The following is a 140152-nucleotide window of genomic DNA, read 5'->3' as shown; positions in this document are numbered from 1 at the left end:
AGACAGTGATGGTGAACCTTTTTGAGACCGAGTGCCCAAATTGCAACCCAAACCCCACTTATTTATCGCAAAGTGCCAACATGGCAATTTAACCTGAATGCTGAGGTTTCAGTTTAGAAAAAAACTGGTTGGCTCCCTCTTCCTCCGCCCCACCCGCTCAAGCAGGGGCCAGCCTGCTCTAGCCTCTAGCAAGTCCTGCGCACACCGCTCTGTGCCTCCTCTGTGCCACCCCCCCCTCGGGCAGCAGCCACCCGGAGCTCAGGCACCAGCCTCAGTGCGCGCACATTGTGCTCAGTGGCCCAGGCCAGCCTAGATATATGTGTGTGTGTGTGGGGGGGGGGGGGGTGATTTTCCACCCCCACATGACAAACTCTGTGTGTGCATGCCCACAGAGAGGGCTCCAAGTGCCACCTCTGGCACCCGCGCCATAGGTTCGCAATCACTGGATTAGGAGATGGTATTCTGAGGACAGGAGGTTTAATTGATTTCCAGGTGGGGATCCAAGTCCTGCTACGAAGCTACGTGTGCTGCTTTCCCACTCTCCCATTCTTTGTTTCTTGCAAAGCCTTTTCCTCTCTCCAACCCCCCCCCAACAAAGAAAGAACCTTGAATTCTTACAAAACCTTACTTGGAACTGACAATATGTAATGAAACAGATGACTAGGAATGTATATTTTTTACCCAATTTTGTCTGGGAACAGAATTTAAATTAGTTCATGACAGATTCTGCATGTCACATACCCATTGCCCAGAGAGAGTGTACCACCAAGCTATCAGCAAAAGATGGACTTTGAATGTATCCCAGAAACAATACCTTTCTCTTCAGTTGGCCACTGACAGTGCCTTATACAAAAAAGTCAAGGGTTCTGGGCATCACTCATAGATTCCTCTCAGCAGTGAGGTATTTCAGTGCAGCAGCACCATACTTTCGTGACAGGTCCTGATGGAACTCTTCCCTCAGAGTTTCCAGACATTCCCGGTAGCTGGAGCTCAGTCGGAATTTGGAGATCTCAAAGCTGGGGGCATGAGGCATGTGGATGATGAAGGCATTAGGAAGCACCAGAAACTCGTACTCCTGCAAAAAGGCATGAGGATGCTGATAGGGGAATGTTCCTTGGAAGCCAACCCTGGCTATTGGGGAACAGAAAGATCAGCCTTGGAGGACCCAGCTGACACTTACCTGGACATCAAGTTCCATCACATGGGACACTTTGTTCCAGCCGAAGCCAACAAATCTCTGGTCATACAAAGGGCAGTCACGCCTTACTACAACGTAAGGCTCAAAGTGTGGCTGCCACTCTACATGATATGGCACTGTGGCTGTTCGCCACTTGGCATAGTCTGTTGGGGCATGGCCCTGTGGCCACACATGGTACCTGTGCAGAAAGACATACAGGGTTAAAAAGATTCTTTACCTAGGAGAGTTTTGTTCCAAGAATCTGCTATGCTGAGAATTAAAGTACATACAGAAGTTCCTTGTGACCTTGGTCCATCCGAAGCTCCCTTCGCTATTCTGTGAATTTGATGGCAACAGCAAGACTCACAGAGTGAATATGCTTAAGGTAGCTCATTTTGAATTAAGAGGAATAATTATTGCCATCTGGTCCTGTCCTTGCATCAGTAATGACTGCAACAGAGCAATTCATACAACAATGCAAACATAAAGAACCAAAATTGTAAGGAGTTGAGACACATGAAGTATTTGTTCTGCAATGACCTCACTGCATGGGCTTTGGAAGCCACCATCTCACTTAAAAGTTTCCAATTGGTTTTCCAATGTTGATTTTTGATACCAAACAGGTATCACAACAGGTGATTCCTGTGCATAACAGGAAAAAATAGACACTAATCTGGTACCAGAATGACAGGATTCAGAAACCAGTGGCTGAACATTCCAGTGTAGCAATACATTCGGCTCCTGACCTGGAAGTTACCTTTCCTCAACAAAGGGAGACTCCAGCTTGACACTGCTAGATTAGAATCCATCAGGAAGCTGACAGTATCCAGTTAGGATTCAACAACAATGATGGGTTTCTCTCACACTACAGGTGTCAAATCTGCTCAGGATGTGTGGTAAGCATGTACCATCCCCTGTTAATGTTATTTATTAATTATTGTATTCATTTTATTTTATTGGGTATACTGCCCCTCATTTGGGTTTGGGACAGTTTCCAACCATATACAATTATACAAGTAAAATCAAGTATAATCAATACAATAAATACCATAAAATCAACAATTAAAACTGTATAAAGTTTTAGGCAAATCCTAAATGTTGTTATGAATAGTCACAATATTTCTCTTGCATCACACAGAAATGCAGGATTGGATCTATTATTGCAATTCATAGGCTTCTTACCTCACAATTTAATTCTATATCTGCCCACTAAGAACACATTTCATGATTCTGATGAAGTGGGCCCTAGTCTGCAAGTGCTTATGTCACAAAAAGTATTTTAAATATATATTCTATGCACATAGAGAGAGAGAGAGAGGCAGGACCCAGATTTCACATACCATGGCCAAACAACAGGCTGGAAATCTCTAATGAAGGCTGTACAGAATGAGAAGGCTTGTTTTGTGCTCTGGACCAGAGGAGGAGCTGGCAGTCACGGACTTGTTCGGATCCAGGACCTACCTGAAGGTATAGAGGGAGCCCATGTCCAGCATGGAGAGCAGCTCCGCTTTGGATTTGGGGAAGGTGAGGCGATAGTGTAGAGTTTCAAATGCAGGCACAATTAGGGCTGCCTTCCTCTGGGGCAGCTCCAGTTGCAAGATGGAGGTCCTAGAGCACAAAGGAAAGAAGTTGATGGCAAATGCAGCTGGGCGCAGGGGGAGGGGGGTGTTTATAAGAATTATGCCTTCCCTTCTGTGATCAGTCTCTGGAACCAGCAGAGAGGAGTAGCAGCAGAAGAGACTTGGCCAGGAAGAGCAGAGTGACCTGCTGGTGTTCATTTTGGAGGGCTTTTCTCAAAGCCACAGCTTTTAAAACAGTGTATTTTAACAGGGGTTATCTCTTTTTCTCCTTGTAAGGCTGCTGAATCTGGAAGGTGGGGCTTAACAGGGGTTAACAGAGTTCATCTCTTGTTCCTCTTTTTCTGAGAGGTGGGGCTTTTGTCCTGAGAGGTGGGGCTTTAGTTCAGTCTCTGGAACCAGCCGAACCAACAATTTAAATTTAATTTTTTTGTTTTTTAAATTAATAAGGACATATTTGACTGCAAAGATTGTCATGCCCTTATATAAAGCAGTGGTGCGACCGCACTTGGAGTACTGTGTCCAGTTCTGGTCGCCGCATCTCAAAAAGGATATTGAGGAGATAGAAAAAGTGCAGAGAAGGGCAACAAGGATGATTGAGGGACTGGAGCACCTTCCCTATGAGGAGAGGCTGCAGCGTTTGGGACTCTTTAGTTTGGAGAGGAGGCTGAGGGGGGGATATGATTGAAGTCCTACAAAATTATGCATGTATGGTAGAAAAGAATGTTGACCCAGAGAGAAATTTTTCTCTCTTTCTCCACAATACTAGAACCAGGGGGCATTCATTGAAGAAAATGCTGGGGGGGGGAAGGAAGTAGGACTAATAAAAGGAAACACTTCTTCACTTAGCGTGTGATTCCAGGTGTTTGGAATATGCTGCCACAGGGAGGTGGTGATGGCCACTAACCTGGATAGCTTTAAAAGGGGCTTGGACAGATTTATGGAGGAGAAGTCGATTTACTGGCTACCAATCTTGATCCTCTTTGATCTGAGATTACCCAAATGCCTTAGCACAGACCCAGGTGATCGGGGAGCAACAGCCTTGAAGGCCATTGCGTTCACATCCTACATGTGAGCTCCCAAAGGCACCTGGTGGGCCACTGCGAGTAGCAGAGAGCTGGACTAGATGGACTTTGGTCTGATCCAGCTGGCTTGTTCTTATGTTCTTAGAGGGTGGGATACCAGCATATTTCTTAGATAAGGGCTGATGTTGAAATGATACAAACACCCTCCCTTCAGCCTAACAGTATGATGGGGTAGGGGGCTTCAGCAGCTTCACACCAGTTGAAAAAAGACACATTAATGGCCAGGTGGAGGGGAAGAATGAGATTTAATCGAACTCTGAGCAAATTAAGATCCCCACCTAGAAGAAAGGGAATTTGGCTAATTTTAAGTTTTTAAGGATTAGGAATGGAATTGTATTTTACCAGCTTTGGAGAATGATTTTGAGGACAACTTTTTGAATTCATTTGCACTGGGAAGAGGCTCTCTAAAGTTTAATGAGAGTATTACCTGAGGTAATCATAGAGGCCATACATAGGCAGGAAGTCAATGTCTGTCAGGAAGACATAAGGAGTCTGGGCATTCTTCAATGCTATGTTGCGCAAGAAGTTGACTGGGTAAAACTGCCCTTCCTTGTACACAATGTGATAGGCAACATTTCTGCGGCTACTCAGCACCTCTGAGGCCTGGGCATAGCGCAGGAATTGCTGGGCCTCCGCATCAGACATGTACAATGCCAGGCTGATAGGGCCAATCCAGTGTTTGCAAATGGCCTCCAACATCTGTAACCTGCAGACCAAAGAAACAATTAGAAGCAGGATTTTAATAGGAACTAATAGAATTCTTCCTGTTGGAAAATCCCCTTTGGTTTTAGTCTTCAGTGACCATAGGTTTCTAAATATTTCTCTACAGTTCATTTGAGTGCTAGGATGTCAGTGTGCTATAGCGCTTGAGAGAGAGCTGCATTCAAGAGGCTTAATGCATTTAAGAGGCTCATTCAAGAGGCTCACTGGATGGTCTTTGGCAAGTCATTACCATTCTAACCTACTTCAAATGTTTGTTTTGATGATACAATAAGGAACCAAACCATGGACATAGCCCAGGGGTAGGGAACCTGCGGCTCTCCAGATGTTCAGGAACTACAATTCCCATCAGCCTCTGTCAGCATGGCCAATTGGCCATGCTGGAAGGGGCTGATGGGAACCATGAATTCCTGAACATCTGGCTGGGATTCAAACATTCTATAGTGGAAAAGGTGGGATTAAAAAAGGGATAGGTTGATAAACAGATACATATCTATAATTTTTTTTAAATTAAAAAGTTTGCATCCCCAAGAAAGCACATTCTGGTGGATTGTATTTTGTGTAGTGAAACTGTAAAGCAGGGGTCCCCAAACTTTTTGAACATGGGGCCAGTTCACTGTCCCTCAGACTGTTGGAGGGCCGGACTAAAAAAAAACGATGAACAAATTCCTATGCACAAATGATTGTAAAACGTTTGATTTCACCTTTCAGCCTTTCTGTCATGGTCTATTTTTAGAACAGTGACCAAAGTATGTCAAGTACAGGGTGGGCTCCAAATATTGTTGGGGAGGCTGTGGAATACCTTCCCCTGTAAAAAAAAAGCAGAACTTTCCCAATGAAGCATTCCATCTAACCCAGGATTAGGTATCTTCCTGGGTTCTTCCTCCCTAGCAGCCAGCGAGCGATTTACCAGCCTGGCTGATGCCAATGGGAGTGAGGCGGAACAGAAAGCGTGAGAGCAACACATGGAGTAGACGAGAGGGAAGGGAGGAGCAGGAGTTGCCACGTGTAAGGTTTCCAACTCTGGGTCAGAAAATTCATGGAGATTTGGGGGTGCCATCATGTAACTGCAATCAACAGCCGTTGGGGCCAATTCCTCCTCTCCCTCGAGCCCCCACTGCACATGAATGGAGCCATCGCCACCATGCCTGGCGGGCCGGATGAATGCCTTCAGGGGGCCACATTTGGCCCCCGGGCCGTAGTTTGGGGACCCCTGCTGTAAAGCCATAGCAGTCTGCAGGCTTAGTAGCCGCATCTGATTCAAGGGACTTCCTGGGCTAATGAACCATGTAAAGAACCATAGGCTGGCAAAGCAGTGGGATCTATGGCAGAAAATGCCACACCTTCCCCACCTCCTTTCCCAGTTGGTACCTGTCCATAGACAGCTGAGCTACAAGGGTTACATCAGCTGCATCAGTCAAGGCTGGGAACTCATACTGGAGAAAGAAGAGGTGCACGCGGTGCTGGATAAGGCTCTGCCTCCGAAAGTCATAGCAAGGATCATCTTCATCCAGCTCTTCCAGGGCCTGCTGGAGCTGAAATTTGCATAAGCAAGAAAGGGGGAAGAGAACTTTCTTTAGCTTAGCTGAATCACTAGGGAAGGACAATGGAACAGTGACAGAATATTGTGGCTATGCAAGATAAAAGGTGCAAGGACAGAAAATCACCTCAAAACTGAGAAGGAATAAAGATATCCTGTTTCTTTAAAAAATGCCAAGAGTTCCAGGATACTATGAAATCCAGCAGCATCATATTGCTTGTTTAAATATAAGAGGGTTTTGTGAAGGTAACCCATCTCAGATCAGCTTTAGGAACTCTCCATTGTAAACATGCCAAGTAAGGCAACCAACAGACTCCATTACCTGGCCGCTGGACAAACTAGGCAGATTGGCACAGCCAAAGAGTTCTCTGCGCAGCAAGTTGCCATCATATTCCAGAAAGGTTAGGTAAAGGTTCCGAAAGAACTCCACATGCTTATTTTTCACCCTCAACTTCTTGGGAGAGTTCCAGTGAATCACCTGAGAATGTAAAACTGAGGCTTCAGCCCTGCTGCAGAAGTCAATTCTTCTCCACATCCTAAGCAAACTACAAGCCCCTCCAGCAGACAGTTTGTGCAGGCTGGATATGCAAGCCCACCCTTTCCGGAGGGCTCTGCAAGAGCAAGTCCTGCTCAGAGATGCAGACAAAATTCAGGAAGGTTGCAGAGGAAATACCCACCTTGAGATCAGACACCTCTGTGTAGCACTGTTCTGAGCGGGTATGGTCAGAGAGCTGCACATTCCAAAAGCAAGGGAGCTGATACACAAGTGTCGGGCTCTGCTTAATCACTGCATTAAAGATGTCCTACAAGAGAGATTGTAGTTTGCACCATGGATGGCTAGCCATTCTGGAAAGGGTGAAAAAGCTCCAGGCAGAAGCAACTGGAGCCAATCAAATACAGTAAACAAGGACCTTTGTTATGTAGGGACATTGAGCAATGGCAAAAAAGAAAATAAAGGAGAGGGAGGTCCAAATTGGAAGGACAGCAAAGCTGATCAAAGAACCCTTGCCTGATCTGCCAGAGAGGTAGACAGCATGCTCATGAGTTCCCGTTCTGCTGTGAGGCGCCACATCTGTTCCCAGCCAATTCGGCGCAGGCGGTCCAGCAGCAAGAGGATCACTCCTAGGGAAGAAACATGAGAGAAAGATAAACACCCTTGTGAGGGGGGAGATTTGAAGCATTTGCTGCATCCCTGAACTCAGCACCAGAAAATGTACACTGCAATTTGTGTTTTTTGATGAGAAAATAGTTTTCCTAGATCCCCAAGTCTATGCCATCTTCCTACTAAACTGCAAGGCCTTTCAGCTGGGAATCACCATGAGTGGATACATAAAATCTTTTTGTATTGAATCTTTATTACAAAGTCCAATAAACAAAAACACATAAACATAAACATGTTTAAAAACAATACCAACATCAGAAAAAAAACCTCTGACTCAAGCTCCAGAATGACATAAATAGTATAAAACAATTTGAAACAGAATTTGGAACATTCACCACAAGAAGAACAAATAAACACCACAATACAATTCCACTGATTTCCATCCGTGAACTCAAATGTGTACGTCTAGGCATTATATATTTACCCACAAACCATTTTTTACTAATTATGTATTTCTGACTATAACAATTTAAACATTATGTTAACTTATAACTTCTTATCAACATAGTATTATTCAGCATACTATCTTATTATTAATATGTTCTTTCATTCCTATTCCTCTAACCCTACTATTGACCATTTTACTTTAAGTTGTTTCGATATGTAATTCATGAAAGGAGTCCAAGTTACATTAAACTTTTCCAAAGAGTCTTCTCTTAACAAATAGGGCAACTTATCTAGTTCAACTATATTCCATACTTTTTCTATCCACTCTTCTAACAGTGGGCACTGTCTGTAGTTTCCAGTTTTTTGCCAAGACAATCCTGTGGTAACCAAACAGAGAAACAAACCATTGTTATGTTCACCCTTTTGTTATTACTTAACCCTAACAAGTATGATTCAGAGGTCATTTCAAATTTTACTTTCGTAATTTTTTGCACTATTGCATGAATTGATTTCAAACATTCTCTTGCATTCTTGCATTGCTACCATAAATGGGAAAATGTATCCTCTTTAATTTCACATTTCCAACACATTGGAGAGCCTTTTTTTATTTTAGATAATGCTATTGGGATAAGAAACCACATATGAAAGATTTTATAAAAGTTCTCTTTAAGATCCATACCTAATGTGAATTTTTCCATAGTTTGGTCCATTCGTCTAATTTAATATTTCTTTTGATATTTCGGACCCATTGATCATGACTTCTTTTACCTCTTCCTGTTCACTTTTCAACAGTAACAGTTGCCAATAAATTTTCCCTATTCATTTTCTGTCATCTTTGCACAAAATTTCTTCAAATGTTATTTTGTCTTGGCTAAAATCCCATTTTTTGTTATCTCCTTTAAAACACTGTCAATTGGAGGTAAGTAAACCAGTGACATACTTTCCCTTCGATTACAATCTGGTTTCAGGTTTCAGTCTGACTTCTCTACCCGTCCTCTCTAGAAATATCTCTACATGGTAACCAAACTCTCTCCTTAGTGTTTTCCTTTATTTCCATTCTTGACAACCACATAGGAGTGCTATTATGGAATCTATCCTTAAATTCCATCCATTCATAATAAAATGATTTCTGAAATTTTTAAAACTTTTGCATTTTTCAGGCCATAAACAATCATGCCAGTAGATGGGGCTACCCTTTTGAGGGTCCATAACTTTGGGCCCCCTGAATCAAACTTCACCAAACCTGGGTGGTATCATCAGGAGGGTCTCCTAAAGATACTCTGAAATGTTGGTACTGCTAACATAAACATTCCTCCCCTGATAGGCACCCTCAATTTTTCCCCAGATTCTCCCTTTAAATCACACTCCCCTTCTGAGTGGATTTAAAGGGAGAATCAGAGCTTACAGAGCTAGTTTACCGTTTTTCTTTGAAATAAATATTCAAAAACATTTAACCTACTGATGTCTCAATTAATGTAATTTTATTGGTATCTATTTTTATTTTTGAAATTTACCAGTAGCTGCTGCATTTCCCACCCTCGACTTATAAGCGAGTCAATACGTTTTCCCATTTTTTGTGGTAAAATTAGGTGCCTCGACTTATATGCGGGTCAACTTATACATGAGTATATACACGATTAATGGTAGTATCTTACACATTCTTCTCAATTTTTAAAATTTCATATATCATTTTTTTACCACTAATTTTGGTTTTCAAAATTTAACTCAGTGGTTTAACTCAACAGCTAACCACTTTTCTGGTTTGTTTGCTCATTCAAAAATGTCTTTGTTTCAAGTATTTAAGTTTTGTGGCTGTTTTGGTTGTCTATTGTAGGGTTAACTGTTTCCTCAAACCTGTTATTGCTTGTTTTATTTTCTTGTTATTTGGTATCTCTTGTAATTCTTTTTCCTTTTTCTTTATTTCCTCTGTGATAAACTTTATTTTTTCCCAGAAAAAAGATATAAAATCTTCAGTATCCAGTCAAAGCTGGGAAAATCCTTCTTATGCATACAGAGAGTGATGAAAGTTTGTGTTTATAAGAGAGCTTGCTATATCCAGTTAAATATACAACTGGATATAACAAGCACATTCTATCCCTTCCCTTGAAACATTCAATTATGAGGGGTAAGATGCGGGAATAGCTCTCTTCTGTATGGCTGTCCTAATCCTGCTCCTTCTTCCCCTCTCAGTTTTATCATGAGTCTCCATCAGATAATCAAGATTAAAAATGTATAGGCCCCACCCCATTTCTTACAACTTGCTGAAGCAGCATGTACCCCTTCACACAAGGGGAAAACCAATCTAATGGAAAAGAGGGGAGTGGGGGAGGTCACAGTATGCTTCTAAGTATCTGAAGGAGAGACCCTGAGAAGCAAAATCTACAACCTGGGCTTAGGGTTGGACCTCAACACTATCAATCCAACGGAAACAGAAGACAAGCTTCTACACTGCAGGGCTGGGAGGCCTCCCCAGATCTATCTGTGCCTACAAGGAGAGAAACTCGAATCACATGAAGAACATAATTCTTCAGGTGAGCTGTCTGAATAAGCAGGTCTATGGACAGCCACCAGATGATGGCAAGAAATCCTCCATCCTGTCAATGAGAACAGCAGCTGCCAGAATGCCTAAATTTGTGAGGCCACTGTCTGTGAAAAGCTGACTGGCCTGCAGAACTAGGACTGGGGAGCCCAAGCTTTCACTGCACCTTCATCTTTGTTTACTCACTTTCTGAAAATGCGTATTATCAAGGCCATACAAGGGCACTCCTCCAAAAGTGAAATTTGAAGGACTACAGCCTACAGCAAAGGGCTACACCAAAAACAGAGAGAAAGAGCAGCTGAAGCAAATTTGATGATGGCACCAGCAAGCGTCAGCCCCTCATACCTAAATGTACAATGTCCAGTGGACTGGAAGGTCTTTGTTTCACCCAAGAAATGCCTAGTATTGAGAGCTCCTGGCCTTCTAAAAAGTCAAGTTTGTGGAATAAATCAACACAGTGCAAATGCTGAGTTCTTCTTCTCCATATGAACATAAGTATTTGTGTTTGACTACGATGGTGGAGACTAGGATTCAAATATGCAACTCAGGCATACAGCTCAATTGCTGAACCTGAACTAGTCCATCTCTTTACATTTGCCTCTCCCTCTTCCTTCAAAGAGGTCAGTGTGTGAAACTCCTCAGGCTGAAACAAAGTATCCACACTGCAAACTATTTAAACTAATCACCCCCTTTCCCCAGGACATCTTGCCAACTGTAGTTCTCAGGGAGAGAAAAGACTAGGTAGCTCAAAAGGAGACTTCTCACCAATACAATTCCCATGTTTCTCTGGAGAAAGTGAACTAAATGTGCAATGTATGGATAGCCAAAGTGGTTTGCCGAAGACACCTGGGGAGCTTCAGAGATTACCGTGAACCAGGATTTCCAACACTCCAGCACTGCAGCAGACTGTGCAAGACAGGGGGAAGGGCGCATGCACCAAACTACATGCACCCAAAACTTATTTTACATGCATACGATCCTTGTAGGATATGTAGGAGCTCACCCGTGTTAAAGCCACGTCCCAATGCTGGCCATGGTTTATGATTCTTCCAGAGATTTCCAAGGTACCAATCACTTTGGTTTTCCACCAGCCCAATCATCTGTTTGTCTGGATTATGAAAAGACAAATTCCCAAAGCAATTAGCAGACAAGTCCTGAGCCCTTTGGAATTCAAATGGACAATTCGAGCCCTGGGAGCCAATATATCCATAAGCCTGCAATAAAATCTGCCTCTTATCATGTATAATTTGCAAAGGAGAACAGTAAAGAGAAAGACTATTTCAAAAGGAGCTCAAGTAGTATCAAAGGCCAAAAGGCCACCTGTAACTTCAGATGGAGAGATCTGAGTGCCTCTTCAAGAGGAAAGGGTCCACTGATAATCAAAAGGACTCCCCCTTTCCCTCCCATTCATCACTCACCTGAGAACTTCCCCAACACAGCCCACAATTCAGCAATGTCAGTTGCAAAGGTGATATCTGTGTCCAAGACAATGACCTTGGAGAGGTTGGAGGGTAGTGCCTTGGTGAGAGTCAGCTTCATCAGCCCATAAATCCCTGAGTAGTGTTTGTTAGGGATCCAGGACACTTCTGACTGCAACACACAGAGAGAAACAGACATTCAGGAATATGAGCATAGGCAGACAATATCATGACCACATTCTAGTCTGTGGTCCCTACATTGCACTTCTTCAAGCCATGGAAACCACGGACAATACTCAAAATGGGAACATGACACAGTCTTGATTATGATGCATGAGTTTTTGGATTCAGATCCAACTCTGCTGTGACCATGTAATGTTTTCCCAACGAAGCCTCCAGTGGCTCTAAGATGGGAGAGACAATTAAAGCTTCTGCAAAAAGTAAACTCACACCAACCCATTCACAGAAGGACCAAATGCAACGATTTTCTGCCATTTCCTACCAGAAGGGGTCTCAATCCCAAAAGAAAGGACTTGCACTTATTGAGTAGGTGCCCTAATCACCACATGAATAACTAATAAAAACAGAGAAGAAGAAAAAATAGTTTCCATCTCCAAGGTCCTCCTCCTTCCAAGAAATTCCCATTCAAGCTTTCTTTAGGGAGCTGATAGCTTCACAGAAACCCACAGCCTAAAAAGGGAAAAATCAAAGCAAGGGCATAATGAGAATTCGAGCTGTGATCAATATATCCTGCCTTCAAATCATCAGCATTGTAGAAGCTAACATGAACAGAGGGCACCATCCAGGACTGGAACAGGGTCCGAAGGATCTGCTGCGCCACAAGGTCAGTAATGAGATGGAAGTGGAGAGGGTTCTTCCTGCCAAATGAGAAAGAAATCCATTATCACTAGCAAGATAGTTTACTATTCCAAGACTCACCCCATCTCCTTATATTGTAATCAAGACCATAGTGGCTACCAATCCCTTCCTTGCCTATTTGGCACAACCATGTCATCTCAGGATCCTCTCTCTACAGGAACAAGGAACCATGGCAACCAAGGTAAAGTGGATGGGCAATAAACGATCTAACCAAGCTGCCTCTCTCTTTGATCTGAGCCTCTTATGTAGCTCTCCCTCCTCATTTAGAACTGCAGTTGAGAAGTCAAGGTTCAAAGAACCACCATAATTTGAAAAATTATACTCTAAAGCCCTGGAAAAGCCCAAGGTCTCACTACCTGCTCAAATTAACATTAGCCTACCTTCTGCCTTCAGTTACCTGTGGAAGAGGATGGATTTCACCAAGGTGACTACATCTCGACTTGCATTGTATCCAGCACACACAATTGCAACATGGATGAGCTGTGCAGAAACACAAGACATCATCAGGGTTGACGCCCACCCCCAACCACACTTCACAACAACAGGCCCTCTCATCTTTCCTTCCCTTCCCCGTAGAGCCGGGCATGCACAAGTTGCTTTCCTTACCATTCTACATGCAGAATCACCTGGCCAGCCCTAGTCTTCACACCTTGGCATTGGTCTGCCCACCTTGCTGCTGACTCAAATGAGAAGTTAAAGCCTTTGCCCTGACAGCATAATAGACAAAAAGCCAACCAGAACAAACTTGTTGGGCCTCCTTAAGGGAATTATCAGTCCAGCTGACATCTGCTTAGGTGGCAGATGGGAACACTGCAGCTTCTCTCCATCACAGAATCTATTGCAAAATAAGTCTCACAGTTTCTTAGGTAGGCAGCAGCAAGAAAAGAATATAGCCACATTCAGTATTTCTGGAAATGGAATCTGTCAAGGGACCTTGAGCTACTATAGCCTCCAAATCCCTCCCACAGTGGAAAGAGGAGCTTTGCCTACAAGTGCCTCAGCAGTGAGAAGAGCCTCATCATTACCTCACACTTTTGGACCACCCTCTGCTTGGGACAGCCAGTGCGGTTGCTCCTTTTGTCACCAAGAACATCCTGGTCTTTTACAAAAGATGACACCTGCTGGTCGCTGTCAGTTCCTTCTTGAGCCTGAGACTGGATGAGTTGCAGCCGCAAGAGCTGGTTTTCCTCTTCAACTTTCCTCACCTGAGACACCAAAGCCTCATGGTCAAGATACCGCTTTGGCTGTTCCCCAAAGCAAGGGGAGGACAGGAGGGAAGACCCATCTGCAAAGAAAAGCCCCGCCCCAATAGAGGGAGTTAGAATAGGAGAATGCAGAATGACAAGACAAATTAAAGACAGTCAACTTCAATGAAATTAGGGGAATTGGAGGGAATACCAACTTTAGTACCTCTTAATCACCTTTGTAGTTTCCAGTAAAGGACTCAAAAATCAACTCCTTACAAACTATTTGTCCAATCTTTAGAATGGTTTTCCATTTATTTATTTGAATTTCACTGTATTAGTTGTACCCTTTGCTGCTTTATTGGGTTAGTCACCTCATTTTTATTTTGTGCCCTCCTCTTTATACAGTTCATTGTCTCAACCTACATCATATTCTGATCTCAGCCTCTTGTTTTATGTGCCTTGTTAAACAGGTCCACAAGTAAAGTTTCAATCCTCTATGACCTTTTCCTCTAAAAGTTTCGCTGTTTTTTCTCTTGCTTATACTTGGCTTTCCACCTGCTCCCAATGCCATTATACCTAGGCCCCTTCCAGAGACGAAGCTGCAAGGGGGCCAGGGACTGTGCACTGCACCGGATGCATGCGGGGGGGGGGGGGGGGGGCAAAAATTCAGGTTTGTGGTTTTTGTATTTTTTAGGTTTTGGCCTGCAGGAGGCACAGTTTTTAGGCTAGCAGCACCAAAATTTCAGGGTATCTTTAGGAGACCCTCCTGATGATACCACCCAGGTTTGGTGAGATTTGATTCAGGAGGTCCAAAGTTATGGACTCCCAAAGGAGGTGCCCCCATCCCCCATTGTTTCCAATGGGAGCTAATAGGAGATGAGGGCTACACATTTAAGGATCCATAACTTTGGACCCCCTGAACCAAACTTTACCAAACCTGGGTGGTATCACAAGGCCGAATCTTGAAAGCAGTCTAGTACTAACAACAAGGAATCAACGTTGTATGGTGGACTTGAAGCGAACAGCATTCAAGATACCGCTCAGCCATAAAGTCACCACATCTCAGTCAAACTAACCTACTTCACAGAGGTTTTGTGAGGACAAAATGGGGTGACCATACCTATGCCACCCTGAACTCATAGGAGGAAGAATGAAATATAAGCACAATAAGACAAACATTTTGAACTCAGTAAACAAGACACTCAAGGAGCAGAAAATGAGCATTTTCAGTCAATGAACTAAAGCTATTTAAAGTATTGAACTAAAGCTATTTAAATTCTTTGAAAACCAGCTGCCTTTTCTTCAGAAATTAATAAAAGAAAAACTCTGAGGATGGAGAGTCTACAACACTGTCAAATAATGAGTCAGCTCTAAAAATATATAATTTTACCAACTATCTGTTTTTATAGTCAACTGTTGATTTTTGGATGGGGAATAGTTCATTTAAAGTCTGAAGAAAAAAGAAACTGCACAATGTTCCTCAAGGGGTGGATCTGAATTTGAACACTAAAGGGAATTTATCACAGACAGCATTAGGAGATTTAAGGGAATGATTCCCTAGAGACCCAAAATTTTCAGTGCAACCAGCATACAGTATATCATAGTGCACAAGTTGTGCTGTACAAATTATTAGTTTTTTTAAAAAGAAAATTGGCAAAGAGAAATGTTGTCAGCTGCTGCTTCTCTAAGATATTGGAGAGGGATACAAACTACCACCTTATGGGAATTCAATGGAGTCAAAAATAGACATCCATGGCCAACTTGGATCTAAAAGGCACTTTGACAGAGTAGATTCTCCATAGCCTAAGCCAGGTATCAGGAAAAGTTCTGTTATATTTTACCTGCCAGGAAATGAATGCAGGGATTCACCTCCCAGCAAGTCAGCAGCATAGCCACAACTGAGTTCTAGTGTCGCCACTACCAGTTGCGCATACAGCAAGCTAATCTGTATTGCAGACTTCCCTCACTCTCTCTTGGATCATTCACACCAATAATCCCTGTCCTTACTCACATTCCAGATTGCCCAAAAGGAAACACAGCCATGAGATGAGGAATACCAGCATCAGAGGAATAAGCAACACTTTCAGCCTTCCCCTCCAGTGACACAGCATGATGGTGGCAAAGGTCATGGAGGCAGGCCTAGTCTCACTGGAACAAGCATTCTACACCCTGCAGGAAAAAATAAACAGCATTCAGAAGGCATTACCAGCAGACTTGATACCATACTAGGTCCTGTGAGGGGGGCGGCATTTGGGCCAGGGCTCACATTTAAAAAGGGTCTTAAATTTAGACTTTTGATGCCATCTCCAAATGTACATGCAGTCACAGAGATACATGGACAAGATTGAAAGAAGTAGTTCTTCATAAAACTGTAAACTTTGTATCTCATTACTGGGCCACACCACTTGTACTGCCACAGTGAATGAATATCCTGGCATTTTAGCCAGGCAACTGCCATGCAGATGGTGTTACATACACATGCTAAAATGGGTGGATTTCACTTAACACATGCAAATTACACTTGCAAATTGCACTTAACACTTTTAACCAATGCAAATGGTTCTTTCTCCCACCCTGGACATTCCACAGGTATAAATACTCCACTTGCTTTCTACCATCAGATCCTCTGAAGATGCCAGCCACAGATTCAGGCGAAACATCAGGAGAAAATGCTACTGAACATGGCCATGCAACCCGGAAAACCCACAACACCCTAGTGAACCATAACACTTTTTCTATATAGAAGTTCCATTCCAGTTCTTCTTTCTAATGCAAACAAGAGATTTCAGGTTTGGGTTAATTACCATTCCCTAGAAGTGTCAGAAGTTAAATCTAAAATGGCTGCAAGCAGAAACAAAGTGAATCCCCTTATATTACCATAATCCACGGTTAGTGACCGTGGGGAGGTATAATAAATATATGATGAAAAGGCAGAATTTTTAACATTACTTCTCATTCTGTCATAGAATACAACCCATGACAGATCTGGCGCACATTCTGATGACTAGTTTTTGAGATCAGATGCACTCTGTGTAGTAAAGCATTGGAATATGCTGCCACAGGAGGTGGTGATGGCCACGAACCTGGATAGCTTTAAAAGGGGCTTGGAGAAGTCCACTATGGCTACCAATCTTGCTCCTCCTTGATCTGAGATTGCAAATGCCTTAGCAGACCAAGTGCTCGGGAGCAGCAGCAGCAGCAGCAGAAGGCCATTGCTTTCACATCCTGCAAGTGAGCCCCCCAAGGCATCTGATGGGCCACTGCGAGTAGCAGAGTGTTGGACTAGATGGACTCCGGTCTGATCCAGCAGACTTGTTCTTATGTTCTTAAACAGCCATGGTAGGATCTTTAGCCTGTCCTAGTCATCTATTTGACCACATAACTGACTGGGCAAGCACTAAACTGTGCAGCACATATTATTAACTTTACATGCTTGGAAGTATTCCAGGAAAGATGTTCTTTGCTTTATGTAAAAAAGCAAAAGTACCTGTTCTGGACTTTGTTGTTCTTAATTTAATTCTAAACAGGATGGTCAATGCAATGGGGTCCCCAGAATAAAAGTGGAAACAAATAGAAGGGATCTCAAAGTTGTTGTTGTTGTTTTTAAAAGGAGTAAACAAAATCTGTCTTCTCCTAAACGACATCCACTTCAGATGCCACGGCTCAGTGAGCCAAACATCTTTTTACCTCACAGCTTGAATCAACACTGAAAAGGTGGAGGAGATACTGTTTCTATGACTAAATCTCCATAAGGAAAAACCCTTAAGCTGGTGCCCTTCAACTGTGCACCAACATACAACTGAGCCCAGCAGTCTCCATCAAGCCACATACTGGTTGTGCTATATATGCGTTCTGATACATAACTGAGCTGCGTCTCCTGAATCCCAGCCCAGCACAATTTCCAGTCTCTGCTGCTGGCCTTTGACTGGTGTCAGGATCACCGTCAGCACTGGTTCAAGCCATGCTCTACTGCTCTCCATGTGAGAGAACTCCTGCTATTCCTCCCGCTGCTTCCTGACACACTGGAATTGCTGCTACAGACAATATAGCAGTCTCTGAGGCTAATTATTTAACTGCAAATGTTCCAGAAACAGCAGCTTCATTCAGTTGGCATGATGCAACGAAGACAGATGCTCCGCTGTTATATTATGCAAGGTAGTCTGCAGTATCAGCTATACAGAAATACACTTGATATGTTGAAAATTTACTGCCATATTTAAGTTTTCTAATGACAAACACAACATACATTAAAAGTTCAACAAGTGAGGGAATGTTACACAATTTAGGGGATGCAATACAAAAAATAAAAAGTGAAGAAATAATGACTGGCAGAGCATTTTAAGGAAATATTGGATATTCTCACCTACTTTAAAGGGTATACAACACAGACTTTGTTGTAGACCCTGGTCTTATAAAAACAGTGTATATTCCAACCAAATTAAAAAAAACATTTTTAGGGAAGTGTTCTTTTTTTCTTTTTGTATGACTAATTAGTGACACATTACTTTAGTAAAAGCTTGTGGTCCCTTCTGTTCAATTCATTGGGGCAGACCTTCCACTTTTTAAAGGAAACCTCTTTGCTTCTTGATAGCTTTTTTGACTTGCATTATTAACCATGCAGGTATTCTTTTAGACTTAGCTGTGCCTTTTCTAACTTGGGGAATGCACTATATCTGGGCTTCAATTTGTGCAGTTTTAAAAATTCTCTAGGAGTCTGACTTTCTTGTGTTTCCCTTTCAGCTTCCTTTTAACTATTCCCCTCACTTTTAGAAAGTTCCCGCTTTTTGAAATCAAATGTTACAGTTTTGGTCTTTCGGAGTAACTTTCCGTTGACACAAATGCAAAATTTAAGAGCATTGTGGTCACTCATCCCAACTATTACAACAACCTCTCCATGTCTCACCAGGCCTTCAAACAAGTCCAAGATCAATACCCCTCTAATTTGCTCTGTGATCAACTGTCCCAGTGCACACACATTTATGATGACTAGAAATCTATTTTCTACAGCAGGACTCAAGCACATGTCCACCCAGTCAGTGTGAGGGTGGCTGAAGTCTCCCAATATCATAATGTTACTTGCTTTAGTTACCTCCCTTATTTCCTTCTCCATTTCAAGATCAGCCTCAAGGGTTTGATCAGGTGGGTGATAGAACACCTCCACTTTTTAGTAATCCTTAGGGCTCAGTATTTCCACCCATATCACTGCTGTTATTGTTAAGAGTTCATATTTGATTTCTTTAAGAACCCTTGTGTGGATGCCATCCAAATCTGGTGAACTTTTAGCTTTTCTCAATTGGCACTAAAACTTCATCACTTATAAGCTTAATTTCAATCAGTATTTCAAACATCCTTCCCCAAAACAGCAGTTCAGGCACAGGCAGTTGTCTCAAGTCTTCTGAAGCAAAGCCCAACACAAAGAATTTGTTCAGTATTTCTGTATTCTCTGTCATCTAAGTGCTCATCCACACTCCCCAGATGGTTTCCTGATTGTGCTGTACTCAAATACATCATTATTGTTTGTCCTAAAGCATTTCACCAAATGTTTCTCAAAATTTTATTTGCCTTGCCTTCTTGTCACTGTATATTTATTTTGGCAGCACGCTGGCTCCTTCCAGTTCTTCTCCTTTGGACAAGGATGCCATTGTTCAAAGGAAGCTTTCTTGATTTTGCTCAAGAAACATACTGCCATTCTTTAATTTTGACAGTATCTTTCCTAACCTGTGGTGCATTCTAGCCAAGCTCAATTATTTGTGATTCAAATAACTTTCAAACACTCTGAAGAGATTTGACCTTTTTTACTCTTCCTTTCAACTTCCTTTACTCTTCCTTTCAACTTTTGCCTAATCTCTGATTTTCAAGAAGTTTTGTCTTGTGAAAAGAAAAATGGATGTGATGGACTTTCAGAGAAATTTCCCATGCTGAACTTAATAGTATTGTGATCACTATTCCTACTTGGTTCAACAAAGCTCATCTCTTGTACCAAACACTAGACACCAGTCAGAACCAAGTCCAGGATACCAAGGCACTGTCATTTGCAGTTTTTAGAAAATGTTCTTCTTTTTCAAGAGCTGAACAGTATAATTAAGTTACTCTTTGTTGCATGTTCTGCTCTCTGTCTTCACAATGTAGGGGTTGGTGGTTTTCTACAATTATAACTAACCTCCAGGCTACGGAATTCACTCTGGAGAAAACAGAAAGAAACATTATTTCTAAAACATTTGAACTTAACCCTCCCTATTCCACCAGGTTTCTAAAATGTCCACTATATCTATGCTCTCATTTATCGCACCTTGCTCTACCAACTTGCCTCGGAGGCATCATACCTGAACATCCCCAACCTTTACCTCTCCAATTATCCCTGCAGGCAGGCACATTACCCCTTTGAGTCTCCTTTAAGAGACTCAATGAGTTTATGCCATTTGCTGCCATACATTCATTGTTCAAGTTCTAACCTGTCCATATTTAATGACTTGGAACACTTACCCCATCATCCCTTAGGGATGAGTCATCCCAAACCAGATGCTCCCCAGCTCCTGCCAGCTTTCCCCTTGTCAGTTTAAAAACTGCTCTATGACCTTTTTGAATTTTGGTCTAAGCAAGATTCCCCAGAACCAAACAACTTTCATACTTTTTTGCAGAGCCAATATCTCACACATTCACTGCCTATAGTTTTTATCTGTGTATCAAACTGGTCCTTAACCTTCTGCCTGCCGGGCATGGTGGCGCGCCTGTAATCCCGGCTGCTGGGGAGGCTGAGGCCGGCAGATCACGTGAGCTCAGGAATTCTAGGCTACAACGAGATATGCCGATCGGGTGTCCGAACTAAGTTCGGCATCAATATGGCAAGCCAGGGGGAGCCTCAGCCCGCCAGGTTGCCCAAGAAGGGGTGAACCGGCCCAGGTCGGAGACGGAGCAGGTCAAAACTCCCGTGCCGATCAGTAGTGGGATCGCGCCTGTGAATAGCCGCTGCAGCGTAGCCTGGGCAAGACAGCGAGACACGGACTCTCAACCTCCTGCCTAGCAATTCAAGTGTGACTGGGTCTAGCCTGGAACCACTGGCCTCCGAGCAACTAGGCCAGACTTTTTCCAGTTAGGGGAAGGAAGAGGGGGAAGTCAAAGAGGGGGAAGGAAGAAAAGCTGATAAAGGTATGTTGTTTGGTGAGTAGAAAATGAGAGAACGGAAAAAGGCAGAGGCTATGGGGGCTGCCAGGGAAGAAAAAGAAGAAATGGTAGAGGTGGGGATACAGAAGAAAATAAGAGTCACCCTCAAAAGTTTTTGCAGGTCTTGCTTCCCTGCTTTGGCCGTTTCCGCACAGCCCCCGAGGCGCCCCCATGCCGGCAAGAATTCTGCCGGCGTGGGGGCGGAGGCCGGCGGAGGACAGGCGGCTCCGCATGGAGCCGCCTCTGCCCCCTTCCCTGTCCCACTCACCTTGTCCCCGTCGTCGGCCTGCTGGCCTCTGAAGCCCCGCCCACGCTGCCCTCCGACCTCCAGGGGTCGGAGGACAGTGAGGGAGGGGCTGCAGAGGCCAGCAGGCCGACGACGGGGACAAGGTGAGTGGGATGGGGAAGGGAAACAGCGTGTTCCCGGCGGTGCGGTTCACACCACGCCGCCGGGAACACGCTGTTGGGGCAAAAACAACCCTTTAAAGGGTTGTTTTTTAGGGCGGCCTGATGCCGCCCTGGGGGAGGGGGAGCGCAGTCAGGTCAGCAGCAGCGCCGCCTGTGCGAATGGCTCCCTGGGGACGGCGTTTTTCCCGTCCCCAGGGCGCCATAAAAAGGCCGTGCGGAAACGGCCTTTGTTTCAACTAAAAACTCCTCCCACACATCACAAAGGAGTGTCCTCAGTGCAAAAATATTTTGGTTCATCATCTGAGCAGTGAGGGATAACTTCCTCAGCTAAATGATATCTTGCCCTGAGACCTTTGTTCTTTGTCAGTTCCACCAATTAACCAACTGATGAAAAATACAGATGTCATAATTAGCCCAAAGGAATGTTATTTATTGAACTTCATTTATAGCCCAATTTTCTTGCCAACAGGAATCCCAAAGCGGCTTACAACATCCTCCCTTTCTTCATTTTATCCTCACAGCCAAGTATATGTAACTGGCTCAAGATCCCCCAACCAGCTTCCGTGGCAGAGTGCAGATCTTGACGCGGTCTCTCGTATCATGGCTCAACACACCAACCACTACACAATGCTGACTCTCTAATCCTGTGTAACTGTGATACAGAACGAAATTCAGTTGCCTAGACCTGTAGGAAGATTCTGCCCATACTCATAAAGGGTTGCATCTGGCCTCTTTCTCCACTGACTGGCAAGAATTAGAGGCGGCAAGAATTTCTAAGCTCTTTCCAGCTTAGCATCCCACTGTTCACAAACCTAATCCATAAGCCTTGCAGTCTCCAATGAGACTGCTGCATTCCTCAGAGACCTGCGAAGCAATTACCAACCAGACAGAGACTCCATTTAGGCTGAAGGGTCACTGTTCAAACCAAGTGGAAAACACATTCACTGCTCTTCCTCACTTCCCTGCTCACCAGAGTGCAAATGCCTCATGTTAACACTGTTCCCAGAGAAACTCCAGCCGAGGGGGGTGGGGGGGTGGAGTTCCATGTCCTGTTTTACTTGCCCAAGGGCAAAATGCAGGTAAAAAAGTCGAATAAGACCTGCCACCTGCCTGATTGACGCAAGGCAAGTGGGCAGAGCTTGGACTCTGCAACACCAACTGTCATAATTACCATTTTCAGTGGGAGAGATAATTCACTGCACCAGAACAAAACCAGTACTAAGTTTTTATGGCAAGCAACATGCACCTCATCATGACATGGGTGGGGGAGGAGTTTGGGGGTGGGGGAGATCTCCAAAACAGTAATGATTTCAGCCCTGCATTGTGCATGCCCTTTGGGAGAGGGGGTGGGATACAGATTGCAAGGTCACATTGTGACCTTTCCCTCACTCACTAATTTGCCCAGTATGTGGAAGGTTCCATATAAGAACTTCTGCACGATTAATGTTTTATAAGTAATGTATTTGTTTACCAAGAAGGGAGAAATAATCAGTCCAAGCATGGGCATTTGAAATATTAGAGTGGTATCCATTGCTGACAGTTGAATCCTAAGCAAAATTATACCTTTCTAAGCCTACACACTTAGATTGTAACTCTACTGAGGACTGTGCTGTTCCCGTCTTAAACCACATCTAAAGTGGAGCTGTTGGGTTATCATTTTAATGTATATGAAAAAAATTAGGCAGCGTTTACTGTAAGCATTGTATTGCATTGCTTTGTTGCCCAGTTTTCCAATTCTGCAAACCACTTGTACTGCCTCACTTGTTGTATTACACTGTTTTTACTACACTGCTATTTTAAAAAATATTGCCATTCATTTCTAGTCTCAGAAGGATGGACTATAAATTAAGCAAATAAAACAGAACGCATTTTTTAAATGTAACCTCACACAAAGGGAGGAAAAACATTAGGCAGAACCTCCAAACCCAGATCCTCAGGACTGTTTGTAGCCACAAACCCCATCAAGACAAAAGCAATCCCAAAGGCTTCCAGTGTTGTATGCCTTCTGTCAATTGCTCTCCCCCCCCCCCAGCCAAAACAACTGCCACAAATCCCTAGCAAAGAGCTTCCATTGAATCACTTCCTTTCCACCCTTCAGTGCATTGGAACCCTTTGTAGAAGAGCTGTCACATTAACAAGGACTATACCCATTGGCCCGCCAGTGCTTGCATCAAATTAACATTAGATGTACTTCAGTGCCCTTTGCTGAGGACAGCGCTCAGGTTAAAGTTCCTCTTACTTTTTAATACCATTTGTCTTGGAACAGGAAAGCAGAGAACCGTCTTCCCTGCACTGTGAAACTGTTCACATGACTAGGCATGAAAGACACGCACTATCGTTTTAAAAAATGCTCAGATTAAGAGGGTTAACTCACAAAAGCTTTTCCAATAGTTCTGTATCACTTGCAAACAATGCCATAACATTCATGTCTCAATTCTGCCTAAGGGCTAGATACAGTTATGTGATCAACCTCCCTTTACCATCTGATTAAGCAGGTGTAGATGAGTAACTTCTCTTCCATTCAGACCCCATGAGCCTACTGATGTACAGGCTCTTCCATTAGCCTCCAAGCTAGATGGGGGAGGGAAGAGAAAATGATGGTTTGGAGGCAAGGAAACCACCTTCTGTATCATTTGTAATGATTGCTCAGTAAGCAACCTACAGAGCTGCTGTTCAAAGAAATAATGAAGCACATCACACAGCAGGTGATTGATTCCCTGAGACAACTGCAACCTCCCCTCCCTTCAGTAGACCCTCTCTCCAGTTGCAGAAACTATTAATGCTCACATTTTAAAAACATGAAAAACACATGAAAGAGAGAACAGAAGCACTGTCTTGCTGGATCAGACCAAAGGCCCAGTTACTTCGATATCCTGTTTCTCACAGTGGCCAAACAGGCCACCAGGAATTTCACAGACAGAAGGAGAAGGCAACAGATCTTTCCTCCACATACGGTGCTTGGCTGAAGTTCAGGTTGGTGCTGCTGAGCATGAAGTTTCCACTCCACCATCATAGCCAAGAACTGCCAATCCTTTATGAATTTGTCAAGTCCTTTTCTACAAGAACATAGCAAACTGTTGGCAGTTTGGGTGGCAGTGAGTTCCATAAACTGTGTGAAGAAATATTTTTGTCTGTCCCAAATCCATGGCCTGTCAATTTCATTGAGTCACAATGCACCTTTGGCATTAGGGTTGCCTCCCCCAAGCCAGGGTAGCAACTCCTGCAGAAGAGGCAGCAAGTGACTGTGCAAATCCCAGCCCTTAAGTTCCTTCCCACTTGCCCGTATCCTCACACTTGAGGGTTCAAGTGTCCATGTAAAGTGCCATCAAATTGTAGCCACTTTATGGTGACCAATAGGATTTTCAAGGCAAGTAACTAAGCATTGCCTCCCTCTGCAGAGTCTTCTTGGTAGTCTCCAAGTACTGACCCTGCTTAACTTCTGAGATATGAGGAGACTGGGCTGTACTATGCTACTCTCTGCCCTGGGGGCTCACAAGCAGCTGAAACTCTCTCCACTTAAGATCACTGGGCTGCCTTGGCTGCAAAGCCCCCAAGAACAACAGGCATAAGGTGAAAACCAGGCCCACTTTCCATCCTGACCAGTCAGTCCAATTTCACAGGCACCTGCTGGTGTTGGGGACACGATTTGGACCAAAGACTTTCCAGAGCTTTTATACTTGGGTTTTTAACAGGAGGGCTAGGAAAAGATCCCCCAGATCCAACACGAGGTCCTTGGTAGCCAGAAGATCAGACTGTTCATGGTCCCTCCGTGCAGCACAACACCACCCACAATGAAGGAGGCAATGCCGTTGGCTCCTGGCGCCGCTTGCCCAGGGGTTGGATCCCCGCCCCCAGGCAGAGACGGCATCGAAGGGCAAGGTGGCCGAGCGCCCTTCACAGCCGAGTAAACAGCTCTTGGAAAGGGGACACGTTTTAATATCTAACCAGCGCTGCCGGGAACAAACACAGTCGCTGGGCTGGGCTGGCTGGAAACTCAAGACAAAGACGGAGTAGAGAAAAGTCTTCACCGCCCTGCATGGCCGCCGCTTTCCGAGTTTGGAGACGCACACACCTGGGCAAGCCTCGGCCATACAAATCGGTCCTTTGCGCCCACCTGGTAACAAGGAGAAGGGAAGCTTCCCAAAGTCTGGGAAAGTCGCCGACCCGTTTCCCTGCGGGACACCCGAACCCCCACCAATTCCCAACGCCTCCCACCTGCGCACCCGAGCCCCGACGGCCTCACCTGGCTTTAGCCTCTCGCCGGCCAACCCCTGGCGTGCTCGACGGCTCCCTCTGCGCTCACCGCCGCCTGCCTTCCCTGCCTTTTTTGCAACCCCTGAAGCCGGGCCCTCCCGTCACTCCCTTCCCCACCCCGGAAGGAGGAGGACAAACAAAGCACACAGCCACAACAAAGGGAAAGTGCCGTTCGCTTTCGGCCGCTCCAGAAGCGCCGAGCCTCCGGAGCAGAGGGTCAGGAGGCGGCCCGCCCCGCCCCCGTCCGTCCCGTCAGTTCAGGCGCCCCTCGGAGCGGCAAGGACTGGGCTGAGGAAAGCGCCGCCTCGCCTCGCCGCACACGGCCAGCGGGAAGGCACAGCTGACCACCTGCGACGGGCTGCCTCGAGAGAGCGGTCGGGACGCAGGGCGAAGGCACCGCGGGGAGAGGGAGGGACAGAGACACGCAGCAGTCAGAGCCCGGGACGCGCGAGACGCCTTTCGGGTGGGGGCTGATCGGCGTCAAGCCACGGGCCAGAGGAGCGCGCACTTGTGGCTGCCCAGCCACCGATGTGCAGTGAACCAAATGAGAATCTCAGCCTCTGCCCCTTGGCCCCCCACGCCCAGTAGAAACAGGTTGCAGAGAGGTCGCCGCGCGCGGGAGTGCGGCCCGCAAAGCCTCGCCGCACCTTAAAGAAGGCTTTCTCGTGGCATGCACATTCCTGGCTTCCAGCCCGCTGCAGTGCATCCATCTCGTGCACAAATGCTTGCAGTCTGCCACGGGTTCAGCAGAGTCAGGCCTTCGGACTCCCACTGACTTCGGTGTACATCGGAGAGAGCTTGGGATGGCCCTGCAAACCCAGGCCAAAAATCATCAGCTGATCCGCCTCCTCCCACCTGCCCTTTCTAAAAACTCAAAGGCTGGGAGGCAGGCGCTCTGAGGAGCCACGTGCGCCCCCCCCCCCCAAAAAAAAAAGTATAGCGGAAACCCGGGCGACTAAAGGAGCACGTTGCGGTCTATGGCTCCAGCTAGGAAGGCCCTCGAAGGAGTCTGAGACGCAGGAATGCCAGCTATGCACAGGCTGCCTATACCTGCCCTTCCAGCCCGGCTTACGGGGGAAGGAGAGCGGCCACTGTGGCCCGGATCACAGAACAACTCAGCACCTCCCGGAAAGAGCTCGGGGAGGAACGGAAAGCCCGCCCTCCCCCGCAGCAAGCGCTAGCACGCCCGGACTCTTGCCGCCAAAATGCGTGCCCCGAGGCTGCCGCTTTCTTCGACTCCGCAGCTGCCACTGCGGAGCCTTGGGGAGCTTCAGCTCACTCGCATCGCCTCCTCCAACGGGCTGTGGTGGACGTGGGTCTCTGCTGTGCAGGGTGCCAGCCTGCAAAACCATCGCATTTCTTCCTTGACTGACGTTAATCGCTTAAAAAAAACCAAACAACCTCCTTCAAGGTAGGGAGCCCGCAGTTGCTCTGCTGTGAGCATTTGGCTCCGTGTTAAGTCCGGCCCTGGAGGCTTACATTGTACTGGTGATCTTGTACAGGACAGGAAATTTGGTTTTCCTCGTTTGGACAAACTCTGAGACACGAACTTATGGCATCAGGGGCAAAGATTTTTTTGGGAAGAGATCACCATCCATTTAAAGACACCGAGGTCATATTTCAGCCTGTTTTATGCTCATCCATAGCACAACATACTGGCAACATATACAGCATCAGAGAAGGTCACCATAACTGATGGAGGTGGACCAGGATTCCAGGGCCTTTGCCATCTGTTTGGGTCTTGTTGCCAATGTTATTAGGCCACATATAGGTGCTCTCTCCCATCTCTAGAGACAGGAGCCTTCAGCCACCTGTGTACATACAAGCACATTCTCTTTCATGCGTCCCTGAGTGCTTTTGCTCCCATCTATTACCACAGCATTTGGGAATGTTGCTGGTTTTGTCAGAACTTGTGCAGAGCAACCTCCAGGCAGAAATAACTATCAGGAAATGTAAGACAAGAAACTTTTTATGCTGTGTAAGCTGATTTTGCATCAGACAAAAAGTCTAAGCTGACATGATTCCCCTAAGGGAAATAACAGGGATTGTGAAGGGAATGGTACCAGGCCAAATTAAAGGATATGCCCATCTCTGTGCCACTGGCACACAGAATACCTCTACTGTAGCTTTTAGGGGGAAATACCATGCTATTGGCTCCTGTTGCTTTTCCTGGTGCAAGCTTTCCTCAGCAGCTTCTCATTTATTTCAGGTAAACACCAAGATGTAGAGCTTCCCAATAAAATAATTCTTTGTTCCCATTAAAAGGAAGTAGATAACCATCTTTAGAGTATGTGCTGCCCTACAAATAATAGCATCTCGCCCTGTTATATGCATTCTATATAGAATTGTGACTTGCTGTCCAAGGGACAGGTAGTTTTCAGATGTTTAAACAATCTCCCCAGTCTATTCTAAGATTCCCTGGCCAGCCTCGGATCCCTTTCATCACTATTTATGGTGCTGGATGGGCTTGGCAGATCTCCCCAGTTCAGTTCAAAACTATATGACTCATGAGGGATTGATGTACAGAATCATCTTGTATGAATTGTACTATCATTACCTGCTCCTCTTTTGCACTAGGAAGGGCCTGCTTCTGACTTGTCTGTAGGAAGGATATGACTGTAGGAAGGTCTGATCCAGCAGGCTCTTTCTTATGCTCTTATGACAATTTAAGAGTTAACTATTTTAACAGTCCAAGACTGTGCAAAATTAGGCACACTACTTGTTGCAGAGCACTTAAGACACATCTAACTCTGCCTAAAATCAGAGTGTTCATAGTTAGGACAAGAATGGAATATTAGAAGCCCTTGTGATTTCCTTCAGAGATTGAAGGTTCCAGCTGCCATTACGTACCCCTCATAACTCTCAACCCCTCAAATCCTACAGGGCAGCACTGTCAAGGCCTTGTTTTTTAATCTACCAAAGATTGACATGTGCAAGGTCTCCTTACCACTGCACATATCAACAACTATATTAAATTGATTAACTGGGGGTTAAATTTGTATTCTTTAGAGCTAGGTCTTGAAATAGGCTTTCAGGTACCTTGAATGCATCTTCCTTTGCATTAATGCATTCATTTACTGTTTACCAGTCTGCTTTCTGCCCTTCCTTCTCTGATTTGTAATATATACAGGTGTAGGTGGCTGGAGCCGTTTTGTCTGAAAGCACCAGGTTCTAAGGAAGTACTAAATCTGTCTACAGATTTAGAACATTTAATTCCATATCTTTTTTAGGCAGAACTATCAGTACTGCCAAGTCTTAAAGTGGAAATATTGTATCTGCCTTAAAGGGGCACAGATGTCAGCAGCAGCACCCATACGGAAGTAACTCAGTGCTCCCCCCCTCCCCGATTTAGTGAAGTGACCAGTGACCCAGCAGGCTCAGCAGCAGTTCTTTCTTTCAGGGTTTGGCTGTTTTTAAAGGGACAGAATTATATTGACTTAAGAAGGTCACAATCCTATTGCTACCCTAAGCTTATCAACTTAATTACACATCTTCTGCTGGTTTTGTTCAAGATGAAGACTGTTGAATTTAGAAGGAAATTCTCAATGTGGTATAGGCACAGAATCATCAGATAATTACTGGGTGTTTGGACAGTGCAAGTTACAAACATGAAATCTAAGCATTTTTAATTGAAAAAAAAATAGTTTGGAACCAAAAAGGCACAAGATGAGGTTCTCCTGAGCATAAATAAGCAGTCCAAGGAAAAAGGGACTCCAACCCCCACACTTTAGCTTCTAATTCCGCCTATGCTCATAATTTGTATGATAGGGACAAGCTTGGAAGGTCCAGTATGATGGAAGAAGTTCAACAGGACTAGCTTCTCCCTTTTCAGTACTCTTTTAGGATGAAAAAAGTGACCATAACTGGGATTCTGCGACTCTATCAATATCCCTGGACTCTTGTTCCTAAATACCAATTGGCTACCGTTGCTCCCCAGAGCTTTTCCTTGATAGACAGTCAACCCACTAGCTACCTTCCCTTACATCCAGCTCCTCTGTATGGCCAGCCCATAAAATTCCTGGGATGGGGGTGGGGGGATGAAAGTAGAAAGGGTATTTGATGGAGGACAGAGGTTAACCCTGCCCTCCTGTTTTAATGAGCTGTTCCACCAATATTCTGGGTTCAGAATTAGTCACACGTTTGGGGTAGTGGTTTCAAGGACAAGCGGTTGTTTAACCACAAGGATCGTTGGTTGTTCCCCAAAATATAACTCAGGACAATGACCTTGGAATGCAACATGGCTACAATATCACAAACAGTCAAGAGGTATATTTGAATACACGAGGCAAAAACCAGTAACAGCCGCAGCTAGTTTTCACATACTTGTGTGGGAACTGGTACACATATAATCCAGCAAATGTCAGCTGCCCACCCTGTGTCATCCTTGGGCAGAGTTATTTCTGGCTCCAGCCTTGGCACCATAGTATCCTAGCAGTACATAAGCCTCATGCCAGGACTGGAGACAAGAAACTGCACTAAAAATAGGGAAGTCTCAGTGACTGGGCCTGAGGAAGAAAGGTTAAAGCTATCTACTTGGTGCTGTGCAAATAAGTCCACATCTCAATCATTAGGTGTTTTACAAGTGATATAATTATACAAAGGGGATAAATAGTATACAACAGCTCACTCCAGCACCCTTAACCAAAATGAGCAGAGAAGTTAGCAGAGGACTCAGAAAAACATGAGGTTCTGTTGGGAACAGGAATACAACAGCCATATTACACATTTTATAGTACAATCCTAAGCAGAGGAACAACCTTCTAAGTCCACAGAACTCAGTGGCCTTGGGTGCATGTAACTCGGCTTACAATTGCACTGCAAACCTTCAACATCAGGTCTTAACCACCCACTGTTAAACATTTTGATAGCATCAGAGCCTCTTTTCCATGGGCACATATCCCTGTTTATGTAATGTTTCAATCCTACCAAACAAAATCATTCCTAAAATTACTGAAATTGAAACAATCAAAACAACCAGTAACAGCCTAGCCAGTTATGCAGCAGAACAAACAATAGAAACTAGATTTACTTTAGGTGCAGAGGTGCATTTCTATTGAACCACTAGCAAAAGAGAGAGAAGCAATGCTGACCCCCCCCCCCCGCCCCACTCAATCCCCATTAATAATGTATCTGCTGCAGGATATTGCAATATACTAGAACAAGAACTGTCTTAGTATGTGGGACAATCTGTCAAACCTGACTCATTTATTGCAATGTTGAAGCTAAAAACCTTCTCATAGAATCCAGTCAGTTCTATAGTGCTTAGCCACTATTTTTAGCTTTAAAAGGGGGAAAACATAGGTAAATTAGCCAGGGACAAATAAGACAGTAACATGTTTATTGTATCCATTTATTATTTATTGTATCCATTTTTGTTTATGCATGTGTGATTTTATTTTTAAAAACTATGTCACTCAGAGCTTTAACTAAGCAATTTTAAAAAAAATACCTGCAAGATTAAAAAATTAAAATATAGTCTAGATCAGTGGCAGCGAACCTATGGCACAGGTGCCAGAGGTGGCACTCAGAGCCCTCTTTGTGGGCACGTATGCTGTTGCCCCAGTTTGGGCACTCAGAAGTGGCGTAGCGGCAAGGGGGTAAGGAGTGTGCAACGCACTGGGCGCACGCCCCTGCGGGGCACGGCAAGGGCATTCTGGGAGTGTGGTGGGGGTGTTTCAGAGCGTTCTGAGGGTGTTCCAGGGCAGGGCAGAGCGCACGCATGCCCCAGGCACAGTTTCCCCTCGCTCCAAGAAAGCATGCTTTCACTTCTGTTTTCTCCTTCTGCTTGCTTCCTTACATGCATTTGTTTCAGTTTGTGTTTGAGTTTTTGCAGAATGTAATTATTTTATAAAGGACCAATATACCCATAGAGAATTAGAGAAGTAAATGAAAGAGCAGAAACACATGATTAGGGCAACATAGTTGCGAGAAAGAAAGTACTCAAAAGATTTTTTTTTCTCTTTATAAAGCATTTTGCATTCACTGATCTTCAAGGTAAGACAAGGAAAACAAAATAAGCAGGCAGATACCACCCAACAGTGTACACCCTATTCCATATGCGCAGAACTGAAACAGACAATGAGCCCCTCCTCGTCTCTCTTAATATTAATATTTATTAATTGGATTTCTTATACTGCCCACCCCAGAAGGACTCTGGGCAGTGATTTTCTGTTTAATAAATGCTGCTTTTCTCCACATTCATTTTTTGGTAGTATAATAGGGAGCATTGCATGTTCATGTAATATCCACAGCTTAGCAAAAACATAACAGAAATTCTTTCAGTTTATCTTCCTTTGTCCTTGAGGCAGAGGAAAGAGCTGAGTGTCTGATGCTGAATGCAGTCTCCACAGACATCCACAGAAGCATTTCACTGCACAGGAACTGGAGAAGATGAAGTCTAAGGATAAAAGGTGGGGAATTAATAGCAGAGGGCAAAAAAGATCATAAATCCAAATGAAGTGATGATAGAATCACAAATCACTACTGAGCAGCCCAGGCATTTTACAACCTGCTGAACTGATTTATGCTGAACTGGGCTGCCTAATGCAGCAATAATGCTATGAAACAAGATCACTGCGAACGGATCTTTTCCATCCATGTAATTTGTATGGGAAAGCCCTCTGTAAAAACAAGCCATAAAAATAAATGTTTCAGTGTCCACTGTAGTGACCATCAATCCACATAGCCCACTGATCCCCGTGGTGAGCACTGTTATGCTTCCTGGCAAACATTTGCTTTATCCACGAAGTACCTTTTCTCCAAACATCAATCCTGAGTTTCTTTTACCTCATTACAAGAGGAGGTTTTCAGAAGAACCAAGGGAGCATCATCTTTAGGTCTGCAAAGAGTGCCCATTCAGAAACAGACAGCACCATTACAGCAGGATGCTTTGTTTAGAACTTCTAAACATTTTGTGATTACATCTCCCCTATGGGAACTTGTTTGTGATTTTCCCCCGCTTTTTTTTTTTTGCAAGCTACATTGTGGTGACACCAATTACTCTTTGCAAAAACAGAAATCCAGAAATGCCCACAAGCTTATTAGGGTAGGTGATTCAGCCATACCTATGAAGGTTTATCTGGCCTCTATGTATATAGGCAGTGAAGGAATGTCTCTCTGAATGGCCAGGATCCAACAAAAAAGTCCAAGTTAATGAAATTTACAGGTGAAATGTTACTGTTGCTGAAATTATTGTGAGTTTTTACTCTTGATTCCATTTCAATAGGTTAAAACATGTTGTAGGCTTTGCTTTTTATTGTGATTAGCTGTTGTAAGTATGGATTATGTGTGTCAGCGGGATTGTATCTAGGTCAGGGGTCTGCAACCTGTGGCTCTGGAGCCACATGCGGCTCTTTCAGCCTTATATTGCTGCTCCATGTGGCCTGGAGGTCGGAGGGTAGCATGGTCATGTCCCTCCAGAGCAGCTGCTATCTGCCCTCTGCCATCCCAGCAGCTGCCTGCTCATTGGGCAGAGGGGTTTTCCCTGCCTGGCGCCACTGCCTCCCGCAGTATGACAGGCGGCAGCACAGGGCCGGGCGTGGCCGCCATCCCCCCCTCTGCCCCACGGATGCCTGCTCCATCGGGCAGAGGGGATTTCCCTGTCCGGAGCCTCCGCTTCCCACTGCTGGAAGGAAAGGTGAGTGGAGGGACCGAACCAGAGATGGCTCCGCCCTCCAGCTCGGTAGATCTTTGGGGCCATGGAAAACAGGTCCAAATGGCTCTTTGGGTTGTAAAGGTTGCTGACCCCTGATCTAGGTGATTGATATATATTCCTCACTCAAGGTAATTGCTACAAGATAAATGTAATCAGCCTGCTATATGTTACTACTGCCATTCTGGGGCATTCTTTCCTTGATCTTTACTTTATGGCTTCACACACCAAGTAGATAACAAGGCTTAGTGGCGCCTGGGGACAGAAGGTACCCCTCATCCCTAGGTAAATATGCCACTGCCTATCAATAAATGCTACTGATCAACAATACAGAGTCTCTTTATTGCTTCAAGGTTTGAGACCTAACGGAGGTGATATACAAATTGCTAAATAAATCATAAATAGCCACTCCTTTCAGAGTCACAAGACACTATTTCAATCTTTATGTCTGCATTGTAGTGAAGTGAATTCTTCAGGAAAAGAGGGCACAATTATGTAGATAAAAGTCAGTATTGGGAAGTACATAGTTTGGCAAAACTGGGCGCGGGGGGGGGGGGGGATGGCCATGAGAGAGCAAATCTAGCTCAGCCTCACACTATGCCAAGAAATTGACCAGAGCCAAATCTTCTCTGTTCCACCTTGGTATGCAGCTGGGATATTGTAGCACTTATTAGCTGTAAGATCATCCCCATTCTTTTAATTCCAGCTCCTGAAAAGCTTTTCCATTTGTACTGTAACAGAAATCAGTACATCCACAGAAGGCACTCCACATGACTGTGTCGTTACTGCAGAACTCTTCCATTATCTTCCTTCTACCACATGCTGGGAAGAGGGTAAATGGAGTGGGAATTTTTAAAGACTACTTACGACCCCTTTGACATTAGTTTTGTGCTGGATATACATATACTGTATTCACTGGCTCTAAGAGAGTTTTAAACCAACTTTTAAAACGAGTTTGGATTTCTCATGATTCATACTGAAGGATTTAAAAACAAAATCTGCTTTTAATCCCCTCTTCTACACTGCCAGCCCTTTTGAACTTAAAGAGTGTAAAATGCAAGGTGGAGGAGAGAATGGAGAAGAACAGAGCAAAGGGTTGAGTCTCTGCACAGAAGGCTATGGTCAGCATGCGGGTCACAAGCATCTTCCTTTTTGCCTGCTACTGCAAATCAGATGAGGTTTCTGAGCTGGCAAGCTGCTAACAGGAGGCCTTTGTCCTGTTCTCTTATCTAGCTCAGTGGTTGGGTTGGAGGAAGGGAAAAAGATACCGGTGCTGAGTGTATTATATAACTGGCAAAAGTCACCAGAACTCCATGCCTGCCTGGTTAATCAGCTAACAGCCACTCACCCTCACCCCCCTCCAGGCAACTAGGGACACAATACAATAATATATTTGAATATACTCTTGTGTTGTGTCCCTATACCTAACAAAACTAGGTAGGCACTAGGACTCAGACAGAGCATTCTAAAATAAAGACTGTCCAGCATGTGGTGAATGAAACTTTTTTTCTTTTGATGAGACAGAGTATAGTAACAAAAATAGGAAATAATTTTGGTGCTCAGTACTTCAGGACAGCTATTTGTTTGGCCCCACAGAATCAGCATTTCTCAGCAACTGCCAGAAGTAGCAGTGGATTAGATTAAGCTCCAATCTGAAGTTTCTCAAATAGAAGGTCAGATATTAAAACACTGAACTCCTAATTCCAGGGTGGAGAAACCGCCTCCATGGGGTTTAACCACTGTTTGTAGCCACTTCCGCTCTTCTGTTCTGTGGGATCAAAGGGGTATCAGAATGTCTTCAGCATCTCTCTCTCCCCGGCTCAACTGGGCGTCTTTCTTCTTTCTGTTTCTTTTGTTTCAAAGCTCAATAAACAGGAAGAAAAGGGAAAGGGCCTTGACAAATCCCATCAAGGCCCAGGGGAAAAAAGGCTGCTTCTGGCTTGACATGCAAAACTCAGCACTAATAAGAGGTAAGGAGGCACCTCAGGAGAACAACAAACCAAGGAAGGTCTTAGAGAAGAACCATTTCATGCTGAATGGAACAAAGAGGGGGTTAAAGCACATACCAAAAGGAACAAGTACCAGATATCCCCTCCCTTCTCCTCCCATGCTTGATTAGGACGTCTACAACCTCCATTTCAAAAGAAGCACCCAAAAGACCAAAAGCTGCTTCCAGCTAAGACTGGAATTTGCAGCTGAAGCAGTTTCATAATGGATGCCCTCCCTCCTCCAAAAACACACACAGACACACCAACAGCCAGGCAAACAAACCTGAAGGCCAGTTAACAATCTGCTCAGCATCCTCTCAGGGATCAAGAAAGGAATATCTTTTATACATCTTCCATCAACTACAAGCAGTCTGGTGCTTTCGTGTCACTGGACCCAGTCGACCAGACGGCCTTCTCAGCAATAAGTGCTTTTTTAACTCAACATACCAACTTCCTTCCTTCTTATTTTCCAGAACACAATAGTTTCTCCACTATAATAGTATGAAAACCAGCCTTTAAATAATTACAAGGTAACTGGAACTCAAAGACAACAACAAATGGATTTGGTAGTGGTAGCTCACAACAGTTGCAAAGGGGCCTTGGTGGTTTACAAGTTGCTGAGAGCAGGCATAGCACACCTCTTAAGATTTTAGGTTGCAGAGTGAGATCACACTTTCTCTGTTCATTAGTGTCCAAAATACACAACTTTAAACCTACAGCACACAAAAGCTTCTGCACAGAGGTCAAAACAGAGGTGATGCATGGAGGCCTCTATGCCCTCCCAGCACCTAAAGTGATAGTTTAGAATAAGAACATAAGAAGATCCCTGCTGAATCAAACCAGAGGTCCATCTAATCCAAAATCCTCTTTCACTCAGTGGCCAACCAGTTGCTTTGGAGGACCCGCAAACAGGGTGCCAAGGCCTTCCCCGATGGTGCCTCCTAATCCCAAATTTCAGAGGTGTAGTGTTTCTGAATACCATTGCTAATCATGGCTAGTGACCATTGATGGTCCTAACCATGAATCTGTATACCCTCTTTTCAAGAATAATTTGATTTGGAGAATAATCTGGAACCAAATCATTTGGTCCAAACAGCTGTACTGTACACCATTCTTTCTATCCTATTTGATTTAGTTACTATGGAAAGTTCTGATCAGATAAAAGCAGGAAGCTCTTGTTACAGGGCAGTAACTCAGGGCTGATTCATGTTAACTGTTATTATTCAGAGGACCTAAATTGCTGTATACAGGAGATATCCAACGTTCTAGTCAATGCAGTCATTTTTGCAGCTTCAGTATATAAGCAAGGCATAAATTATCACCAGATTGGCCCATCTTCTGATAAGACTGAGATAGCACTTAAAGCTAAATCACATGACTAAGAACAAATATTGCTGTGGTGGTTTGTACTGGTGTTAAAACCAAAACACTGGACACAGTGTGTAACAACTTCCCTCCGTGATACACCTCTGAAGATGCCAGCCACAGATGCAGGCGAAACGTTAGGAACAAGATCCACCAGACCACGGCTACACAGCCCAGAAAACCCACCGGAACCAGTTAAAACCAAAAGGTTGGAAAATTCCCATATTTCAGTTTTCTTTCTCCTTGCAGAGCCAGAAGCCAAGGAAAGAATTTCAGACTCTCAGAAATATGGGAAACCTGTCAAACTAACAGTGCACTCCTATACAGTGTTGTTTTCATGCTACTAAACCATCTAGTGTCTTGGTTTTCACTTCAGACTTAGGGTTCCTGAAAACCTTTTCCTCAGAAGTGTCAAATTCAGTTTCTGAAAAATGCCATTTATAATTAATCTCGGGAAAGACACCATGGAAATATGGTTGATCTTTTCCTTATGCTTGTCAGTTATACATTATTTGACCACCATCAATTAAGGAGATTCTTCTCTAGACTCCTACACGCAGGCGTAGCTACCATGGGGACATCCGGGGACAAGTGCCCCGGGCGCCACCTTGTGGTGGGCGCAGAAATTGCAGGCTCGTTTGTGGCTTTCTGTATTTTTTACCGGTTTTTTCCATTTTGGCCTGCAGGGGGCGCAGTTTTTAGTCTAGTGGCACCAAAATTTCAGACTATAGTCAGGTGACTCTCCTGATGATACCAGCCAAGTTTGGTGAAGTTTGGTTCAGGGGGTCCAAAGTTATGGACTCCCAAAGGGGGTGACCCCATCCTCCATTGTTTCCAATGGGAGCTAATAGTAGATGGGGCTATCATTTTTGAGGGGTCCATAACTTTGGACCCTCCCCTGAATCAAACTTCACTAAACCTAGGTGGTATCATAAGGATAGTCTCCTGCTGATATCACCCAGGTTTCCAGGTGAAGGTTGGTTCAGGGGGTACAAAGTTATGAACCCCCAAAAGGGGTGCTCCATCCCCCATTGTTTCCAATGGGAGCTAATGATGGGGCTACCCTTTTGAAGGTCCATAACTTTGAACCCCCTGAACCAAACTTCACTAAACCTGGGTGGTTTAATCAGGATAATCTCCTAAAGATAGCCTAAAATTTTGGTACTGTTAGCTTAAACATTTGCTCTCCCTGACAGGCACCCTCAAATTTTCCTCGGGTTCTCTCTTTAAAATCCACCCCTTTGGGAGTGGATTTAAAGGGAGAATCTTAGGCTCCCTAGATTAAAAAAAAAAAAAAAAACATTGAAAAGTATTATGTTGAAGGCTTTCACGGCCAGACTCAACTGGTTGTTGTGGGCTTTCCGGGCTGGGTGGCCATGGTCTGGTAGATCTTGTCCCTAACGTTTCACCTGCGCCTGTGGCAGGCATCTTCAGAGGTGTATCACAGAGAGAAGTTTGTTATAAGAGAAGTCTGGACACAGTGTATAATAGACTTCTCTCTGTGATACACCTCTGAAGATACCAGCCACAGATGCAGGTGAAACGTTAGGAACAAGATCTACCAAACCACAGCCACCCAGCCCAGGACACCAACAACAAACGACATTGACAATGATGCTGTTTGGGGTGGATGGAGTGGAAATCTACCCTGAAACAGCATCACTTTCAATGTTGTTTAAACTAGAGAGCCCAGAGTCTCTCTTTAAGGTGGATTTAAAAGGAGAATCTGGGCCCTGTAGTTTAAACAACATTAAAAGTGATGCTGTTTCAGGGTGGATTCCCCCCCTTCAAAAAATAGCATCACTTTCAATGTTGTTTAAACTAGGGAGCCCTGGGTGTGTTCAGATTTGTGTGCTGGGGCATGTTCTACAATGTGATGGTGACTTTGAGATGACCTGGTGCAAAAAAATGTTGTTTGGTCGTGGTGGGGGAGGGACGCTGCCCATATGGGGGGGGGGGGGGGCGCAAAACTCAGATTTTGTCCCGGGCCTCATTTTTCCTAGCTACGCCACTGCTCCTACATGATATAATATTGTTAATGTTAATTTAGATCAGGGCCTTAAAAGTGTCTGCAGAAATAATCAGCAGGGAGAGGCAGCCCCCTGTGGGATTTTCTACCCTATGCCTGCAACAACCCTCCACCCCTGCCCAAAAAGGCTTGCAGTGGGCAGACTGTGAATAAAATACAAAATTCTCCAAGGGCTATTTTTCATTGCCTGTCCTTATAAAATCACTGCTCCCGTTTCATTCATTTAATTTTTTTTAACTGAAGCACTCCTTTGTAGCAGGTCACCCTTTCTAGCTGATTTGTTGAAGTACATGCTTTTGTCGGCCTACTTCATTAATTTTTTGTCATTTTTTCTAATATCAGGTTTTTTAGAGAAAGGTGGCCTATGAATAAAGAATTGTGTAGCTGCCCCTGTGATATAGACTGCCCTCCATGGGGAGATATGGGGGCTCCCCTTACCTAAAGAGCGTTTTGAGTGTAAACATTTAAAACATAAAACTTGGTAGAAGTTTAATAGTGCTGTGACTTTCTGGCATAAATGGATCTATGGATATCAGCTGGGCTCATTTCTAATAAATAGATTCTATCTCTTCTTAAATACATAGATAATTTTACATAGTCTATTTTTCCTCTCCCATTCACCAACCAACACTGCAGTCACGGTTAGTTAGTCAAAGCCAACAACAGGGGTTTTTTTTAAATTATAAAAAATATTTCTGTCAAGAGAAAGACCTCTTTGTCTTCAGAAAGACAGAGTTTTAGCTGTCTGGCCAAGTTGGCAGACTTCTCCAACCTATTTGCTTGGGACCTACCAAAAGCTGGAGTGAGGAGGATATACTGAATCAAACAAGCAGTAGTGATAGGGATACTACCCTCCCTAGAATTAAAGCTCATATCCAGACTAGAGGTCAGTTCCCCTGGAGAAAATGGATGTCTTGGTGGGTGGACTCTGGCATTGTACCCCACTGAGATTCTTGTCCTCTCTAGCACCTATCCCTAAATCTCCAGCAGTTTCCCAACCTGGATCTGGCAACCCTACCTGCCCCCCTTCCATCCCCTGTCAGTGGCCAAAGGGGATCTAGCATTTGTAAGAAGTCAGCAGAACTTTCCATAATGCTGTTCTGCTTTGGTACTGTCAAATGTCTGGTACGGGCATTTTCTCCCACTATTTCAGTGCTGGCTATTGCTTTTAAATGTAAACAGGTGTGGCTCTAAAGTAACCAACCTCAAGGCATGGCCTGGAGTTCTTGTGGAATTTACAACATCTCCAGGCTACAAAATTCAGTTCCCCAGGAGAAAATGGCAACTTTGCATGGTGGACTCTTCGGTATCATATTCCTCCTGAGCTCCCTCCACAAATTCTGTCCTCCTGAGGCTCAAGCTAAAAATCTCTACAAATTTCCCAACCTAGAGTTGGCAACCCACTCTAAAAATTAAACAACAGAAAGGAAAATGTGCACATGCTATGTACTGCACAGTTCTAAAAAAAATTTTTTAAGGAAATCTCTTACTTAGAAATATAATAAAGCAAATCCTTCTGACTCCCAGAAAAGAAGTTTAAGTATATCCATACCAATGAAAGACATCAGTGGAGGGGAAATGGATGGTTTAAAATGTCCAAGATTTTGTAAGGGCATAGAAGATTCTTCCTCCCTCACAAAAAAGGAAGATACAAAGTACCACATAGTAAAAATTTGTTCTGCTTACCTTCCTTTCTACCCTCTTCATACAATAAAGAAATTACAAATCTGTACTGTTACTGCATTTTTATCTGAAAGCTGGAAAGTCTGCTTAGCAATAAGACTTTATGCTAGCTTTCAAAACAATTTATTGAACCCAGTACTTTCCCCAGCTGCAGAAGGTAATCTGCATCTATTCAAGTGGATTCAAAGTTATAAAGTTTCAGAAAGCCAAACAGTCACAAGATTTAACAGGGAGGCGCCAGAGTTAATCCTACTGAGGATCAGGCACAGTGCAACAGGGAATAGATGTTTTTCAGAGAAAACCCATTTACTTGTTAACACCATGACAATTATTAAACACACAGTCATGTTCTGGCCAGAGATTTTTTTAACACAGGATTATCTTAGATATCTCAAGCCATCCAAAAAACTGCCTCTCCAAAACTATGCAGTCATCACACGTAGTTACCAGATTTTATGGTGGAATTCCTAATGTCATTGAATGTCCTGTGCCAATGACAAAAGCATTATGGCTGATGAGCAAATACTACCTCACAGCCTGACTGGTCAAAAAGACAGTTTCTTTAGCTTCTGAATGAGAGAACATGAACATAACCTGCCAGGATTTCAATGGCCAAGTTTTTGGCTTTAGAAACCAAACAACTGCACTATTTACCTGGAAATTACTGGAACAGCAAAACCATATTCATCAGCTTCGCCAGGTTTACTTAACTTACTGCATGTACACCAGATCCAGTAAGGCAGTAAAGCTAGCAGTCATGTTTGGAATAATAAGAAAGGACAGTGGATGCTGCCACGGAGAGGTTTCAAGCCAAGCATCTTCCTATGATGGAAACAGAAGCTGCTTCTGAATGGGAACTGTTGCAGGAGTACAAGCCATGCCTTGTTGGCACTTCAAAAGCCACTCCAGCACCAAAGAGGCAAAGCCAAGCCAAGATCAGCTTGTTGATTTGGGAAAGCAGCAGTTTCAGTTTGTGAGGGGAATGTTCGCTCCCTTTGCAGACACAGTGTCTCCAAGGATAAGAAAATCTGTATCCATGGCTAAGCCTAGGTCACAGGTCTATGATAGACCAGTGTCTGAGTAGCCAGCTGGGAGGAAACAATCCAAAGTTATCTGTGCCCAGCGCCCAACATACCACTTCAATCAAGATAAGTTGAATATTGTCCTTCAAGTCTTAAAAAGCACAGTTCTTGTTGATCAAGATGAAAATGCAAGTTGAGCAGGCACCAAAAAATCATGGTGTGTGTATTTCACTATCAGGTCACAGCTGATTTATGGTGACTGCCATGGGGTTTTCAAGGCAAGAGACATTCAGAGGTAGTTTGCCATTGCCTGCCTTGACACTATATAAATAAATATAAAGGTGACGCCTCTAGAAATTGCTTCATTTTATACATTGCACAGTAAAAGTTGTAAGACAGTCAGCAGAAGAACAGCTTTACCCAGCCATGTCATAGCACACAGTCTGCAGTATTAAAACAGATTGGTGCCATCATCACTTGAACCCAAAGAATGAAGTAAACATAACATTGCCAAGCTGTAAGGGATGGATTTAGACTAAACCGAAATCCCAGATCCTGCTTTTTATGGATCACCAGTGATATTCTGCCTATTCAGAGAATCTTGTAATATTGCCAACTGGTGTCCACTGTCAATAAGTATGAGTCAGGGCTGAATTGGCAAGCAACGTCTTTCACTGGAGTCCTTTAATGGTTGCTGGAGACCAACACATGGAGCACATCTCATCAAGTTCTAGTCTACGAGACAATCTGTGGATTGCAAGCGTGTAAGAAACGCATATTATTTGCTTTATCTTTTGTACAGTGCCTGGATCATTACAGGGAATCAATACTTTCTAAATTATTATGCTGTTAACTAAATCAGTACCAAGTCCAGATATCTGGACTCAAACTTTCATAATAGTTTCAACCTGCCATCAACTGAGTATCAATTATTGGGAAATCATCTTCTTGGTTATGCAGGCTCCAACGCAGAAAGGATTTTCACTTTGAGCTGACCAAACACAACCAGGAATAAAGACAGAAATGCAAGTTGAAAGACAAACAAGGAATACTCAATCCCATGATGGGTTTGATGGGTTTGATATGTTAATATGCGGTGGATGTGGATGTTTTCAGAGTAGAATTGATGATTATACTGATGCTGATTTTCTCCTGCCACTTTGCCTGGTTTATCCCTGCTGGTCTTTACATCTAGAACAGGGGTCGGCAACCTTTACCACCCAAAGAGCCATTTGAACCCGTTTTCCACGGCCCCGAAGATCTACCGAGCCGGAGAGGCAGCTCCGCATGGAGCCACCTCCGGTTCGGCCCCTCCACTCACCTTTCCTTCCAGAGCTGCTCTGGAGGGACACGCCCACACTACCCTCCAATCTCCAGGCTACGTGGAGCCGCAGTATAAGGCTGAAAGAGCCGCATGGGGCTCTGGAGCTGCGGGTTGCAGACCCCTGATCTAGGCTACAGAAAAATGATCCTCAGGGCAGAAGCAGTGATTGAAGAAGGGTTAAGCACCCCCACCTCCTACCTACCAATTTTCTGCTGTATATTTATACACACATACCCCTGAGTTCTTTAAATTACATCAGAAAACATTAGATTGGGAACACGTATTTCTGACGTAGAATGTAGTTCTGTTCTTAGGGGAAACTCTTATTTGCAGAGTTTAGAAAAATAATTCATACTACCACAATCAACAGGAAGTTAACCTTCTGGAAAGTAAGCAGACATTCAATTTAAACTACCCAGCCAAGTTGGACCAAACATCACAAAAGTTATTTAAAACATTTATATGTTCACCTTTTCCCCTTCACTGAGTCAGCACCACACTCTGGTGTTACAAGACGAGCCTTCGGCTCATATGTTCTCTTTCCCCTGGAGCTGCTATTTTATCCTTTCTTCCCTTCACATTTGGTGACAAACTGTAGAATGCCATTGCATTTGAACTGGCAAACTACAGGTTGTGCTTGTTCTTTAAACCAGAACTGGCAACCACAGTTTGATTCTGGTATTCTACACTGGTTTGGAAGGCAAGCACAAATCATAATGGGCTGATAAATATGTAATAGCAAACTTTTGAAAGGTGCATATTTGACACAGGGCAGAGGATAAGCAAAGGGAGGAGGGAGTGGGAAGCCCCATATGGGGGAGAGGGGAATGGAACACTCATGCCTGCAATGCCAAGCCATGGCATTATATATGAACAGTGCTAGTGAATCCCTCATATTCTACCTAATGGTTTAACTTACATTCAGATACAGGTTTGTTGGCAATGAAGCTGTACTAAAGGGCAGAACATTAATTGGATTGCAGACTCATCCTGACCACAGAAAATTGTTCTGTTACACAAAGATTAATGCAAAATATCAACCTCTCTGCTTTACTCCCAATACTTACATAAACAGTAGCAGAAGATTGTCCAGAAAACTTCAGCTTTTACTACCTGGCTGAGCATTAATGATAAACAGACTTTGATAGATGACTTAAAAAGGTCTGGAATACACTCAAAACTCCAGAAGGTGCCAAGATTCCAAAGTTCGCCCCAGCAATACCTTTCACTGAAAGCCTAAAAAACCAGTGAAGAGTTTCTTTATTTACTTTCCTCACATTTTGCTTTTAGTTTTCTTCTCTGGCCCCATTGGGATATTTTGAAGCACCCATATTAGTTTGTAGCTTTAGTAGCTAGCTAATAATGTACTGGGAAGTCAAGCCCTAAATCTTTCATCTTTTGCAAAATTTAGATACATTTTATAGTCACATTAATTTAATATTCTGAGTCTCAATCAAATACATCTACAGAGTAAAAGTAATGGGGAAAACAGGGTATAGCTGTAAATAACAAGGGAAACTTTCATTTTGGAAAACATGGAATGAGAACCCTCCCTCCCACATAATTTCATTCACAATTAGTTAGCTGTCAGTGGTTATACTCCCCTGCAACTTGTAGCTAGGAATGTCACTGGAGTCCAGTGTAAACACAGATATTTTAGAACAATATATCAGAATGTTGCTTTTTACAACCCTGGTAAGGCCTAATATAGCACGAGATGTGATATGTCTGCTACATTTTATTCCTGTATTCTGACGTCCATAAAGTATATGAAACTAAAATGGATTTTATTCCTTAGGTACAAACGTCCTGATTGTCTATGTGTCCTGGTATTTCTGCTGATTCCTCTGTGAAACTAATATGTATGTATGAGTCTTTTGATTTTAAAATAGATACAGATGCATGACATATAATTGTGGCCATTATTTGGGCACATTAGACTCTCTCCTTCCTCTGGGTACTCTGATCACAAAGCAATCAATGTCAAAGGCATTATTATAGACAAACTTTGAAATCTCAGCTTGTATATCATAAGAATGTTGCTTGCTCAGACCAAAGGTCCATCTAGTCCACCATCCTGTTTCAAACAGCAGCCAGTCAGATACTTCAGGGAAACCAAGAAGCAATTATGCTTTTATCTGCAGTTTCTGGCTATTCAGAGGTATACAGCCTCTAAGCATGAAGGTTCCATCAAGCTATCATGGATAACAGCTATTTTACTTGCTGTATATTTTACTTGGTGGTAGTGGAAAGTGCCATCAAGTCTCAGCTGACTTACAGCAACCCATAGAGTATTCAAGCCAAGGGATGTTCAGAGGTGGTTTCGCATTGCCTGCCTCCACATAGCAACCCTGGATGTCTTAGGGTTGCCAGCTCCAGGCTGTGAAATACCTAGAGATTTTGGGGGTGGAACTTAAGGAGGGTGGATTTGGGAAGGGATTTCAACGGTATATAATTCCACAGAGTCCACCTTCAAAGCGGCCATTTTCTCCAGGTGAACCAATCTCTTTTACTTGGAGAATAGTTAAAATAGTAGATCTCCAACCACCACATGGTCCTCTTGTTGAGAACTACAAGCTATGATTATTCTAAGAGATATTTGGTTACGAAGATGGTCCATAGGAGAATTTTTGATTATAAACCCATAAATATAAGGACAAACTTAATGTAAAATAGAGGGGCCTAAGAAGGCATTATGAGGTTAACAAATAATGCCTAAGAAGGCATTAAAGAGGTTAACTAGCCCCACCTTTCGTGTTCATTCTGAAGCAAACAACTCATATATGAAATATTACTTTGTACATTATTGTAATCACTTAAATATAAACTGTAAACGTACTTTGTACATAACTGTCCTAATTTCAATACAAATTGTAAATGAATAAAGTTGAGAAAATTATATTGCATAAACCATTGCTTATGAAATTGTGCATCATACATTGTGGATAAAATTACCCACATTTTTCGTGGTTTAAGCAACTGGATACAGATTTATATTGTTGCCATATCTCTGGTGTATCCATCCCCCCTTTCCTTTTTTACAAGATGACCACATGAAGGTTGGCAACCACAGCCAACCTTGGTTAGCTTCTGAAATCTGATGACAGTAGCCTAGCCTGGACCATCCAGGTCAGGACAGACTTTACGTTGTTGTCGTTGTCGTCGTCGTCATCAACTTATAATTATATTATTATTATACTATGTCGTAAGACTAAGAACTCAAAGGTCTGGGGCCTAACCTAGTAAAAAATGTGTTACATAAACATACTTACCTTTCTGCTTCCAGCAGCTGGCTATCCCATAAGATGATCAGGCTCTCTAAAGACCTTTGTTATAGATTCCCATGCGCATACGCAGGAGGCGTTCCGTTTCTGTCCTGCAGTGATCCTCATAATTTCCACCACTTTTCCCACTTAGGCATTAAACATGCCATGCTATCTCCTCAAAAATGCTCAGTTTTATAAAAAAATAAACTTGCTTGTACTTGCTCAGCATTTCTTCTACTCAAGGACAGGATTTCTTTGCCTCACTTCCAAACATTCCAGGCATTCCAGCATAGTTAGCACTGCTGGGACTTTGGAAATAGTATGGAACAAATGGGTAGGGAAACACAATTTGGAAATCCCACCCCTACTTCAAAATCTTTCCATCCCAGAAATCTCTCAGAAGACTGAACAAGCGCATTTCTCTCCCTCCCTCCCTCCCTCCCTCCCTCTTTAACTGACATCCAGCTGTTCTCAACATTCCTTCCCTTCTAAAGCATATTCAGTCCTCATCAAGCTTTTAAAATAAGTTTTCCTCCCTTTCTTTAATTTACAAAGTCATATTGTCCTGAATATTCAGAAAGTCACTAAAGACACATAGGAGGCTTGGCCGTGCTACTTTTGTACCAGCAGTGGACCAACCAGTTTACCACAGTGGTTAGGTAGATATGAGGACCATTTTTCCTACTCAGGCACAAACTACAGGCCAGTGTCTTTTGTCAGAGTTTGAGCCCAGTGACATCTGGCAAGTGTCACAGTAAGCAGTAATAATGCATCCCATTCCCCACCTGAACAAAGAATGCTGTTAACGGAGCAATCAACCAAACTCTCCCTTTGTCCTGCAGAGGCATCCTCTGAAGAAAATGGATTGGTTTAAGAGGAGCAAAAGGAATTCAGGCTGTTTTGTAGACATATTTGCTGTTTTGACTTTCTGATGTGCTCACAAAGGGATGAAAGCAAGTCACCATGACAATAAGCACTAAGACAATAAATGCCACACACAACTCATCTCCCTCAGGGTATTCAACTGCCAGGAGCTAGGATAGATTACTGACTACTAGGACTGCCCACGTTTTCATGACTGCCATGATAATTAGCAAGGGAGTCTCTGGTCAAGCTCACTGTCTTGCTGTGGACAACCTGTCTCTGACAATCTCCATCTGCAAGTTGGGAGTAATCATTCAGCTACCATGATTGTCTAACCCAAAGAAAATGAAAATAGCAGTTGTCCCAATCATTGTGGCAAGATTCCCTCAAAGATAGGCTGATAGATTGTCTCAACAGTGACTAATTCTGATTTGTTTCATCTATCTAACTCCTTTCCAAACTGCCTTTTTCCTCATAAGTCCTAAAGCAGTAAACAACACACAACAAAAATTAAATCAAGTCACAATCAGCATTAAAAAAAATCTTCACTCAAACAGAGAGAAAGAGAAAAATTGCCTTCCAGTTAATTTAAAATAAGTGTTCTGTACCACCTCCATCTTAATGGCCTGTCTGTTCTACTGTGTAGCTACAGAAATGCTTGAGCTCAAGGCAGTTTTCATGGAGGCTGAAGAACAGACCACACAGAGAAGAACAGATTTTGCTGCATGGTATGGAAAGAGTCTTGCAAATATCAGGATCCCAGTGTGAAATAGGCTAAAAAGAACTTTAAACTGAACCCAGAAACAGCCAGTCTAGAGTGTTCAAAAGAGGCATTACATGAGTAAAGGTAAACCAAGGCCATGTTTGGGGCCACGCTCAACTATTTCTTGAGAAGGGTTGAATCTTAACAAGGCTTTTACACTCAGAACTGGATCTGCAAGCGAATCTTAACAAGGCTTTTACACTCAGAACTGGATCTGCAAGCGAAAATAGAATCACAAATCCCTTACAGAGCTCAGCTTTACCAATTAGCATTACTTTTATTTTACATGTAATCAACTTGACCATGCTAAGAAGAATATGTTGTTGAGTGGCAACCAACTCATGACAACTCTTTTGACAGGAATTTTCAGTCAGGAGATGAACAAAGGTGGTTTGCCATTGCCTTCCTTTTTGAAGCAACCCTAGCCTTCCTTGGTGGTCTCTTATCCAACTACAGATCGTACCTAACCCTGCTGATTTCACTTCATTCTTGTACCTTTCAGGCACTTTACTTTCCCCCACTACATATTATTTGTCATCAAATAACATGCTCCATCCATCTGAAATGTGGAGAATATACCTGGAGAAGGGTATAATCTGACATTTGGTAAACGTAGATTTCCCCCCCCCAAACTGAAATTATTGTCTCTTGCCCAGTAAAAGGGGGGGGGGGGAGCCTGAGGCATAAAGAAAAAGCTGTTTATCTACACAGGCAAATCTCAGAAGAGAAAAAGATGAGGTAAAAACAAATAAATGCGGCTACGAGATTTCTATACTGCTGACACAACATAAATTGGCAGGCTTGATTAAAATGTCCATGTTTACGGAACACGTGACTTTTTAAATGCCTTATCTCTTAACTTCAAGGTTTTTTTTAAATTTTGGGATGGCCTTCAAATTAAGCATTTTGAAAAGGGTTGATAAACTTTATATCTCCCTGTTAATGGGAAAGAGTAGAATAAAAGGGGGTGTGGGTGAGAGATGTGCAGTAATTTTAAAGGTGATAAAATATTTTCATGATTTTTGAGAATAGGTCTCCACCAAAGCCATTCTGTTAATTCTCAATACAGCATAATTCAAGCAGAAGTCATTTTAATCTCTTGCAGCAAACACAAAAATGGTATGTGTCTTTAAAGATAAAGAGATTTATTGTAGCATTAGTTTCTGTTTCAGATGCAAAAGTGAAGGTTCAATTTCACTCTATGCACTGCATAGTGGAGGGGGGAAATATGTGAAGAATGGGTTATTTGCAAATTTGTGATATTTGTATTGTGACTTCTATTTTATCATCCAGCCCAATGAGTTCTAGAGAATTCAAAAGCATACATGCTGTTTTGTTATTCAGCAATTCTTAATGAAAGATATCATGGGGCTTTTAAAATTGTATTTTTCTTGTATATTTTGGAATTTTGCATATCAATATCACCATCTGTAGGAAGTCATTATAATTTTTTAAACTCACTGTTCAAAAGTATATCTCTCTCTCTATACTCACACGGAATGTGGACTCTCTGAGATATGCTCATTCTTCCATAAGAAGATGTGGACTCTCTGAGATATGCTCATTCTTCCATAAGAAGACTTGCGTCACCTGACCTCTAACTAGAAGCTCAGGAAAGAGGTTCCAAAGAGGTTTACATCTTTCTGACTTTTTAAAGAAATTCGCCTCTGGAGAAAGATGAAACAGCGATTTGCAGTCCGATTCTAAACAAATATAGACATAAATGATCTCAATCAGACCAACTTGCATTTAAGTACACTAAAAATTGCAAGATTAAGGGCCTAGAAATCCAATCTATCTATATAAAAAGCTAACAGTGACTTTGTTAGTCACTCCCTAACACCGAAATGGCTGGACAGATCGCCCCCAAATTTTCACACGATGTTCCTCCCTGTTGCGGGCAGGTAATCAGACCTTCAAATCGACAAAAGTCCATACCTGAGCCAGGTAAAACGTCTTTTTCCTGGCGCACCAGGCCATGAAGCTGGCTCTGTTTAACTGTCACCCTTAGAATGTTCGTGCAGCCTGAGGGCTTGGTATGTTCATGCAGATGGGCAGAGATGAGCATTGAAAACAGTAAATAGGTAACACTGTTAGGTAATACGACTGGAAATGAAACACATACACGCTTTTCCGTGTGAGACACCAGGTGGGGTTCCCCCCCTCACAAGCAGGTAACTTTCACTCTGTGCCTCACTCACTGCTACCACATAACACACATACTTTCATACACATCCAGCTCACGCTCACACATATCACTGTGCCCTCCCTCACATCCAACCACCACTTACCCACTTCCTCACCCATAATCGCCACAGCTCTCTTTTACTAAAAGCGAGCTGGAGTTTGCCTTTTTCTTCTAAGAAAATCCACGGGGTGGGGGCGAACCAACACTACTTGCTCTGCTTCTTTTCCACATGGCCCTTTAAGAACCCGGGGAGCTGGCTTCGATCTAAGCGCCTCACCACCCTGCCTCTGCTGCCTGACTGGGATAGCCTCCTTGCCCCAGTTCTGCCTTACCCAAGCCAGGACTGTGCGTGTCAACCAGCCTCATGGACAGCGGGATTCGCACTCTGGACAGTTCCGTTGTGGAATGGAAAGGGTTACCTTATACTAAAAAAACAAGACGCCACCATATAACAATGTGAATTGAAAAGGGAAAGAGGGATTCCATTTGACCACCCCAAAAGGCTATGCTGCGGATCATTGGACCTGCATGGACATCTGTGTGGGTTGCAGAGTGTGATGAGATGGACAATTGCCACAGCAACGCGTGGCCGGGCCCCGCTAGTTACAAATAAATATGAATGCATGCATACATACATACATACAATGTTGCGGGGTCAGCAGAAGGGGGAAGAGGATTGCAGCCATAGTGTTTGTTTCGAAATACGGCGAGCAAGGGAACTGTTACATCTAGTACATACACGTAGGTAAGGGGGGGAGGTTCTCGGGTTTGAACCCCCCCATTCATGTCCGAAGCTCCGCCCCTCCGTTTGTGGGTTTTTAAAACATTTTAGTGCTTTTTTCGGTTTTTGGCCTGCAGGGGGCGCATTGTTTGGGCTAGCAGCACCAAACTTTCAGGGATTGTTTGGGGGACTCTCCTGATGAAACCTGCCAGGTTTGGTGAGGTTTGGTCCAGGGGGTCCAAAGTTATGGACTCCCAAAGGGGGTACTCCATCCTCCATTGTTTCCAATGGGAGCTAATAGAAGATGGGGGCTACACTTGGAGGGTCCATAACCTTATACCCCCTGAACCAAACTTCACCAAACCTGGGATATATTATCAGGAGAGTCTCTTATTGATACCACCCAGGTTTTGTGAAGTTTGGTCCAGGGGGTCCAAAGCTATGGACTCCCAAAGGGAGTGTCCCATCCTTTATTGTTTTCAATGGGAACAAATAGAAGATGAAGGCTACATCTTTGAGGGTCCATAACTTTGAACATCCTGAACCAAACTTCACCAAACCTGGGATGTACTATTAGGAGGGTCTCTTATTGATACCACCCAGGTTTTATGAAGTTTGGTCCGGGGAGTCCAAAGCTATGGACTCCCAAAGGGGGTGCCCCCATCCCCATTGTTTCCAATGGGAGCTAATAGGAGATGGGGGATACGCCTTTGAGGGTCCATAACTTTAGATCCCGTGAACCAAACTTCACCAAACATGGGTGGTATCATTAGGAGAGACTCCTAAAGATACCCTGAAAGTTTGGTGCTTCTAGTTTAACAATTGCACCCCTGACAGCAGGCACCCCCCAAATTTCCCCAGATTCTCCTTTTAAATCCACCCCCTTTGGCATGGATTTAAAGGGAGAATCTGAGATCCTCAGTTTAGAAGAAGAAGAAGAGTTTGGATTTATATGCCCCCTTTCTCTCCTGCAGGAGACTCGAAGGGGCTTACAATCTCCTTACCCTTCCCCCCTCACAACAAACACCCTGTGAGGTGGGTGGGGCTGAGAGAGCTCCGAAAAGCTGTGACTAGCCCAAGGTCACCCAGCTGGCATGTGTGGGAGTGCACAGGCTAATCTGAATTCCCCAGATAAATCTCCACAGCTCAAGCGGCAGAGCAGGGAATCAAACACGGTTCCTCCAGATTTTAGAATGCACCTGCTCTTACCCACTACGCCACAATGAAAGTGATGCTGTTTCAGGGTGGGGGATAATCCACCCCAAAACAGCATCACTTTCAATGTTGTTTAACTAGGGACCCCAGATTCTCCATTTAAGGTGGATTTAAAAGGAGAATTTGGGCTCTCTAGTTTAAACACCATTGAAAGTGATGCTGCTTGGGGGTGGATTCCAGCATCACAGTGGCTGCCTGGCGGGGGGGGGGGGGGGGCTCAGGTTTTGCACCAGGCTCCATTTTCCCTCTATGCCTCTGCCCAGAGGGGAGGGGCAGGGCAGTCTCCCGTCCCTGACCTCGGAGAGCTGCTTTTATAAACGCTAAGCCAGGGGCGGGGCTTGAGGAGGTGTGGCCATGCCCTAGGGGCGGGAGGGGTGTGTGGCCCCACCCCCAACCCCCCCCTAAAAAATCTATACCTACGTCCCTGATCTAGTAATAAACAAGGCCACACCACTTACTGTATTACCATCACTAATTAAACACGTGGCTCTACCAAACGGAGCGCTGTATGCTGGGAGGATTTTTTAAAGGCGTCAGTAGGAGTGCAGGCTGCTCTTCGGGGCCAGGAGGCTGCCTCCAGCTCATACAGTGGGATGGAACACACTTCTCACGCCATCTCCCCTTTTTCGTCCTGCCTGTTCAGAGCGCCCACCCCTCAAATACGAGCTCGGAGCATTCGCCACCAGCGATAAAGCGACGGGGACGCCGCTGAGACATTTCCTCCAACTACGAGGAAAGCAGGAGTAGCGGCCTCCCTCCAGGCACCATCGCTCCGCTCGCTTTCCCCACAAGCCAAGTACTTGTAGCCAGAAGAGAAAAGCTTCGCGCGCCGCCTTGCCCAGCCCCTCATGGGACCAGCGGAGACTCCCATGCGGCGTCCCCCTGAGCGACGTGCGCAACCGCCAAAGCTCTACAGCGCCAACTAGTGGGGAAACACCCGCTACTCACGCCAGCCTCTCGGCCCTTTAAAATCTCCTCCTCCTCCCAGCCGCCGTCAGCTCGCTCGAATCACTCCGTCTTTGATTCGTTCTCCCTGTTGCTCGTTCGGTCGGCGCTCGATTAGCTTGGTTCTCTCGGACATGGCTTCTTACCCATCGATTTGCGCAGGCGCGGAAGTAAGTGGCTGCGCGTGTCTCGCTGCGCGCGCCCGGAAGCGCGTGGCCGGTGTGGCTTGCTGAGGAGGGAGCAGGGTCTTCAGTTGCGCGCGAGTGTGATTCCTGGCCAGCCATGGCTGGGTCGGTGCAGGGGCCGGTAGGGAGGCTGCGGCACCTGTGCCTCCGCTATCAAGAGTACGTGATGCGGCATCCGGCGGCCACTGCCCAGTTGGAGAGCACCGTGCGCGGCCTCTCCTACCTGCTGCCAGGTACTGGGGAAAGGGGCAGGAGCCTGGGTGGAGGAGAGGCAGCCGACTCAGGAATCCGAGCTGGCGCTGCTGTCTCTCCTTCTCTGCCGCGGACTTCGCCGTGTGACAGATTCTTTCCGTCGGGGGGTCCTGTGCCACTGATGGCTGCGTGTCAGGTAGAAGTCCGCTTGGTGAGAGATATCTTGATAGGCAGAATCACCTGCTGAATTTCTGCATTTTTGCAGTTGTTAAATGCACGGGAATCTTGCCGGGACCAAAGCAACCCAGAACGGGACGGGTTACGGGTAATTCTCGGGTTTGGTTGTAGGATCGCAGCCCTGATTTTGCAGAGATCTTTTGTTTTCAAGCCTTCTTACCAGTGTTTCAGTAAACCCATTGTCACTACTCATGGGCAGAGTAACCAGGGATTAAAGCACCTGCAGGATTAAAGCCAGATCTGCGACACTTGAACATTGGCCCCTTCCGCACACGCAAAATAATGCATTTTCAAACCACTTTCACAACTGTTTGCAAGTGGATTTTGCTATTCCGCACAGGTTCAAAGAGCACTGAAAGCAGTTTGAAAGTGCATTATTCTGCATGTGCGGAATGAGCCATTGTAGCTGCCAGTTTAAAGAATCTAGATTAAACACTTTTTTCCCCTTCAGCTTATCAGTACTGTTTTGGTGGGGACAAGATAAAGACTAATAGGCCTTCCTCAGTGTTTGTTCCCAACATCACAAGTATACTGCCTCTAAACATGAAAGTTCCATTTAACTATCATGGCTAATAGATCTGCCATTGATACATTTGTCTGTATTCCTTTTAAAACTATCTAAAGAATTGATGCTCCCTACATCGTGTGTCAGTAAATTAAATAAGGCAGTTGTGCATGATGTCTTTTCTCATCCCTGAAAATGCTAATTAATTTTATGGCAGTGATGGCGAACCTTTTTGAGACAAAGTGCCCAAATTGCAACCTAAAACCCAATTATTTACCGCAAAGTGCCAACGCGGCAATTTAACCTGAATAACCCCCTCGAGCAGGGGCAGCCTGCTGTAGCCTCCAGCAAGTCCCACATGCGCCACTCTGCGCCTCTCTAGCATCTCTGCCGCCTCTTCCCCCCCGGGCAGCAGCCACCTGGAGCACAGGCACCAGGCCCGCCAGCTGAGTCCTCCCTGCTCGCTGAGGTGCACACACATCAAGTCCAGCAGCCCAGGCCAGCCTAGATGTGTGTGTGTGTGTGGGGGGGGCGATTCCCCCCCCACATGATGAACTTTGTGCTCACGTGCCCACACAGAGGGCTCTGAGTGCCACCTCTGGCGCCCGTGCCATAGGTTCGCCACCACTGTTCTATGGGATGGCTCATATTTTGGTGTTATATGACAGGATAAAACATTTCTCTGTTCACCTTCTCCATACCATTCATAATTTTATAATCCTTTTATGGTGGCTCCCTTTAGTTCCATCTTCCAACAACTTCGAACAATCCAAATAAATTAGCCTGCTGCTTTAGGATTCAGATCTTTCTGATCATTTTGGTTGTACTTCTTACAGCTATGTAAATTGTCTTTGTGATCTAAGCATGTATAATATTTCAAATGCTACAATGTTTTCAATTTATGAAATGGTGAAATGGGCATATATAAAGCTGCCATTTTATTCTGAATTGCTTTCTGAATAATAATGCAGCATTTTATTTGCTTCACTGTTTTTATGTTTCTATGGAGTTATTTGTCATGACTCCCAATATCCTTTTCCTGCTTACCCTCAGCTAATTGAAAGCCACTAGCAAGTGTGAAATTTACATTTACTTACATTGAATCTTACTTGCCAGTGTTGTCAATTAAGCAATTTGACGAGATTTTTTTAGAGCTCTTCACAGTCCCCTTGTGCTTTCTCCATCCTCAATAATTAAATGCTGCCTATAAACTTGGCCTTCTTTCTCATGAATAAGTTAAATGAGCCAACACTAATACAGATCCTTGGGAAACCCCATTGCTTTTTTACATCCATAACTAAGCTGTTTCTTCTGTCCCTGTTGTTCTTTAAGCATGTGCTGGTCCATAAGAATGTCAGTCCTCTGATCTCATGACTTAGAAGTTTATTTAGAATCTTTTGTTGAGGACAATGTCAAACGTTTCTGAAAGAGTATCCAATGAACAGGATCAACCATATTCAGGTTGAGGAAGCCTTGCATGATTCAAAATGTGACAGTCTCAGGGTAGTGGGGTGATATAATGTGATTAAGATAGAAATAATCTCCTAGCTACAAATCATCTAATCATCTTCCCCCCATATATGTGTCACTGGCCTTTTGCATGCAAGAATCAGCTTCCAGTCTACTTTTCATATTAGGCATCCTCTAGTTCTTTCAAGTATTGGAACCAGGTGACAGCTGCCACCTGGGCCATGTCAGACATAAGTCTGATCACAAAAATATATTTGGCAAGCTGCTAGTCTTTAACCCCTTGTAGAGCTTGAGACCCACATATCTGAATGACCACCTACTCACATATGAACCTACCCAACAATTCCAGTCATCTTTGAAGACTTTACCTTGGGTACCTGTGCCATCTGAGGCTAGGCAGGTGGAAACCTGAGAAAGGGCTTCTTGACTGTGAGGCTGAAATTTTGGATATCTCTCCCCAGAGAGATAAATCTGTTTCCCTGTATCATTGTCTTCCACCAATGGGTAATTTTTTTCCTATTTTATTTGTTCTCTGACTTTTTTAACCCTCCCCTCAGTTTGTATGTTTTTATAAGTTTATTGGTTTATATATTTTATTTAATTATTTTAATTATGTGTGCAATGTTTGCCACCATGGGGACTCTGAATTGGTTGGTAAAGTAGCATACAAAAGGTTTAAATAACAAAAAAGGAAGTAATTTGTTGGTTTATCAAGAAGAACAATGCATTTAGCCTATTGTCTGATAGTATTATTTGAACCATAGGATGTCTGTCAAATGGAATGGAAAAATCTTGGGATTTCTTTTCTAGAAAGCTAAGGCAAGAAACAAACCCTCAATCAAGGAAGAAGACCCTAGAGAAAGTTTTCTCCTCATTGATGAGTCTGAATTGGCTCTCTTGAGGCATTAATGGAATTTAGAACTCTGGGGACATTCAAGGTTTTGTGGAAAATGTTATCCTCAGGACTTCTTGAATTATATGGTGGCTTCTATATGTAAGAGTGTGATTTCTTTCAGAACATCTGCTAGGCTGCTTTTAGAAAATTATGGAATAGTGGCCCACACCTTGCCTATGCTTATTTTACAGGTCGGTTCTCTGATTCTCATGAACTTTCTGAGCTTGGTAAGTAAAGCTGACAAATTTATCTGTGTTTTTTTTTTACTTTATTTATACCTCACCTTTCTTCTCAGTGGAGACCCAAAGTGACCTAAATTGTTATCTCCTACATTTTATCCTGTGAGGTAGGCTGATGATGTTTGGCTGGGCCCAGATCTCCCAGTCAACTTCCTAGCAAAGTAGAGGTAATACAGCTGGAAGAGGCCATACAGGCCATCTAGTCCAAACCCTTCTCAATACAGATCAGCCTGGATCAGTGGTGGCGAACCTATGGCACTCCAGATGTTCATGGGCTACAATTCCCATCAGCCCCTGCCATCATGGCCAATTGGCCATGCTGGCAGGGGCTGATGGGGATTGTAGTTCATGAACATCTGGAGTGCCATAGGTTCACCACCACTGGCCTAGAGTATCCTTGACAAGTGTCAACCTAGCCACTGCTTGAAGACTGCCAGAGAGGGGAAGCTGACCACCTCCCTGGGCAGCTGATTCCACTGCTGAACTACTCTCTCGGTGTATTTTTCCTCCCTAATGTCCAGTCAGTACCTTTCCACCCATAATATATATACGTTATTGTGAGTCCTATCCTCTGCTGCTAATGGGAACAGATCCCTGCCCTTTTTAAGTGACAACCTTTCAGATACTTAAACAGAGCAATCATGTCTCCCTTCAACCTGCTCTTTAACAGACTAAACATTCCCAAGTCCTGCAGCCTTTCCTTTTAGGGCTTGGTCTCTAGGCCACTGATCATCCTCATCGCTCTCCTCTGTACCTGCTGCATTCTGTCTGCATCTTTCTGAAGTGAGGCCTCCAAAGCTGCATACAGTACACCAGCCGTGGCCTGACCAATACAGTGGGACTGTGACACCTTGCAATTTGGAAGATATGTCCCTGTTGGTACACTCCAAGATCACATTAGCCTTTTTTACCGCTGTATCACACTGACTACTCATATTCAGCTTACTATCAATTTATACCCCTAGATCTTGTTCACATACACTGCTACTCAGAAGTGAATCCCCCATCCAGTATATGTGCCTCTAATTTTTGTTAGCCAGATGTAGAGCTTTGCACTTGTCTTTGTTTAATTGAATCTTGTTCACAACTGGCCACTTTTCCCGTGTGTTCAGATCTCATTGAATTCTAGCTTTCCGTGAACTCCCGGATGCTAGTCTCACGCTCTAACCACTACACCACATGGGCTGCAGAGCCCTCAGACTCTCTTTATGTAAATACTGTTTGGCATTATCAGGCAAAATAAGCATGAAGCAGTTCTCCTGAGGAAAGAGAAAATGTTAAAGTCTAATACGTAGGCAGGGTTATAAAGTAGCTTCTAAAAGCCTGGAGTGAAGGGAGTATCCTCTTGGCCTCAGTCTGGGTCAAGGCAGATTCCAGTTCCTTCTTTCCCATGAAGTTCAGTGAGGGATTCTTGGTAAGTGTTGCTATAAGTATGATGTGGGGAATACTTGTACCTGTTGTGACTCCTAAGTTTTTGGTCACATGAAACAGCTGTTTTAACTGAATAAAGCCTTAACATGCTTATCTTACCATTGAGATAGGAGTTAGAAAAAAGTTGCAGAAGTAAGGATTCCTTTTTGAAAGGTGAATAAATGAAAGTTCTCCAAATAGGGCTATTTTCTGCTGTACAATTACTTCCTGTCTAGAAAGCAGAGCTGAAGAGGACTTTGGATTTCCCAGTTTGTCATCTTTGAATGTGAAGATCTGTGTAAGGAACTATATGTACGTATGAATTGTAGGGAATTACGATACAGTCTCCTGAATAATTTTTTTTTGTTCTGTGGGGTGAGGTGTTGATGTAGATTACATGTGTGGCACAGGAGCTCTTGTTCCCCCCCCCCACACACACACACACCTTTTCAGGTGCAGAAATAGCTCTCTCAAGACTATTTTGGCACTTGATAAGGTGTGGGAAAGGGAATAAGAGCTCCTGAGGCCACTGTGCCATGCCCCACCCTCGGCTTTTTGCACTTTCCCCAGTGCTCCGATTTCCTTTTTGAGATAAGACAACCAGAACCGTATACCTAGGTCTGTCTGCTTGCTATTCAGGAAAGCCGGGACCATTTCTAGTACATAGGACCATTTCAGCTGTTAAAAGTAGTATTTACATAATTAGAAATGAATTGAAGCATTCTTTGGGGAACTTGCTTCCTTACTCTTGTTGTTTAAGACTGAAGCTGATGTAACTGACTGTGTTGGAATCAGGCTTTGAAATGACTGCATTTGGGCTGCTGTCTCCAAGTCTTCTGATACTGCACTCCTGGGAAAGACACCACTCTTAATTCAGATGATTTATTACCGTGGTACATCCTGCCAGTATTTCTAATCTGATTGCCCAGACACCTGCCAAGTAGTAGGTGGTACTGCAGCAAGCACAGATAGTCAGATTCATAGTCCTTGGCATCTGTTTTTCGTTATTGGTCATTCCTGACCTGCTTTGCTTTTGTCAATTTTTGTTTAGTTTTGCAACTTCCATACCACTGTATGAGACATGAATGTTTGCTTGGGGCTCATAGTCTTCTTTAGAACAAAGCTGTTGAGAAGAATATGAGTAGTGCAGTACAGTGCTAGGTGATAGTTGAGGCCATAAAGTAAGGGATCATGCCAAGACAAAACAGATCTGGAAGAAGATTTTTGCTTCTTTACTCCAGATGAGGACAGCCAAGGCAGTTGTTAACCTTTGCACTACTGATGAAGCCAGGAAAGATGTCAGTGAGGACTGACCTTCAAATGATTGTTTTGATGGGTGTGGTAATGGTCTGGTTTGTTTTCCAGTTTATAAACAGCTGTAATTTTGTCTCTCTTCCATTTTCTCCTTTCTTAGTGTATTCTGCCTCCAATTTGCTAGTGTTGCTGAATGATTGGATCCTTCGGAAGGAGTTACATCAGTCCCTTCCTGTGGTAAGAATCTCCTCTAAACTAAAGGAAGGAAGAGGTGGTACACACTCTGCATTTTCCATTCTTGGTGGCTAGAACTTTGCTCTGGTTTCTACTCTATTGGTGGTTGAGCCTTTGTTACATCTCACAACAGTTCTCTCTGTCTTGCAGTTGTATCATAGGGAAGGGGCTATAGCACACATAAATGGGCTCATGTTCTTATGTAGTTGTTTAATTGTTTCATATAGGCTGTATTAGGGTGACTTGTACTTTGATCAACTATCTGCCAAGTGTTTGTTTGAATGGGTTGACATTTACTTGAACACCAGGCTGCTCCGCTGGTTGCCTTTATGTGGAAGGAACTTGGCTTGTTACTCTTAGGATTACTTCCTGCAGAATTGTCATGCTGGATTTGAAGGAGAAATTAATGGAATCCTGCTCAGACCATGGTTCCTCTCCTGTCTCTTGCTTTGCAGTCGCTTCCTCAGCAGAAGCTGCTGACATGGCTGAGCGTCCTCGAGTGCATGGAGGTCTTTGCCGAAATGGGGGCTGCCAAAGTGTGGGGTGAGACTGGCCGATGGGCCGTCATTGTCCTCATCCAACTTGTCAAGTAAGTGTTCAGTGGGGGAAAGAGGGAGATATTCCAGAATGAATGCCAAGAGTCACAAAAGAGCTGGTTCTCTAAAAGGAACTTCGCAGCCCTCTTGTTTGAAGGTCTGTAGGGTTAAGTTGCCACAACAAAAGCTGTAGGAGGAGAGCACCTGCTAGGTGCTCTGGGGTCTTAGGAGTATTATTCCTAAGTAATACTCCTTTTTTCCCAACAGGACTTGCTTGAGGCATTGTAAGCCACACAGCTACTCTGAGCCTTATCCATTAATTCCTATCCAGCATCTTCTTCATGTAGGCTTTATTGCTCTCCATCATCTCATCCAGTGATTATAGCTCTCTGCTCACTCTCACCTCTTGTGTGGTTTTAGAGGCTTTGAATGTCCTTATTTTGGCCCTGGGAAGGATGTGGAAGGGTTCAGAGGAAGACTGACAGCGTGGCAGGATGTGTTATCCAGAAGCATGGCAGTGACCGATCAAATAGGCCAAAGGAATATCTGATCCAAAGCATATTTCATTCTAAGTAGATCTACTGGCATTGCTCTGGGCTGATTTGTACATCCTTTGTGCTACTGACAGACCTACTTGGTTTTTCAGCCTGTGGTCAGAGTGTGTACAGTAAACTGTCCTGAGAAGTGACTGTGGCATTGGTCTATAAGTCACCACTAATGATTTTGTGTGTGTTATAAAGGCTAAACAGCCCATTTTGAGCCTGGATTGGAAACAACCAATTTCTAAGCTGGATCACAAACAAAAGGCTTCCGTCTTCTTGACTGTGTTTTTCCAGCTTCTTAACTGTGAAGCTGCAGCTTCCAGTGCATGTCTGATACTTTCAGCTCACAATTTGATCTAACCCACAGAGCCATTCTGCGCCTCCTGCTGTTGCTCTGGTACAAAGCTGGCATCCAGACATCTCCTCCCATTGTGCCACTGGACAGGAGACAGTCCTTGCAGCAGGCAGGTGAGTTGCGTGCATCACAAACTGCTGCCGCTTTGGCTTAGCCTGGGGGATGGAGGGAAGTTTTGGATGCAGCTCAGCTGAATGATGTTTATATCTGTCAGCCTATAGAGGAGAGGGGTACCCTCTTTGAGTATTTTATTGACAGAAAAGCTCCAATCTTCCCTTGTGTTTCTCTGTGTTAGCATTCAGTTCTACTGATTCTATGCCTGCACTGCTGGGCTGAGAGCTGACAGGGGTGGGTGCATCTATTATTATTAATAATAATAATCATAATCATAAATGTACTAGTGAGAAAGCAGGTAGCATCTGGGAAGCAATCTGTGATGTAACCTCTCAGACATTAGTTGGTGATCACAACATTAATGAGGAGTTGGAGGAGGCTTATGGAGCCACAAACAAGGTACATCATACTCAAAGAATTAAGCTAGCGTGCTGCTCTGAAAAGAAATGTAGGCATTCTTGTAGTTGAGCTCTAATTCCATTGATTGTTCAGCTGATGGCTTCTACTATGCGCCCAAAATACAGAGGATTCTTACTACCTTCCACCAGACCCCTACCACATCTTTTAGTGTAGAATTGTGCCATGACAATTCTACTCATGCTCCTGTCTTCATATCATCCCGTGCCAGAGGCTGTCCCTACTGCCCATCGTGCTAAAGATAAGAGTCTCCTTTCTGATGCCAGAGGCTGTATGGAATTCCTGTTGGCCCGGTTTTTGGTGCGCAAGAGTGAATGGGACCTTCAATGCTGTGGATCCAGCTACTAGGTTCAGCAAAGCTTGAAGCTTTCTTTTAACTTAACTTGCTCTTCTGTTGGAGGACGAGCCACTTAGTTTGAGGAATACTGTTTAGATTAGAAGGAGGCTGAAGAAAAAGAGTTTGGATTTATACCCCTCTTTTCTCAACCATAAGGTCACTCAGCAGGCTTCGTGTGGAGGAGTGGGGAGACAAATCCAGTTCACCAGATAAGAGGCCACCAGTCTTAACAACTATACCCATGCTGGCTTTGCTGATTAGAGTGACTGGATCAATTCTGGTATATCTTTTGGAAAAAATGTAATTAGGGTTGCCAGTGTGTTGGGAGAAAAATGTCCCATCCCTTTAAAAGAGATTTTATGTCTGGAAAAGGATGGGGAACTTCATGGTATGAAGTTAAATGAAATCACCTGGTAAATAACATTGCGTTAAATCTCTGTCAAAGGGATTTTTTTCTCCAGGCTGTTGACAAGTGTAATCATAGCAGAAAACTTGAGCAGTATCTTCTGGTAACTTGTTTAAGCCATTGCTAGCAAATGGGACCCAGTTTTTTTCTAGCTACTCTTCCCAAGCTCGTGTTTTGACTGTTCTTGACAGGTGAATGGCTGTTGTGTTCTGAATAAAGTAAAGCGTCAGAGAGCATTTTACCCCAAGCTTAGTCTTTGGTCAAATATGCTTGTCTCCTGACAGAGACAGAGAGCAATGCAACAGGCAAGGAGCAGATATATGTGGGGAAGCGTTCCAGCCGTGTCATGAGGTGCCTCGAAAGCAGTAAGTATTTTCTTGAGTCTGTCTCCTGTCTTGCACGTAGGGTGAGAATAGGCTGTTTGCCAGACTACGGGGGTGAAAACTGTGTTTCAGGAGTACCACTAACATCTGATACACAGGCTGGACAAATAGGTTTATTTATTTACTTCATTTACACCCTTCTTGTATTTTGATAAATAGAATTTATGTATTTACATGCTTACCCTGCTTTTCCCTCAGTGGGAACCCAAAGTGGTATACTACTTCAGTCTTTCCTTCTCCATTTTACCATCACAACAGCAATTCTGTGAGGTCAGCTAAGTTGAAAGAGAATGACTGCCAAGGTCACCTAGCAAGCTTGCGCATCAAAGTGGGGATTTGACTTGGGTCTTCCAAATCCTGGTCTGACACTGGAGCCACTACACTATACTAGCTGGTTGTTCACCCAGTCTGCTTACCTTTTATATAAAGCCAATTGTCTTGATTTCAGCCCCATCCCTGCACTCCAGGCACTGGGGAGCACCTCAGCAACGGGAGGAGAAGCAGAACCAGAGGGCCATGGAGATGGACCAGCCTCCAACCCCTTTGGGCATCCAGGAAACCATTGCGGAATCTATCTACGTGACCCGGCCACTGCTGCACTGTATCCTGCTCTGGCTTCCAGTGGACTTTGTAGTGTATCCTGTATGCCACTAGAGAGAGCTGCAGCCTCAATGTACAGCATCCCATTCCTTCATGTTGAGTGGGCGTGACTCTCAGGCAAATGCCAGCCTTTGCAGTCGGTGGGAAGGAAGATTTGCTATTGACCTCTCCTATTATGTCACCGCATAGTAGCTGCTGCAGCCTGTTCTGGCTTGGAGAGCCATTCTGCTCGCACAGACTTAGTGATTCTCTCAGGCCTGTTCATTCCTTAACCTTTGCTGTCAGTACTAAGTTTAGGACTGTGGGGACAGAGATCTTGGAAACCCTGGCTCCTGTCAGGATTCTTGGATATCACAAGGTCAGTCTGGAGAAAGAGACTTCAGTATCTCAACCCTTTTCCCTTTTTTTTTTTTTTTTGCACTATGAGCAGCAATAATTGGCACACTTGCTCACAACTTAAAAGGGGAGAAGTAGAATTACTGTAACTGGAGAAATGGAGGGAGAGGAGTTTATCTTTTGGAACAGAAGGACCTGTCTAGTAGTTCTTCTACACACTCTTGAAATTGCTAAGGTTAACCTGAACCAGGATGGAATCTGTTTTTGCTTCCAGGGTTAAATTTTGGGAGCACAGTAGTTGCCATACGAGCTCTTTGTTCACTCACATCAGTATGGAGAACCCAGACAACAGAGTTGTGAGATAGTTGCATTTCAGTGCGCTCCTGTTCTCTTAAAGCCTTGCAGCACCAGCCCCTCGCATGTGCAGTACTGGGATACCTGTCTAAAGGAATGATCCAAGAGGTAGTAGGTGACAAGCTGGGTGATGTCTAGTTGTGTTGTCGATGAGTTCCCTTCCCCCATTGCTTCCCCAGCTGAGTGTCTGTGAAGTTCTTACCTGTGATAAGATTAGCACTAGAGTTTGTGATAAGACTTGACCTTTTGCACCAGAGAACGTTGCTTCCAATCAGGCTTGGGGCCTAGCAGTTCTCCTATTAGAAATTATTGGGAAAGGGGGTGAGATTTCCTTTTGTAGAAAGAATGAAAAATGAAAGGATGCTCAGCACATTTTGACGCGTTCCCAGGCACAGCGGCTGCCCCGTTGTGACACTGTACCTGTCCTTCTGCAGCTTGAGCTTACTGAACGACATGAAAGAACTGAACAAGCGTGAGCGCTTGGAGCTGAGGCGCCGGACTATCTTGCTGCTGTACTACCTGCTGAGATCTCCATTCTATGACAGATACTCTGAGTAAGGATGCTTGGCTGGTTTCTGCTCACTGTCTCTAAAGAGAGAGAGAGTCGGCTCCTTCTAAAGGGAGCTGTGTGGCTTTTGGAGGAGCTGGGTACTCTGGTCCTTTGCAGCTTGTGAACATCCATCACTTTGAAAGATTTTGTCTGCTTCTGGGTTTCAAGGAACTCTTTCCAACTGCGAAGGAACCCCCGCTGTTTTGTTTTTTCTTCCCTTAGGGGCCGGATCCTGTTTCTGTTGCGCCTGCTGGCAGATTATGTCCCTGGAGTTGGCTTAGTCACACGTAAGTAGGAGGCTACTGTGCTGCAATGGAGGCCATAGCATTTTACTGGCCTTGGGTCAAATGTGCATGTTCATTTTTTAGGGACCTTCACTGGAGTAAAATATGGATCAGATAAAATATATGAATAGAAGTGGGGCTGGAAAAGATTCAAGGCCCCAGAAAACTATGTATTGGCACCTGAAAATATAACATCTTATATAATATATTGTACAATATTATTTAAAACATTTCCTTTGATATGTGTAGGACTTTCTGTTTAGAAATGTTAATTTGTAGGAATTTAAGTCATTTTTGGGCACTAGTGGGACAAGTTGCCTGGTACTCTTAATGAAGCTTTTTCTAGTGTGTCCTGCCAGTATTATGCAGTGTTCTATAGCCACAAGGGCCAGCAGTGGAAGATTGTGTACTTGAGTCACAGAATTTTTGCATACATACCCCACTTTTCCCTCCAATTGGGATCCAGAGTGGCTCTATCTCTCTTCCATTTACTTTCACAACAACCCTGGGAGGTCGGGTAGGTTGAAAGAATATGACTGTCCCAAGATCACCTAGAAAGCTTCCACAGCAGAGGGGGGGTTTGAGCTAGAGTCTCCCAGTTCCTAGTCTGACACTCTAAAGCTACATCATGCTGGTTGTCACTTTGCTACAGCTGCAGTTCTCCTTAGGAACTGAACAATGCTAAGATGTATTGACCAGGCTTTTCATTTAGCTACAGGAAAACTGGTTGTTTTCTCTGCCTTGCAGGTTTTTACCTTAACTATGCAATTCCTAGGCTTGAGCTCAGAAAGATGGAGGAAAGGGGAAGGGTTTGTGGGGGGGGGGGGCGGGCGGGGGGGGGGGGGTCATCATATACTATTAAGACCTTTGTTACTGTCCACACTCATTCTTTTTTTCCCATTTCAGGACCGCTGATGGATTACCTGCCAGCCTGGCAGAAGATTTATTTCTACAACTGGGGTTGATACATGTGGAGGCTGGAACTGGGGTGGCTCAGGTTGAGAGCCTTTATGCAGAGGGAGCCAGCTATGGGACCTACAAATTAAATCATGTCTTTTTGCATCTTATGCCAATATTACAGAAATTCCTGTACAGGGAAGAGGAAGGGCTTATCTAATCTCTATCCCTTTCTCTCTAAAGTATCTTCTTGTGAACTGTGAACTCCACACAGTGTGGGACTTAAAGAATCTATGCTACTCCCCTTTCCATGCTGATGTAACTTGTTTCAGAGCTGGTGAGGGGACCCTTTTTGTATGCATTTTGTATGGCCGCAAGTTAATAAAGCCAGGGAGTCGGCAGTGCTTTTGGGCTAATTGGTCTGGTCCCTGGATTGTTTATTTCAGGAAGTTACCACTTTGCTTCCATGCCAGGCAGTTAGACACTTGAAACATGCCACCACCCCCACCATCCCAGCAATTCCACAGACAGGCGTATAAGTGTGGGTGGAATGGGGGCTAGGGCTCTGTCTTTAGAGTTCCTGTACTCTTAGTATCCTGCATTTCTATTAAAAAGGGATCTCTGCTATCAGGTGTTATTACAAAGACCCTTGCTGGACTCCTTGGTAAGCTGCTGCTCGTCAAGAGTATAATTCTTAACTTAAAATGTGTTTATCCCACTTTTCTTATAATGAACACACCTTACAACACTAAAAAACTAGCTATAATCTCCTACCACACAAATACAGATAACAAGAAGAGAGCATGATGTTTTCCCTGGTCAGATCATGATTACTGACCTCCACTTATAAGCCACCAAATGCATGTCAGAAAAGTTCGGCTTAACAGAACCTCAAAAATGTCTACAAGGCTGGGGGCCTTAGGAAGCCTATTCCGTAAAACAGGAGCATCCACTGAGAGTAGGAATAGAAACCGTTTCCATAAGCACAAGTGGAGGAACTGCTAATAATCCTTGATTTGACAACTGGAGCTGCCTTATGGGCACATCTGGATGGAGGCCATCCCACAGATAATCTGACTGTGAAGATTGACACCCAATATGTTCAACTAAACAGACAAGCAAATTGGCTGCTAATGTTTTGACCTTAAATTTGTGGTGACATGATCAAAACAACCTCTGTCAGCAATTTTGCTGCCTTATTCTGCACTGTAGTTTGTGATGTCTTCAAGGGCAGCCCCTGCAGTAGCCCAGTCTTGAGGAAGACAGTACTAACAGCCTGACTTCAACTCATGGAAAAAAATGTCGCAAGGCCATAGATCAGTGGGCATTCTGTATGCATCTTTTTTGTTCCATCATATATTCTAGGGCTAGATAGCATTTTCAAAAGTATGTTTGAAGCTCATATCAAGCCATTCCTACTCTGGTTGCAGAGTCACAATCTAGCTAAAAGATTAAGACTTATCTCCTCTGTCTTTCCTAGCAGATTCAAGACATACATGTGCAACACTGTGCTTCAGCTGCCAAGGAAATGAGCACCACTTTGGCTAGCTTAGTCTGTAAGCCAAGAATGCTCTTGGGCATGTTTTGCCTTGGCCTGGCTCCAGTAGTCCATATGTGTCTCAGCTGGAGCCTAGTATATCAGAGTCTGAGGCTGCTGGTCTGCTCAGTTTCCTGCTACTTCCTCTCCTCTGCAAGGGTATTGACTTCCACAGTTTGCAGACTGCCTCAGTAATGACTAGTGCGGCTTTGCAGAACAAATGCTGGCTGCTGAGGTGCTGGCAAAGCAGGAGAAAGGCCGAGTCAAATTAGTTGATATTGATTAAATGAGGTTGTCAGTAAATGAAATGTTAAGGCCAGAGCTGCTGTATAGAATAGGTAACCCAGAGTGGGCAAGCAAGTAATTAAGCAAGCAAGTAATGAAGGGCTTCATAAAAACTCTTCCTTGTGTTGCTATGTATGAAGCATTGTGGTTCTCTCCCACTCAGTTACACACTGGAATTTTGTATGTTGTGGCTAATCTGCGAATTCACATTTGCCAGCATGCCAAACTTTGAGACTTCTTTAGTGTTTTTCTTTGTGACAGGTTTCTTGCACTATTTTGCCACATGCAATGACACGTCTAGAGGGGGCAGATGACCCAGGCACCATTTGCATGGGTCACATGGGGGCACATTTGGGCCATCCTCCCCCTCCCTCGCAGGCCAGGCACTTTCTTAAGTGTGCCACCAGGGAAGGAGTGCGCCCACTCTGGCCTTGTCCCCACCTTCAGTGTGTTGCCAGCCTCAGCACGCTTGGCTTGAAGAAAAGTTTGTTGAATTTTTTGCGGGGGGGGGGGGGGGGTTCATGGCTTGTGTGGCAGGGGAGGGGGGGTTGGCTGGAAGCTGGGCAGTACCATTTTCTAAAGGTACACCACTGGTCACATGTCAGTTTTGAGGTCTCACCAATTTTTGGAGACAGAATGAGAATGCTCAGCTTGTGATCCCTTAAAACAAAAACTACCCACACTGGCAATACCATTTCCTACAAAATTGTTATCTATTGAATTCGATATTTGTGCTGTGGAGACAGATTAGTAACACACTAGGTGGGCATTAAAGCAAGCTCAGTAAAGAAACAATACACTGACTTGAATCTATCACCTGAGAAACATGATACAAGGGAAATGGGGTTGGGTTGTGGACCCTTCACACTTCAACAAAGATGTAAGATGGGGAAAATTGAACAGGCACAGTGGTCCCAAGCACACAGATAATATAACGTTAGAGCCTTTCCTGTAGAATTTCTGCCTATTATATCTTTTAAGACCAGCTACAATAGCAGATAGTGAGCTCAAACTTTTAAGCGCCCCAGAATTATTAATCAGGCTGAATGTTTTGTATGTGCAGATAAGGGGGAAAAGAACAAGAAGCTCCAGTGTGAAGATGGAGAAGGCATCTTAAAATAGAACTGAGATGCTGCAGCCCTAAACTTATAACCCAGCAATTGATTTCTCCCCAATTGACTGACTGTCCTCCCTCCAATTTTCTTTCTTTTATTGTTTATCCAAGTGGTCATGAACAGCCACTGAGAGATTATATATGAGCAATTGATGGAAAGCTGCATCCTTTGTTAAAGATCTATGCATTTGCCTTTGAGTGTTCCCGTATTTCCCGAATGGCAGCCAAGAATCTAGCATCCCTGGATGCAATCCATTCACCTTTGTTTCTCAGTGGCCTAGCAGTCTCAGCAGCTAGAGAGGTGGAATAATTATTCATTTGGAAAAAAATCAGCCCCTATCTTAAGTTTTAAGAATTCAGGGTAACTTAAGAGGCACATGGTCTGAGGATACAGTAGGGTTAAGAACGTGATTACAAATTCTCTCAAATTTTGCCATTTGTATAAGGCTCACATGCTATTCGTGCTCTTTTTAAAAAGGCAATTGTTGGGGGTGGGAGGGAGGAACTCAACCAGAAAATTCTGGCAACCTGTCAGCATTAAGTGAGAGAGAATTAAGTCTGTATTACTTGAGAGAGAATACTTTTGCCCAAACGAACTTATAAGTTCCACGCCCTCACCAGGCTGTGGCCTAGCATCCAGTGTTGCTTGTGTTCCTTTTCTTTGTGATGTCATGGATCCTGTGTTCCACTAATGAGAGGCAGTTAGAAAAAGAAGAGGAAAGCTGGATTCTGCTCTGCAGGCAAGATGGAAGTCCTGCTTCTGCTGCTTCTCCTGATAGAATCGGGGCTCTTGGTACCAAATAATCAAAGGTAGCCATCCTAGTGTTGGATTTTCTTCTATTTTCCAGTATAGAAGGTACATGATTGAGCTCATAGCTGACTGTAACTCATAAACATAGGAATGACAGAGATGAAAATGGTTCCTTTGATTTGAAACCATTTCCTCCCCCTTCAAAAAATCAATATATTTTAGGAATCCTGCTTTTCTGGTCAGTGTAAGACCAGATCATCTCCTCTTAGTCTGGCATTCCCTATCAAATGAAACCCATGCCTGCATAGAACAACCCACCCCTCTAGGGCTGTTTTTGCATGGGGGGGGGGTCATTTTCCATTTTGCTCTCATTGCTATTGCAAATTATTTCATTTACAGTGGCCCAGGTTCTGTGTCTATTGTTTGCTATGACTTTGAGTCTGCAGTAAAAGTATCTGAAGCCTTACAGGTAATTTTAAAAAGAAACAAAGCCCACAGGGACTAGTGCAGAGGTGGGCAATGGTGGATGGGAAAGGAAACAACAGGGAAATGCCCCATGTGGGTGACAGTTTTGAGTGGAAACCTTCAGAAGAACCATTACAATTGGTAGAGCAAGCGATTTGTGTGGTAGTAAAAGCAACCTAGAATTATGTTCCAGAAGCACAGAATCTGGTTACATTGGTCATCCTACATGTCCATATTCTTGTTTTAGTTGTTTGAAGTCTGAAATACTGTGTACTATTAAAACCTAGGTCAGGGATGGGAGATTTCATAGTCTCCCATGAACCACAAACTGGTTCACCAAGGCGAAGTTAGTGAACTTCAAATCTGAGGGAATAAGTCATTGCAAGAAAACAGATTATCAGAGTTAAATTTAGTGTGGTGGAATGAATTTATTTTTTCCTATGGTGAACTTTTCTTGTTGTTAAAATAAATGTTTATTATTCTACATCTTGGAAAGCATAGGTTTTCATAGGACTCTTCAATATAGTAACTGTTCCTCATCACTGTACAGTTGTTTCTTGCGAGGGAAGACTCAAGAAAACACTGTCAACCACAGACAACAAGTGGGTCTGGAGGACCAAACACAATAGTAACAATATCTTTATAAAGGTTCCACGATCATCCAGTATATTTCAAGTCTATATACTCTTCATCAAGGAATTGCACATTGACAAAATGTTCCATGAAAGCAGAAGCGCTAGAAGAAAGAACATTTATCTCCTTCTCCATGCAACATATCTGAATATGAAGACATGTTTCTCAAATCCGAATAAAATTTTGGAGTAGAGATCTGTATAATACATATTTTGAGGTTATGATTTTCAATAAGTATTTTAAAGAAATGGAAATAAAGATATGCAATTTTGATTTCCAAGAGAAGAGCGATTCTCAGGGTGAATACTTAAGTTGTACAAATATAATTGAATTCAACTAGCGGTGGTAGAGTATTTGTGGGGATGCACATTTGGCTGTGCATCCAACTGGGTGTAACATAGTATGATGCCAACTATGTGTGTATTCAGATTTATGCCTAGTTACCAATCCAGCAAGTGCTACATTAATGGAAGTCTATTTCTGTTCACAGGTCTTCTTATCATTATACTAGAGAAATATAATTTACTAACAGCAAAACCCATTGCAGGGGCCCTAGCAAAGGGTCAAAGAGGAAGCATCTCCTCCTGCAATGGGCTTTACTGGGGCTGCAAGGGGTGGAGAAGGGTGGCAAGGGGTGGCGTGGGGTGAGGGAGGGTGGCTAGGGGGCTAGCGGTGGGGGAGGATGGACTTTTGGAAGTGGGGGAAGGCCTCTGCCGGGCCCCCTATGGGCCCAGCAGGTCTCTTGGGGGCGGTGGGAGGGTTTTGCCAGGCCACACAGCAGCTGCTCTGTGGCCTGGCAATGGCCAGTGGGAGTGCAGGAGGCACAGGGCTTGGGTCCCTATGCATCCTGCACAGTAATTAATTAAGGGTTCGGAGTCAAACATTCAAACCCTTAGCCAATTATGTATTGTAAGATAAGATTTAGTTTATAACAAGTGGATTGCATTCCACACTAAGTTTCTTGAAGGCACTGAAGGAACTTCTTGAAGGAACTTTCCTGCCACTTCCCTTCCCAATGAGCACAACGATCTTCCTGAAATGCTACTCTTGGGGAATGGGACCTTCAAGAATAGCACAAGTGGCAAATTAGGGAGGGGCAGGTTGCGGAGGCAGAAATTACACCTTCCTTTCCACTAGCAGAAAATTTAGTCTGGATCTAAGCCAACGTCTTTGAGTATGAAAATCTATTCTTTCTTGGTTTGTTTTTAGTTCTACTTTTATGATTAAATTAATGCACATAGTAGGTATCTTTTGGGGTCATAAATTTGCCATTGTGCAGACGTATTATAATGAAAACTATCAGTGCTGTATGGTTTCACTACAAGACTTTTTTCACTCAATTCTTAATAAATTTGTCACTTCTTAATGAAGAGATTGAGCTGGAAGATGTGTCCAATGTCTACAGTGGTCTTATTATTAAAGCAGTTTTAATTGCAGTTCTAGGCAATTTGCCTTTGTATTCTGGAGCAGAAAAAATCACCATACTAATGTGGGCGGGGGAATTCTCTTATCTAAAACCTGAGTGTGGAAGCTAGCCTTTGGCCCCAGCTTTCCAATTATGTGCTCTTCTACAGAAGGACTGGTCAACCTGTCCCCAAGGAGTTCACTGCACCCCTGGAGCTTCAGCAGCAGCACTTCGGCTTAGTTGACGGCACGTATTCATTTCAGTTCCTACCCCCTATGGAGAGTTTGTCAACAGGGCTCTAGTTCAGCAGAGGCGAGCATGCGTAAGCCCAGCTGCAGCAGCACCTAGAAGAAATTATGTTGATGATACTTTCAATAGCAGCGTCCAGTAGCTAGCTAGCTGTTTTAGAGCCACAGGGATTGCTGTGTTAGTCTATTGCAGCAAAACTTACAAGGAGCCACTTAGAACCTTAAAGCAAACAGGACTTTAAGCCAGCAAAAACTATCTGTCACCCTTTAAGGTGTCATGAGACACCTTCTTTTTAAAGGGCTGGTTATCAAGGAAGAAAAGTTTCTAAATCCAATTCAGCCCGATTTGGTTAGTGTACAACAAAGCAAATTGAAAGCTTGAAAGCAGTAGAGGCACTGAGTAGAGACAGTTGATGGGCATTTGTGGCACTTTGGAAAAGCTTTGCCATTTGCTTGGGTGTCTAAAACAGAGGGTGGTCCAAATTCACTGGCACACATGTTGTGAGCATCCATGATCAAGGTGGCAGAAAGAATATGACTTAACCATCTTGGAACCCCTGGTTCATGCAAGAAGATGTGGTTGAGGCAGCCATTCCCCACAAGTCTGCATACTAGGCTCCCCAAAACATGTGTATAAAGCTGCTAGAGGTACTGGTATCTGAGTTTCTTTTTCTACTCAGGCTGCACATTTGGGGTTCTCTTTTCCGGAACTGCCAGTACTATTCAAAGTCTTAATTCATTCATCTTTCCACAGATTATGGCATTAAACCAAAGCATTTCAGCTTCCGGACACGGGCCTCTCGGAAAGAATCAAAAGAACTGCAGAAGACACACAAGAGTAAGCGGGATGAACCTGATTTTGAGGAGTATTATTACGATGACATCCTTTAACATGCTATAAATGCCACCTTGCACCAGCTATTTGATAAAGATGGGAAATAAAGGCCTCAGCCAGAAATCCCTCTCTCACTTTCACATCCTTCTTTATTGCACAAGGTTGCTGAGTTTCAGTTCTATCTGTTCCATGTACCTGTGCTACAAGCACAGTCCTCGCCCCGGATTTTGACAACCTGAGATCCTTAGCTTTCCTCTTAAGCGTTTGGTGGGTAATTAGCAAGCTGCACTAGTGGCTACAGATAGGCTTCTATTGCACAGGTTGTTGTATTGCAAACACAGCTGTACTTCTGCTACAGTCCCTCCACTTAGCCTCATTCCTGCTATGACCTTTCTGGCTACAATCCAAATGTTCTTCCACTCTAGCTCTTTACTCCTTTCTTTGCTCCAGCCCACCCTAAAAATTCTATGGAAGTCTACAATATAATAAATGCAAATTTTCCCACTGTGCAAAATAGATTGCATTATTTGAGTTTCCTTAGTGAGCAAATTATTGGTGCTATTAAAATGCAGAATATACATCATAGCTGCTCCCTCCAAATACCTTTAGGAGAAACACAGCCAAAGACCATTTCAGGAGCATTTTGGAATGGCTCCTTAGCTGGTAACCACAGCTCTGCCAGAGCACAATTTGTGTTTGACTTGAGAAGAGGCTAGAAGATTAGCAAGAGGCTTTGTAGCACAACTGATGGATGTTCTTGGGATTCCATTCTCTGAAAGCCTCTAAACAGAAAATGGCAACACGACAACTTTTTGCAGGACGCATCTGGTAGATTCAGAATATCAACAGCTGAGACCTGGTGTCTAACTCCAGTTTTATTTTTTACTGGCAGTTCCTTTTTACTATTATTATTATTTTAAATTTTTGTCATTATCTGCCTTGAGTCCCAGCGTGCAGGAGAAGGGCTGACTTATAAACGTTTTACATAAATAGATAAGCACAGAGTTCTGACATCATACTAAATAAGTGATGCCCTCACTACTGCTAACAATAAAAAGTCACACACAGCCTGCATCACAGTAGTCCTTCTTGTCCCAGAAATATGTGGTTGTAGCATCATCGGAGGGAGCCTACTTGATCTCCCCACTTCTAGAGAAGAATCATCATAAGGGAAAAAGACCTGCTCAGACGGGTCTTTGCTACCGAAAAGTGATTCCAGACAACTAGACTCAGATGGAACCTTCCCATGGTGCAACCTTAGTTATAAAAATGAGAGGCTATTTAATAGTTTTCTGAATTCAATTGGGCACCATTTGGTCTCAAATAAGGGATGCTGACTTTGGAATGTTCCATGCTGCCCCAAGGAGGTGCTTCACATGACAGACACTTTGGAAGGACCGAACTGGCTCTTCCAATTTCCACAAAAGGTCTACAAGGGCAGTTGCTTAAAGACCCAGGACTCCTGGCCAACACAACAAAAGCCACACACGCTCCTTGAAACATCACGTTTAATCATTGTTATCACCAGAGCAGATCCAGCAAAAGCATAGAGCCCCTTCCTGAGGGGTAAGGGGAGGAGGGCAAAGGCACACCTTTCTGCAGCTCTTACTCGCCCCTTCTCACACGTGCTATTTCCCTGGCTTTGCTTCTTCTCAGTGGGACCAAAGCCTTCCTGTTTCCATTTGTGCTTATGGCTGGAGCACCTCCCAGGCTACTAAACATGGATAAATCAATAAGCCAGCTCTCCCAGTTTTTCCAGGATCCACATTCCCTCCTAGATGTGGAACCGGCAGTTGCAGCAATGCGGTGGGAGAAAGGAGATGACAGGGTGAGGGCTGGAGCAAAGGAGCTCTTTCCATCATCAGAAGAGAGGGCTCGGTCCTCACAGGCTGCTAGCTAGATGCTCCAACCCTTTTTTCCTGCCAGAGGAGGAAGAGAGGGCCTGGCAGCAGAGAGTTTCCAGAAGCTGCCTGATCCTTCCCAGGCATAGGATAACATTCTTACGTGGATGCCAGTAGATATGTCTTGAGATTTCTTAGGACAAAATTCACCAGGAAATCTTTCCTTTATTCAGCCTACCCTTTCCCTGCTGGTTCACCATTCCCACAGCTTCCCAAGCACAGCAGCCATGAAGTCTTACAGGGTGGACATTCTCTGACACTTTCAAATTAAGCCCCTGAACCCCAAGGGTTATGGATAGCATTTGAAGCTAGAGCAATTCCTGACACACAGCAACACCAGGCCAAGACCCACAACTATGCCCTCTCTGCCGGTAGCACCAAGCGAGCCCTTGTGCGTGCATTGCAAGTGGGAAGCCCAGTACAGCCACTTCTTGATCCAGTGCCCGTGCCTGCTCTTCTCGTAGACCTGTGACAGCAGAGTCTGGGCTTCACTGGTGGTGCTTTTTTTCCCAACAGAACAATCCAAGACAGCATACTTGCTTTCAAAAATAATACACCCAGTTTTGTCCACCCATCCCACCCCTCCCCAATCCCCCAGCCCAAAGAAAGGAAGTGCACTGGAAGAGGTGGGGCTTTGCACACCAAGGGAAACCAACCCCAAGCCCACTCCTCCTCCCATCTCAAAGCAGCTTGTCCATGCACAATGAGGGAGTGGCCCTGGTCTGTACAGGAAGGAGGGGCCCTGGCCTGCCCCTACTCTAGGTAGATGTCCTCTGTGGGGCATGTATATTCCACACATTCCTTGTAGAACTGATGGAAGGCCCTCCTGCAAAAACAAACAAAAGCACGGAAGAGGTCAGGAGATAGAATTATCCTACCATTTAGACAGAGCAATAAGAATCTATAAACAACCCTCACATTTACAGAGATGTCAATTCCTTTTTTTGCCCCAGTTTCAACAATTCCATTACTTCCGTCATTGTCGCAAATCTTAGAAAAGGCCAGTTTAATTTAATTACTTAGAAAATGTATATTCCTCCTCTCCAAAGAATCTGCTTGTGGCAGCTTATACCTAAGCTAATACAACACAATCTGTAAAACACAGTCTTAAAAAAAACCCAAAACCAGTAAAGGAACCACTAAAAGCAAGCTGACACCATTAAAACAGCTAAGGCATAACAGCATAAAAACAGACTTAGTCTAATATAATGTTGATAACCTGCTGTTTGTGCCAAAAGCAGACTATGAATGTCTAACGATAAAACCCCTTAGTTATAAACCACGGTAAAATGGAATGTTTAAGCTTGATGCCTAAAAGAAATTTGATTCCCTTTGTTATTTTCCTCCTGCATATGGGCTTGAAATGGTCCTGCTTATACCTAAATACTTCAATGATACTGCTCATTTGACCTACAGACCTTGAGCAATGTCAGACTAGATACAATAAAAATAAAAATAGATAATGTGAATAGCCAACCAATTACCATGCTTGAGATCCTTTGACTTTGATTATGTAAGCAAAATACTAGTCTACAGCCAATGTAACTTCTAAATCCATTCCTGCTCCAGCCTTTACTTTAAATCCACCCAGTGCCCTATAAGACTGCAAAAGCTATTTTTGTGGGCAAGCTGGTCTTGCACTTTGCACATACATAGATGCCTTCGTGCAAATACACTTCTTAGGTGACTTGCCAGTCATGCAAATGGACTATGTGTGTGTGTGTGTGTGTGTGTGTGTGTGTGAAAGGTAAATGTACACAAGGAAGCAGATTCATAGGCGGCATTCATGAATCAATAACCAGCATTAAGCCTGAATTTCTATGAACCTCATGTCTTCTTTCTGTGATTGTGCATGATCTTAAATGTTGCACATACACTAATAGAAGCAATCCTGCAAGATTACACATGATTTTGATTGAAATATATCCAATTAGTAAATACTTCAGGCATTAATATACTTTGCTTCATCACTGAATTGTGCATTGCTTAAGAAAAATGCACCACCTCAGGTGAAGAGACTAATTCAGAGAAAAGAAAAGTGGGGTCAAACAAAACTTTTAGTCTTAACAGCATTATATTGCATGTAACATCCAACAAAGCTCGAGCTTCCTGCCAGCCAAAAGCAAAATGAGAATTCTGATAAGAGCAAACAGTCATACTTTGAAATATAGCTCTTCTTAGCTATCCCTGCTCTCTTATATACATGCTGACAACAGTATCTATCCACAGTTAGTGCTCCCTTCCTTCACTTTAAATAGCTGGATCGAAGATGTTGCCGGAGACTCACCCTACAGACTCTGAAAGTGGCTTGGTAGATTCCTCCGACACAAAAACGTGGCACGCAAATCTGTGGTCAGCTGGGTGCTTGGTGATGAACCCAAAATACCTGAGACAGACAGAATATAATGGGTGAGACTGGACTTGAAGCAATGGTATCTGGCTATCCATGAAAGGAACTGATCTTCACACGTACGCGCACACACACATATAGACTCAAGAATTTGTATTGCATTCTTCCTGCAGCCTGTTGACAGAAATGGAATCAGCAGTCCTCTGAAGAATCAGTTACATGTCCACTTTGTTGCACATATAGACACAAATCAGGAACCAGGGGAAATTGAACAGGAAGAAAAACATCCATGTAACTCTTCTTGGTTGGTTCATCTTTTGATCCACCCCAACTTGTCAGTCAGTGCTGTGTCCTATATTTTGCCAACACCCAATAACATAGACAGTATGTTCGAAGAAAGGCGGTTCAAGTTGATAGAACATGTTAGAAAGAACAATGAAAACACATCCACTGAATCCTCGATGCCAGAAACACTTCTTACCAGTATTTAGCCCATGCAAAAGGGGTGGGGCAAGGAAGCTGCTAAGTTAGCACTGGATAATGCCAAAGTAGGATGCATCTGTTGCAGGGTAACACTAAATGTTACTATTGTCCATTACAGTATAGTTTATGTGCTGTTCAGTACTTGGAGGGGGTCCACAACAACAAGGCATTTTATTTTTTAAAGGTAAAGATTCACAATACAAAGGGTAAATACTATGAGAAGGGGAGAAGGTTTGCCAAGGTTTGCTAACCAGTTTCCTTTGCCTATTGTTTTAATTCTCCTCCTCCTCTCTCCAACCTCTCTGATCTCTCTCAAAGTTGAAATGTCTATTGTGAATTTCTTAAGACCAAACATTTGCCCCCTTTTTTGTGGCTTATGTTACACTGGGAAATGCCATGGTTGATAAACAACACCAACAAGGTAAGCACTGAAAAAGTGAAAAAGAAGTAATTCAGAATGGGACATTGCTAGTTGCAGGGATGAAGAGCAAAACAGGAGATAACCATTATGCTTCAAGGCATTTGAACGGTGACATTCCAAGTAGCACACAAAATTCTTTTGCAAGCAGTAATGTGGAATGAACAGTTGCATTTTCCCAATAAAAATAGATTACAGTTTGAGTCATGAGAAAATACAATTTTCTTGCAACCAACACATTCGTTTAAGAATTATACAAGCAGAGTCCTGCTGAGTTGGGACATAAATCCTGCTGATAGTCCATCATCTAAATTCAGCAATGGGCAGGCTTCTGGGAAGCCTACAAGGAAGACTTGAAGGCAACTGCTCTCCAAGTTGTTTGTCCTAACATCTGTTTAAAGGGATTCCAAATGTGGACATGGAGATTCCCTATAGCTGTCATGACTAATAACCATCGAGGGAGCTCTCCTCCATGAATGTGTTAATTCCTCTCTAAAACCATTTAAGCCAACAACCATCACCACTTCCTGCAGCAATACATTCTGTAATATGATTATGCATTTTGTGCGGACACACTTCGTATTATCTGTGTATTGTTGAAGGCTTTCATGGCCAGAATAAACTGGCTGGTGTGGGTTTTCTGGACTGTGTTGCCATGGTCCTGTACTTTTAGCACCTAACATCTCACCTGTATCTTTGGCTGGCATCCTAACGGCTCGCCTGGATCTATGACTGGAAGTTGTCAGCCATAGATATGTGTGAAACATTAGGAACTGAAACTACCAGACCATGGCCACACAGCCCAGAAAACCCACAACAACTAGTTGCTGTTACCTGCTCACCATTTCACCAGTATTATGAAAAAAGAAGAAAAAGTTCTGCCTGCTTTTTCTGCACTTCTCATAATTTTGTAAATTTCTATAATGCCTTTTCCAATTTTTTTTATTTTAAAAAATCTCTAAATGCTTCAGCTTTTTCTCACTGAGAACACATTCCAATCCAAACATAATGCTGATATTTTCTAGATCAGCTAAATTCTTTCTTAGGCTGATTTCACATGGGCCAAAAACAGCAGTGTGAAAACGGTGTGAAAACAGCATAAACCCTTTTAAACCATTTTAAACCCTTTCACACCATTTTCACACCATTTTCACACTGCTGTTTTTGGCCCATGCGGAATCAGTCTTAGATAAGGAAACCAGAACTGTAGTATTCCAAATATGGCTGCATCACAGATGATAAAGATTGTTTTGATATTTAAATGCTGAGGTACAAGTGATAGAAGTCTGAGCAATGGGAAAACCCGTGGGGAGCTTTTCCTCTGCTCTCACACTCTCTGCATTGCACATCCTTTGTTCAACAAAAACTACATATAACCCTTAAGCTTCCAGGAGCAGTTTGATCTGAAACTTTATGGAAGGAATGCCACAGTTCTGATATTAGCTTTGTAAGTGTTTATGTCAAGAAGAAACCGCAGAGTATTACAAGGAAGAAATGCTGTAGGCTCCTTTGTTATGAACTACACCATAGCTTTTGACCACTCACTTGTTGTTCTTCGGGTGGTATCCACAGAAGGAAATGTTCTTCAACTGGAAAAAGTGGCTACATTTATTTATCTGAAAAGAAAAGAAAAAAGAAAACCACTTCTAAGGCTTTTTTTTGGTATCCTTTTTTTGTAACCTTTTTTTAGCAAAGGGGATCCCTGGTCATTTTTTGCTTTGCAGTGTTCTACAATGGAAAGGTAACGAGTTTCTGTACCTCACCCTATGGACACAGAACTTGCGTGCACTTCCAGGATTCTTATAAATCCTGTGAGTTTCCGGCAGTAAAGATAAAAGTTTTGGGTGCCAATTTCAACTGGAGGTGAAGGTTTAAGATGTCCCTCTTTCCTATCCCCAGTTTTTCCCTTTAAATCATATCCCCCCCCCAAGACCACATATCATACTTTGAAAAGACTCTCAAAAGAATCACATAATGTGCAGTTCTTCTTTTATACAGAAATGCTACAGCGGAGATTGAAAGATCAGGATAGGAAGGCTACACCAACATCAGACCAGGTGATAATTACTGTAGACCAAGTGATTTATCTCTGCACACCTCCCCAAGTTCACAGCCTGTAATTCACTATTAACCTACAATCTTTACTAAAACCCAACATTCAACTTGTTAGGCATGGTTTCTGCTATTATCTGCAATCTATAGTTTTTGCCATTGATCAGTTTTGCTACTAGAAAAAATCTGCTTCTTCTTATGCAAATAGAGGTTCTGGTTTATGCACCTCTATGACACCACACTCAACCTCTCCAAAACGATCAGCTTCAAAGATTGAGACAGCTTTATTTATTTATTTAGATACGTAATTATACTCAAACTGGTATTTTATCTGCACAGCAACAACCCTGTGAGTTAGGTTAGGCTGAGAGAAAATGAGAGTATTTATTGTGAATCAATAAAAGATCTGGATCTCCGGCATATCCAGTGGTCCTCCAGATTTTAAAAGTGGGTTGAAGACATTTTTCAAAAGTTCCTGTGAAATCATACATAATGAAGTGGATATATTAATATATGGCTATGTGATGCTGAATCAAGTTGAATTTCATTTGCTAAAACATGAAGCAGCACCTAATAGTGAGAAAGTCATTAATGTCAGTTCTAAAAGGAATACATTCTTGCTTTGCTCCAGCAAACGAAATCCATGCCAGCAGAGTTCTATAAACCCCAGCCCCAAAGTTAGTAAAACAGAGATACCCCCTACCCCAGTCTTTCTGCTTCATGGCTGTAATGTCCTTGGATGACCCTGGCAGAGCAATCTCATTATAGGTGAATGCATTTTCTAAATAGCTTTGTTCCTTCCTCTTGAAAGCTGGATGTGAGCTACTTATGTAGAAAAGCTAATCATAGAAGCTTTACTGCACATATCCACAGAGCACTGCTTAAAATAGTAGCAATGGGTTCACAGATTATCAGAGCAGCTTAGCAGACAAACCTTTCAGTATACCCTTCCAGTGGGTATACTACAGGTGGCTATCTTGCATCTGGACTCCAGAGCATGGACTCCATTTTGTCCTGATATTCTATCCAGTGGATCCCCTGATATTTTATCTAGAGGATTCCCAGGCAAGGCAAAAGCAAATTACTTCCCCTGCATATTTAACTGTTGTTTACTTGCCTTGAGTAGTTCTGAGATGTGACTAATAGACATCAAGCTGATTTTGGTTCGCTAGTTTGTGAAGCAGCACATAATAGTGAAAGTCATTAATGCCAGTTCTAAAAGGTATAAATTATTGCGTTTCTCCAGCACCAGAACTCCATGCCAGTATGGATGAGTGGTCCTTCAGGTGTACAGGACCTATGCTGGTAGTAGCTGGTAGAGGCACATGGCTCAAACCTACCTTGCTGGGGTCCTTGGAGTCATCACATTTCACTGCGATCTTGACTCCTCGCATGCTGATTTCTAGGACACAGCTGGAGGGTGGGTTAAAGTGCACGGTGAGGCGGCGAGTAGTGGCAATCTATAAGGGAAAAAGGCTACAAATAGAGTGACTGCTGCACAAATTCTTCAGAGTTCCCAGTGACATTGTTCTTCCCTTAGAAAATACTTTCCCTTTCAATTGGCCAGAGAAGTAATGTTAGGTTCATTCACCACATTATGAAAAAAATGTTAACATCTATAAAGTCAAAAAATGCTCCACAGATTTGAAATGGAAAGCTTTATTGGTGATGTCACTAACCTTTGTCATCAGGCACTCTCTACAGTTATTTTTTTCTAGTTCAGTCTGAACCAGATGAGCAACTGTTGCCCTGGTTTTTCAGAGCTGTCCCCGGGACAAAATAAAAAGTACATTTGTACTGAATGAGGCAAGGGTGCTTTATGACTTTCCCTACAGCTGTTAAACACCATGTTTGTCTTGACCTAAAGGGAATATCACGTGGAAAAACCAGAGTTTTATGTGAGCTGAGGAGGACTGTACCTTCTGCATAGCTGCACACAGCACGTCATTGCCCTTATGATAAGGAACCTGGACTGAACCAAGAAACTTCACCCGAAACTGATCCACCCAATCGCTAATCTTGCTCAAGCCTGAAAGCCAAAAGAAGGGAGAAATATCATACTCATGCATATATTTTATATTATCTGTTCTAAAAAGAAAACACTCAAATTATTGTTTCACCCAAGGGTCAACTATATTGTTCTCTCCTCCCGCTACACACACGAATTTACTTCAAAAAATCCCACCCCCCCTTTGGCAAATGCAGTCTCCAGCATTATGTGATCAGGAGAAGGAAGATATGGTAAAAGAGGGACACTTTAACCCTTTCCTTCCCTACAATTTTCATATTACAAACACTTCTTAGCCAGTTATACTCTTGCTGGGAAAGAATGTAATTACCTGCATTATTTCTCCTCAGTAGAAGTAAAGACACTGGTGTGATGGCTTTTCCAGAAAGAGCAAAAAAACAAAACAAAAACAACCCCTCTCCTTCTCCCCCACACCATTGTCCTACTTGACCCAACAAGCCTGGAGATACAATTTACCACTAGTGAAAAGAGATTCCACCTAAACATTAGGAGGAACTTCCTGACAGTAAGGGCTGTTCGACAGTGGGATACACTGCCTGGGGAGAGAGGGTGAAGTCTCCTTCTTTGGAGGTTTTTAAACAGAGGCTGGATGGCCATCTGTCAGGAGTGCTTTGATTGTGAATTCCTGCATGGCAGGGGGTTGGACTGGATGGTCCTTGTGGTCTCTTCTCAGTCTATGATTCTATATGGTTAATGGGTACACAAGGGTACACTCAACTATCAATGGAACTCTGAATACATACCTTTTCCTCCCACATTTATTGGTTTTAACTGACAATTTTGTCCCAACAAATGCTCTGGTATTGCAGGCAGCTATGAGCTAAAGATGGGGTAAGTAAACTTGGATATCACAGATGGGAACAAAAGACCAGGTGGGTGTGAAGGAGAAGTTGCAAGGAGGCTGCAAAGGGGTGCACTACCTGCCATGTGATCTGGATCCTTAGTGACCTCGATAGCATAGTAAGCAGGGAAGATGCCCCGGTCACCTGTCCTCATATTATAAGCCTCATACCAATAATCTTCTGCCTGAACCTCCACCAGCAAAGGATCATCTACCTCCAGTTCCAGCTCATCTTCATGACGAGGCACAAATCTGTGAAAAAAAATCACCAGCACTTCGCAATTCTGCAAGCTTTGGTAGCAGAGCTACTAAGATTTTTTTTAAGGGACTGGGAGAAAATTCTGTAGTCAACATTAGAGAATAATAGCCTGGGCATTCTTTGTTCAGAGACATCTGTGCTAGAATTTCAGAGGACCAGGCTCATGAACCAGATGTTATTTTTCGGGACATAACTGATCAAATAGCTCCACATCTGATATAAGTAACATCCAGAGAGCTATTCTAAAAACCCACACAGGGGATACTGTCATGAACAGAATGCAGGAATCAACAAGTGGATATTTCCCCACACAAATATGGTTGCTGTGGTCTTGCACAAGCTGTTCCTCTAGTGTTTCTCTTCTCAAGGAAAGTGGGGGGACTGTATGCATGAGTCATAACTAGATATGTCAGGTCCAAAAGGCAGTATCTATGCTAGCTCATAATCAAAATAATGCCCAGTGCTCATTTTACAAAGACCTTCTAAAGATTCCAAACTCAGGTCTAAACATGTTTTGCAATGTATATGCCAGCCTGGGATTTCATATGTCCAAACATCAGAGAAGTCTTACGCCTCCCCCAACTGAGGTGGTGAGGGAAAGACTCAGACAGCGACTTGGATTACAGCTTTCAAAAAAGTTGGATGAATAGGAGGCCCCTGTACTATTTTTGGCAGAAGGTTTTGTAAACATTCACCTGAAGACAGCTCGGTGAGTCTGTTCCTGTTCTTCTCCATTGATAATGCAAGAGAAAAGCCCAAAAGATTCAGCACCTGGGAATGAAAGAAAAGAGAAATGTTCAATCGCATAGAATAGCCCTTTTCTTCAAACAACCATTTTTGCAAAAATTTTATCTTAATTACACAACTTCTTAATATTATATAATGGAGAGGGCCTTACTATTGGGGAAAGAGAATCTTATAGGTTAGCCAGGGGTAGTCAGGCTGGCAATGAGACAATGGGACACAGAAAGAGAAGTGCCAGACCTGATCATGACATGAGACCTGGTCAATGACAAAATCCTGCAGTACTATTGTTGGGTTCTTGGAGGATTGATGGGAGCCATTGTTTCAAAACGTATGCAGTTGGGATAACAAATGAGATCATGTCACACACTGAATTAAAATACTATCAATCACAGCTTTTCATTCTTCCATCTCATCAACCCTTTTATCAATGTGGAGAGGACACCTGGTAACACATCTGCTATCAGCAACAGACATGGAGAAAAATGTTTTCCACAGTGGGATTCAGAACTCAATATTGTATGTACCTGCATAACACAGCAGCCCTTTTATAAACAAGCATAGGTGTGGTAAAAACATATCAGCATTGCAGCATGCTTGTTTCTTAATGGAATCTAGGATAGAAAAAGCAAGTCACCATGGTCTTCTAATCAATTGACTGAGCTAGTAACACCTAATGGAACTGTGCAGGGGGCAAGAGAGAGAAAACTTTTATTTCTCAGTGTTGGCAGTGGTATGAGAGAGGGCTATTTGCCATATAAACTCCTCCCACTATCCTCCCATAAGAAGATTTGCAGGGATTGTACTGTCTCAAAAGCATACAAAACCTGTTAGATCAGAGGTCATGGGGAACAAATAAAATAAGTACACTACTAAATCTGAATCCTATCACTCTTAAAAGGCATTAGGTATCATTCTCCTGCCCTTATGGCTCATTTGGTATGGTAAACATGGACAAACTATCAAATGGGAAATCTTTGTAAAGAACAATGAAAACTCATCAAAGCTTTCAGAACAACATTGGTGCAGAAGCCTCCAAACTAACTATTTCATCAGTGAATCTTTCAGAAGAAATCCTCACTCAAGAACTGCCTGCAACCAAAAGGATTTGATGCAGTCTAAGAAAGCACTAAGCCATAGTTACACACTGTTATGACTGGAGAGGATTTGCTCCAATTTCCATTCCAAGCTAAGACATTAACTGTGAATTCCAGGAGACCCTAAACATAATCTGAAGTTATTTTGTATTATGCATTTAAATTGCCCTGAGATCTGATGACACTTTTGGATGTCAGGAGATTGTTTCTCATGGCACCATCTTGCTGACACTGACCCACAAACCTGTCAAGTTCTGCACTTCATCAAAGGAAACCATCATCACTTTCCTGAGAGACCTTCCATCTCCTTCAGTTCCCTCCATTACTACAAAGAACCTTCCCTCCTCCCCCCAACCCATCCAACTCACTGGAGGAGCGTGACCGTCCACTCATGAAAACGTTGAGGAACTTCTTGGAAAAGTGGATATCTGCCTCAGGGGTGGAATCCTCAGAGAGACAGATAGAGTCACGTTTCAGCGCATCCTCTTCATACTCCTCCCCAATTGCTGATTCATAGGGTGAAGAGACACAGTTGTCATAGACAGTAGCTGAATCACTCTCATCACTGTAACCTGAGTAGCATTGTTTCAGGCTAACAAGTTCCAGCTGCACATCTTCATCTACCACTAGTGTGTACTTTACGGAATCATAGGAAAGGGCACTGGTGTCAGAGCTCACTGATGCCCTCTGGAGGCCATGACAAGATCGGTAGCTACCATTGCTGCTCCCATATATAGTCCTTGATGCATTCATTTTTTCAGGTGAAGACAAATAGTCCAGGACCTCATCCTCCTCACTAATTGAGGCATTGGGCTTTTCTGCCAGTTGTGCGTAGCTGGAAGTGTCTATATCAGAGCTGATAGACATACGGTTGTCACTGGACTGTGACATAAATGGCTTCTCAGACTCCAGTGGGTCAGAATTCTTTTGTACTGGTGTCAGGTAAATCTCCTCAGTGGCTTCCAATCTCACATCTGTCTGGTAGCGGATACGGTCCCGATAAGCTTCTGTGCCCCTTGTCACTACCACAACTGTAGGGTTCTGTGGTGGGGGACGACTGGTAATCTGCTGTTTCTCAGGAAGGCGAGAAGACACAACACAGGCAGGTGCAATCTGTGTAGCTGTCGAACGCCGGCATGGGCTCTCTGTTGATGTGCCCCGATCTTTGGTGGAAGTTGTGCTGTTTTGGTGCGTGACTTCATCACTCAGGCAAACATGGTCATGGGGAGGGGTCTGCTCACCTGTGGGTGGCAAAGAGGGAAGGAAAAAGGAAAAAGAAAGAACAACAGTATCTTTTAACATTTCATAAAATTAATTGTTGGTATTTGCAAGTGTCTGTCACAACCAGTCATGAAAGTGTTAACTATCTGTTTGTGTGTAAACAGGATGTTGAGGTCACATTCTAATGACCTGCCTGTTGACTAGCTATTGGCCAGTTTGAATAGCCATTGCTTACATGTTTGTGAGCATGTATAGTACCTGAAGTTAAAAAGTTAAATTGGTTTTTGTTCTCAGTCAGACAGGCAATTTACTAGTATCTGGGTCTTTACTGATATCTGGTAAACACTGCTAATAATGTATATCCACCAACAATAACTCAAAGTTGCAGCAAAAACAGCTACTTTAATTTCACCACCCAAGCGATGAATGTAAAAGGCTGAGAGGAGCTGTCTCATTAATGGGCATTACATCACCCACTTAAACAGACAACCCTCTCATGTATGTGAAGTACTTTGGACACTGAAATTGCTATGTGAACACTTAGTATAATTATCAGCATATGGTATCAGCCAACAAATATGTGGCTGACCTACTTCTTCGTTACAGTTTGGATTCTTATGGACCACCGATCTCATTTCAAAGTTGTCAGGCCCAAATGTTATTATGAAGCTCAAAGATGATGTACTGTACATAGTTCCCCACTCCTATGTGATCCTCATAGCAACCCTCTGAAGTGCAGTGTCTTTTTCTCAGGTCCCCTGGGGAGTTGCGCTGCTGCCTTGAAACCGAATCTAATACCATATCTACTATTCCACACTGCCCCACATGCCACAGAACCATTTCAGTTGATGCAACAAAAGCCATGATGCCGGCTGAGGAGAGGGAAAGAAGCCTTGGGTAAAAGAGCACTGGCAAGAAAAGTCAATTTCCAAAGGGGTTGTTTCACTCCAGCCAATTAATAAAACTTCAGCATCCATCTCAAGATACAGGCCAAAGGCAGCTGTACAGCCCAGGCCCAAGTGTCAGAGAAACTACTGGCATGCAAAAAGGGGTGGGTGGAAGAAGAAACGATGGACAAAGAATCAGCCTCTGCAGATAGATGAACTCACCAGTTTTCAGAGGGGATGATGACCGGGACACTCGCTCTTGCCAACTGTGCTTTTTCCCCAGAGAGTTGTTGTTCAAAGTGTCCTGAGGAAAAGGACAAAGAGGCCTTGTAGCTGCAAGGGTAAATGGCGCATGGCACAAAGGGGTCCCATCCCTCCCCCCACTCCAGCCTTGTTGCCTCACCCCCTTCCTCCAGCTATTGTCTGTGTGTGTCAGGAAAAGATGGCTATTCAGAGGGATCCAACAGCTAAGTCCATCAGTTGCTTTTGCTGCTAGAGACGCCAGTGCCACAACAGGAAAGGGTTAAAGGGGAGCAATTGACAATAACAGTTAGAGAAGAGAAAAAGGGAAAAGGAAGTGCCTTGGATCTCATACAGAGTGAGGCACGTTCACTTGGATCTCCCTAATGCAGCGAGACAGAATCACACAGTTGTTTAATATGTACTATGCTCTCTGGTTTAACTCACTCAATTTTCATTGTCCCCAGTAACCAAGGAGTTTGAGAATCCCAGGAAGCTCGTGCCACTGAAAGGCCTAGTACACATGATGTTGTTATATCTAGCATTTTCCTGGCTCTTCCAAGTGGCAGCTGATTGACAGGAAATGAGAGTGAGGAAACACTAAATGCAATGATGTCACATTTCTTTTACCAAATGTTCCTGATTCCTGGAAAGATGAGCAGCAGAGACAGCCACACATGCCCTGTAAAATTCAGTTAGGCACATTAACTGGAACATGCCACAGGCTTTTTTTTTTAAAGAAAGCACAAAAATTGGAGCACTCATCATTGTGAAACATATAAAGGTCTGCAGTTTCTGAACTTCAATATACACAGCAAGCCTTGAATTTTTGGACACAGTTTTAAAACACTACATTTCACTTCTTGATACCCTACAGAATATTGGTGCTTATGGTCTTACAAGTCTTCCAGTACAATCCTGCTTTGGCTGCTCCACCTCTGCCTCACAGCCCTGGTATTCTGTTGTGTGGAATTCACCACTTTGCTAAACACCCGCTGTCACTGGACTTCTAACCTTGTTCACCTATGCAGTTGCCACAGCCAGTATGTGGAAGAGCAGGGCCCTAGACAGAGGTTGTCAGCTGCTGCATTGAAAGTGCTGCCTCCTGCTGAATGCTGCTCTAAACAGACACCCAAAGTTATTACTGGTAGATACAAAGATCTCCTCTGGCCAGGATTTAAGTATGGCTGATGATCAGTCATCCACATATGTTTTTATTTGCTTCATTTATATCCCACTTTTCTCCCCAAAGGGGCTTATGACATTCTCTCCTCGCCATTTTATCCTAACAAAAACCCTGTGAAGTAGGTTAGGCTGCAAGTGTGTGACTGGTCCAAGGTCACCCAGAAAACCTCCATGGCAGAGGAGGGTGATGAATCTGGGCATCCTAGATCCTAGGGTCTGCAACCTGAGGCTCTCCAGATGTTCATGGACTACAAATCCCATCAGCCCCTGCCAGCATGGCCAATTACTGGCAGGGGCTGATGGGAATTGTAGTCCATGTACATCTGGAGAGCTGCTGGTTGCAGACCCTAATCAGTCATTCTAACTCAGCCACTCAGTGGTTTGAGAGCCACATGTGGTTCTTCGACATATAACCTGTGGCTCTTCTGAGCACCATTCTTCAGTGTGACACACATTCCATGTCTGAAGAAAGGATATTGTCGGTAGGAGTTGTGGTTGGCAGGTGGTTCCCACTGTGAAACAGTGCTGCCAGAGGGACTGGAGGGTATTTGAAGTGTAACCCTCTCTGAGATGTGGGCCAAATGCCAGGGATGGAAATAGCCTTCCTTCCTCCCCCCAACACCCTTCTTTGTGGTCTCTGCACTTTCATCTTAAAATCCAGGTGGCTGCTGGCACAGAAAAAAAGAGAACAAAACTACCACGACCACAACCAGACACCCGGGAAAAGAACAAGCTGGCCACAAGGAGGTGGGGGTTTTAATTCTCTCCACATTTTTTTTGCAGACCAGCTGGTGCTGCTCTGGGCACCCTGGCAGTCTCACTGTCTCATCTGATCTGCTGTGTTTTATGCTGAGGAGAAAGCAGGAAGGCAGAGAGGGAAGATACACTAAGAGTCCACAGTGGCAAGGAGAGACAATCCTGCATGTGTGGAAGTTTTCTGATAATTTAAATGTGTATAATTACAGAGTTAATATTTGCAGCTATATTTACTGTACGTTATGTTTGGTGGATTGGCATACAGGGCACACCGGAGGTGTGTGGTTCTTTTGGTACGCTGTGACTATGGCTGCCCATCAATGGTAGAATGAGAACTTCTCTAAACATTGCTGACTTCTGCACAGCAGAAATAAAACATCCTGCAGACGTTTTAAAAAGATCTGCATTGCCATTTTGTGTTTTCACAGTACAGAGAACACAAGTGTTGCAAGCCAAAACAGATCTTTCCCCCTGCCTGCTGCCTGGAGGCCAATTTCACAGTCGTGTCTGCCATTTTGTATGCTGCTGCAGAGATTCTCCGTGCCTCCATCATTTGGTGAAGGTTTTCCACAGAGGTTTCCTCTGCTTGTAGCTCATCCATGTGTAATTCTGCTGTTAAAAAAAGATGAATAAAAGTTTGTTTTGTCTAGTGATCCCACGCACATGTCATTTTTCTTTTTTTTGGTTTTGAGGAGTATGTCTGCAAAGCTACAGTGACACAAACATGCACATATTGCAGCTTCTCTAACTGCGTTACCATAACTTTGCAGACATCCTCCTCAAATCAAAACAAAAAAGGAAAAACAACATAGATGTGGGATCACTAAGCAAAACAAACTTTACTCATCTACTTTTTACATAGAAATCATGTGTGGATGAGCTGCAAGCAGAGGAAATCTCCATGGGGAACCTTCAGAGAATCTCTGCTACGGCACACAAAATGGCGGGTGTGAGCAGCGACAATGAAAGTAAGCGGTTTGGGCAGGAGAAATAACTTGCTGTCCTGCCTGCTTTTGTTTGCTTAGAATGTTTTGAAGATGTTTTTGGAAAGAGATCAGGGTGAACTTCCACGGTTTTTAAAACGTCCTAAAGATGTTTTATTTCTGTTGTGTGGAATTCACCACTCTGGCTCATATAATCTGCTATTGGACTTTGACACACTCAGAACACAATTAGAATGTACAGTTATCAAAATCCTTGAAGACGAAGCACCAGCATGCTTTTGTCATACCGTTAATCAAGGAAAAAAGTGCTTGCAACAAACATTAAGTACCTGTGGTTACCATGTGGCTATTAAAGTTGCCAGAGTGCAGACCGTCTCTGTAGCAGAACAGACTGCAATCTAGATAGCTGTTTGTAGTTCCCACAGGTCCCTTTTTAGAACTTTTTCCAGAGATTTTGAGATAAGTCAGAACAGCAAGTCTAAGAATACTTTTTTTCTGTAGATAAACAGGACCAATGGATAAACAGGACTTACTTTCAAGTAGACCTGCTTAGACTTGCTCCCTGCTATTTCAACCTCCATTTAGATCAACTCCTTGTATATCACTAACAAGACCTGACAGTGGTTCTTAGACTGGAAAATCCCACGTCAAAGGCAGCCTAAGTCTCCTCCGAGACAAGTCATGCTTTTCTCCCTAACACTGAGATGAACTTCTGGGGCAGAAAACATGCACATTTCTGTGATGCATCTGAATCAGGGCAGGCTTTTAATCTGTGTAACAAATGCAAATTAAAGTGTAGATGTTATAAGAATGATATAGCAAATACGTTTGTCCCAAGAACATGCATTAGGAAACTATAATATGAATCCCACAGAAGAAAAATGGACACTTGCACCAAAGATGCACGCATTAACAAGACACACTCTTTTTTCCCTGAATGAAAAGGCTGTATGCAATCTATGGGCACACTCGCATTTTCTGGAATGACTCTGTTTACTCCCTTTGCTCTTATGGTCCCTTGCTTCTACAGTGCAGAACCTTCTTAAATTAGGCAATTCCCTTTTGCTACTATAGAAATTATTTTTCCCCTGATTACGTTTTGCCCAGATGCAACTGTCTTTGTATCCTGTACTTTGGCTTCCTTTGCTTTACACAACATCCACAAGATAAAAATTAAACTTGCTAGAGATTTCCTAGCCTTCAGGGGTTCTAAGCAATTTCTCCCCACTTCACTTGCTGCTGTATTTCAGCGTACAACAAAGTTCCAGGACCTGCAGATTGCATAAAATGAAATGCTGAGAGGACATACTGCACTAAGAGTGCTCCAGGCCTCTTTCTGACTAGGGTAGGCTATCACTTGGCTGCCCATACAGTTTCAAAAGTCAGTTTTGGGTTGGCTTGAAGGCACCAGTACCCCAATAGAACAGACATTTCTCTCTTTTGCTCTCTTTTGCTCCTTTCCCAAAGCCCAAAACACATGACCAGATCAGAGGATTATGGGATCATGCACATATTGTCAGGAGTCAACAGAACTCTTTGCCAGCATTATGAAACAGTCACAGCAATGTGATTGACAGTATTATGCATAATTTCTCAGAGACAGTAGACTTGGTAAATGGGATACTGAGAGGGAGAGCTGCAGGAAGGGATTAAGTAGACTCCCATGTTCCTGAATTTTTTTTTTAAAGAAGCCCTTATATTATGCTGGTTGGAGGAAGACATATAAAGATTTTCTGTTCACATATACAGACTACCTTTGCTGCTAGTCTGTGTTCAATTTTGGGGGGGGCGGGGGCGGTAGGGAGGCTCAAAATGAAAATCACTGACTCTACCATTCCTAAATCCTTGAGTGCTACAACTTCCTTAGCTGTTCCCAGGATTATGCAATATTTTCCCAAATAGAGCACAGAGAGGAGACACCCTTTGTATGAGACACATGGAATTGCTACAGGGTATCAGACACACATAAACAACAAAACTGTATTGTATTCTGACCACCATACATGTTTTTCATCTCCTAAAGCATAATAGTGTGAATGGAAAGTGTCTCCCCCAGTAAAATGGTACACACTAGACACATAGATGTAAGAAGCATGACTTGGGGCCCCAAAAAGGACATAAGCTATGCTTAGGTAGTGCCACAAAATTTAAGGGATTGGAACCGGCCTGAGGGTTTATTCTGTCTTTCAAAAAATCTAGAAGCTTGTGTGCTTGTCTCTTTCTGCGCCTTAAAATAATCTGTCCCTGCTCAGTTCTGTCCCTCTGCACTGCAACAAAGTAATAATTTGATGCAGTGTCAGATGATCCCTATTGCACCAGGACAGTTTGACATTGTGCCATGTAGGCAAATTCCTAAATTTAAACTCACTTCTTCTTGCAAAAAGACAGATTTGGCTTTAAGATACAATTAGCAGTGGCGCTTGACACTAGGTATACAATCTATAAAACCCTAAACAGGAAATTTTAGAGATACACATATATTAGAAAACAATGGGGGTGTTCTTCAAAGTAACAATCACCCTAAACATCAGAGATATATCCCATTGTGCTATCTCAGGGGCCTCCAATCTTTTTGAGCCTGATGGCACCTTTGGAATTCCAATGCAGTGTGGTCAGAACAGCCACAAAATGGTTGCCAGGAAATGGCTACTGTAGGAGGTGGAGCCAGCGACAAAATGACTGCCGCAGTTTAACTTCAGTCCCACAGTGAAGATCCTTTTGTGGTGATGGCAGCTGCAACATAAGCACAATTTATAAAAAAATCTGCATACCCATGAGAAGCCTTGCTGGTCAAAAGCCCTACCTGGCCATGTCCATTTCCTTAAACACTTGGCAGGTATCAGCAAAGGTGTCATCAGGTGCCATGGTGACTACAAGTACCATGTTGGTGATCCTTGTTCTATGTTATGAGATCTTATAGTTTTATCAGGGATGGAGGAACAGAGAGAAACAAAATTCATGCATTTTAATGCATGATGTTTACATTGTCTTTATACCTCTCTTGTACTGTTTAACAGTTTGGGCACTGGTAATGGGGGAGGGGGGAGACATTTGTAACATGAGTGAGAATTCTGACCAATTAAGATTTTATATTTGCACTTGCACTACTGGATTACTGAAGCAAAACAACACAATAAACACCAAGGGTGAATATGTCTTGTACCTGGTTTTTGCTAGAGGCAGGTAAAACTGCCTATAACCAGAGAAAATCAACACCTCCAAGGATGTGTGACTGGATTAATAGAATTCAAGATGTTGTGGTTATTAGAAAATCCAATAATTGATTTGGATGCTGTCTAAAAATTTCTGCTTGCACAAGGGAGGCACTTTTTACCAACTCCCCCCCCCCCTCAATATTCTTAGGGGCCTTCCATCTCCCAGGAGTAGCAGTTTAAGAGGCATTTTGGGTTTGCAGCAGGAGGGGGAAAGCCTGGAAGTCATGTTTCCCCAGACAGAAATCTGGCCATGCAGGAAAATTATGTGGAATTCAAGTCTCTTGTGTTTATCTCCATTTATCTAAAATATGCTTATTATTTTCTCTTTCAAAATGTTCATATGAAGTACCAGTAAGTGTACTTTGTTGAACTGGTCTCCTGTTATGCACCAGAAAGCTGCATTTCTATGGAACTCCACAGAGCTTTCTATGGAACTCCACAGAGTACTTACGAGATGTGCCTAAGAGGCAACAAGTACAACCATGAGATAGTCAGAAGCTCAGAAGACCATCATTGCAGCTGATCTCCACAAGGAGACAAATTACTTTCACACAGAATAAGCAGAGCAAGAATGGACAACAGCTGCACGTGATAAACTCTCCCCTATCCCCCCACTCCCAGCTTGTAGGCTAGGGATGCATTTAGACATAACACCAAACTGCAATTAAGCTCCAGTTTGATATGAGTTACACAAACTTACACAAATATGAAGTTACACAAATATGAGTTACACAAATATGAGTTACACAAATATGAAGAGGCTATGGTGGACAGTGAAGCCAGCAGCTCTGATTTTGACTAAATCCATGTCCAGTGTTGTCTCAGCAAGCTAGATGTTGCCTATCACCTGTGGCTCAAAAGTTTGCCATACACAAGGGCCTCTTCTTGTAACCCCGTTCCACTAAATTCCTACCTCACAATGACTGCATAAATCATTGGACGGTAAATAGAAAACAACAGCAAACCATAGTTGCGAAAATGCCCCTATAGAAGGCAGGTGGAAAAAGAAGGAGGACTGATGTAAACTTTTTTCGAATGTAAGGTGTTGATAAACTGTGGTGAGTCATATAAGAAATTAAAATGCCACAGAAATCTGCATTGGTTCACATACATATATACATATCACTTGGCTGTCTTATCACTAGACTGGCAGCTGAATAGTAAATCCAAGTTAGTTTATTGCTGGCAAGCAGATTAGTATATGAACTACTTCTATTAGAATATTGCATTGATATAGTATTGGGTGAATGTTAAATTCTGTCTGTAATATTAGAACTATGTAATGGTTCTTTAATACATGTTAATCAGCACCTGAAATTGCACTTCTGAAGTGGTGATTAACATGCATGTGTGAAATTGACAAGGTGTGTATGTGCCCAAAAGTATGTTGCCTGTATGTTGTGTCATCTGTCCACTTTAATGAAGGACGATGCTGTGAACATAGGCAAGATTTCTGTTCACGAAAATCACATATAAACACTCCAGGTGGCTATTTCATTTGGAAAAAGCAAACATATATTCACCCATGAGAATAATTCCTGGACAGAAATCTCATACATGCAAAATGTCACACTGGAGCTGGTTTGGCAATTTCATAGTTTGGACAATGCTGGGGTGGTTTTTTTTTTTTACTTCCTTATCTAGCAAGATGTTTTGATGCAACCCACATGCAGATAAAATATCTCCAATAGTGTCAGGTTTTTCCTTGCAACATCTAACTGAAGTCTACAAAGTCTGGATTTTTGCTTCTTTAAGCTTTTTTCTGAGAATTCTGAGCCTGAAAGGGTTACTTAGAGGCTGCTGCTTACATTATCAGGTTCTCTTCCCCCACCCCCCCCACCCCCAACCCATCTATAAGGCAACATGTTCAGCTGGTTTGATAGACCAGCAGGAATGGCTTGGAACAAAGTCTGCTGACATAGCTGGCTGGCATGAAAACTCCTCCCCAAACATGACAAGCTTTTAAAGCCAACATTATTAGCATCCCCATATTGTTACTGTAACAAAAGAAATGAGAGGGGAGAGCCCAATTTACTCACATTCAACTTTGCCTCCTCAACAAGATGTACAGTAGAACAGGCTGTTATTCAGCAAAACAAAACCTAGAGTTTATAACAGGGCTGGTCAGGCAAAGGAAGGCATTTGTGAGGAAAATTACCACCTTTATTCTCAAGGAAATGACTCATTTTAATCCACTTTTCCAGGCACAAAGGGGAAAAAATTATACCCCAGAGCCAGTGAGGTCAGCCTTCTCTCTATAGGCCATACTCTAGGCTTATGAATACTACATACATTTCTTAGTCCTGTAGTTCATAAAACATCCCCCCCCCCCAACAACTGATCCCTCATTACATGCCCAGCAACCTATTCCCACCCTTCAGCACTACTAAACATGCCAACGACTCTTCCAGTATGTCTCAGCTGCTATCTGTAGGGAAAGCATATTAATAGACAGAAATGTATTTATCTTACCTACTGGATATGTTTTCAAGATTTTAAATTACTTGTGATACACATGTGCTCGGAATTATGTGTATCACACAAGTACTAATCACAGAACTAGGGCTGGCTGCAAAACCTAATTCATTACATTCAGATGTCATTGGAAGTAGTCCCACAGAATAAATATAGTGAGCCCCCCATCACTGTGCTTTGGGATGCAGTGTGGGAGGCAAGAAAGTCATGTTTTCAAGGTGGAAATCCTTCCATCTATGGAAATACCCAGTGAATTTGGGTCAATATAAGGATTAATGCTGAGCATACATGTATTTCTAGACTCAAGAGTGAATAACGGAATTTTTTTTTTGGACAAGTAACATGAGAAAAAGTCTCAAGAAACATATTTTATTAATAAAACTTTATGTAGTCTCTGCTCATGGGCTGATCCCAATATTTAAGAGGCTTATGTTACTCCTGGGCAAATATTCACACTGTCTCAATGGGCAGCCCCATCCAATGGGCTGAGTGCCTGGCCGCACCGCCACAGCCATGCCAACCTGCCCCTTCCAAGGAGGCTTCCCAGCAGTGTGGGGAAGTTTACAATTCAAAAAAGCCTCTCTGCCACCGGGAAGCCCCTTTTGGGATTAATAGACTTAAATAAATCTTAAACTCCTGCTGTCAGTGCAACTTGGGCAACGACTGGGTGGGAGCCGACTAGCATCGGCTCCTCCCCTGGCCATGGCCCTGGACCACCCCTGCTACAGTAGCAAAGGGGGTGCAGGGATGCTGGTGCAGCATTCAGTGCTGCATCCCATCACCGAGGAGTGTTGAGGCAGTTGCCTGCAAACGGATTTTCCCCTCCGCTGGGACAAGTATTAGGGAGAGTAAACCTGCCAGCATGACCTCACACCACTCCCAATGGCAGATTCACCCCCTTTTGGATGGGGCTGTGTGCCAAGTCTAATCCCCATTTCTATGAAGAGATAACAACTGATTTGAGCAATTATGGTTAGCACTAATCTCCAATACCATGGCTTGCAAATCTCCTTCAAACAACCTTTCTTTTTTTAAAAAAAAAATGATTTTGATTTGGAGGTTGGCAATAACTACAGTTCTCCTGATTCAATCATCATAGCCAACAATGGTTGCCCTTAGAGCAACACAGAAATGAAGGAGTGAAACAGCATGTAAAAAGGTTTTAATAGCTAGATTTAAGTTTTGTAACTTGGTTGGTCTTACAGACCAACAAGGTTTTCAAGAATCAAACCTTTCTTTGTCAGAGAGACAATGGACAAAACAAGCCTATAGTGGCAAACAAAGATTTGGAAGAGTACCAGTGTAAAGGCGACATATTTTCAGATACATTCTGGGTATCACAATGATGTAAAAAAACAATACAAAAAAGATGTTGGTGATAAAAATGTCTAGCAAACAACAAGAGAGAAAAACTTCAAATTGCAGATCTTTACAACAGACATTACATTGGTGCCTTGTTTTTTTCTTTCATCAGGAATTTTGTCCTTTAAAAAGTATTTAACTTGGAAAAGTTAAATTACATGTTAGAGCATTACATGTTATAATAATAACTGTTTTGTTTATTTTAAATCTTTTCACACAGCATTTGGCAGAATTATTAGGTAGCGAGATGTGGGTACACTGATTACAGAGGAAATATTTCTGTGATTGTCTCAGTTCCCACAGCATAAGATCCCAAAGAAGTCAGAGTATGCTCAGTTCCTATCCTAGGAATTGTTGTTGTTTGTTTGTTTGTTTGTTTATTTATTTGTTAATTAATTAATTAATTATTTCAATTTCTATACCGCCCCATCCCCAAGGGGCTTGTTGTTGTTGTTGTTTTGATTTAACATCCAATTTTCTCCCACAGTAGCAGGCTCACAGTGGCCCACAACATACAATTCCTTAAAATAATAATATTTAAAAAATAATATAATAAACAAAATACAGATGGTGCTAACAAACCTTAATCCAGGATGGTGTTGGATTGCCAACAGGCTTGGAGAAAAATGTCACATCCCTTTAATATAGGCTTAATGGGATGTTATTTACCAGGGAATATGATTTACCTCCAAGCCATAAGAAACTTCACTTGCCCATTTCCAGACTTCTAACCTCTCCTAAAGAGACAGGCAGCACTACAAGCGCAAACTGAAATGGGACTGATGGTGGTGGTAAAATGAATTGGTTTGTTCATCTTAAAGTTTGAGTCCTAATTCTGAGATGAACACAGTGGGACACCTAAGTTCAGGAAGCAGTAAAGTCAGAAAGAGTGTTACAAGGTTAGAGACTATTTCAGTAGTTGGGAGTTTCTAACTATGCTCTCCTTAGGCACAGCTGCCATAAGAGGGCCCTTTTCCTCAACCTCCCCCCACACGCATATCAAGCTGTTTGGCTCTATTGTCAACTGCACAATGATACCAGTTCTCAGCCCCCCACCTGCTCCACCCCCTCAAGCCTCCACCATCTGCCACACTTAGCAGCACCTGCCTTCCAATGCGCTTTCCTTGGCTAACCTCACTGTGAAAAATCTACTTATTTAGTAAGTGGAGCCATATAGCGGATTAAAAATAGCTTCTCATGTATGAGGAACCTTCATCAGTTTGCAGACTAAACAACAGAGTCACTGATAAAAGGATTACAGATGGCCAGCCTGTGATCAGTTACCTCAGGAAGCACTGAAATCTACCCTACTTCCACAGAGGAAGAAGGAACATCACACGCAGAGAGAAATTAAAAGCATTCACTATTGTATCACATCTCCAGTGAACTTAAGGTGAAGGGACTATTCACACCTTTCTTGTCACTTCTACAAATGCTTTGTTTTTGTTTTTTAAAAAATCTCTTTAGATATTTCACCAAGTTCTTTGTTTGAGATAGAGACATTCCTATCATTGCTTTCAAGAAAAACAGTTCTTTCTTCTGATTAGGGTCCCACTACTGACCCTGATCTGTAGAGTATATACTCATCATTCCTAACAGTTAATGGACCACAAGATATCAACAATTCTGTTGTAATTAGAAACAGTCCCATAATCTGCTAGACCACATGTCTGCTAAAGTAGTCCTTGGTACCATTCTTCAAGAGCTCCATTCTCAGCGTGTGCACAATGCAACAAGTCTTCCAGTAGAAAAATACCATGGCCTGAATACACAGACTATGTATTTTCTAAAACTATCTTGACACAGATTAAGCTTGACAATGAGGGCACATGATCAGTGTCTCTACAGAAATGTAAAATCATTGAAACGAGTGAGAAAACTTGTAACTGAGGGCAGAAAGGGGAAGACTGTTTGGTACCTTCTAGCTGTAAGCAGCTACAACAGCTTCAGCTCTGCTGGAGGCACAAATGTCTGAACATCAAGGGACAAATGCCTGAACAGACAAGCTCCTTTTTATCCGTTGAGCAGCAGGATCCCATCCCAAACAGCACTTTTTAAAAGGGAATAGCCAGCCCAAGTAGCACTTTAACCAGTGATGTCATTTCTCAGAATGTGATCTCTTCCTCCACAAACTGTGCCTATCTTAAGGTAGGATTCTGACTGGCAGTCTAAATCTGAGCCATGCCTGTCCAGTTTTCAGCTACAGAGCCCTTTTTGATTGGCAGGAATATGTATGCGCAAAGTGCACTCTCTGAACTTCTGGGCAATCCCAGTTGGCTTCACACATCTTGGATCAGAGTTTCCAGGTAAACAGTGAGACGTCTAGGAATGCTTGCCCCCCAGCATTTTTCATTAAAACAAGAACAAATTAAAAAATCCCCCCAAGAACTGAAACCCCCCTCCTCACACCAAGCGCCAGGGTTTCAGTTGCCACAAACCCCTTCGTTTTGCTGGAACGGAGCATGTGCAACCCCAGAGAAAAGAGCAGCTTCCAAATGCAAGGACCGCCATTATATCAGCCACAAGGGATGCAGTTTATGGGAAGAAACACATGGAGGTTGGAAATTTGAACCGGAGAACCAGTGGCAGATGATATTTATTTCGCAGAAACGTTTGGAGGAGGAAAGGGGTGGGGGAGGCTAAAACAACCCACTCTTCTCTCCTTATGGGAACACGGAACAGCTATTTGTGGTAGCAAATGAAAGGAGGATCCCAGTCCACCCGCCTGCAGTCTCCCGCTCCCCCGAGACTCACCTGCGTCCGAGGCACCTGCGGGAAGAGATTGAGCGTTGTGGGCCGCTTCGGTCTGTAGGTATCCATGGTTGCGGGCGGGGGATCCTTCTGGATGGGCTCCAGCGCCGTCCCTTCTTCGGCGGGGGTGTCCCCGGTAGCATCGATCAAGTCTAGTTGGAGCATCTCTGCCTGGAGCCGGCTCGCCTCGCCGCCACCCACTCCCAGGACGCTGCTGGCCTGCAGATTGACATGGCTCTGCCGGGACACGGGAGAGAGAGCGAGAGCGATCATGAGACTAGTTGCCAAGGGGAGAAAGAGGCGGGGGGAGGGGGGAGGCCTGGCAGTCAGGCCATGTCTGATCAGCCGCCCTCCAGTGACTCAGAAAGCAGCAGAAGGGAGAAAGAGAAACTCCAGAACAGTGATTCGCACTGGAGCTGGCTGCTCGATTTATTTTTCTTTTAAGGCAAAGGCAGCAGAATACAAGAATTAGGGATCCAAAATGAAGCTATTCAAGACGCAGAATTTTCAATTTCCCAGCCTGCCAAAGATGTTTGCAAAACGATTACAATCTCTCGCTATAGTCAACAAAGGCGCCATGGACATCCACTCTTCTCCACCCCCTTCCCCTTCTCTTTCTTACAGGACTTCTGCAACACCAGTTCAAGGAAACAGAGCTTGTTTTCAAGAGACAAACATTGTGTTCCAACTGAACCACTTTAGACTGTAGGTGGATGCTCATAGGATTGAATGCTGAGCGTGTATGCACACACACAAGATGAGAGAGAACCTAGTTATCAGGATGAAGGGCTCGGGCCTAGCCTTCACTCTGTCATGCTAGCTGTTGATGCTGTAGGAAGAATATTCAGTGCCCAACCAGCCAAAAACACTCCTGTCTTTGAAACCTGAGTCTTTTTCTAAATTAACATTACACCTTTTCAGTGCTTCTGCAGAAGTCTGTCGCTTTAAATCACCCAGGGAATCTTAGCTGATTCCACAGAAGTCTTTTCAGATTTTTAAACCTGATTTCTACACAAAGTGTACAACAAAAGTTCTTAACCCTGGAATTAAAACATAACAATTCCAATATACTTTGGCACCATTGGCCAGAAGCCTTTCCCGTCTATAGTGCTACTCTGACAGTTTGAAAATAGCAGCAGTTTCATCTGCTCATTGTATTTCAAGGAGACTGGGGCAATAGGCATCTTGTGATCTGAACAGCAAAAAGAGCCAATTTAAACATGATGTGAAACTCATGTGTAGATTGCCATATCTCACAACTGAACATTTGTGGGTATGTTGATTGCAGAATATGTGTATATGTGCCTGCCCCACCTATGGGAACTCAGATGACAGGACCAATCACAGTTACCAGAAGATGCCTGTGAAATAAAGAAACACCCATGGGATTATTACAGTGATCTATGCACAAGTTTCACCCAGGAGGTTTTGTCACAGTTTTAGAAACCTAGAGTAGTGTAAGCTTGGACTTTGTGTGGGAATAGCAAGTTTTAGAAATACATACAATCATCCTGATCTGTGCTGCCACCTAAGGGATATTGCTTAGTTCTGCACTAATAGCAGAATGCTGAGGCCATTTCATCATGGGAAGTTTTTCTTAACTGACAATGCAATCCAGAGGGGCAGAGGGTTCTGCGCCATGGCCAAGGATGGCACAGTTGCCATGGCCATCAACTCAACAGCCACTGTATCAACAGTTGCCATGGCCATCAACTCAACTCAACATCAACTCCCACTACCTCCGTGAAAGAGCTATATACAGCGCCACTGCTTTTGCCAGCCCAAGTTTGTGCCAGCAAACAGGGACATTCCCAGGCCAAAAAGGGTCCAGAATGCCCTCTAATGCCTGCCCCACCTATGGGAACATCCTCTTTGGCACTGGTGTGAGCTCCTGAGCTGGAGGTGTGCTCTTATGTGGCACTCTTGTGCCCCTCCCTGGCACCTGCATATGTGCCCCAGCACTGGCATAAATGCCACTTATGCCGGTTTAAGTGGCATTTACACTGGTGCTGGGGTCACACTGCTTCTTCAGCCCTTTCTTCCCTTCCCCCCTTGGATTGCACTGTCAATTACAATTGTAGGGAACTTCAATACATGGCAAAACAAAATCCCATCAGTGTCTCTAATGAGCTTTGGCACAGGAAATACTTGTCTCAATGCCTTATAGTGGCATATGAGAATAATTTTAGATGTTAGAGAGCACGCATGACATAGTTAGAGTACTGCAGTAGGATCTGGGAGAGGAGGGTTTGAATCCCAACACTGCCTTCAAGGCTTGGGCCAGTCACACATTTGCAGTCTATCCTGTCTCACAGGGTTGCTGGATAAAATGGAGGAGAGGAAAACAATGACAATTGCTTTAGGCTCACATTGGGGAGAAAAGTGGTGTATACATAAGGCAAACAAATAACAAGAAATAACAAACAAATTACTAACAGTGAACCACTGGTGCTGCTTTAGGCATATAATGGTTGGGGAAGGTAGCCTAGAAAATTTTTAAATAAAAATAAATCAAATCATGTTAGGACCTAAAGTGATGTTAAATCACAAAATGGGAAGGACCCATCAGTTATCCCGAATTCATCTCCTTACCACAAAGTAGGGCCACTCACATACTGCCTTCTACACATAGCCCCAGAATGTAGATCAGCCAGGAGGTCCCAATCACCGAACAGGTGTATCTTTGAAGAGCTAGTATCCAGTATGTGATACTGATGATTCCAGTATGTGAACCAAGTCACATAACAGAATGCAACCTGCCTTTCTGCATAGTCAAAAGTCAAAAGAAGGCATCCAACTCATCTTCCCAAGGACCATTTTACTGTAGCGCAAAACCATGACACTCAACTGGAAGAGTCTAAAAGTGGATGCAGCAATACCTAAAGTCACAGCAAAGGACTGAAGAGACCCCCCCCCCCATCCCTCCTTTCCATATGGTTCCTTGCAGCTCTTAGGTGGTTTACACATAACCTTTGCAAAAGTGTATTTGTACTTCTAGATCCCCCAGTCCTAGGAATTTTATAGCGTTGGAATATTCTGAGCTTGACTAGCATCAGTGTTCATGAAACTGGGAGACCGCAGCACATGGAGTCACTCTCTGATGAGCTGCTGCCTGTTTGCTTCTAAAAGACTGAGCTTGCGTAACTCTCAATAACGCAAAATTTGCAAATATGGCATGACATGGTAAATTTCCAGTAATCTGATATCCAAAGAAACCTAAATGCCTGAAGCACTGCCCCTGGAGCTTCTTAGTGTGCAGAAGTGTGGAACAAGCAACACTGGTGTGAACAGAAGAACACTGTTTCCCTGGCAGGAACAGTGAGCTGATGAAGGAGATAACATGGAGCAAATGACAGCACTTCTGAAAGAAATGAGAGTATTGCAGCAACAGCAGCTGGCTGAAGAAACTGAAGGAGTGTCTGGAACACCAGCACATTATGCCCTGAGGGATAAGAGTCTTGTTTGGACACCATCTGTAAGCAGTCAAAGCTGACTTTGAAATCAGTTGCAGAATAGCCAGGTTGGTGCTGTAGACAAGTGCTGCCAGCTCCAGCTTGGGAAATTTTTGGACATTTGGGGGTCTAGTCTGGTGGGCAGGGTTTGGGGAAGAAAGGGACTTCATTGGGGTAATGCCATAGAAGCAATCTTCCAAAGCAGCTATCTAATCATGGGAAAATGATCTTGGTAGAGCTGCTGTAATTATGGAATCTCTCCAGGTCCTAAGGAGGTTGACAACTTTACATTTGAACTGTGGAGAAGAGCAGTCATTGGCTGAGGTCATATAGCTTTATCCATCTTGTGTGAAAACCTAGAGAACTGACCCAGGAATTCGATACCTACTGGCAAGGAAACTGCAGGAGTTAAGAGAAGACAACATACGTCCCAGCCCAGTTATACTTTAAAAGTACATCCATTTGGGGTCTCATACTCAGGGCCAGGGCCAGGTTTTTGTAGGCCTTGGGCAAGAGCATATAACCAGGCCCCCATTCCCATTTTGAGTGCCTGTGGGTAGGAAAGACAGGGTATAAATTAAATAAACATCTTGGAAGAACCCTGAGAGGCAAGTTAGAAAAAAAACTATACTGACTTAGGTCTTTTCTGCACAAGTTGTGCAGACAAATCTTGCTGCCAAATGCTACATTTTTTCCTTTGAATTCCACACATTTTGTCCTCTGTTTAGTTCTGGAAATATTTTTCCTTTATTTTTCCTCCATTGTTTTCCTGAGCACTTTTACTGCGATTTTGTTTTTCTATCCATTTCCAAACTAGTTTCCCTTGAGTGTGTGATCATGTTGAAACGGTCTTAATTTCTCTGTCCTACCAAACACGTAGCCCTTATCCATGCCCCCTGTGTAGCTATTTTCTCCTCTCCTGAATCCTCCATTAAATTTTTTTTATTTTTTTTCTCTTTGTCATTTTGTAATGTAACTTTTAGGCAGAGATAAAAAGCAGGAGTGATTAGATCAGCTTTGCCCATTTCATATTGAACTAGCAATGTAACATTAAGGTGAAAATGCGCAATGTCTGCAGTTTACAAGAGACTGCCACTGTAATCATTGTCCATTTTCCAGCTCTAATTTGGCTTGAAAATGTGGGGGAGGGCTAAATTTTTCTGTTCATTCAGGTAATGATACCACCTCCAGTAGGGGTTTTTTGGCTTTTGTTTGTGTGGGTAGTTCTTAACGATAGAAATGAAGGCTGAGAGATTTTTTGAATTACCACTTCAATGTAACTATGCAGTAATTCTAGAGAGCCTGCACAAAAGATAAGAAAGAGGGGAGGGCTGTTCTTTTGCATCACGGATGACATCCCATCACCATCAAGAATAAGAAGTCTTCAGCAGTAGCATGTGGAATAGATGCAACTGAACAGAAAAAGGGGAAAACAACAGGAGGAATGGAGATAGACAGAATGGTTTCACAGAAAACATTTCTAAGACACAACGTTTGACAACAGTAGTAAGCTGTGCAGGCTTGGTCAAGATTACACAGTGCACCTAGATTAAGGCTGAGTGGTGAATTTTTAAAACTTAACCTCAAACGTCCATGTTTAACTAGGGTGACCAGTTGTCCCAATTTTCGCGGGACACTCACGCTTTTGCGCGATGTGTCCCGCGTCCCGCCGGGCTTTAACATTGTCCCGGTTAGGGAATGTGCTCCTGTGTGTGGCAAGCGCGCTGTACGCGGCGCCCAGAGCTTTACTACCTGCCTAGCGATTGGCGCTCCCCGTCAGGAAACAGGGAAGCGCCCCAGAAAACACTGCGGCAGCCGCAGTGCCTTCTGGGGTACTTCCCTGTTTCCTGACCGGGGAGCGCCGCACGCCCCGCTTTTCCGTTGTAAACATCTGGTCACCTTAGTTTAACACTATCATCAAGCGGTTCTCATAAATCATGTTTCCTTTCCCATATAGCTGCAAGTAAACCAGTGTAAAGAATGTTAATTATTGGACAGTGTTTTGTTACAATGTGGAAAAGAATGTACAGATTATAAATAAACAGATTAAAGATACTCAGCCAAGTCTGCCAAAACTGTTGCCAGAAGCCCTCTGAAATAGAGCAGTCTTGCACACTTTCTTAGGACTGCTCCAACACCAACTGCTAGGCCGTGGACTTTCTCTGTGGCAGGGTCAGTCCTCTAGCTCCAGAGTGGCTATATTTAAGAAAGTGTGCAGTGGCTATATTTGAGAAAGTGTGCAGCTCTATCTCTAACGGCTTCTGGCAACTGTTTTGGGCTGTGTCTTTTTAATCTCTGTGTTTATAATCTGTATATTTTAAAAAATGTGAATACTTTGTATCCTTCAGCTTGCTGTTGTATTGTTAGCCATCTTGAGTTTAAGGTAATAAGGAGGGATATAAATATAGCAAACAAATAAAATAAGTATGGAAGAAGAGTAGCTGAAACCCAAAGCAATGAATGAGGAATACCTTTTTATAGGCATCCTTACCCAACATATTAGGTTTGGGAATCTCCTGGTGGGGCCGAAAGGCTCCTCAAACCACAACAGATCTCCATACTACACAGAACATTTTCCCTGGAGGAAATAGCAGCTCTGGAGAGGACAAGAACTAATTCAAGAGTGGTGGGAAAGGAGGATTGGCTTGAAGACATTTGTGAGCTGGGCCTCACAAGATGAAATCCATGTAACAGAAAGGATCACCCCACTGAGTAAGGTTGTAAATCTCCAGGTGGGGCTTGGAAATTGCTTGGAATCACAACTTATCTACAGACTACATAAATCATTTATTTATTATTTCTTTAAAGCATTTGTTCCACTTCTCCTGGAGAAAAGGGCTGCTTTGGAAGATGGACTGCATGGTGTTTTACCCTACTGAGGTGGTCCCCACTTTTCCATGGAAGCTTGTTGGGTGATCTTGGGCCAGTCATACTCTCTCAGCATAACCCACCTCACAGGGTTGCTGTGAGGATAAAACAGAAGGGAGGAGAACAATAGACAGGGCCCCGCCTGGGAGAAAAGCACAATATGAAATAAATATTGCTTATTCATTTTAAACGTTTCACAACACAATTTGCATTTGCACATTTTTAATTATTGTGGTAAAAGGCTTCCCCACTCCTAATGTTATTGCACAACTTTTGTATTGGTAACAATTTAATGGCGGATTTATCAATAAAGGTCAGCACACACAAAGTCTTCCTTTGTAGTATTGCACAAATTATCCACTGAACCTAAGTGATTACATTTTTTCTTACTAGATTGGTAAGATTGCTAACCTCCAGGTGGTTGCTAGAGATCTCCTAGAGTTACAGCTGATCTCCAAGATGCAGAGATCAGTTCACCTGGAGAAAATTGCCATTTTCTTACATATTTAGTCCCTCCCTTCCCGTAACTGAAGTCCCTCCCTTCCCCTAATACTGTCATCTTCAGGCTCCTCCCCCCTCCCAATCTCCAGGTATTGTCCCAGCTGGAGTGAGCAGCCCTACAGGCACTTTGAGGTCTTATGCTGTCTGCAGATTACTATGATCAGTTTATATTGCTACTCTATAGACTGCTCTTCCATGTAGCAAAGCTGTTCTGCATGTTTCCACTCTTCAAAAGAAGCAGTTAATGTTGCAATGGTGGTCTTAAGTACCTTCTCCACATCCTTAATCTTTGTGGCTAATATGGATTTTAAGCACACTGACCAGGACACGTTTCATTTTTGTGTTTATACAGGGCCTGGTACATTGCTGGATTTAACAATAAGTGAAGTTCTTACATTACAATTGTAGAAGACCATACAATGTTGTAGAACCATCTGCAAGACCAACCATCTTTTTGTTTGCCTAACACTTTGTATTCCAATTCCAGAAGCATATGTTACAGCCTTCATTCAGTCCCAAGTCTCCTTTGGAACATCTGTAGTGTGACTGAACTCTGAAAGAGAGTCAAAATACTATAACTTTAGTATAGATGTCACTTTGTGTTAAAAAAATAATTTGGCTTCCTCTGGCATTTAGCCCAGCTGTGTTTTAGTAAAGAGGTTTTCTTAAGAAAGATGCAATTTAACCTGGCTCTTGAAGATTCTGAACTGACCCCTCCTCCCAATATACTCCTGTAGTAGTGTTCCTTTATTTCTTATCACACAACTGGACTTGCCACTTTAGATTATAGCAAGTCTTCGGTACTTCTCTTCATACACACTTAAGCTTGGGTGCTCTTCTCAATGAACAAACATAATCACTTTATGTTGCATGAACTAACTCATCTGAGCTGGTTTTGATCTCTAGTTCTTACATTTTTATATTTGATGCAGATGATATTTATTTTTATTCTATAAGAAATTTTGGTTTATACATAATTTCTTTTCCTGGGATGCTATGCTCACTCTGAAGCAGAATATGACTTTGTTTCATCTACTTTGCAGAGTTTAATTTAAGACAAGGCTAAACAGAGATTGGTTCCAGAAACTGCTTTAAATGCAAGGGTTCATCTCTGGAACATGTGAAGTAAGCAAAAATGAATGCCTCTGAGGATGTTTCAAATGACTCTTGCTCTGACCAGTGAGAAATATCTAATGTCCGGATACCAGGGAGCAGAGAGAAGGGATCATAAGGCTACCACATAATTTCTAAAATGACAGATGTCCAGAGGGTTTAACAATGATTAATGATGAAAGCAAACATTGTGGAGCCAAATTCAGGGAGACAAAAAAGGAGTAATCTCTAGATGACAGCATGTTAGTAAATGTTCCGGATCATCCCATAACTCGAGGACACAAAGCTTTCCAGCCACAGATGAAAATGCTCCTCTTGCTATAATCTAGCCTCTATTTCTAGGGTTGCCAGCTGGCAGTCCAGAAATTATGCCTTTTTAAATACTCTGAAACAAACAGAAGATATGCAATTGCTGCACTGGCAGTATCATCACATCACCTGGCATAGCAAGCAGAACTTCAGTTTTGCTTATTGTAGGTAATCAGAAGAGGGTGGATGAACAACTTGATGAGCAGCAGGTTAGGAGGCTGCATTTCCTCTTGCTATTTGAGTTTTGAAAGAGACAGACACAAATAATATCCAGTTAGATGACTGAAGTCCTTGACTTGAGCCTTCAGCTTTTTTCCAAAATCTTAAGGGCAGTCTTCAGAAGTAGGGGGGACTTCCATGAATGTCCACTGACTCTTCCTGGTAACAAAATTCCAGTGTGCTCATGGAGGAAGCAGAAAAGTCTCTCGGCACAGTTCTTTTTGAACACAAGCCCCAGTCTCCTTTACTGCAGCATAAGAGCTGGGAAAAGTACCTGCAGGATCCACTACAGCTCTTCCCCCTACTCTGGCAAAAAAGATAGCATCATAGAAAACCATATGACAGATTTCCCTTTTAGTGACACAAGAGTTACCCAAACATTTGACCTATTTCTTAATTTATGGGCAAGGCCTCATCATTGTCTTCATTTAGGGTGACTGAATGCTGCTTCAATTTAGAATATGCTGAGCTGAAATTTTTACAGAAATTCTTGGAAAGCAGCTTCAGTTTTACAGATTTATTTTATACCCATTTTGATATCTCTCTGTTTCCCAGTAAGTGATGGCAGGGGTGGTGGTGGATTTTTTCCTGCAGGAAGTAAATTCATCCTTTTACACTTTAGCAACATTTTCTTTCTCGACTATTTCTTTTTGTGCTTGAGAATATCACTGGTTTATCTAGCTCCTTTGGGGAACAACTTTGCAAAGTTGCTACATATACAAAATGTTCTGACCATGTACTCTGCCAAAGTCTCATATTGTCACCTTCCAAACATTTTCTGTTCTTTTAAAAAAACCTCTTCCAGATTTGTTTGCTGTTCTTTAACTGCTGCATCTCAAAGCTGAGCACTTATCTTACAGCCAGCAAGTTTCATATTTTGAAGCCCAGCATTGTTAATTAAAAGTTCCTCATTAATTCTTTTTCTTCTGGGTTCTGAAATGTTCCCTGTATCACTTGCAAGGAATACATTTCCTCTGGCGACAGCTTTACTTTACATCTTCACAGTTTTTCCCCTTCTAGCATGGAATACATAATAAATCTGCCCTACTTGTGCCTTTGGCGTCAAAAACTGTGCAGTTTTACACACACACCCCACACACACACCATCCTGTGGCTTTCATAGAAAGCTTAAATTGCTGACTGAACCCTTTCCAGACTTCCCTGACATTCAATGAAATTCAATGGACAGGGCCAAAAATATTTACCGGTAGGTTCCATTAATATTTTGGCAACTCAAATGTTCCAGCACGAGCAAGGTCAAAAACATTGGCTTGGAACCTGAAGCAATAACTTTTGATACAATGTTCCTCCCTCACAATACCAAGGAACACACAAAATACTAACTGTAGTAGTGCACTGCCGACCCGGCAGTGCCGTAGTAGAACGTTAATAGCGGACCTAAACCTTGCGGTTGCATCCTTGCCCCACTCCTCACATCCCCATGAGTCACAGGTCGCGAACTGTCTGGCTCAATCACGGAAGCGCTTAGGGACAATGATCTGCCCAGGTGAGGATTAGGCTCGAACGGCCGTCGCGGCTCTTCTGCGCGCATTGGGATGAGATCATGCATCGCCTGATGATCTCCCGACCTCCCAGCTCTCCCGGAACGCTCACGATTATACCCTACCGCGCCCGATAGAGTAACAATAAAAGGTGCCAGGAACGGCGGAGGCGGGAGATTAAGCGGGGAACACGGACCTCCAGGTCTCCAGCTGCTGGCGATCTCCACCAGATGTTATCTCGGCGTCTGGTCGTTCTTCGCTGACGGCGTGGAGTGCGACTAATGAGGTGCGAAACCGGGAATCGAACCTCCACCCTGCTCACGATAAGCCTGGGGAAGAGACGCGATACGAAGTCCAGCTGGATCGAAGCATCCAGGACCCGTTTGGTATCGCTGTCCTCTGGATGGTAGCATCCAGAACCATAGCGTCGGACACTCTCGTCCGGCGGAACACGGTGATATAGAACTTACAAAAGCAGGAGCTTATAAACGTTAACGAGCTAAAGCGTTAATGAAATCTGTGGGGTCCCGGTAAAGAGAGACTCGCAAATTGGTTGAGATTGAAGCCCAGTGTCCGCTTAATTTGCCCAGGGGGGGGACACTGAATCTGGAACTGGGGAAAACATGGAAGTAGCACTCTTCGCTGGAAATTTTCAGCATGATATGCGCTGCTACTGGCGTGGAACAATGTTTTGTCGCCATCAGCCTGCAGACCCTCACGGCTCTCCCCTTGCTGCTTAAACGCCCTCCTTCGATCTTTCACCTTCAATTTCAACCCGGAATTTTCTCCTATCCACCTAGAATTGGGCCTGTCACTCCCTTCTGCCCTAAACTCCTTCACCCAATTCAAACTCTCCTTGCTCAGCCGCCCCTCTACTGCTCGCCTTCATTTTCGGCCACTGCACCTCCGTCAGAAGCGCCGCGTAATGGTGGCGGGTTTCAAACTCTGAAGCGTGTGTACGATCTGCAGAAGAAAGGAAACCCTGGCGGAAGGCGATACTGACTCTTCTTGCATTGTGCCCCATCCACTTCACAGATACCGAAGAGGATGGCATAGTTAAGCCCGAGGTTGTCAATTACGCTGGCTATAATAATATCCTTACCCGAGCTCCGCCAAAGCAATGCGGGGCGGTAAGTCACCTAGCCTCGGTAAAGGCATGCTGGAAGCCGCAGGAACCACCTAATGGTTCCAGATGACTGGAAAACCACCTTCGCATGCTCCTGAGCCCTCGCGGTTGTGGTCTGGGAAAGTGAGTTCCGTAGCAATGCTTCAACAGAGCCGCCACCTCTGCGGCCTACACCGCCTCAGCTGCGGCCCCGATGCTTTACCAACTAGCGATCAAGATTGTCCTGCCTGAGGCCCGCCCATACGATTACGCCTCTGGAGTGTCTATAAGGCATTTGTCAAAGTCCCCAATGCGGCCAGCCAACTCAGAGTTTTCTCCTCCATCGGCAGAAACTGAGAGCCCTATGGGTGTGGAGCAGAGCTCAGGAGCTGGCTCAAGAGGCAGGTAGATGGCGAGGAGCCCAAAGCGAGCTCCTCATGCGCAAGAGGCAGCTTCCATGGAGTGCCGCGGGGGGCAATCAGACCCTGAGCAAAAAATCCTGAACCTGGCCCGACATGCTTAAAGCTGCCAGGACGTGGATCCCTCCGCCCACCAAGCCCCTAGCCTCCCTGCGCAGCACTCTCCACCCGGCCGGGAGGCGGTCTCAGGATGACTGCTTTAACTCGGCAGACCGGACACTTCGAAGGAGTGTAGGCAAGCCGGGGGGCCTACAACCCCGATGGAGGGTCCTCCCCAGGAGAGAAGGCCGCAAAACCGGTGCCCACGCTGTTGCCAGAAGGGCTTCCACTGGAGAGGCGATCTGCCGTCGGGAAACTCCCGCCAGGCTGTCTCCCCAGCTCCAGGACCAAGGAGGGAGGAGTACTAGGAGCAAACTCAAATGCCAAGGCCCCTGCCAAAACCACCCCACTCTCGCCATTGGCATCCTGCTCACATGCACTCAGCCCGTGCTCCTTTAGGTCTCTACCCGAGGTTCTTGTGGCCCCAACTCCGGTATGGACGAGCCCAGCATCCTACCGGGACAATTGGGCTGGAGTGCCTTGCCAAAGGCCTCTGCCGCTGAGCAGGGACTGTTCATCAGTCCGTCGAATTGATGTCGACTCCGCGCATCTCGGGCAAGACCCATCCCACCTCCAGGTCTGGACAAACATCCACAGCAGGATGCCCTGCCGGGAGCCAGCTGGCGCTCAGCTGATTCTCTTCGCCCATCACAGCTGCCCGGGCTGCGGAAGCCCAATAGAGAGGGCTCACGAGCCCCAGCAGCCAACATGGCGCTATGCCCTCGCCATACCCGTCGCCCAGCGGTAGAGGCGCTTCCTATCGGGAGCTCCACGTCATTCATATCTGAGAGTCTGCGCCATAGAAGGATGTAAGTTCAAGGGCCTGGTGGACACCGCGCGCTGATGTGCCACCGGGCTCATCAGAGCAGCCAGGTGGCTCCTCATCACCAGTGGCCTTCGACCGAGGCTTACCAGCACATCTGGGGGGGTGGGGGGGGGGGAGACAGAACAGCGTAGGCCGGAGCATCCATGCCATCCGCGGTCAACAGCCCTAGGACTTCGAGCGGCAGCTCACGAGTCCGGCATTATCGATTCTAGACATCCATGCATCAATCTCTGGGGAAGAGACCTCATGGAGTCCAGGTTAAGAGCGACTCTGGTCTGGGATGGAGTAAAAGTTCGCGTCACGGATCATTGATTCCAATGTTGCCTTCGGAAGTTGCCTCCTAGATTTTCCAATACAGGAAATCTGTTTCCCCCTCCCCTCCCCTTTTTCCTTCCTGTTTTCGACCGAAGTAGAGGCGGGAGGGGCCAATTGACTGACTGGCCCTCCCTGGATTAAAATCTGGGCCCGTCCTGAGTACCCGCAGCACTGTCAGGGACAGGCCCCAGTTTAAAAGGGCTGCAGCTATTATGCTGTCTAATGCCCAAAACCCATGATTTTAGGTGGGTTATGGCTGCCAAGCCTGGCAACTTTATCAGTACCAGCGTTAAAGGCCATTAGGCTCAGCCTGGCTTTCGCCGGAAGCCGCCTTAAGGAGGCCGGTCTCGGTGAATGGCAATTCCCCAAGATAATTCGACATCACAAAATTTTAGCACCATCCAGCTTCCTCGTATTGGCCACCAAAGGTCCCCGGTGAAGTGCAACTCCCTTTGCAACCAAAACCCCCCTTCCTTTCTCCTTTGTGTGTAGATTGCCAAGGAATTTGCCTCTAATCGCCTGAATTGCTTCCATTCCCTGGATGCACCCACATCCTCCGAAAGGTGCTTCCAAAGCCCCGCTTTGTATTTGCTGATTAAGCATGCATACCACAATCCCCAAGGACCCTTCGCCTGTTTCCCTCCCCTGGGGGGCTGGGACTCCTATAGCCTTTGGCGCTATTCCCTGTTGATGGCTCTGAAGCCAGAATTCCCACCAGGGCGCCTTCTACCTCCTGCCCTCCCCTGTCAAACCAACTAAAGAAAGAGGAGTGTGGCGGCCCCAGGAGGATTGCATCAAAAGCAACCTTCTGAGCTGCAAAGCAAAGCCTTCTTCCTTCCCATACTAAATATAAACACTAACTTCGATCCCAATCTCCGCCATCCGCTCTAGAACTGAGCCTGGCGGGACCGGCCAGTAACCTGGGAAGGGTGTGTGTTTCAGTCCCTCTTCCTACAAGGTTCCACGTGGACTCCGATTAAGCCACGACAGGCCCACCCATGGAATGGCGCCAGGAGGAAACCAACCCCATCCAGAGATGGAGCATCTCTCTAGAGGATCCGCCCAGCGATCTCGACAGGAGCGCCGTGCATAGCGTAGACCGGATGACCTGGGAGGCGTCAAAGGCGACCACCAGCCAGGCCCTGGCGCTGCTGGGCAAGACCACCCGAGACACCCAGCGAGAACCTCTGTGCGCTCTCTTTCGCGATCATCACCACCAACTCAGCAACCCACCATCCCTTTGCCTGCTCTGCTCTGCCTCCTGCGATGGCGATCATTACCACCCACCTAGCGAGCTTTCACCAGACCAACATCTGGGAGCAGTTTGCTGCGCTTAGCGTCTCATCTTTCTGCCTGGGCCAGTACCTAGGAGGAATTGGCGGAGGCCTGCTAAGCTCCTGCCTGCTCCCCACGTCTGTAAAGCCGGAGACTTCCTGGCTGAGTCTGGGCTGTGCCCTTCTGAATGCCTCATCCATCGGAGGAGATGATACTCTATAATGGCGCCGACTGGGGACCCGTCGTCCAAACCCTCGGCTGGCTCTTTTCCCTTGTCACCAAGGCGATTCGTAACCACGGAGTCCAACACCTGCGCCCGCATCACGGGCATAGCCGAGCAGAGGGTCGACCGGGCCCATTAAGTCGGCTTTCGGCCAGTTGGAACTGCACACATGGAGGACATTTCCCCGTGTTCGGAAACATCCTGCTCCCAGGGGCTGGTTCTGGACCTCGCGGGGAGAGGCCGTTTTAACTACATCCCCGCTTCGACTCCCTGCCGGAACTCTTTGCTGCCTCCAGTCGCTTCACCGATTGTCCTACCCCAGGCTCCACCCGGGGAGCCGGACGCCGGGCCAGCCGCCGCGCTCCGGGCACTCTGCCTTTCGACCCCTCACAGCCGGGCGAGCACGCGGTCGCCTCTCTCGAAGCGGAGTTCGTCTCCCTCGCCAACTTCCCTGAGTGGGAGTCCCCGGACTGGCTTCCTGACAATGCTACAGACTATTGGCCGGCTGGCCTGTACCCTTCTTGAGGATCCGCATCAATCCTCTACCTCCACGCAGCTCTGGATGCCCTGGCCTCCGAGCAGCAGTGGAACTTCGTCAGCGTTTAACCCTGTAGACAATCGTGCGCTATTGATTATTTTGTTGTTGTTGCATCACCAAGGTTGTAGAGAATGTACATAACATGTGTTGTTTTAATCTTTCTGATAATTCTCCCAGTTGATCCACATGAAAGTCGCGTGAGCTGCAAGAAGAGTTGTATCTAATCTGGAAATTATATGATGTTTTGCCCCATTGAGTGGTCAGCCCTCTGGAGCTGGTCGTGCGGGAGGATGGTTAGTTAATGCTGTTGTACAGCTCTGTATTGGTTTAATTAGCGTATGCCTCGTTATCCGGATCTTGTTTTGAGTTCAATGCATGTCCATTATGTATTGCCTGTAACGCGTGTGTAAGGAAACCCCTAAGCATTTTACCCTTACCCATGGCCAGCAACCATTCTAATCGTTGCACAAGCAGCTTGGTCAGCTTGACCATCACGGTAGCGGAGGAGACAAAGCGTCCCTTTAAATAAACCCCTATGGCATTTTATTTTACCGTTTTTCTACAAAATGTAAAGGGAGGGAGATGCTTAGTAGTGCACTCGGCCGACCCGGCAGTGCCTGCCGTGAGTCGAAGAACGTTAGGCATGCCAGCGGACCTCGCGACGCTTGCCGGGTTGCATCGCACCCCCCCTCCTCATGCCCCCATGAGTCACGAGGTACATGAACTGTCATCACAGAAACTCAATCACCGAGCGCCAGGGACAATGATCTTGCCCCCAGGTGAGGATTAGGCTCCAGGCAATGCGGCATCTTCTCCACGCCGCGTAGCCAAAGATGAGATCATGTATCATCACCCTGGATGATCGTCCCCGCACCTCCCAGCTCTCCGGAACTCCCCAGTCCTCCCTCCTACTACACGCCCCGATAGAGTAACAATAAAGGTGCCAGGAACCCGGCGAAGGACGGGAGATTAAGCTAGGAACATCGGACCTCCCGGTCTCCCGTCTGCTGGCGATCTCCGCAGATATTTATCTCCGCTGCGTCTGCGTCTGGATTACGTTCTTACGGGCTGACCAAGCGTGGAGTGGAACCTGCTACAACTAACACCACATAAAGGTGCCTTTTTAGTCACACCCCTTCCCATTAAAAAGCTAGCATGATATTTATTTACACCTCTCCTAGGGAATAGCTACATAGTATCCCTCACCTACATCCCTGAGTCAAATCAACAGACTTGGTCTGGCAGTTTCCTGCTTCCTTGGTTCCCTGTGGGTCAGGACCATACCTGTGTATAGCAGTGCCCACTGTCTGGAGGAGAAAAAAAGAAGACAGAAAAGTCTTTAACAAAGGCTTAATGGGATGTTATCTACCAGGCAGCAGTATTTACCTCTGTGCCATGAAAAGCTTTAGCAGACCATTTCCATACATTAAACCTCTGTTAAAGGGATAGAACAATTATCTCCAGGCCTATTGGCAACCCTGTCTCTGTTGCAATTGATACCTTATCTCTCCCCATCCCACGCATCCATTTCTCCATTTTATATGGCCCCAGGGAGCCACTATCCACTCTGCTGGTGAAACTTACATGTTAAAATTTCCCAACAGAACAAAGAGCAGCTTCTCCAGGGTCATTTCAGATCAGAAAAACAGAATGGAAGAAAAAAAGGCCCTTTGCTTGCTGTCTCCACCCAAACAAACTTCACACATGCCCAGAAACACAGAGGTTTCACATTGGCTGATGCAACCTAGTCACACAGTCAAGAAAAGCACAACATTTAGTCCATCCTCTAGAGTTATTAGTAAGTACCTGGTAATATCCGTGGGTCCATTTAAAGTGTGTTCAAAGATGCATAAAATTTCACCTGATCATTGTACCAGCTCAGGTTACTCATGAGGAGGTATTTATTTAATATGCAATGCCCTGTGCAAAATCAACCCAGTTACAAAGCAAAGTTAAAATAACAAGCAAATAATTAGTATAACTACATTTAAGATGAGATCATGCTGTCTTTATCTACAAAGGGCATTTTCTATAGAAGTCATACTGTTTTCTTTGATCTTGATGCTTAGCTTTGGAATGTGCAGAGAGAGAAAAAATGAGAATATACTGCAGTATGTGCAGAAGGCTTTCCCTCACAACTGACTCACCAGAACCATTTGCACACATTTGATGATACGGAGAAAGACCAGAGAAGAGCATCCGATTTTTAGCTAGGATGAAGCCCCAGCAGTTCTGACATTAGAAATCTGCTACTAAAAGTAACCATCCATTATATTCTGTAGAAATATTATACAGGACAATTCTTCTATTCTGTGGGGTTTGCTTTGTAATGGCTCTTTAAAACAAAGAACCTTCAAAATAATCCAGTGTTAAGTACAATATCTTTATTCATAATTAGATAAGGGTTCAAACGGCTCATGATGAACCCTTAGCTTAGCCAATTAGCGTGCAGGATGCACAGGGACCAAAGCCCTGTGTGTCCTGCAATCCCATTGGCCATTGCCACCTGCAGAGCAGATGCTCCATGGCCTGGCAAAGGCCCCCTCCCCCCCTTCCAAGTCATACCAGGTCCAGCAGACCTGGCAAATGCCTCCCTACCCTCTGGCCATACTTTTCAACCCTCCCCCACCCCAACCCTCACCTTGCTGCCCTCCTCTCCTCTCCTCTCCTCTCCTCTCCTCTCCCCCACCCCACCCCACCCCACTCCACCCTCCCCAATCCCAACCCTCACCTTGTTGCTCTCCCCCACCCCACCCGACCCCAATCCACTCCCCACTACCCTTACCTTCCCACCTACCCCAAACCACACCTCTCCCACTCCCAAGCTACACAACCAGACCCAGGTAAGTGGCACACTGTGAGGTAGGGTGGGGGCTGCTACAACCTCAGTAAAGCCCATTCTTGGGGGAGATGCTTCCTCTTTGACCCTTTGCTAGGGCCCATTGCATCTCCTCCACAATGGCCTCTGCTGCTAGTAGATGTTATATTCTGTCAACCAGTGAGAAAGCAGAGATTATAAATTCAAAGATTTGAATTCTCTTGTTTGCACCTCTCCTAGGGAATAGCTACATAGTCTCTTCCTTTCTCTTCTTCCCACTTCCTTAGATCCTGTCCTTTGATTTCTCAGACATTTAGGGAAGTCTAGCACTTTACAGGGCAAGACAAACACCCCTTAGTTTGCAGCTGGGATCATACCGCAGCTTAAAGTCTCATGGACTGAACTTTGCTGCTGATGAAGAAGAGTTTGTTTTTATACTCCACTTTTCTCTGCTTTGAGTAGTATCAAAGCAATTTATAATCACAATCCCAGGTAACACCAGAACCAATGGGTTGAAATTAAATCCAAATAATTGTTGGCTAAACATTAGGAAGAACTTCATGACAGTTAGAGCGGTTCCCCAATGGAATAGGCTTCTTCGGGAGGTGGTGGGCTCTCCTTCTTTGAGAAGAAGAGTTGGCTTTTATACCCCATTTTTCTCTACTGAAAGGTGACTCAAAGCAGCTTGAAATCACCTCCCCCATCTACAACAGGCACCTTGTGAGTTTCTGGGGCTGAGAGAGTTCTGAAAGTACTGGAACTAGCCTAAGGTCACCCAGCAGGCTTCATGTGGAGGCGTGGGGAATCTAATCTGGTTAGATGGCCATCTCACAGCAGTGCTACTTCCAGAAACTTAGGCAGATCATAAGAGGGAGGGCAGGAAGGGTTGTGTTATTACTTGGCTCTCATGGCCCTTTCTGACATATCCAGGGTAACACTGATCCCCATTTTGGGGTCAGGAAGCAATTTTCCTTCAGACCAGATTGACCAGGGTTGCTGAAGACAGGGTGTTTTTTTTGGGGGGGGGGGTCTCTTCTGGGCATGAAGTAGGGGTCACTGCGGGTGCGGGGGGGAGGGAGTTGTGAATTTCCTGCATTGTGCAGGGATTTGGACTGGATGATCCTGGAGTTCCCTTCCAACTCTATATTTCTTTGATTTCTATGATTCTCTTCCCTTTCTCTTCCCACAACAGATATGGTGGGGCTGAAAGTGTTCTGGGAAAACTGTGACTGGCCCAAGGTCACCAGAAGGCTCCCTGTGGAGAAGTGGGAAATTGAATCTGGTTCTCCAAATTACAGTCCACTGCTCTTAATTACTACACCTTGTTGACAGTCAAAATAAATGGTCCCTGTGCTGTCTTCTAGCCCAAGTGCTCCACTCCCGGTTCAGTCCCAACAAAGTGAATGGCAGTAACAATACTCAGGGTGACACAGGCCCACTGACAAGTCACAGACAAATAAGTTATTCAGGGTACAGTCTCAGCCTAACCATTTAGATATATCGACACCTAAAATAACCAGGAAAAGTGAACACATGAATCTGCCACTGGTCCACCGAAGTCAGTATCAGCTTATCTGGACGGAGAATGATTATTTGACAGGCGATATTTAAGGAAACTTTTGTGTTCTTACCCGTGAAGCCAAACTGTCCTTACAGTGCAGGCTGATTCCACACTCATCAGTGATTTCAGAGAGATCTTCATCCTCAAACTCTTCAAGGCTTATGTCATGGGTGAGCCTAGTCAAGGCAAAGAGTGTGTGGTTATTCATTAAAGAAGACTAACCAACAAGAAAAGGGTACATACTGTTTCTTGGGAAAAGACTGTAACCTATGGCCTGAAACTAAAAGAGAGAACAGTGGCATGTACAGCTGCCTTAGAGATTATATTTGGAGGAGGGGCCTCAAGCAAACTTGTGACAGAAAGGTTAACCAGCCAGTGCAAACATAGAATGATGAAGGCTACGATGCAATTTTTAAAAGAATGTATACTAATAAAATACTAATAAAGCAGGAAGCCTGGCTGTATATACTGAAAGTAAGCAGAGGGTTAATTTCCCTCACTGTTTCCTGCATGACCCAGAGGTAAAAGGGAGACACAAAGCCTCCCTCTCCCAATGCCACTTCCTTCAAGGTGTATGCTAGATCTCCATTTTTCCCAGATGCCCAGGGATCTGCAAAGATAAGGGGGCTTTTTATATTCCTTGTTTCCACATGCCTTACACAAAAGGACACAATTATCCTCCCACACCATTGGGAAGATTCTCAAGGAAAGCAGAACATGCATGTCAACTTCTCTAGTCCCAAAAGAAAAAAAAGGAGTAAGGGCCCAAAGAAAGGTAATAATTGGTTATTTCCATGCATCATCCACTTAGAGGCAAATTCTTCTTAAACCTCGCCAAAGGGCCTTCTTCAGCCCTTGGTAGATCAGTTAAAAGCAGAGCAGTAGATGAGCTATTGTTTTCACAGCAAATCCAAGTGAAACCTTTCCTTCATCTTCATTCAATGGGAGGGGGGAGTCTCCTCTGCTTCATTTTACTATCAACAGTACACAGGGAGGTACAGCACAGTTGCCAGGCTGACCTGTGGCTGTCTGGTACACAAAAAAAGTTAGGCAAAGGATCCACATAGCCCTCCGTGTTTTTCTCCTCTCTCCCAAAAGTTCAATTCACTGCTTTGTCATAGTAAAGTCAAGATCAGGGATTTCCAGCATGAAAGATATAATGATCTCCAAGGTAAATTTTGTGTGTGTGTGGGGGGAGGGTCTACAACTGAGCTGCAACAAAGACATCTATGGGTGATCAAAGGGGAAGAAGGGTATATAGCCAATACCTCTTGAAGGGTTTGCACACTGGGAGAAAGGAGAAGAAAGGAAGGAAGAGAGCATTAGGGAACTCAATAGTGTACTAAAATATCAATGTTTTTCTTCTCTTGTTTCAGAGAGGTCACAAGGAGTCACACAATCACTTCTCAGAAAATTCATCCTATTACATGGAAATATCTGTCTGAGTCACTGGAGTGCTAATGACCCCAACAGTCAAGCAGCAGAGTTTTACATAGCTGTAACCTCTCAATATCCAGAAGTACTGAATTTGGTCCTGCTACATACAAAATGCTTTGAGTGGCAGTGAGAGAAATGCCATTAAGATAGGCCAACGGGCATCTTCCTTTTCAGCTCTGGGACACCAAGTAGACTACCCACCAACGACAGCAAAAAGCGAAGGACATGAGATTGTTGTGATATTCAAACCATCATGATATTCACATGTTCATGAGCACAAGCAATAAGTAATTAGCATATTTTCTAATTCATATCCTACTATCTGCTTCCTAGCAAGCCAAGAGAAAACTCTTTTGACAGACAATTTTTTCCCTTGCTGATTGAGGAGTCCTGCTTTGGACTCTAAGCCAGCATAGCTAGCAGGATGCTACATGATCTAGTCTTCCTGCTCTGTCTGGCTGCGTTTTAGCCTTTGCAGTAAAGTTTGCAATCAAGTCTGCACCCTACATTTCATACTTGCTATGCAGATACCTTGCTTATACAGAGGAAAGGGATTGTACCATGTGGTACTGCACTGAACAAGCAAATAAATTGCTGAAAGGAAAGCAGATCACCTTTTAAAATGACTTCAAAAATCTGCTCAATCCCCTCTCCCCACATAACACACCCCTTCTGACATCCCATCCCTTGCATACCATTTCTCCCATTGGTCCTCAAGCCAGCTCTCCTCCTCTGTGCTCGACTGCATTTTAGATTCAAGCTTCATTTAAGAGGAACCCCGTCTTGGGGGCAAAGAGTAGGGCCCACAGTTTAAAAGAGACCTCCCCAAAGAGGGGGACCGGGTAGAGCTCTGTATGTGCCGTCTCCTCTGCCTGTCCCAGCTCAGAAGAAACTGCTGTTTGCACTGCTTCTGCTTCTGACTGCGCAGTGTAAGGGAGCTCATTAAAAATAAATGGAATCAGCTGTCTTGGGAAAAAAAATAACCCTCTGGGCTGAGATGGTGCCAAGCCCTGCACTCTGCCCGGTCCATTGCTTCCCTCAGTGAGGAAGATTTCTGATCAGTAGCGGCTCCCGCTGCCTGTCCTCCCCCCTCCCCCACCATCATCTGCAGTCAAAAGGAAAGAGGGCAATCGAGTTACCACATCAATGGCATTAAACTCTGCCAAGTCATTCTTTCCTTGACCTTGCAACACTCCTACCCAACAGAGCTTCATCTAAGCATTTCATGGAACTGCACTCCTGGGGGCCAGTGGACAACATAGCTGTCTTTACTCTCCAGCAAGTGGGATGTCTCACTACATAAGACATTTAAATAGGCAACACAAAACAAGCAGTTTGTTTATTCCCATCAAGGTGCCACAGATCATGATTTCAAAGTCATTGTCTTGAGGTTACAAGCACTCATTAACCTAACGAGGAATTCCAGGATGTTGTCAGTTACAATCCATCATGAATTATCTTGGATCACTTTTGCTCAGTGGAACAGTAAATTCTAACCAGCCGAGGGTTTTTTTTAAAAGAAAATCTTACTACTGGACACATTTCTCACTTATAATAAAATAAAGGTGCCAGAAAAACATTCAATATCTCAATATTTGGCTGTCCTCCTCATTTCACTGCTGACCTTCACAACAGGCCTGGCAGGACTGCGGTCTCTAGCCAGTAGCTTTGTCTTATTCATTCAAGAAATGTTCTTCACACAAAATGGCCACCACTGCATCTAAGTGTGGTGATCTAAGTTCATCAAAGGGAGTGGCAGCTATCTGTGGTTTTCTCTAGGCCACCACAAATGCACTCATAGGAATTCTAAACCTCCCCTCCAGTTAAGATTTGCTTCTGAGTTATTGTGTGCTGTGTGAGAACTGGATGGCCACCAGGGGCAGGTCTTTCTCAGATGTGATGCACCTCACCTGTAGGACTCCCTCTTCACAGACATTCTGAGCTTCAAGTGTAACCTCAGCTTGTGGGTTCTGTGGGGCAGTACTTGGAATGAGTTGCAACAACAATTTTTAAACAACAAAATGGTTTACTTTTCTTTACAATTTACACTTTTAAAACATCAACATTTAACGTTACAATTCAAGGTCCTGTTCAGGTTGCATTACAAGTCCTTCTATTTACAGTCTACTGATATTGCCAAGTCCAAATTCTCCTTTGCAAGTTGGCTGGCTCCTGAAGACTCCAAGGGCTTGATGAACAGGTTGCAACATGATGAAGGTCTCCAGGAGAACTCTCACCCATTACAACCACAAAAGAAAACCCTGAAACAATAAACTCCAACATTTACAACACAGCAAACAACAACTACCTTCCCAGTAGTTCCCAACAATATTGAAATTACCTTAACAAGGTGTTAAGGGCTTATAGAAATCAAGGTCCGAGTCTGGTAGCCTTGCTTCTGTAAAGAGCTCTTTCAGCCTTTCTGCTGCTCCGAGTCTCCACCCCCTTACTGGGTCAACCCATTCTGGGCCAACCCATTCTGGGCATGGGGGTTACACAAGCACTAGGTGAAAACATTCCTATCTATTACAAAATGGCTTCTCTCTCCCCTGATCCATAACTGTTCCCCAAATACCCTTTTTGGCTGCTCTGAATTATGTTGCATGTACTCTCCACTACTGGAGCATTTTTAACTGTATTGTTTTTATACTGTACACAGGTTTTTTTTTTTCATGCTACTCTTTTTGTGATCATTTTTGTGTTTTAACTGTTTTTGTAGCTGCTACAAGCCACCAGAAAGAAAGCTGAGGTTGCTGCATATAAATGTTCTAAATAAGCAAATAAATCAGAGAGATAAAGTGTGAGGCAGTTGATTCATGTGATAACCCACAATCCCTGGATGGCTTACTGTGTGGAGCAACAACCCTACGGATACAATTTAGGTCTGCCTCCATGTGACAGTCATTTTATATCAAGTAGCTTTTAGATAGCACCCTTTATCAAAGCTTTAAGCGATTCAGAGTTTTTATTATATTTATCATCATAAGTCTCCAGAGAAGTGAAGTGCTATTATCCATATTATTATGAGGGGGACCTGAAGGTAGCTTATGATATGATAGTTATGTGGCAAGTGCTTCATGGTCCCTCATACCAGCTGAAGCTAGGGGTCAGAGCCGCTTGAAGAAAAAAAATGTCCTGCCCCTAGTAGGTTTAACAGGATGTTGTTTACCTCCAAGCCATAAAAGTTTTATGTGACCATTTCTACACATTAATCCACAATTAAAGGGGTGGGATATTTTTTTTCCTCCAGTCTGTTGGAAACTCTATGTGAAACAAAAGTTTCTTGTCTCTATTACCATAAGGGTCAACAAGGTGATACCAGTTTATGGACTTAGAGACACAGAGCAGAAAGGTACCTCAAGGGTCATCTAGTCTAACCTTTGCACAACATAGGAAATTCACAACTATTCCCCCCCCCCCCTCTCTCTCAGTGACCGCTGCTTTATTCCCAGAGAAAGGCAAAAAAATTTCAGGATCCCTGGACAATCTGGCCTTGAGGAAAATTGCTTCCTGATCCCAAAGTGCCAAATAGCATTACCCTGGGCATGTAAGAATGGGCCAAACACTGACTCCTTTCTTCCTCCTCACCATCCAAAGTCTCAGAATCAGCACTGGTGTCAGATGGCCATCTATCCCCTGCTTAAAAACCTCCAAAAAAGGAGAAACCAGCACCTCACAAAGAATTCTGTTCCACTGAGAAACCACTCTATCAGGAAGTTTCTCCTAATTATTTGATATAATTTAGTTTAATTTCAACCAATTCATTGTGGTCCAACTTCTTAGGGCAACAGAAAAGAACTCTGCACCAAGACAGCCCTGCAAACACTTGAAATTGGCTCTCATATCACCTTTCAATTATCTCCTCTCCAGGCTAAAGCTCCTTCAGTCTTTACTAACAGGTTTGGGCCCTGGACACCTCATCATTTTTGTTGACCTCCCCTGGACACATTCCAACTTGTCAACAACCTCCTTAAACTATGGCACTGAACACAGTATTCTAGGTGAGGTCTAATCAGATCAGAACAAAGTGAAACCATCAGTTCATGTGATTTGGACAGTACACTTCTGTTGATGCAGCCCAAACTCATATTTGCTTTTTAGCTACTGCATCACACTGCTGACTCATATTCAATTTATAGTCTAATATGACTCCTAGGTCCTTTTTGCATGTACCATTGCCAAGACAAGTCTTCCCTCCCCTATAATTATGCATTCAATTTTGCCTACCTAAACACAAATTTTACATTTATTGCTGCTAACCAAGATCAAGTTAATTCAAGCCCTAGTAGTCCCCATTTCTATGCACGGTTGCGAAAGTTGAACAATTAAGAAAGCTGGTTGGAAGAAAGTAGATTCCTTTGAAATATGATGTCGGAGAACAGATACTGTGGACTGCCAAAAAGACAAATCAGTGTGTTCGATATCAAATCAAGCCTGAACTCTCCCTAGAAACTAGAATGACTAAACTGAGCCTATTGTACTTTGATCGCCTGAGGACAAAAGTCACTGGAAAAGGCTATAATGATAGTAAAAGTTGAAGGCATCAGGAAAAGAAAACATGACATGAAATGGATTGAATCTATAAAGGAAACCATGAGTCTCAGTCTGCAAGACCTGAGCAGGACTGCTAATGATAGCATGTTTTGTAGATCATTAATTCATAGGGTCATTATAGGTCAGTGATGGCGAACCTTTTTGAGACCGAGTGCCCAAATTGCAACCCAAACCCCACTTATTTATCGCAAAGTGCCAACCCGGCAATTTAACCTGAATGCTGAGGTTTTAGTTTAGAAAAAAACGGTTGGCTCCCTCTTCCTCTGCCCACCCACTCCAGCAAGTCCTGTGCACACCGCTCTGTGCCTCTCTAGCATCTCTGCCTCCTCTGCACCCCCCCCCCCACCTCGGGCAGCAGCCACCCGGAGCACAGGCACCAGGTCCGCCAGCCAAGTCCTCCCTGCTCACTGCGGTGCGCACACGTCGTGCTCAGTGGCCCAGGCCAGTCAAGATGTGTGTGGGGGTGTGTGATTTTCCGCCCCCACATGACGAACTCTGTATGCGCGTGCCCACAGAGAGGGCTCTGAGTGCCACCTCTGGCACCTGTGCCATAGGTTCGCCATCACTGTTATAGGTCATAAGCAACGTGATTGCATTTAACACACACATTTATCTCTGTTGAAACTCATTTTGAAGTTTTGGCCCAGTTTTCCAGCCTGTCAAGATCATCCTGGATCTTTACTCTGTCTTCTACTGCATTTACTACCTCTCCCAAGTCAGTATTCTCTGCAAGTGAAATAGAATCCCCTACTTGTACTACTTCCAAGAGTGGAGCAAGAAGAGACATAAAAGGAACAAATGCAAAAATACAGTCTGGGAACAGAGGGGTACATGGGGATGGGTACAAAAAATCTGGGGATGAAGTCTACAACAGGGCAGAGGACCAAATTTTCCTGTTCACTCAGCAATATTTCAATAACTGAAGTGGCCCTCAGGCATACCGGAACTAAGAAACTTGCCTAGTGATCTACACTTGGGATAAATCCAAAACCTAACTGGATTTTAAGCTTTTAAGAATGTCTGGGGAGAGAAGTTAGGTCAACAACAGCAACTATATGTTCATTAAGAGTTTCTGGCAAGAGCTTAATTTAAACCACAGAAGTTATCTGGAGCCATCCTATCAAATAGGTACCCTAGAAGACAAGCAGTCTGCTCGCCAAAGTGTTATGAAAAGTACATGCTTCATTCATTACAGTGGGACTTTTGACTACACAGCACTTTGAAGATAATTCACTGAAGGAACACTATGCTTTAAGACAGCATCTGAACGTAGGGAAACCCCTATGGTAGGCCTACCCTCATATAAGCAGGATATGGAAGTGTCAGGACTGCCATTAGTTGGGAGGGAGCAATAGTTGGGGAACTCTTAGCTGACTGTAGGTGCCACTTATCTGTTGCTCTGGCCTTGGAGCTCTGCGGCTGGGATGGGCTCTCAGGCTGGACTCTTTCTTTCACATGTGGGGGTGGGGATTTGCTACAACATATTATCAACAGTTTTGGCGCCCTTTTGCCAGAACTGTCTGCTCTTTCTCTCATGTCTTCTATAAAATCCTTGAACCCATCAAGTGAGTTATTGTCTGAATGGGAAAACTGACAGGAAGTTCCCAAAATCAGCCCTGATAAGGGAGTGAGAAGTGAAATTCAGTTTTACTGGGTATTGTTGATCACAATAAAATTAGTTTTAACTAGTGGGCCCCGGCCACGCGTTGCTGTGGCTTATTGTGGTGAAATGGGAAAGGAACAGTAGCAGCAAATCAATTGCAGAGGCGAGCAGTATGTGCTCATGGAAACGCGCAGACTGATACTGTGTAATGTCATTGATGTGTGTGACCGCATTCCTGGGGGGGGATGGAAAAGCACCCCTCCCCCACATCTAGGCTGGCTGGTCACTTCCATCTCCCTCTGCTAGGGTGGGTGGGTCATATCCAGATGCTGGGCCCGCTCCCTCCCCTCCCTTGCATGCCACCCCTCACTCCCTGTCCCCTCCCTCACTTCTCTTCCCTTGCATGGCTCCCCCTCCATCCCTTCCCTCTCCCTCCGCTGAATGTGTATGCGAGTAGGTGTGTTGTGTGGTAGTAGTGGGTGAGGCACAGAGAGTGAAAGGTACCTGCATGTGAGGGGGGGAACCCCACTTGACATCTCACATGGCAATGTGTGTATGTGTTGCACGTCCACTCAAGTTATTGCCTATGTACTGTTTTCACTGCTCATATCTGGCCATCTGAGCGAACATTCTAAGGGCAAGAACATTCTAAGGGTGACAGTTACACACAGGCAGATTCACGGCCTGGTGTGCCAGGAAAAAGATGTTTTACCTGGCTCAGGTGTGTTGTCTGACAGTGGAAGGTACTTAAGAACACAGTCAGGGGAATGAGTAAGTGTCTGTGAAATTTTCAGAGCATTTGGGCCAGCAAGTGTGGGGTTATTCTCAAAGCAACAAACGCATGGTTCCATTTTTATATATATAAAAGATTACTAAAGCTGCACAAACTATGAGGGATTTATTCAACATTTTATCACCTCTAGTTTTTGCCACTGTATCTTTCTCACTTCTACTATTTTCTTTTTAAATATGGCCTCATGTATGACCCTCCCCCTTTCCTTTCCCCCTGATTTCCCCCTTTTCCTTGTTTCTTCCCTTTCAAATCCCCTCCTTTCCAGTTATATTGTCCCACTAGTTAGGATGTTGATAGATTGCATCTGTAGACTGCTTGAATCTCTTAGAACTGTTGAATTAGTGGAATTTTTAATGATGAAGTTTTAATGGTTGGTTTTATGTATACAAATGGCTATTTATTATAACTGAAGCAAGTTGTAAGTCACCTCAAGCCATGGAGGGGTGACCTATTAAATCAAATAAATACTAGTAAATATGTCCTGTAATGCTTTCCTTGTCTGTTACCATTTTCCTGGGGTTTTGTTAATACCATCTTTTTTATTTCCTGCCAGTCTTGCATTTCCAGTTTTGTTTTTCCCATCAGAGCTGCCAAGCAGGATTATACCCATGAAAAACCTGGTTCAATGTCATATCTCTGACAACAACCAAACTTCAAATTTTCTCAGAGGAAGAAGCCAAATTCATGAATGAGGATGGTCCTTTCCACTGTGCTGAGTTTGTGAGCTTCCATGGGGCATTTGGCTAGTCACCATTGGAGACAGAAAGATGTACCTTTGTCATGATCCAGTAAGGTAGTTCTCATGCTCTCATGTCCATATATAACCTGCACCCTTTCCTACTGACTTTTCATTTTTGATGGCAGGTCAATCTATATATTTCTGTGCTGTAAAAAAGGCTGAACTCAAACCTTGCAAAAAACAAAACAGTGTTCCATCACAGTCCTTGGGCACTTGTTTCACATGCAAAGGATCTGAAGCACTTTGCTACCACTTCGGGGCCAAGGGGGATATTTGATTCTCCTATTTCTCCCATCACATGCAACTCGAATTTCAAAGAGCACTGGATAAAGCAATGGGATTATCTCTCCTTAGTGAAGCGCACACAAACAATCAGTTGATACAGCCACTCTACAGGAATGCAGACTAGCTCTTGGAAAACAGCTGATTTAGGGAGTCAAATGAACTTTAGCTGAAAACTTATGAAGATGTTTCATATAAGGGACTTGCATTGGCTTATGATGACAGCCAATGACTGAATGGAATAAGGTTCAAAGATAAGGCAAGAGCCACCTTGCTTGGGATATAAGCTCATTCCTTTGTTATTTACACCACTATTATGTGCATTCTCATAGAACCTCTTGGTGTTCTCGTGGGATCTCTCATCATATGCTGCTCTTCCTCCCACTATCGCTTCTGCTTTCTCAATTTAGCTCTGTGCTTATTCACAGAATTTTATTCTTGCTATTGATCGTGACAAAGCATTTGCAGAGAAGCTCAGCTGCGTCCCTCACTAAGGCCATGTTATATACAACATTGAAGAAGAGTTTTTCCTTCCTTTCTGTACCCCTCCATATGTCTGTGGGAGGTGCTTAAATTCCATTGGTTAGTTTCACTGGGACTAGCTGATATTAATTTTAGAGAAAAAGTGTTTTAAATTCAAATGTCACAAAAAGATTAGCAAGCTAATTCTCTCTCGCTTCTGCAACATCATTTTGCAACAGAAAGACCTGTCCATGGTACTTACTAGCTGAAAACGATCCCCTCATCTCCTTTACTTCCTGTGGGGATTTACATTGACTTGGAAGAAGCTATTAGAAACCTCTGGGGACACACAGACCCTTTCTGTAGCAGAAGTGTGTATGAGCAACAAGAGACAGTTAGGCCTCTTCCTGAAAATGCATGGGCTCCCAGGGGTTGAAGAAATCATCTCATTACTCTGCAGTTGTTACCAGTGAATCTGCATTTAGCAACAGCTCCCAGACTCAAGTGACTTATTGGAGACAGAGCCAATCTCTGTACTATGGCAATTGATTTATCCAGCTGCTCAAATATCCAGCTCCCAAACTGACAAAACTAATGGTTGATAAGCTACATTTCCCCCAAAATGTCTGTCATGGACAGGCGCATTTGACAGCATAGGTATCTGAATTTTACATCATGGGAGTTCAAATTCAGAGCACAGAATAAGTTATTCAAGTTTTTCTAATTTATTCAGGTTGCAGAATGCAGTCACATTGCAGTCCTTAGTTTTCATAAAGTTTGTGACATTTAATCAGGGGTCAGGCTTGTATATGGCTTGGAAGGGAAAGAAAGCAAGGTGCATTAAGCTGAAGATGTTGGTGGAATAAAGAAATACAATAAGCAGTGCTATCCTATGCAGAGCTACAGACGAATGGTGTTAGTTTGCTTAGGTTGCATCTTGGACATCTTAGACAAATGAGCCAACCTTCCTGATGCAGGAGAAAAAGCAAAATCCATCTAAGTTGCTTCCTTGCTGATCTCAAGTATGGCAATCAGACCTTACAAATGCAAACATGAGTTATGCACTGAACTACTGCCACCTTAGAACAAAATATTTCTTAGCACTTTAGGAGCAATTCATCCAATCCAATATGACATCTTCAGCTATTGTCATTGCTCTAGAAGAGTGGAGCAGACAGGTTCCAATCCAAACAACCCTTGAATCAGAGATTGTTTCTGAAGCTCCCTTGAGTTATGGGAGCAGCATACACACCATATACCATACCAGCAGGAAAGTTGCATTAAGAAAGAAAAATTCCAAAAGCCATGCTGAGTGTCTAAACTTGATCACAGTGCTTGTCTATAGCTATGGGGTGAAAAAGACAAAGAATGTGTCCTTCTGATTCTCAAAGCGAAAGGCTTGATTGACCCCCACAAATCTGCAAGTATCAACAAGACAAATTCTTTCTATCATAATTTTTCCTGCTGTGCTTTAAATATATCAACTCCTTCACAACAAGATACTCAAAGATGCTATTTTTAATTGTTTGTAGCCTCCTGATTGCCAGACTAAACTTTCTGATGAGCAGCGTATGGCCATTCACTGTTATATTATACTTTCCTTGAATTCTTCTTCCTTCCTATTGTATTAATCTATTTGAAGAACTTAAAGCAGTTCACACATCTCCCAGAAAATTAAGAATATGCTGGTTCATCTTATCTTTCTCAGTTAATAGGAAGAAAGAATAGAAGCTGTGCAAGTATGATCATTGCTCAGGATCTCATCAATGAATGGCTTATCACTTGGTGACTTATAGGTGACCTGCCTCTGCCAGGAAAGAAATGGCTGAGATTAAGGTAAAGCCAATGAATACAAAAGCTCTGCTTGCAGCCATTAAGTGATATGAATGTGTGAACTCCAATTCTTGAGTTGTTTTGGATATTCAGTTTGGTTCTTCTGTGATGTTATAAAATGCCTCCTCTTGCAAGTCAGTCACGGGAGCTGCAGAGCAAGCAAACCCATTGCATCTCTTATGAACAGACATTTGCAGCATCCCACAAAAATGTTGTATGGCACTGACGATAAAATGAAAGCAATCCAAGTGGTAATGCTGATCACCTTTTAATTTTTGCACACAGAGAAATCTGATGGTATCTACTACATAGTTCCCAAGATCCTAGCCCTTAGAAGAACAACAGTGCTTATATCCAGTATTATCACTCTACATATCACGTTTATACCCAGTATTATCACTCTAGTTGACTGGCATTGAATTCTATTATCCTACTTGAATTTTGGGAACAACAAAAATTGCTTTCATGACAACTAATAGAAGGACCAGGTAAATGATAAGTATGCCATGAGGACCTGCCATTCAATCCTCTTCTGCACTTACTCTCTTCTATGCAGCTGTCACCTTGATTCAAAAGGAAAACAGACAAATTCCAATGCTTAGCAACAATAGTTGCTCCTTGACCTCAATATGCCATAACCATTATACTGTATTAAAAAGCTTCCACACTTATGGGCTTTTGACCACTTGTTTTAAATTTGCCTATATGTGTGTTTTATTGCACCTCACTTAAAATGCATTGAGTAGAACTTCAGTCCCCTCACATAAGCAGTGTTTCTGCTGTGCAATATCTGCCAATTCTCCATTCCTCTGCAGACCCCTCTTTCTGTCCCCAAAGGTCCATACATCCCAGGATCAGGATTCCAAGAAACACAGAAAACACAGAAACACAGAAAACGCAGTGAAAATAGGAAGGCATGGAAGTTAATTTCTGTCAGTGCAATTGTGCTTGCAATGTATGGGATCCAACCCTTGCCCATGGCTCAGTGGAAGATCATCTGCTTGGAATGCAAAAGATCTACAACATCTCCAGTTAAAAGAATCAGATAGCAGGTGACGTGAAAGACTTCTACTTCAGACTGTTGCCAGCCAGTGCAGAGATTACAGACCTTGATGGAATGATAGTGTGGCGTAAGGCAGCTTCATGTATTGAGACAAATTTCTTATTTACTTCCATATTTTGGTGCCAGACAAGTTTAATAGGACATATTGAAGAAAGAAGGCAACTCCTATTGGCCTCCTCCCAGAAATATTCTTCAATAGGACTTTCTACAGTGATGTCTCAGATCTACAGAGATTATAAGATTTAATGATTATGAGAACTACACTAATTAAGAGATGGTCACATACTAATGTTGTTGTAATGTCAGGGAAGATGAATCCTTTGAGAAGGCATGGATTCTTCCACACAAAGGAAAAAGTTAGGCCAGAGCCTTTGTTCAGAATTCCATATAGTGAAAAGATGACTGAATTGATGAATGCACTATCAGCCACGTTAATTAAGAATGAGGTAAAGGGAACTATAGATGTGAACACTTCATACACACACATAATACTCTTATCCTACATAAACCCATGCCAACGCATTAACTTACAACAGTTCTTATAAGCTGTCTTGAACTACAAGGAAAGACGGGATAAAATGTTTTAATAAATACACAAATAAAATTATGTTGACTAGAAGGGAGATAATTTTTACCTAGGGTCTCTGGCCTTCATAGAAGACATAGTAGTATATCTTCAGAGGAAATGAAATACACAAATTTTATTTTTTAATCAAACTGTTATGTATCATGATGGTTTCTAGAGTCTGTAGAACAGTTCAGTATCCCACTTATGGTCATGAACCAACTGGCAATCAAGGAAATTCCACCCGCAAGAAAAGAAGAACATTCAGTATTTTGTAGTTGAATTTCTAGTTAGAGGGGACATGCAACATTACACACTGTCACCTCCACTTAGTTGACAGTTAATGCCAAAACATAATTGTTTGGGATTCCCCTTGTAATGAGAGCACAGAAAAAGTCATGTACATAGTGCTAACTGGAATTTCTACCTGTCTTCATCCCAGGAAATGTGGAAGCTTCAGAGGAAGAACGTACTGAAACTAAAATAGTTACAGGGGAAAAAAACGCCAGCCAGTGGTCATAAGGCTTTGGTAATATCCTTCCTACAATATCTGAAAACATACATATTTCAGGGACACAAGACCTGAAAATCTGAAATAAGTAGCTGTGTAATATTCTTATGGCACTTAAAGACTAACAAATGAACTATGGAAAATGCTTTTGCATTCGACAGCCTCCTTCATCAGATGTCTTCCCTTGCCTACAAATAACTGTGGCACAATAAACATGTGACTTCCTGAAGAAAAACAAGACATACATTCAGGCATTGGCTTCTTCAAACAAGTATATCCAATTATTAAAACAGTTTGATATTTCTGTTTATATGTGACCTATTTGTTTATTTATAAGAGTTATCATACATATTTGGCATGCTGGGTTGGTAGCTTGCCACCTCAGGAATTCATTTCAGCAATCCCAAGTTGATTTTACAATTAGAGCATTTACATTACTCCTGAGGAAATAGACTTTCAGTAAGGGGGAGGCCATACAGTTCTAATTCCATACCATCCGAAAAAACTGAGGCTAACTGTATTCCTTCCTTCAAAGTAATGGCTTCTTTTAGGAAGCTCATGATAACTTTAGGGATATCGAAACTCTGGAGTTTCAGGGAAGGAGAGGAGGGCAATACATTACAATGGAAAAGTTTTTTATACCATGCAAAGCAAATTAATGTTTGCAATTATTAACACTTGGGGCAAACACTCTTGACATAGATATTTTACAACAGGGAACATGGCAAGTTGCATTATGCAGACTGGGCTCTAGTGCTGAGAGTCCATAATTCTTTCCGGTGAGTGTGGGTTCCTAATCCTATGGAATCCTATGGAATCAAATCCTATGGAATGGTCCTGGGCGAATAGGCAAGAACTGAGTCCCATTCTTCCATTCTTACTGTTTACTTTTTGGATCTATGTTCTATGTCTTGGGCTATAGTCCAGAGTCAGTACAAGAGGACTACATGAACAAGCCAAACTCTGCTTCTAGCCTTACATTAGCCAGTCCTGTGACACAGATGCCTCTTCTCCACTTGGTATTTTCAGAGGCAGTTTTAATTGCTTAAGAGGCAGGATTTTTTTTAAGTTTGGCCATGAAGCAATCAATTTCAACAAATCCAGCATACAGCTTCAGAGTTAGAGAAGTGATGCACTTCACAAGACAGCCACCCACACCTGATCAATTCTTTGCAGTTAATAAATCTGAAAAGCTCAAAATAGAAGCAGAAAACCTTGGAAAAGTTTTCAAACAAATTGATATATTAGAACAGTGATAAATCATGTAATATTCCTTCTAAACAGAAATGAACTAACAGAGAATTGTCAAACTACAACCTCCAATTTAAAGGTTACCTCTGGAAGATGACCAGTATCAGTATTTTCAAAAGTCAGCAACTGTGTTTGTGGTAGCAAGCAAAATTCAAATTCAGTAAAAGAAAGAAGAGTTTGGATTTATACCCAACTTTCTGAAAGGGGTTTAAACACTCTTCTCTTCCTACAACAGACATCTCGTGAGGTAGGAAAGCTGAGAGAGTTCTGAAGAACTATGACTAGCCCCAGGTCACCCAGCAGACTTTGTGGGTAGCAATGGGGCATCAAACCCATTTCTTCAGATTAAAGTCCACCTGCCCTTAACTACTACACTATGCTGGCACCTTAAAGACCAACAAAATATTCCAGGGTGTAAGCTTCTGTGTCAGTGACAAAGTGAGCTTATACTCTCAGAAGCATATATCCTGGGATAGTGTTGGTCTTCAAGGTACTTACTACGCTTGAATTTTAGTCTCTTCAGAAGGCACTAGTCCAATCAGAATTAAGGATCTTAAAATTCTATTGATTTCAATGGGGAGATTTAAACTTGTGTTAGACTGACCCCAGAAGAACAATAGAACATCAAAATACTTAATTTTTGTTGGATCACTCGATTAAAACAATGGCTTTGCACAGTGCTAGCTGCTGTATCACAACATATGGTCACTCATGTAGTCTTCAATGAAGAGAAACAACCAGTGGGGTCCCATTCAGGAAACCGTATGAGGGCTAGTGCCATTTAACTTATTCGCTAGTGACCTCAAATCAGGGAAGAGCAGAGAAGCAATCAGATTTGCAAACCAAGTGATTCAGAATGATGAACAACAAACAGGTTATGAAGAACTCAGAAAGTATTTTCCAAACTTGGCTTAAGGGACAACAAAATGGCAAGGAAGGTTCAGTGGAAGTAAACATACAGTGATACATATGGAGGCAAAAAATCTCACTGTTAACTAACCAAGAGGGAGCTCTGAGGTGAAGGGTAAATAACTCCATGAAATTCCAATTATCAGTATGCAGCAGTGACAAAAAATTAAATTCCTCATTAGAGATTACTTTAGAGAGAGAAGATGGGCTGCAAATGGGTCAGTATCATACCATAAACATAAATGTTACAGCCACATTTGGAATATTGTGCATAGTTTTAATCCTTTTATTTTTTTAAAAAAAGATCCTGAAATAAAATCAAATATTTGAAACACTATCACGATGGGGAAAAGCTAATGTATTTTGGGGCTTTTTATATCAAGTAAGGAACCAAAAGGCATTCTTTAAATATACAAAATCAAGAATGATGGGAAGTCCTACTCACACAAACCAATTGACTAGCTATGAATTCCGGAAAAACAAAGCATTTATTCTCTTGACATGTATTTAACTTATAGCATTTGCTGTCACAGACTATGGTGACAGTCCCAGTCTAGATGGCTTTCAAAGAAGATCAGTGGCTACTGGCCAACTAATAGAACCTCCATGGTCAGATGAAGAATGAAATAATGGGGAGGCTGGTATATTAATGCCTTGCTTGAAGGCTTTCTGAAAGTCTCCTACTGGCCACTTTTGAAATTATGATGTTAGACTGTGTGACTACTCTAGCCAAGCTCTTTTTAGGCACTTAGTAGGGATAGTAGGGGGGGCTCTTGGTGAAGGCTGCCTTTGATACTAAAGCAGTACCTGGCTGTTTTGTTCTGTTGGTTGGCTCCTGTTCTGGATATCTGTCCCCTTTTTGAAAAAAAAAAAGCTAAACTAATATTCTCTAACATCACAGCATGTTGCACTTCTGATACTGGATCTGGACTAGGCTAGCATAAAAACATTTTCTTTTTGTCACCTATAGAAGTCATACAGCAAAACTAACAAAGGGGTTCATGAAAAGCTCAAAACGAATAGCAGCTAGCTGTTATACCCAGAAGCATCAACAGTCCTAACTGAGTGAGACGTGGTTCTCTTTTTGTTGGAACATGGAAGGGATTCTGTTCTTTTAATGCTTGTTCTCACAACTTCAGCCTTCTCTTTTGTGTTTGTCACTAGAAACTTGTGACTTTTGGAGTTTACTACCACAAATTATTGTGATGGCCCTGGTCTAGATGGTTTTAAAAGGAGTTAATTGGCTATTGGCCATAATGGCTAAACAGAACCTCCATGTTCAGCTAAAGTATGCTTCTGAATAGCAGCTGCTATAAGTACCTTCATCATCCCTCTTTGCATGTGATAAACTGTAGCCTGAATTAGATAGCACTGGGGCTGGATCTTGGCTTGGGAAGGATTTGATCATTACCTGACCTCTTTGAACACTAACAATCAAATTAAATGGAACACAAAACCAGCAGATTATATGATGCAAGACAGAATCATTTATACACAGAAGTCCATGTTTTCCATTTCAAAGGTGATCTACCAAAACAATTTATGTCAAAGTCCCTATTTCCCAGCAGCCAGAGCATTCTGGAAAGCCAGCTTCAGTTAAACCTTGTAATAGTAAGACTGTCACAGATCTTGGCTTCTCTTCCAGATCAGAAAAGATTCCAAGGTTTCACACTCCAACCAAAAAAATATATCAAATAATTAGAAGCCAGCAGGTGAGACATCCAGAAAAACAAGCACCGTCAAGCCCTTCATATTCTTAAAACAAAAATAAGTCCGGCACAGACAACTGCATACTGACCTACTGTTCAGATTCAATGTATACCTTCAGGAGTAGAATAACAGATCTCTTGGGCATCATAAGCATCCATATAACCTTAGATAAACGATTTAAGTCCCTTTTGACAGCCCCTGGTCCTGATCATTTTGCAATTTGAACCTCAAAAGCATTATGTTTTCTTCACAATTATGAATCTTTGATTTTTAAAAAACTATTTAAGCCTCTTATCAAACAGTATAAATCTGTCATTAACCTTCTGGCTTGGGTTTCAATTACAGCATGAAGGGTACATACTGAGGAGGACATTTTCAGCGGCACTCCTATTTTACAGAGGATTTTTCTGATGAAAAAATTTAAGATGTTTTCATGGGAAGGGCTGAGGGAAACCTCCACAGAATAGCGTGAGGGAAATTTTTGCAGAGACAAGATAGCAAGTGTAAGGAAAATGAGACCTCAGTGGGGTTTGTGTATGAGGTGGAGATTTTGACAGAAAGATATGGTGTAGGAGGATTACTGAGGTAGGAATGTGTGCCAAGGAGGGAGCAGTCTTAATAGCTGCATTCAGGAAATATGAAGAACCTTTCCTATTTCCTTTTCTCAAAACAGCAGCAGGAAAAAAATAACTTCCTCCCTTCTGTATGAATAGCTGCTGTCCAGGGGCACCTCAAAGAGTCATTCATGCATTAGCCAGGGCCAGGTACCCCACCTGTTTACAAGAAAAGGAGATATATGCTATGAACACCCACCTGGTGGATGATGGTTTGTGATGCCAGAATCTCATGGGGCAAGAAATAAGGGGGATAATCTAGCAGGGTGGGTTGCAGCATCCTCCCATCTATTCTTAGTAGCCCCACTATTCTTAGTACCCCCATTATTCTTAGTACCCCCACCCCCAGCCTCCTGACTCCCAAGGCCTGGGCATATGTAGGGGAGAAGTCAGGAATCTTTTCCCTCATCCATAAGCTCTTCTTCCCTCTTCCAACGCACAGTTTAGACCAGGCATCATTTGCCAGATCCTGATGATAAACAGCAGGCGGATGTGATGATTTGTAAGAGGGGTGGGGAGAGACGACAAGAACCCTCGTTGTCTGGACATCCACCCCACACAGAATGAAAGGGAAAGGTATATTTGTGTGTGTGTGTGGGGGGGGGGAGGATGAGAAGCCCTGAGCTCGGGGAGGGTTCGAAAAGTGGGGGGTGAACGGACAAGAGGCTGTTGCTCCCCACCTGCGGCTAAAGCATATCCTTTCAGAAAGGGCTCTAGTAGCTGAGACAGGGGAAGCTCCGGTACCTGAAATTGGGGGGCGAGGCGAGATGCAACCCCAAGAACGGGGAGGATCCAGCTGGGGACGTGGCTCCTTTCTCTCTCTCCGCCATTCTCCCTCTCCATGCAGGCGGCAGGGAGGGGGAGAGGGATGCTGCTGAAGCTGGCAGGCAGGCAGGCAGGCAGGCAGGCAAGGCGTAGGGAGGCTTCAGCAGGACAAGCAGGCTACCGGGGCGAGGGGGGGGGTATCGGGGAGGGGAGGGGAGGGGAGAGGGAGGCTGGAGGTCAGCGAGAAGGGGTGCCGCTGCCAGTCAAAGCAGGTCCCACCTCGGCGGCGGCGGCAGCGGCAAGACAGATGTCGCCTGGCTACAGCAACACAGCCACCCCCTGGCTGGCTGCAGCCGCCCAGCCGCCGCCACCAGCCCCCTTTCCCCGGGAAGCCAAAACGGCCCCCCGGCAACAGGCAGGTGGCCTCCGCGGGGCCGAAGCAGATGCGAGCAGGGAAACCGGCGCAAAGGCGGGCAGAAGCCCCCCCGGGGTGGGGTTGACGTGGAAAAGAGGAGGAGGAGGAGGAGCCCCGCCAGGAATGGCAGGCAGAGCAGGTGGAAGCAGGAGCTGGGCGAGGCAGAAGAGGAGGGACTCTCCTGACGGCCTCCTGTCTCTTTATTATTGTCCTGCTTATGGAGCCCCTTGGCTGAATATAGCCCTTTGCAGAATGCCAGAAGCAAAGGGGCGGTTCAGGTCTCTGCTTTCAAGGCACCTACAGTAAAGTCTAACAATGCAGGAAGAAATCAGAAAGGGAAGAGCCAAGGGTGTAATAAAGAGGAATGCAAGCAAATGTACAAGTATTTGGGCCTCTGTGGGGTGACTACACCCTGGACCTGTGGTAGGAGGTGGGAATTTGAGCCTTCAGAGTCAGGTCTCTTAGGGTCATTTTAATTATCTTCTTCTTCAAAGGTGCTCAGCGACCTGCACTTATTTTAAGCAGAGTGTAGATCTTAAATATTCCATAGATTTACTGCAGAATCGGTTGAATGAAATTAGATAGGACACCCACTTTTTAAACTTGCTGTCTTTAGTTGAACTTCATGTACAGTTGAGGTTCATGATCAGTCTCTTTAAGAACTCAGTATAGGCTCATGCTCACTTAATGTAGATTAGTTAATCCTAAACATCATTGAACCATTGTCATAAATCATTAAAGGGCAATCTCCTACCTGTTCAAATAACTGTTATGGGTGGTGATGCTACATTAATAAGTGTTCATGCAGGTTGAGGCTATGTTGCTCTTTCAAGGTGGCTCACAAAGCAAACCATAATATCAGAAAGCAAAATGAATATTATTGACTGATTACTATAAATGCAACCATTAAAATATCCAAACAGAGCAAACACATTTAGCTGCAAAAAATGATGCCCATCAAAAAGTCCTCAGGCTACCAGTAGATTGCTTAGTTAAAAGACCTGGGTCAAAATAAATAAATGCCTGCTACCTGGAAGAGAATAGGATGGTACCAGTCAGGGATTGAGTGATGAAATGTCACCACTGAAAAGCCATCCCTAGTCACTATGTGTCTAAGGGACCGTCTCTCCCTATATCGCCCTTCTAGGCCCCTCCGTTCATCAGAGGCGGACCTACTGGTAATCCCTGGCCCCAAGGCGATCCGGCTGGCCTCTACAAGGGCCGGGGCTTTTACGGCTCTGGCCCCTACCTGGTGGAACAGGCTTCCAGGTGAGATCAGGGCCCTGCGGGATTTACAAAGTTTCCGTGAGGGCCTGCTAAAAGCATGAGACCCTGTTCCGCCAGGCATTTGGCCGAAGCCGGGATGATATCCGAACCGCATAAAAAAGCAAACATCTGGCCTCCCCGTTGGGTTCATAAAAGGGGGAATAGAATAGCTGGAAGCCATCTCTAGTTTAATATTTTATGTATTTTGCCCCAATGTATTTCTAATTAACTTATATATGATAGATGTTTTTTAAGATTTTTATTTTGTTGGAAACCGCCTAATGAGCCTTCGGGGAGGGCGGTATACAAATACAATAAATAAATAAATATGTAACCCCCATGCCCAGAATGGGTTGGCCCAGTAAGGGGGTGGAGACTCAGAGCAGCAGAAAGGCTGCAAGAGCTCTTTGCAGAAGACAAGGCTACCAGACTCGGACCTTGATTTCTATAAGCCCTTAACACCTTGTTAAGGTAATTGCAATATTGTTGGGAACTACTGGGAAG

General features: G+C 43.8%; 4 protein-coding genes across 8 annotated transcripts; 2 read left to right on the top strand and 2 right to left on the bottom strand.

Moving 5' to 3' along the window:
• Nucleotides 1–308: 308 nt before the first annotated feature.
• On the bottom strand, nt 309–46117 carry LARGE2 (LARGE xylosyl- and glucuronyltransferase 2). Of its 3 annotated transcripts, none has more exons than XM_048484359.1 (15): nt 45829–46117; nt 15683–15840; nt 13510–13769; nt 12882–12964; nt 12360–12483; nt 11606–11777; nt 11191–11295; nt 7109–7221; nt 6777–6902; nt 6422–6577; nt 5931–6094; nt 4267–4545; nt 2639–2785; nt 1181–1376; nt 309–1075 (listed from the first exon to the last, which is right to left on the bottom strand). In XM_048484359.1, exons 2-15 carry the CDS (start codon nt 15798–15800, stop codon nt 878–880), a joined length of 2241 nt encoding a protein of 746 aa, XP_048340316.1. In that variant the 5' UTR covers nt 15801–15840; nt 45829–46117; the 3' UTR covers nt 309–877. The 3 variants fall into 3 exon arrangements, with proteins under 3 accessions (XP_048340316.1, XP_048340315.1, XP_048340314.1); XM_048484358.1 differs by lacking the exon at nt 45829–46117 and adding an exon at nt 26142–26599; XM_048484357.1 differs by lacking the exon at nt 45829–46117 and adding an exon at nt 25484–25724.
• Nucleotides 46118–52705: 6588 nt separating this feature from the next.
• Nucleotides 52706–65666, top strand: PEX16 (peroxisomal biogenesis factor 16). 2 transcript variants are annotated; one of them, XM_048484360.1, is made up of 11 exons: nt 52710–52936; nt 56194–56229; nt 59066–59142; nt 59595–59728; nt 60585–60685; nt 62131–62211; nt 62678–62830; nt 63115–63187; nt 63954–64073; nt 64292–64356; nt 65260–65666. In XM_048484360.1, exons 1-11 carry the CDS (start codon nt 52801–52803, stop codon nt 65316–65318), a joined length of 1035 nt encoding a protein of 344 aa, XP_048340317.1. In that variant the 5' UTR covers nt 52710–52800; the 3' UTR covers nt 65319–65666. The 2 variants fall into 2 exon arrangements, 1 of the variants encoding a protein (XP_048340317.1); XR_007243508.1 differs by lacking the exon at nt 65260–65666 and having other exon boundaries at nt 52706–52936; nt 62678–62864.
• Nucleotides 65667–67648: 1982 nt separating this feature from the next.
• LG02H11orf94 (linkage group 02 C11orf94 homolog) lies at nt 67649–72934 on the top strand. Its single transcript, XM_048483769.1, has 3 exons — nt 67649–68996; nt 71610–71686; nt 72443–72934. Exons 1-3 carry the CDS (start codon nt 68932–68934, stop codon nt 72577–72579), a joined length of 279 nt encoding a protein of 92 aa, XP_048339726.1. The 5' UTR covers nt 67649–68931; the 3' UTR covers nt 72580–72934.
• Nucleotides 72935–74014: 1080 nt separating this feature from the next.
• MAPK8IP1 (mitogen-activated protein kinase 8 interacting protein 1) lies at nt 74015–138428 on the bottom strand. Of its 2 annotated transcripts, none has more exons than XM_048483766.1 (12): nt 137947–138428; nt 118947–119052; nt 99737–99970; nt 87028–87109; nt 85066–85938; nt 83552–83627; nt 82677–82849; nt 81647–81756; nt 81068–81187; nt 79221–79291; nt 76712–76810; nt 74015–75250 (listed from the first exon to the last, which is right to left on the bottom strand). In XM_048483766.1, exons 1-12 carry the CDS (start codon nt 138030–138032, stop codon nt 75178–75180), a joined length of 2103 nt encoding a protein of 700 aa, XP_048339723.1. In that variant the 5' UTR covers nt 138033–138428; the 3' UTR covers nt 74015–75177. The 2 variants fall into 2 exon arrangements, with proteins under 2 accessions (XP_048339723.1, XP_048339724.1); XM_048483767.1 differs by lacking the exon at nt 137947–138428 and adding an exon at nt 121009–121116.
• Nucleotides 138429–140152: the final 1724 nt, after the last annotated feature.

Source organism: Sphaerodactylus townsendi, linkage group LG02 (genome assembly GCF_021028975.2).
Source record: "Sphaerodactylus townsendi isolate TG3544 linkage group LG02, MPM_Stown_v2.3, whole genome shotgun sequence".
NCBI classification, from domain to species: Eukaryota; Metazoa; Chordata; class Lepidosauria; order Squamata; family Sphaerodactylidae; genus Sphaerodactylus; species Sphaerodactylus townsendi.
The sequence above is the reverse complement of the archived record's forward strand: the minus strand, read 5'-3'. Positions and strand labels throughout refer to the sequence as shown.

Coding starts and splice junctions, on each gene's coding strand:
- PEX16 (XM_048484360.1), top strand. CDS start 52,801: ATGGCTGGGTCGGTGCAGGGGCCGGTAGGGAGGCTGCGGCACCTGTGC. Junction 56,230..59,065: donor TCATGAACTTTCTGAGCTTG/GTAAGTAAAGCT, acceptor CTCCTTTCTTAG/TGTATTCTGCCTCCAATTTG. Junction 60,686..62,130: donor ACAGTCCTTGCAGCAGGCAG/GTGAGTTGCGTG, acceptor GTCTCCTGACAG/AGACAGAGAGCAATGCAACA.
- LG02H11orf94 (XM_048483769.1), top strand. CDS start 68,932: ATGGAAGTCCTGCTTCTGCTGCTTCTCCTGATAGAATCGGGGCTCTTG. Junction 68,997..71,609: donor TTGGTACCAAATAATCAAAG/GTAGCCATCCTA, acceptor GCTCTTCTACAG/AAGGACTGGTCAACCTGTCC. Junction 71,687..72,442: donor GCACTTCGGCTTAGTTGACG/GCACGTATTCAT, acceptor ATCTTTCCACAG/ATTATGGCATTAAACCAAAG.
- LARGE2 (XM_048484359.1), bottom strand. CDS start 15,800: ATGACCTTTGCCACCATCATGCTGTGTCACTGGAGGGGAAGGCTGAAA. Junction 6,903..7,108: donor CTACCTCTCTGGCAGATCAG/GCAAGGGTTCTT, acceptor TCTCTCTTGTAG/GACATCTTTAATGCAGTGAT. Junction 6,095..6,421: donor CTAGTTTGTCCAGCGGCCAG/GTAATGGAGTCT, acceptor TGCAAATTTCAG/CTCCAGCAGGCCCTGGAAGA.
- MAPK8IP1 (XM_048483766.1), bottom strand. CDS start 138,032: ATGGCGGAGAGAGAGAAAGGAGCCACGTCCCCAGCTGGATCCTCCCCG. Junction 85,939..87,027: donor ATCATCCCCTCTGAAAACTG/GTGAGTTCATCT, acceptor TGCCACCCACAG/GTGAGCAGACCCCTCCCCAT. Junction 79,292..81,067: donor ACTCCAAGGACCCCAGCAAG/GTAGGTTTGAGC, acceptor TTTTCTTTTCAG/ATAAATAAATGTAGCCACTT.